We start from the raw sequence: 144179 nt of genomic DNA, 5'->3' as shown, positions 1-144179 counted from the left end.
CTGTCTCCTGAAATCTGCTACAAACCCCAGGGGCAGACAAACTCCCCTCCCCTCACTGCGCTCCAGGCACCTCCACACCCCACATGCACTCGCCCTGCGAGGCCCTCACCTTGCTCCCTCACGCTCTCCCGCTTCGCTTCTGGGTTTCTGCGCATTCCTGAGGCTCCCTCCCCCCTCCCAGGCCTCTCCCTCTGGTCCTTCCAGGTTTCACTGGGCTGTCACCTTCTCCAGGGAAGCCTCCTTCGACCAGGGTGGCTAAGGGGTGATCTCTGCTCCAGCCCCTTTCCACCCCCGCCACACACACACACACACACCTGTCCCTCACCCAGTGCTAACCACACTGCACCACCTGGCCCGTGTGTGTCCCTCTGTGGGCTGAGTCATGTCCAAGGGCCAGAACTCTGTCTGGCTTTTCTCCTGTTCCAGTCCAGGGCTGGCCTGGAGAAAGTTCTCCGAGGGTGTTTGCTGAGTGAGTGATCATGAATGAAAGAAGAACCCACAAGGAGGCAGCCGCACAAAGGCTGGGGCTGGGGCTGGAGAAGCTCCGTGCATCTGCCTGCTGCTGAGGAGCAGACGGGCAGACGAAAGCAAAAGGAGGCCTAGGAAGTCTTCGGGGGAAAGAAGCTCATTTCCAAACAAGGAGGCATTGAGGCCGTGGGAAGACAAAAAAAAATTTCTCAAAATTAGACCGGAGGAGGGGCCGCGGAGCGCGGGGCTCCGGGGGATTTATTAACGCAGGCCGCCGAGTGATTCCTCCTCCCGTAATCCAGGCACCGGGCTAGCACCGGCGTCCAAATTATATTTAATTGGACAATTATTCAAACTGAAAAACCTGCGCAAGGAAACGAAGGCGGTCCTTAATAAACACCTTGTCTCCTCGGCCCCAAACAGGCAAGTCGTTTACTGACCCAAGAGGCACAATTTGTCTTTGGTAAATTTATTTTGAAGTAATTGCCGACTCCGGGAGTAACCATTTTTCAAAGGGAAACTTGGCTCTCGCCAGCAGAATAATAAATTGTTCCCTGACCCGTGTGACGCCTAATCCCATTAGAAGGACGGGCGCTCGGAGGATGGAGGGCGGCGAGAGAGGGGACGGATGGTCCTGCTCGGTCTCCCCGCTGTGGCTGCTGGAGCCGCCCCGGTGGATCAGAGCGGGGCCAGCCTCGGCTTTCTCCACAGAAGCAGCTGCGAGGGTTGGGCCTGATGGACGCTGTGGCTGGAGACAGAAGGCTCACACTTCCCCAGCCACTCCTGGGCACCACCCGGAGCCCAGTGCAGCCCGGGGAGCCCCAAACTCTCTTCCTGTCCCTTCCTGACCCTGCCTGCCTGCCTCACCTCTCTGCCGGCCCAGTCCCCATTCAGCTCTCAGCTCTCCGGGTCCTGCCCGCCTCTGACCCGGACCCACCACCTTCTTGGTGCCTCTAGTGAGGCTGAGCAGAGCAGGGGTCACAGGGAGGTCACGTTGTTCATGCAGAAGGCACACAGGCACAGCCGCACCTTGTTGAGCAGCTGAGGGCCGTGGGGAATCTGCTTTAATGAATAGAAATGCGTTTATAAATAGCATATCCATATGCAAATGAGCACCTCCAACAGGCTGGTCTCTGATGCTTTCCTTTAAACAAACACACTTTGTAAAAAAAAAAAAAAAAAAAAAACACAAAAAAAAACTGGGGTCTTTTCAGGAGAGAAATGAAAGGGTTGGCTTACAAAGGGATTCTAACTTGGTTCCTTTTGAGGCCTGGACAGTGTGGCTCAGTGTTTGAATGCCAACCTATGATATGAACCAGGAGGTCACGGTTCGATTCCTGGTCAGGGTACATGTCCTGTTTGCAGGCTCGATTCCTCGTGTGTGGTGATCCCCGGTGTGGGGTATACAGGAGACAACTGATCAGTGATTCTCTCTCATCACTGATATTTTTCTCTCCTCCCTTTCTCTCTGAAATTTAAAAATATTTTTATTTTATTACTATTTTTTAAAATATATTTTATTGATTTTGTACAGAGAGGAAGGGAGAAGTTGGTCCGAAGGTTGTGGGTTATTGTTAAGCTGATTAACAGAGAGGAAGGGAGAGAGATAGAGAGTTAGAAACATCGATGAGAGATAGACATCGATCAGCTGCCTCTTGCACACCCCCTACTGGGGATGTGCCCTCAACCAAGGTACATGCCCTTGACCGGAATCGAACCTGGGACCTTTCGGTCCCCAAGCTGACGCTCTACCCATTGAGCCAAACCGGTCTTGGCTGAAATTTAAAAATATTTTTTAAAAAGAGTAAGGCCTCTTCTTTCTATGTGGAGTGAACTTCAATGCTCCAAATCCACACTTAACATGGCCTCTGGCAAGGGTGAGCCTCATACCTGGTCTCCCTGATACCCCGACCCCAAATTATCATCCTCCCACCCAGTAGTCCCATCCTCTTCACTGCCCCGGACTGATTCTAGAACATACTTCTGCCCACACCTTGACACCTGTAACCTCCTTCTGGTGACTTCTTAACACCCCAGGGGCAGAACTCAACCCCTAAGCCTGGTTTCATCTCCCACCACATTCCCTCTCCCTTCCGAGGCCCCTCCCCTCACACCCTTACCGTGTCCCAAGGGCAGTCTAATTCGAACTCAGCTGTGCCCTCGGCTTTGAATGCCCTGCCACTCCCTCCTCCTCCACAGGAAACTGTATTCATCCTCCAAAGCCCCAATTCTTTGCTCCTTCCCTGCAACTTATGCCAACGCTTTCTTCCTCTAGCTCCCCATCAGGGCACAGACAAAAAACAAACCAACGAGTGCAAAACTACGTGGAGCAACAAATCAAATGTTTCTCCCTCTCAAATCAATCAATAATTTTTGTTTTAAATAACAGTAAACCCTTCTATAGCACTTCCCAGGTGTCTGCACCATTCTGAGAGCTGTATACCATTCACTCCTTTCACCCTTACAGTTGTATGTGGGAAGCACGACAGCAAACCCAGTTCACAGATTAGAAGACTGAGCACAGGTTAAGAAATGTGCCCAGGGCCACACAGCTAATAAGGAGTGGAGCTGATATTTAGACCCACATGTCTGATTGCAGAGTCTTAGCCGTGATCTGACCCTCACAGGTGTCAGTTAGAAGCTCTGTTTCCTTCTAGGGTGCGGAAAGGAGTGCCAGGCCTTTGTCATTATTTCCCAGGAATGGGGTCAAATCCCACCACTGGCCGATGGCCATGGGGTGGAAGGCCTCCGCTCCCTGCCTCCTCCCCCACCCACACTCCTCACCCTGGGCCAAGCTTCATCATTAGGAGCACTCAGTAAGGCCCAGGTCCTCCTGCGAGAGGCTCTAGGTCAAGGCCGGAGGGCTTGGTGACTGACGGTGGAGGAAGGGGAGTCAGGGTGGCCAGGTTGGTGGTGTGGGGGTTGGCGGCAGATGGTGATGTGATGCCCTGAGACAGAGGCAACGAGAAAGGAGGCAGGAGGGCTGTGAGGGAAGGCACCTGCCTCCACTCTGAGGCTCCCGCTCAGTCTCACTGGCTCCATGACCCCGAGGACATGCCTCCTTTTGTCCCGGGTCTCTGCTGCTGAACAAAGGTCTTACCAGCTACAGGATGCAATGGTCTCCCCACCCCAGCTCTCGTCCTTCTCGCTGCCACAGCTCCGAGCTGGGCACACGGAGCCCGTTCCTCCACGGGGGCTGCATGTTAGGGAACAAGAGCGATCTGGGGACAAGGAGGGAGAGGAAGGCCCACGCCCTGGCAGCAGACGGAAGTGAGTTGGACAGGCACGAAATTGCCAAATTTTATACATTCTGATGTGCAAAAATCACAGGCCTTTATTTTCTATAATTCATCTCCCCTTGCTTTTGAGCTCCAATTCCCAAATTGGGGAAGATCCTCTAACTTACCAATTATAGATAGCTCAGCCTTTTCTAGTTTAAAACAGTCTCTTTCAGGTTAACTCAACATTTTTTTTTTTTTTTTACATAAATACGCAGTCTCTCAAAATTCAAGCTATCAGGACTATTTCTCTTCTCTTTTAATGCATCTTCATTCTACTTCCTCCTTCCTGCGATGGCAGCCGGGTACAGGGGCGGGTCCCACCTCCCATGGTGGCAAGGGGAAAGGCATTAGGCCCACATGGTGGGCTCAGACAGCGCCACTCGACCGGCTTCTGGTGTCCAGTGAGGTGCGGAGCCCTTGAGCCTCTTGCTGGCTCTGTTTCTGAAGTCTGTATCAGCCGTGTTATGTCGTGACCACAGACAGTCCCTGATCTCACTCACGTTGCACGTCCCTTGCACATACATCAGCATGGGCTCTGTGCCATATCACCACTGTCCTCCCTCTGGGACCCAGGCTGGCAGAGCGGCTTCCCCCAGGGACCCTGGCCCAGCAGAGGGAAGGAAGTGCCGAGGAAGGCTTCACCTCAGCTCCCCCACTGAGGCTCCCCGGACAGCACAGGCTCCAAAGAGCTGCGAGCGTGTGCAGGCAAGAGTGTCAGCTACCTACGGAGCGCCCGCTGTGTGCACTGCATTTCATGTACCTCCTCCCAGTGATCAGACCTGACCTGTCATATAAGATGTGCCATTCTTCCCCTTTTACAGATGAGGAAACCAAGCGTGCCCTCATCCAGGACAAGACACCTCCTCTCAAAACCCAACTCCAGTTCTATTCCCTGATCCTAAGCTCAGATGGGAGCTGTACTTGACCCCTATCCTGAATCCAGCCTCACCTCACACTACCCAACGGGCCCCAGACCAAACCAAACCTCACTCTCACCCCGCCTCTTCCTGTAACACCCTCTGTGGCCCTGTGAGCTCAGTCCTGACTCAGTGCCAAGCTCACCTTGGCCTACGCGTGTCCAGAGCCATGGCCTCATTCACTCAGAAGGACCATGTTCGGCCCCTGGTGGCTGCCAGCCCTCCGCCCCTCCCCCCAGGGGGCCCCTTAGAGCTGCCGGGATTCTGCTTGGCTTTGGCCATGCCTGCACGGGTGATGGATGAGCGCTGGTGTTATCAGCACCGCGGGAGGGATTCACCCATTTCCCCGCCTGTCACTTCACCACAATTTCTAAAGCACAGGAAGCCGATTGCATCTCTCAACACCATTGGACTCTGTCCCTGCCCCGGAGGGCTTCCTCGGGGCCAGGACTCAGGAGGGTGGCCCGGGTCTGTGATTATTCTCCAGGCGCTGACAGGCACACTCTGCTGGCCTCCTAGACCAGTGGTCGGCAAACTCCTTAGGCCACAGAGGCAACTATCAGCAGTACAACGATGGAAATTTCTTTTGAGAACCAAAACTTTTAAACTTAAACTTCTTCTAACGCCACTTCTTCAAAATAGACTCGCCCAGGCCATGGTATTTTGTGGAAGAGCCACACTCAAGGGGCCAAAGAGCTGCATGTGGCTCGAGAGCCACAGCTTGCCGGCCACTGTCCTAGAGGGACATCAGCCTCACTGGGCCCACTGGGCCCTGGCCCCAGCACGCCTGGCCCGTCTGAGGCCTTGACGTCACCATGAGCACCTCCCTCACAGGGAGCCTGGAGGAGGCAGGGAAGGCAAATGCCAGCAAGGTGTCTGCCAAGCTGTGCCTTCAGCCCCTCTGGAAGGCGGCGCGGTGCTCAGGGCCCTTCCCGCACAGGCTAGGGTAGGGGTGTCGAACTCAATCAGAGAAGGGGCCAAAATCTAAAATCCAGCCTAAATCGCGGGCCGAATGGTTTACTGAACAGTCATAAACTGTCATTGTGATGGAAACACAGCGGAGTGCAGTGATGACAGCGCGGTGCAGGCCACATTGCAAGGCCTGGCGGGACGGATTTGGCCCGCGGGCCTTGTGTTTGACACATGTGGGCTGGAGGATGAGCAGGGCCTGCTGTGGCCTCTCCCATCATCTCCACCATCTGCAACTGTGCCCACATCTTGAATGTGAGCTGCCTCTGCTCAGTCTCGGGACCCACAAGCAGTGGGCAAAGCTGGTGGGTAGTGGCTGCATGCCCACTTCAGAGGTGGGCATGGGGCCAGTGGGTCGGGAAGAACCTAAGGGTCATGGGGAGGATGCCCACTATGGCCAGCGCCTGGCAGGATCACCCCCAGAACACGGAACCGGTGAAGGCATGGCCCACCCAGAAAGCTGATGTCACCCACAGGCAGAGCCCCGGGCTCTCAGGCTCAGAGGCAGATCCCTACCGAGAGGACAGGGAGAAGGTTGTCCAGACCTTGGACCTGAGCCTGTAGGGCTGTCTGGCAGGGTGGGTGTTAGAGCCCCCAGGGCCCTCCCTCACCCATCTACAGCCCCAGGACAGACCAGGTGCCCAGGAAGACAAGGTGCCCCCGCCCCCAACCTGGCATAAGGAGAAGAAAGTAGAGTGATGGGAAGGTTTCGTCTCCGCATAATAAACAACTCTCTGACCATCACAGCGTCCCACAGAAAAGGAAGTCTGGAAAGACATCCCGCCGCCTCTGATTGTTCGCGGCCCCGGAGCCTGCCTATAAAGCCTCCTCGGTAATTAAGTGGAATGACTCCATTTTGCCACATAAGTCTGGTTATTGCTCGTGGGTGGCTGCAATTAATATAAAAGCAGCTTAAGAAAGCCATCATCGAGGCATAATGAGTTTTTAAATATTAATTAATATGTTAATAACCATTCTAGGTGGAGGGCGAGGTAGCAGTGCTGGAGACGGTTTCTGCCAGCGACCCGGGAACGCCTGCACAGCCTCCATCCGGTGCCTCCCTGCCGAGGGGCAGCGCGGGCGGGGACCAGAGCCCTGCTCAGGAGCAGCCCTGTGGTGCCTAAGCCCCAGGGCAGTGTTCTGAGCAGCTGGACCCGGGCACAGGGAACCGGGACCATCGGCTCAAGGGCTCCAATGGGGCGCATCCCTTCCCCCAGCCCAAATGTGGCATCAGCCCCTCCAGAGAGCCCGAGGGCAGAGACGGGAGAGCGAGGGCAGGTTCGGGTCCAGCGCTCCTCCCAGAACTCAGGGCTCAGGCCCTCCTGGGTCAGCAGGATGCCGGAACTGTGGTCCCCGCGGGCTGTGACCATGACCCGGTTCTGTCTGGGGTTCTGGCCAGGCAGGTGAGCGAAGCCCTCCTTTGGCAGGAGCTGGGAGGACAATGGTCAGAGGAGGGTCTGGCGTGGGAACGGGGTTGAGGGGTGAAGTACTCCTTCCCAGCGGCCACCCAGTTTCTGTTCTCTCTTACCTCTCGGGACTGCCCCCTGGGGGCCTGGCTGCCTGGCAGGGCGAAGGGGGGACAGTCAGTGGCCCCGCCCGTCTAGTCTGGTCCTAGCTGGCGAAGGCCCCTCCACCAGAACAGGTTAGAACAGGACGTTAATTGATTAACCCAAGGCTTAGACACGTGATCCTCCTGCTTTCCCACCTGCAGCTGTAATCAGCCCCCGTTCCGGCCAGGTCAGCCGCAGGTGCCCGAGGAGCGCCGCCAACGGCAGGGGCCGCAGGGGCCTAAGCCAGTGGTCGGCAAACTCATCAGTCCACAGAGCCAACTATCAAGTACAGTGATTGAAATTTCTTTTGAGGGCCACATTTTTTAAACTTGAACTTCTTCTAACGCCATTTCTTCAAAGTAGACTCGTCCAGGCCGTGGTATTTTGTGAAAAAGCCACTCTCAAGGGGCCAAAGAGCCACATGTGGCTCTCGAGCTGCAGTTTGCCAGCCACGGGCCTAAGCAATAGACAAATCCCCGAAGTCTGAACCTCACATCCATCTTCCATCACTGAGTTCTTACTGAGAAATTAATGTGCCAAGTGAAATCTCTCTCCATATGTTCATCCATGTCCTACCGCCTCCCTTCCCGGCTGCTTCATGGCGTCTCAGAGCCGGGCCTTCCTTTCTCGGGGCCGCTTCACCCCCGCCACCTGGACCCAATCCCTCCGGAGCCCTTTGCAAGGCCGCAGAGGATGCTTACAAGCTCTCCCATTTGTGCCGTTTTGCCTAAAACTCTGCAGAAAACACCAGCCACAGTCCCAAATCCAGGCCACTCAGAGCCAAACGTAACTACTTTGCAATAAATAATATTCCCCAAGTGAAATGAAGGTCTGACGGTCCTGTTGGCAGCCATGGGGGCTCTTAGAGCCCCCAGACAGGAGAGAGGACAGAGTCAGCTTTCTACTGCACCTCTGACCTGGTGTGACCTGGAGCAAATCAGTGTTCCTCCGTGGGCCTCAGTTTCCTCCTTCTGCAGGATGGGAATGTTGCATCTCCCAGATAAACGCTCCTAAGGCACAGGCCTGAGGGATCACATGTCCTCATCTGAATTCATGCACCAGAGCACAGCCCTCAGGCGGATGGACACAGCCTCTCCAGCTCAGCCCCTGAGGTGGCGGGGTGGGGAGTAGGAGGAAGCATTCTCTCGCAGCATCTGCCTGGGGCGGGGAGAAGGTCCAGAATGCTGTGAACACAGGGCTGCCACCTTCTGTCCAGATGGTTTCAGACTTGCTGGGACAAAGGGCGGAGCCTTCCCAGGAGCAGCAGCTGGGCCTGTGGGAGCAGGGGTGCACAGGGCTGCACTGCTGAGCAAGCCCCTGTGACGACTGGGCCCCGATTGTCGGGGAGCGCGCCACGTGGGCTGCTGGCTGGGAGCCGGCCTCTCCTTGGTCCGGCTTCCCTAATTGGAAGCTGAGCCTGGCAGGGCCGGGCACAGACTTCACGCCGAGAGGAGAGAGCCAGGCACAGCCGGATTGCTTCTGTGTCTGATCTCCGCTTGCAGGAAAAAGAGTGAAGCTGCTGCGAGCTGTCCGGCCCCTGGAGGAGGGGACGGCAGGTTTAAGAGGTGGCTGCCACCTGCTAATTGCAGCTCCCGGTGCTCAAGTGGGGGCTACAGAGGCAGCTCTGAGGGTGAGGCTCTCAACACTTTCCCACACAGCCCCTCTCACCCGTCCCTGCCCAACATTCAACGCTCCGAGGCCCTGAAAGGTGCTGGGGAGAAGATTCCTGAACGTTTAGGACTCCAAGTTCTACCCTGAGCTGGGAAGGGCCCTGGAATTCAGTGTGGGGTGATGGATGTCGGCAGAGGTTAATATTCCACATGTGACCACTGGAACCCAATTTGTTACTTCATTTAATTCTAGTTCATTTAAGCAGCCGCAGGGGGTTAGTGGCTACAGCACTGGACAGCAGAGAAGTGAGGAAGACGCTGCCCACATTATCTATTTCCAGGTCCCCAGGGGCCGGCGCCTGCCCACATCCTCTCCAACTCCAAAGCAGGGCTCTCCCTCCTCGTCCCGTCCTGTCTGGGTCTCTGCCCCGAAGCCCCGGCTCTGCCGGCCTGGCCTCCCAAAGGCATCACGGAGTCGGGTGGGGTGGGGTGAGACACACAGCCTCTGGGGCCATAGAGACTGGAGTTCGGATCCATCCCTGCTCTGCTACTTACCAACAAGCTGCCAGGAGTGTCTGAACCTCCACTTCCTCCTCTGTAAAATTGGGAATAATCTATATATATTGTATAAAAGGCTAATATGCAAAGTGTTCCCTCCGGAGTTTGACCGGGAGACTGGGAGTTCGATTGCTTGCTATGACATGTGCTGACCACCAGGGGGTGGTGTGGAACAAAGGAAGGCCCATGCTGGTAACCAGAAGGAAGGCCCCATTCAGCCCTGATCGTCGGCCAAGTTTAGGGACCCTACCTGTGCACAAATTTTGTGCACCGGGCCTCTAGTAAAGAATAATATCCATTTAGGGTCGCTGAGGGGATTGAACGGAGCTCTGAGGCCATTGGAGCCCTGAGGCCCATGCCTGGCACCTAGGAGGTGCTCTGTAGGTGGCAGCTGTGTGGCTGTCACCACCACCACCATCACCAATGGGCACGCAAAAGGGATACAGTGACTCTGCTGGAGGGAGACTGCAGACCTCAAAAATGCAGTTTGAGACAAAAGCTTCCCCTTGAGGAGTGGGGAGTAGAGGCTGACAGGAAAGACGGCCAATGGGGGGAGGGCACTGCTCGCCACGTGAGGAAGTGTGTCCTCTCCGTCTGGATTCAGACGGAACGATGCTACGCTGGGTGGGGCTGGGGGCCGTGTGCGCCTGTTGGATGGAATCTGTCAGCTACCGGGACACTCAGGAGTGACGCTCCGCCCAGCGGGAGCTGTGACAGAACAATCCATCCAGACACTCCGTGTGCGCTCTTCCTGCCCACAGCCGTCCCGCAGGCCTGGGTGGCAGTGGACTTTAGGGGGAAGTGGGAGGGAGGGAGGGTGGAGGAGCGGCCGTCCTCCCCACCCCTGCCCCGGCTGCTCTGATATGAATGACTGATGTGGGACCCTGCGCCAGGCAGGAGGGCCCAGGCAGGGCCTCGCATCCTTTCCTGCCGGTGGTGGCGAGGTTTTCCTCTGCAGGGGGATGGGACTGCAGACCGAGTGGCTGCGGGAGACCTATGGTGAGGAGAGGGGCCTCAGAGCTGGGGAGGAGTGGAAAGCACCCAGAAGCCAACGCCACCTAGAAGGGGCGGAGGCCTGGGAGACAGGCCTAGAGATTGCCTCTGGGAGGAAATCCTGTTGGCAAACGCTCTGCACCTTCCCCCTGTGAGACCTATTTCCTGTCAGTCAGAGCCTGGTGCCCAGGGACCCCAAGCCCCCATCTCCGCTGACACTGGGAATAGGGAAATCTGCTATCAGACAGATGTCCGGACTGGGACCCACCGTTCTAGGCGGCGGTGGCCGTTGATGGCGTTCCGCAGTCCTTGGTGGAGCTGGGAGGTCCCAGCCACAACCCACTCCGGCAGCCGAAAACTGGGGAGACAGCAGCCATGTCTCCCGGGGAGAGGAAGCTGTCCCCGAAGGGAGCAGGGAGCCCACACAGCTGAGTGGCATTGGACAAAATGAAGGCCAGGAATGGCGGAGGCCTGGGGCTGGGGTGTCTGGGCCGCTCGCCGCTCGCTCACCCCGCCCTTCCCCTGAGCAGGGCTGTCATCAGACTCATTGGCTCCCAAGTTCTGAAATGAACTCTGCTCCACATAATTACCGCTCTTCAAGTTTCCCGTCCTCTGTTTAAAGAATTCGTCCTCTCGCCCTCAATGCCCCATCAGCTCCCTAATTAGCGGCGCCCGCGCGATTACACATTCTCCGCAGCTCGCGGGGCCGGCCCCTAATGAGTGTTTGCGGACAGCTGGGAGCCGGGCCGCCCGGAGCCCGCAGCCAGGAGTCAGGGCCCGGGAGTGCGAGCTGTCAGCGCCGTGATGGGGCTGGAGCTGGTCGCAGCCCCGCGGGCCTCTGGGAGGAAAGGCCTTGAAATATAAATGAAGATGAATATTCATATTTGGTTCAATAAGTGCCAACTATTAATATACATGTCTGTCGGGAAGAGGAGGCGGCGCGGGGCCCGTTCTGCCCGGCGTAATTGGGCTCCTAATTCACAATTAGCCTTGAGCTCCGGGCCTCTGCACAGCCAGAACCCGGGCTCCAGACCGCGGGAGGAGAGGGGCTGGGCCCCCGGGGAAGGCCCTGCACACCCCAGGGTGCTTCTGCCCGGACACCCCTCCCCACTGGGGGAAGGCTGGGAGAGAGGGCAGAAATGAGATCTCCTACAGGAATCACACAGGAATTACAGGAACCGCCTCCTTCAGAGGGACCCGAGTCACACACGCACTGGTCCTATGTGGGGTCAGCAGCTCAGGGGCCCCACACCCCGTCTGCACCCAGAGCTTCCCACCAGGACATGTCTGCTGGTGCATGGCAGCCAGGAAACGGTCGGGACTGGGCCCCGGGTAGCTGCTGTTCCCTCTGAAGCCTGGCTTCCCAGGGCCCAGCCTGTGTGGCCGGAGGGACGCCAGTCCCCATCCCACCCAGGCCCCCGGTGTCACTCAGCCTCTCTTCCTTCACTCTTGCCTCTCTGGAATCTGCCCAGATGTCCTCCACGATGGCACAGCTGCCACCAGGCCTTCAGACCCTCAAAGGCGTGGTCTGCCTGCACGTGGCCACAGAGCATGGCCCTCCCCAGCTGTGCGCCCTCATCTCAGAGGCAGCAGAGAAGGAGACCTCATGGCTGAGGACGGGGAGGAGTCACGGCCAAGGAGGGCATGTTGGAGCCTTGGGAATGAGCCCACACCCACCCGGGCAGCTGTGTAGACCCCCTTCCAGACAACAGCCCAGGGCTGCCTCCAGTGCATTGGTGGGCGGGGCACCAGGATGCCCCTGACTCAGCCTCAGATCCGCTCCAGCCAGCGGCAGGGGCCAAGGTCTGGCTCTGGGCTAATGGCCTGCCTGTGACCTCCAGCCAAGGCCCAAACCTGTCAGGGCTCAAACAGCCCCAGTGAGGACACAAAATGGGCACTCAGCATGCCCCCCCTGTCAGTGTCGTGGAGATGCTGTGAAAGAACACCCGGAGGATGAGAGGAGAAACTCTAAGCCTGTCCGTCTGTCCGGGCACACTTCCGTCTGAGCAGTGGGCTGGAGCAGGCTGGAGCAGTGAGACGGGGGTGACAACAAGGCCCCGGGGCTGGGCCCCCTAGGAGGCCTAGAGTGTTCTGGGCCCAGAGCACTGCATCCTCTCAACAAAGTAGGAGGCAGACGCTATTCTCTCCGTTTCACAGATGGGAAGGCTGAGGCAGAGAGGTTAAGTAGAGAGAACAGGGAGGAAGGCTGAGCACAAACAAAGCTGCTCACCAGTCTGAGAGCCGAAGGTCTGCAAAATCAAAGCACCGCTTGGGACCTGCGGGAAAGCGGGCGGCCCCTCTGTCACAGGCGAGAGGGGCTTACACGGGCTTTTCACTTCCCGTCCCTTCTTAGGAACACTTTTGTCCGAAAGCTGTTAGGTGAGGCCAAGTGAGGTCAGTGTCTGCGCCAGAGGCCGAGGGCGGCCCGGGTGGCCCAGAGCGCCGTGCGGTGTCGGGGCCGGAGCAGGCGCGCAGTCCGCCCACGTGGAGGGCGGTGGGTAGCCTGGGTCGGAGCACAGGCAGGTGCGGAGGCAGCTCCTGGGAGGTGGAGCAGCAGGAGGAGCTGAGCACATCCAGGGGATTGATCAAACACATAAGCACACCGAGGCGAAGGGGACCCATGCTTCATGCTCGAGGAGGGCAGCTACCAATAAGACAAAAGAGAAAAGAAGAATGGACCCTGGGTCAGCATAGGAGGTATCAGTGGGAACGCAGTTTTCCATGGAGATAGAGATGGGAGTGAGAGACAAATGATCGATAGATAGGAGTGGGATAGAGAGGATGATGGGTAGAGGATAGGTGGCAAAATATAGACGTAAACGTACCTATGGAACCATCTATAGTAGGGGTGTCGAACTCAATCAGAGAAGGGGCCAAACTCTAAAATCCAGCCTAAATCGCGGGCCGAATGGTTTACTGAACAGTCATAAACTGTCATTGTGATGGAAACGCAGCGGAGTGCAGTGATGACAGCGCGGTGCGGGCCACATTGCAAGGCCTGGCGGGACGGATTTGGCCCGCGGGCCTTGTGTTTGACACATGTGATCTATAGTCAGGTTCCTTGGCTCAGTTAGCTGAGAGGGCCCGAGAGCAGCAGCTCTCCGATACAAAGAGTCCGCCTTGCACCCAGATCTTGAATTCAATGATGGTCCATTAACATGAACCGGGGCTTCTTGGGGGAAACGGCTGATTCCAGAGCTGGAGCAGGGAACGTACAAGACACACCTAGCACATCTTCCTGTGCTGAAAGGCAGGTGTGAGCTCAGGTGATAATGGGGAACACGTATCAGAATGAAACAGAGGCCGGCCTGCAGGGGCGCCCACCGGCCAAATCTGGGGCACTTTGAACATCACAATAAATAAGGAAAGTAGCGGTTTGCAACCCATTGAATACAATGGGAAGCCACAAATCCACACCGACATTCATGCATACATTGAAAATCTGACGAGGAAAGGGATATTTACGTAACCTCAAAATACCTCCCCACGTCGTTATTAATTACCAAGGAGAGGAGAGTCATTTCACAGCGGAGGAGCCTGGCTGACACCATCTTTTTATCAAACGATCCAAGTGAACTCAGTCATGGAACAAATCAAAAGGTGCGCCACCTGCATGGGGCGATGGGACGAACCCTCCAGCGCTCTGGCACGTTTCTGCCAGGAAACGCACAGCCTGGGCCAAACCTTGAGAAACATCAGACACACCCAAACCGAGAGACACTGGACCAGGTATCCGGCCTGCAGCCTCCAGGGTGGCAAGGTGAGGGACTGTGCTACAGGGAAGGAGACAGAGAGAAAGGACGCCTGAGTGAGACCCGTGATCCAAACACCTGGATCCGTTCGCGCTAAAGACCGTGATGGGGACAATCCAATCGGTGGGACCGCGCGGGGCCTGAAGATTGCCTGGCAGTTTGACATCGGTGCTGGTTTGCAGATTTGGGGGCCGTATGGGGGTTATGTGGGAGGTGTCCTTCTCTGTAGGAAATGCACACTAACGCGTAGGGAGGTGGGGCATCATGCAGGCAACTTACTTTCCAAAGGCTCGGGGAAGAGGACAGTTATGTGAGCCGTACTGGCCCCTCGTCCAGTCACTGCCTCCAGCGGACGGGAGAGACGCGGAAGAAAGATCTGGGAGCTGGGGTTTCTCCACAGAGACCTCGAGTGTGCAGCTCATCGCCTCGCCCCTCCCCAGCAGCGGGAAAGGGCTGCGGGCCATCAGAGCGGTTCTTGCGATGCAGCCTGTGCCCCTGAGTTTGGGGACAGGTGCCTGACATCGTCCTGGAAAGTTTGAAGGCCAGAGGCCAGCTGGCGCTGCCCGTGCTGCAGAGAGGAGAACCCACCGCCCTGGAGTAGTCTTCCAGGGAGGAATTTTGGTGGGCAAAGGTGAGGGTATCCCTAGGAGCGAGGACAAGGGGACAGGGTGCCAGCTTTCTTGGAAGAACCCTTCCCAAGGAGACTGCCTGGCAGGGCACTGTGATTTCGGGGCGGGGGGGGGGGGGGAGGTTATTCCAACAGGAAGGGCACACAAGCCCAGAATGGTGTTAAGGACACTGAGCAGACCTCTGAATGTCCTAGGCCAGTGGTCGGCAAACTCATTAGTCAGCAGAGCCAAATATCAACGTAACAACTATTGAAATTTCTTTTGAGAGCCAAATTTTTTTAAACTTAAATTTCTTCTAACGCCACTTCTTCAAAATGGACTCGCCCAGGCTGTGGCATTTTGTAGAAGAGCCACACTCAAGGGGCCGAAGAGCCGCATGTGGCTCGAGAGCCTCGGTTTGCCGACCACTGGCCTAGCCTGGTCCTGCTGCTGCTGAGATGAAGGTGTTGTAATAGTCAACTACTAGGGCATCACCAACCACCTGAGCTCTTAGGTTCACAGCCTCTCTCCTCTCTCCCAGGCCCGCAGGGGTGGGCACAGGGGTGTAGGCCAGCGGCCGGGCCCAGCAGAAGGGGGATCACTCCCTGGCCGTGTGCTTCTCACACCATCAGAGGCCACCAGAGGCTGACTCAGTGCCCCGTCCCAGGACCCACAGGCGTCCCTCTGCTCAGACAAAGCACAGTGTGTGTTCGGCTTCTCCCGCTGTGCAACACATCACCGGAAACCTCGCAACTTAGCACAACGCCCACCGACTAGCTCACCGGCTGTGAGCCCAGCTTGGTGCAGCGGCTCTCGCTCCGCCTGAAACCGGGTGTCAGCCGGCTGCAGACTCACCTGGAACGCAGGCTCCTCTTCGGAGCCACCTGCTGTGCGGTGTGGGATGGCTTTGTGCCTGTGGTGCTTGACCTCCGTCATCAGTGCCTGGGTAGGGCCCAGGAGGAGGGGAGGGCTCCTGTCCCCCAGATGTCCATCACTGTCCTCTTTTCAGATGGCCCTGGGCCTGGACGTGGTGTCTGAGCCCCACCCAGCCCCATGGACCCCTCCTCACCCCTTTCCTTAGGCTCCCTGTCCTGTCTCATGGCGGGTAGCTGCCCAGCCTTCACTTCACCCCGTAGCTAGCTGCCCCTGGGCAGCCCCCAGCCCAGTCCTGACCAAGCCCTGCCCCACCCTCAGATCTCCCAAGGCAATCCCCCCTTCAATGTGACCCCCGGGACATCGCCCACTCTCCAGCTTTTGCTCCTTGGACTGCCCTCCACCCCGTTATCCCTGACTCCCACACACCAGCTCCTGACAACCTCCAGCCCCCGCCCTTTTCCCTCCTCTTCTTCACCGTCCTCCCCTTTCCCTCTGAGCTCTGATCCCTTCATCCACATCTTCCCATCCTTCCAGCCCTAGCTTGTCTGCTTTCTCCTTCAGGAAGCCCTCAGACTACCCCTTGGGCCCTGTCTTTTCTCTCCTCCAAGGCTGAGTGGAGCTCTGTCTGGAGAGTTAGGATGGGGATGTGTGTGTGTGTGGGGGGGGATGCTGAAGGGGGGGCTGGCTCTCTGTAGCACAGTTGTACGTGGGAGTGTTCCATGGCAGAGAGTAAGCACCTCAAAGTACCACTGTCGCCCCAGGTGACTGTTGGGTACCCTGCCCTACATGAAGGGGGTCCTGCAGGGACCGTTGTCCCCAAGCCCACACTACCTCACCTCACAACCTCCACACACCACCTCTCCCAGGCCAGCTCAGGCACTGTTCTCTCTCATACTCGGGGACTCCAACCAGAATGGTCCGGAGTCTGGCCTGCATCTGTTTCCCCAGCGGTGACCTCTCTTTGGAACACGTCTGTGCCTCCTGGGGCCCAGGAGCTGGGCTCCGTGTGAACAGGGAGGGCCAGCCAGCTCCCTGGGCTCCCGCTCCGGCCACCCCCGGCCGGCAGGGGCTGGGGGAGGAGGCTTTGAGAACAAGGTCACATCGCGGCAACCGAAACCCAGCCGCGCTCCCTCCATCAAGTTTTTAACTAGAAAAATAGTGTGCCCATTTCTCTGTAATACACCTCTGGGCTTTTTTATTAGGACTTCATTTCCCCTTGTAATATTGGAACGTCGCTATAATTGTGAAAGTGTAATAGAATCTAATAGAATTTCATTTGGCGCCGTGATGCCCGTGCCATGGCCGCTCGCTGCGAGTGAAATAATGATGTCTAATGCCCACACACGGCTCCCGTGACCTTATTCCATCTTGGGGCTGATCGGGAAATATATCGATTCAATTATACACTGATGACAAATGAACTCAAAGAAAGAGGAAAAAAAGGTCAGCATATATTTGAAAATGTAAATCTTAGCCACGTCTTTGGGGTTCGCCAAAAAAAAGCCATTTCGAAATGCCATTTGTGGCTAATAGCGTGGTGTTCTGGGCTCAATCAGGGAGACACGTGGGGTGGCTGGGAAGGCATTAACGGGGCGTCGCTTCTTTAGAGCCGGGATCAGGCTAAAGGCGCCCCTGAGCGGCTCCTGCCAGCACCACCCCTCCCGCCTGCCCCTTCCCCAGCGGCTGGCGCTCCTTCCTGTTCCTGCTGTCCCTCCGGGGACAGAATGAGGGGTCAGGGGTCACGGGGTCCAATCACTGGCCACATCTGGACCCAGGGAGGGCGGGGAGGGCTGTGGGCACACGTGGGCTCCAGGTGGAGGTGATGTCTGCAGGACAAGCTCCAGGTGATGAGCAAGGAGGACGGAAGGTGAAAGAGTGAGAGAGGAAGGGGAGCATGGGGAGGGCTGCGTCACAGAAGTCAGACAAGGAGAGAGTCTGGAGATGGAGAGAAAGACCAGCACGTCCAATACAGCCAAATCCTAGGAGATGGAGCCGCAGAAAGCTCCAAGGCACTCACAGGATTTCTCCAGTAAAAATTATTTACTTAGGAGTCCCCGAAACACGGCAAAGTGCACCAGGACTAAGTATACAGCGTGGTAGATTTGTTTAAATGTATGGACGTCCGGAGCCAAAGCAAGATACAGATTTGGGTCAGCTTCCAGCATTGTGTCTTGCTGCTTCCACTGTTGTGAACTATCCCGGAAGTTCCTTCAGAGGGAAGTTTGTTGTGAGCATCCCTTTCTCTGGGACACCTCCACACCATTTAACTGAACCGAGCATGCCTGTCAGAACTATGTACCAGGAAGACAGCTTGGATAAGTAGCTTGCTCCTTTTCGTTGCTGTGTGCTGCTCCCTCGTATGGGAAGGTCACAATTCACGTATCCCTCTCCCGCTGATGGACGTGTGGGTTGTTCCCAGAGCCTCTGTTATGAATAGGCTGCTGTGAACACCCTGTACCAGGCTTTGTCAACATCTGCACTCATTCGAGCTGGTTGAGGATGGCCCTGCCCTGGCTCACTAATTATTCATGTGGCCCAGGCAAGTCCCCACCTGCACAGGCTGGAGGCATCGGAGCCACATCTGTGGAGAGAGAGCTCCACGGGGTCATGACTGGACTGAGATGGGAGGAAGGGCCTTCAGGAATCATCTTGCTGGGGCCTCGCCCTCCTCCAGCCCATCTCACAGATAGGAAGATAGACTCCAGACCCAGAGGCACCTGTCTGAGGTCACAGAGTCGGGCCTCTGGGGCCTCTCAGCTGCCCTCAAGGGGGCAACCCCTCTTGCTGTGGGGAACTTGCCTGATTCTAGGTCTGCTGAGGTTCGTTCTCTCTCTCTCTCTCTCTCTCTCTCTCTCTCTCTCTCTCTCTCTCTCCCCTCTCTTCTCTCTCTCTCTCTCTCTCTCTCTCTCTCTCTCTCTCTCTCTCTCCCCCCCCCCCTCTCTCTCTCTCTCTCCATTGTCAAATGCCTCCACCCCCATCCACATGGGGCTGAGGTCAAAGCAGGCGTGTGGGGCCAGGAGGTCCTGGCTGGAGCCTTCCCTCCTCCGGATACTGCAGGAGCTCTCAGTGAGAGTTCAGGCCGGCCTGGCTGCCCATTTAATTCTCATAATTAGCTGACAGCTCATTAGCAGCTCATTAGAAGCCCTGGAAATGCGGTGACAGTAACAAATTCAGTGCAACCAGCCCATCTGGGGGTGACCCCAGGGGCCTGGCCCGGCTGGGCTTCTGGGGGGCTGCTGGGTGAGCTCATGACTGAGTCCTCATTCTGAACCCTATCTCTGGGTCTCACTAAAACGTCCCCTCCCTCCACCTCCTGCCAATGCCACCTTCCAGCCCCACTTCCAGCAGCAGGACCCTCAGCTACCCCCCTGCAGGCGCCTCTCCCATGAGGTCAAGATGGGAGGTAGCCGGGCTCCAAGATAGGAGGGGGGGACCCCAAAGTCTGGAAGGAACCCAGAGAGCCCACACTCTGCCGAACGCTGGGGGAGCCCAGCCTGCAAGGTCCCGGGCCACCTGCCCACCTGCATGTCCTGGAGCGCATGTGCCCAGTCCTCTGCCAGTCTTTCCAAGTCTGTCTCCATTTAGTCAGCATTCACTAGGCACCTGGACTAAGTCAGAAGTGGCTACAAAGTCAGGTTTGCTCCAGTCCACACGTCAAGAGCTCATGACATGGTGGGGAAGGAGCTAAGTCAACAGGCCTCATGCAATAGGGAGGGACGGGAGAAAAGCCTGAGGAGGTGCCAGAAGAGGGGATCCCGGGATCCCAGGGGAGGGCCGCTCAGGAGGCTTCCTGGAGGCGGCAGCATCTGGAAGGAAGAGCAGGAGTTTGCCAGTCTGTCTGCTCCTCCAACCCCCGCCTCTGTGCCTTCTCCTTCTCACTGAAGCCCAAGCCCTCTCCTCCCTACAGCTGGGCCCCTTCGCCTCATGGTCTCAGGCCCCCCAAAGACTCCAGGACAGAGGACAGAGACTTGGAACAGAGCCAGCCCACAGGAACCAGCTGGAGGGGGCCAGGACAGAGATTCCCCCACAGAAGGAGTGGAGGCTGGGGAACAGGAAATGGGGTGGGTGTAGGAAGGGAGAGGAAGGCAGATGTGAGGGGCTGGAGTCCCGTGTCCTAGGCCAGGTGACCTTGGGCAAGTCATTAGCCTCCCCTGGATTTCTGTCCCTCACCCCACCCTCCCTCTGTGCTCTGTGGGGACTGTGGCCACTGAAGGCCAGGGCTCTCCCAGGGACGCCGGCCCCCAGTCCTGAGCTCCCAGCTCCACCTCCTCCGGGTGGCCATGCATCTGCCACGGGGATCGATGGGAAGTCGTTAGCATCTCCACATGTTAATGACACCAATTAATTCCCCATCTGTGGGTCCCGGCAGCCTTCAGCACTGAAGGTTAAAGGGAGAGCACCAGCTCAGGGTGGCTTTTCCCCGGGATAACCGCACAGGCCTGTGTGCGGGGCTTGTGCACAAGCCTGTGTGCTCATTCCCCTTGCCTTGTCTTCCTTATACAGAGCATGTTCATCCTTCCCTGGTATATGCCACATGTGTGCACGTGTGCACTCTGAGTGTGCCGTGTGTATTCAGGTGTTTGTGTGTACAAATTTTAAATCTTGTATATACTAGTATGTGCCAAGTACTATACGTGTGTCCTATCTATGTATGAAGCACATAGTACATATAATTATGCTTCTATGTTATGTTTGTACACAATGTAGGGCTTACATCTGTGTGCACTGTGTGTGGGCAAACATTATGTATGTGAGTCCTGTATCTGTGAATGTAAGAAGATGAAGTGTGTGTGCCTCCTTTAGCCACGTGGATTGTGCGTGGGTATGTGGGTATATGTTCAGTCTCTCCGGCTGTTATCCTGGTGTGTGGACATCACGCCCATGTGGGAGGGTGCTTCCCTGCACACTTGTGTGCTGACTGTGAGGAGTCTGGCCAGCAGAGCCCGCCCGGGGCAGGGAGCAAGGGCTCCTCTCTCCTTCTTTGGACGCTCAGGTTCTTCCCTTGAGCCCAGGCTCCAAGAATGGATATTCTTGCACTGTTCCATGGCCCGATGTGGTCCGACCTTCATGTGGGTTTTGAAGGATGAGTAGGAGTTCACCAAGCAAACAGTAGTGCAGAAGGGAAGGGGGTTCCAGGCTAAATGTTCTAAGTGTATTACACACATTTGTATAATCTTCACAGCAATCCTGTGAAGTGAGCACTGTTATTCCCGTTTTTCAGATAAAAACATTAGTTAGGAGATATTTAGTTAAACACACATAGCTTGAAAATGGTACAATCAGGATCCAAACAGACATTTGCACATGCACAATCATATAACTGCACATGCATGTAAGATAATAGTCACACACTCATCATCATACAGGCACATCTGGTACACACACACACACACACACACACACGCTGTGTCCCCAGCTGTCCAGTGTGACGGGCCCAGAGCTCTGGGTCAGCCCTGGCCTCATTGGGGCGGAAGCTGAGGGAGAAGGGAGTGGTGAGAATGTGATGAAGAGGAACCAGAGGGAGGTGCCTGGGGGCGGGCTCCACCTTGCACCTGTACCCCTGCGGCCCAAGAACCGAGGGCAAGATCCTCCCAAGCACCAGGCCGACAAGCAGGCCCGCTTTGCAGAGCTGGGTGCTGCCTCCTCGTCCCCGTCAGCCCTGGGGAAGAATGTTGCCGCCCTGTGGGTGAACAGCCCGTGGAAAGGCCTCTCTGGGGGGCGAGAGGCTCCCAGCCCTCACCCAAGTGTCCTGCGTCCCAGTCCCACAAGGGTCAGCCGCCACCCGGGTTCAAAAAGAACAAACCTGAAACACCGCTGCCGGCCCTGTGCCCAAGGCCTCTCACCCAAGGAGGCTCCCTGAGGGCCGGGCTGCTTCCGGCCTGCTCTGCGCTGTCAAGGTCAGGCTCTGCCCTGGCTGCTTCCCCTCCCTGCGCCCACCCCCTCCCTCCTGCCCTGGATGGGCAGCTTGCCCGGCCTGGCCTGTCGGTGCCAGAAGCCTGCTCACTGCCCCTCCCTGGGGCTACTGCTCTTCTTAATTAACAGAAAGCCACTGTGAATACTAAAGAGGAAATTAGCACCTGTCAGTCATCTCTGGCATTCATAGGTTTCTCACTCCCTCGTTGATTAACCCCTTCAGTTCCACAGCCCTGCCTCCTGGCGCTTCTCCTGCCTCTGCGCTCCCACCAGCTCTCAGGGGTGCCCGGGTCCCCCAGAGCCACCCAAAGGCCACTCAGAGCCCAGAGCCCCCTCCCTGAGCCCCTCCCCTGCTCCTGGCACTCAGGCGCTCCGTCAGCTGGGAGGAGGGGAGATAGGGAGAGTTAGATCTAATTAGTCAGAGCCAGTTGTCAAAATTAAATAGCACAAACCATGTGACTCCAACAACAGGAAGTTGTTTCCTCACAGTCTGGAGGCTGGGAAGTCCAAGATCAAGGTCTGATAGTCCAAGATCAAGGGTTGGTTTCAGGTGAGAACTCTCTTCTTAGCTTGCTGACAACAACCTTCACATAGTGTCCTCACACATGGGGGAGCGGGGGGGGGGGGGGGGGGGGGAAGATCTGTTGTATCTTCTTTGAAGGGCACTAATCCCATCAGATCTGGGCCCCACCCTTATGGCCTCATCTCACTTAATTACCTTCCCCAAGGCCCTCTCTCCAAATGTAGTCACATTAGGGATTGGGGACTCAACATATGAATTTGAGGAGGGACACAATTCAGTCCATAATGGGGATGATGACAGAGAGAGGTCACATTGCAAATGGAGGGTTTTGACCCTTCCTGAGTCTATCTCCAGAGCGATGGACACTCCTCCCCCACCCATCTCGCCGGGATTCAGGCTTGTTACCATCTCACCTTCTAGCCCAAGGGCCCATTAAGGGATGTTTTGCACGCAAGTATGTTTCCCTTCCCGGCAGGAATTTTAACAAAACGCGTTCCCCATCGGGCAGCACAAACTAAATCCAGTTCTGTGTTCCCGGGTCTGCGGAGGGTTCTGACCCGGAGCCCTCCTGAGAAGGCTGTGGCACGGGGCGGCTGAGCGCCCTCCCGAGTGCACACCTGCAGGGTTTCAGGAACGGTGCCCTGAGTGCTGTGGTTTCAATTAGCTGCTACTTTTGCCTTTTAACCACAGACCCCTATTAATTTAGCTTTATCATTACTGATTCAGCTGCCTGCCCATTAACCCTACACTGTGTAGTGACACATATTTGCAACAACAAGGTAACCAGGATATGACCTGTCATGAAGGTGGGCGTTCCCGTTGGTTCGGGTGTGAAACATGTGCATCCCAAGGCTACTTCGGAGGGATCCGAGGTGTACATTACTCACCCAACACACACCCCACTGCTGACAGGAGACCCTCCTTGCTGAGGAACTAGAATGTGTGTTACTTAAATAACCAGCAAAGCACCATCCAGGTAAGAATAATGGACCCCCTGGATGATTTTCAGGTTTACAGAGATGAGTTTTATAGTGTGTTTAAGCTTCTATTCTTTAATATAAATATGCAGTCCAGACATACTGCCAGCATCGAGTTGTCTGCAACTTATTTTTAAATTCTTTTTTTCCCTGGAAGGTGGAAGCAGATCAATGAGCCTTGGAGGGAAGCTCAGCTTGGAGAAAGCAGCCTACTTTCTGGGCACTTGGGCCACAGACATTTCCAGACTTCCTCGCTTCTTCCCCTCCTTCTTTCCCAAGCCAGCCACCCACGGAATGTTCCAGCAAGGCCGCAGGGATATGAGGGGGTCGGCCTTCAGAAACAGCCTGAGCTCCCCGACCCAGGGTGTGTCAGTACAAGCAGCCCACCAGCACTCCCGGAGCGTTAACGCAGCGCGCTGGAGGAGAGCCGGCGAGGGAGGCGGTGCCTCCACATAGTTCAGCTGTGCAGACCTGCCACCTGATGGAGAGTGACGGGGAGTGATTCTTCGCCCCCACCTGCCCTGTGCTGGGAATTACGGCCCTTTGCTCCCGGTAAGCATCCATCTACTGCGTCTGCACGCACAGGGCTGCCTGGGCCTGAGGAGGCAGTGGAGCCTCTGCTCTTTGGTAAAAAACGTCTCGAAAGACTTCTGAAGGCCGCTCCGGACAGCGACCGGTGAAGGCACTTGGGAGTTTCTTTTTGTCACGCCAAGCCCTTCAGAATGCAGCTCTCCCTCGTACGGTGTGGTTGGGTCTTGCTCAAATTTGACGACACATCAAGTAATCCTACTCCGTTCTGAAACCCCGAGCCCTCCACTTGCCAGAATGACCACGCGAGGGTTTTGCTGGGAGACAGGGGTGTCCAGGAGCCCCTTGGCCTCTGGAACTCTAAGGTCAGACTTGAGAGCCGCCTCAGGCCTCAACTACGGAAGCCTTGAGAGGCCTGCAGAGCTAGGGACACACACGAGCCGGCTAGCTGGCTGGGTTCAGATTTTGGTCCTGCTTCTTAGCTGTGTGACCTGGGACAAGTTTCTTTAACCTCTCTGTGCCTCAATTCACTCCTCTGTAGACAGAACAGCACCAGCTTCACAGGGTGTTGTAAGGTCAGAAAGGACGCCTGTAACATGCTTAGCGTGGTGTCCGGCAGGTAGGAAGCGCTCCGTCTATGCTGCTGCGATGATTATATCATGACCCTGAGAGGGGCGTCCGTTAAAAGACGGAGATCCCTCCGACTAACACAGTTCAAAGTCCAACCTACAAGGGGGCTTCACTGTCCAGTAAACTCAGTGTAAACCGGTGCCTGGACCTGACAGTGCTGCTGCCGCCTCCACACGAGGCACCTGCCACCTGCCTTCCCCAGGGTCACACCGGAGAGGCTGGCTCCCGGGGCTTTGCCGTGGCCCCTGCGATGGAGGCAACGTTCTGTGATGAGAAAAGTCTGTTCTGAAGAACAGCTTGGTGCCAGGCTCGTCTGCAGAGCCCGACTGGATGAGGGGGTCAGAGACTGTGTCTCAGACCCCCAAAGGCAGAAAAGTCTCTGTAGCCTCTGGATCAATGCCAGCAGCAGGTATGACCTGGAGATGCTGCAGAATCCAGGTGGGAGAGGTCTGTAGCGGGGCTGGGGGGATCCGCATGGCAGGAACCGCAGAGTGTTCCGGAGGAGGTCCTCTGGGGTCTCCACCCGGCCTTCACGGGGGCCACCGAAGACGCCTGGGATGGCACCAGGCCGCCGAGAGGGCAGTCTCCGAGATGGCCGGTGGTGACACCGCAACGGCTGTTAACCTCCCCGGAGTCCCACGGCCACGCACGCGTGCGGCTGCTTGAAGCGAGGCCAGTGGGGCAGCGGCGGGAAACCCCACCCCTCCCGCTGAGAGCTGCTCCAGATAAGTCAGGGCAGCGTGGAGGCCTGGCAGCGAGGCAGCCAGCGGAGTGAGTTAATTATACCAGCAATTGAGGAAGGAGGCAGCTGCAAAAATGCAAGGCAGACCCTGAATGTGGCCTTCCTTTGAAGAACAAAGGCAGAGAAAATTGGCTCGCCAATGAGAATTAAGTGATAACAATGCGCCGAGTAGAAATCAAAACCAATTCTAAGGCGGCGCACTCAGAGAAATAGAGGATCCTGAAGAGTAAAACTGAACTATGGAGAGACCTTTGAAGAGGGGAAATTTCACTTTAAACGCTTTGTGAGCGGGTTTTAGCGCGTGTAGAGATGAAAGGAACGCACAGCCTGGTAGACACCCCTGCTTCCTGGTGCCACGTCCCCCTGGACGCCTCGGCCACACCCCCAGTCTGGCCCGGAGCCAGCAGGGCAGCCCCCAGCCCGGCCCCTGGGCCCTCTGGACTGTGACGAGCTGCTTTCTTTAGGCTCCCAAGGCCGGGATTTAAGACCTAAACACAAGCTCCTGGGCTACAATTTCAGACCCGATCCGGCAGTGTTAGACTCACCTTGCTCCACAGAGGCACCAACTCCAAGACCTTTTCCCCAAACAACCCCTCCCTCAGCCCCTAGTGACCACGTGGTGCATCAGCTTATTTCAGGAAGAACTCATCGAGGCTCTTTGCTGGCCTTTGGATGGGATTGGCAACCACTGACCAACGTGGCCCAGGTCAAGAGCAATGCTGAATTGATGAGCAAAGGGTCTAGATCACATGTATCAAACACAAGGCCCGCGGGCCAAATCCGTCCCGCCAGGCCTTGCAATGTGGCCTGCACCGCGCTGTCATCACTGCACTCCGCTGCGTTTCCATCACAATGACAGTTTATGACTGTTCAGTAAACCATTCAGCCCGCGATTTAGGCTGGATTTTAGATTTTGGCCCCTTCTCTGATTGAGTTCGACACCCCTAGTCTAGATCACACTGGGTTGCAGGAGGAGACAGATGGTACCCTCAAATGGGCTGGTTGAAAGTTTAACAAAGAGGCTATTTATAAAGGTACTGAGAGGTTAGGGAAACCACAGGGACAGACACAGCACCCCAAGGTTATAACCCCTGGTGCTGGTCTAAAGGGGCGGGGGACACAACCGGGAGACGGAAGGAAATGCACTGGGTTCCGCGCAGCCGGGCACCAAGGTACTGGGAGAACCAATAACTGGACCCGACTCTCCGCCCTCGGGTGCCCTGTTGGTGCCTCCCACGGACCGAATCCCAGCAAACCCAGCGGCGGAGGGAGCCTGTTGCTGGAGGCCTGAGACCAGCCTCTCTGGGCGGCGGGAACAGAGCGGGCAGAGGGCTCTGCAGAGGCAGATGGACAACATCCAGCCCAGGGTCACTTCCCAGAGGCTGCAGCTCCTTGGTCTGCGTGAGCACACGACTTCCTCGGCCCGTCTCAGAGCCAGGCCCGCAGCTGGGAATGCCTGTTTGAACAAGCCTTTATCCTCCATTCCAACAGCTGGGCCGGGATTTAAATAGCTTCGTTTTCAAGACTTGCTGCTTTTGATTCGTCTAACCTGGAACTTACATTTTTGGGGTGAAATCAAGTTATTTAATCATTTAAACAAAGTATTTCAGTGAAAAGCACAACATGTTTGATTTTTTTTTTTTTCTCCTCCTTTCCTCCTCCCAAAACCATGTAACACTCTTCAACATGGAAGGGCTCTTCCATGGCCAACTCTTAAAACCGCAGCCTTTCTCAGCGCCCACTTCCCTGAGCCTCTGCTCTCCGGCCCGTCTTCCTCCGGGTGTGCTCCTGTGCAGGCCACGGAGGGGCCAGTCCCACCGCCAGGAACCGTGCTCCCCGCCTCCAGCTCCTGCTTCCGGGCTCGGCAGAACCCTGTGTCGGCATCCAATCAGTGTTCTCATTAATTGCACACACACTGTTTTCTTTTCACCCCACCCCATTTTCCTTTCTTTGATTTAAGCCCTTGTCTGATATCATCTTCTGTTCTCAGCTGAACGTCTCCCTTTATCACAGGCCTCCTGCCTTGACTTGTCTGTTATTTTTAAGTCAGAATGTTGATCAGCACTTGCATTCCTTGGAAATAACATCCATACCGTGCTGTGCTGTCCTAGAGAGTGTCCCCCTGGCCTCCATGCTGAGGGCACAAATGTCAGCGTGATTGCCATCAATACCTTGGAGCTGCCATGCGGTCACTGAAAACCAATCCGAATCAGAAGACCGCTTCTTTCAAGGCCAGGACAGCAGACGAAGAAAGCAAGGCAATACAGCCCAGACATGGAAGAGGTACAACAGCTGGGAAAAAAAAGAGCTCAGACACGGCCTGGCCCAGGTGTATTCCACACAAGTAAATAAATAAAAATAATCTGAGCATTCCCTTTAGAAAAAGCGAGCTGAGTTTCTATCCAAAGGAGTCTACATAAATAAAAAGATGGCCTAGACAGGGGAGAGCTAAACCAATGCCTCTTTCTGGTAGAAAGACGGCTGGCCTGGCCGGGCCTGGTGCTGGGGTGGGAAAGGGTACAGACACACTAACTGAGTATAAAATGACTTCATCTTTCACCTCGTGCTCAGTTTGGACCTCTGCTCAGCTTACTGAGTGGAATCACTCATTTAAGACCAAAGAGAAATGTGGATAGAACTTTGTTTTTCTTTATGATTTTTGTTGTTTTTAAAATATATTTTATTGATTTTTTACAGAGAGGAAGAGAGAGGGATAGAGTTAGAAACATCGATGAGAGAGAATCATCCATCAGCTGCCTCTTGCTCACCCCCTACTGGGGATGTGCCCACAACCAAGGTAAATGCCTTTGACCGGAATCCAACCTGGGACCTTTAAGCCCACAGGCTGACGCTCTACCACTGAGCCAAATTGGTTTCGTCGTGGATAGAACTTTGGATAGCACTCAATTTAACAACAGGATGCTCCATGATACAAAAGACTGTGTCATGCTATAGAAGTTATAAGAGCATTTTGCAAACAGGGGATGTTCTATTTGCAGGCCCAGTGGAGGGACAGAATCCAAGCCGATGTCTTGGTTGCCTTTTCAGCAACCCCCCTGCCGACAGGAGCACTGGAAGGGAAGGAAAACCAACCACAGAGGCCGCTTCTTGGCAGGAAGCAGCCATGCTCCTCAAAGACTGGCTCCCCAAACCTGGAGAGAAGGCTACGGGCTCCTGATAGGACTCAGAGCAACAATCAGACAATCAGTAAGGGAGAAAGACCTCGAAGCAGCTATGACAACTCCATTCTTAAGTCTAGACCCATGGTCGGCAAACTGCAGCTCTTTGGTCCGTTAAGTGTGGCTCTTCCACAAAATGCCATGGCCTGGGCTAGTCTATTTTAAAGAAGTGGGTTAGAAGAAGTTTAAGTTTAAAAAATTTGGCTCTCAAAAGAAACTTCAGTCATTGTACTGTTGATATTTGGCTCTGTTGGCTAATGCCTACCACTGGCCTAGACCATTCAGACTAGGTAAGTGCAAGTTGTGGATGTCCCCAGGGGAAGCACATCAAGGCACTAGGAAAACAGTGGCAGCACTACTCAGCCAAGGGCAACAGAGGTCAGGGTTATCTTTGGCTCCTTCAGAAGCATGACAGCATCTTCCAAGTTAATGGCAAGAAGCACGTCTACTACCTTCAGCCACTGAGTGGATTTATATGCAACTAGTATAAGCTCAGCTGGCCAGATATGGGTCATTCTGGAGGTCTAAATGGCAATCCTACTGGGAAGGAGGGAATGGAAGGAAACTAGGTTACTGCTTTATAAAGATAAAAACCAATGCAAACTGTTTCTTTAGAATTTATTTGGAAGGCCAAGCGAGGCATCTACTCACTCAGTTTGACCTGAAATGGCAAAATTATCTGCCCAGGTATAACAGAAAAAGAAACCCGTAATATAATACTAAGAATAATGATGTACTTCCCCCTGCACCCCCCTCATGCTTTCCCCAAAGATGCGTACCTCCCCTGCAGCAGTGAACCAAGCTCATAATTTGCAAAAGGGTTTAGAGAACCTTACGATATTCACTTCTTTTTAAAAAAAATATATATATATTTTTTATTGGTTTTTTACAGAGAGGAAGAGAGAGGGACAGAGAGTCAGAAACATGGATGAGAGAGAAACATCGATCAGCTGCCTCCTGCACACCCCCCACTAGGGATGTGCCCGCAACCAAGGTACATGCCCTTGACCAGAATCGAACTCAGGACCCTTTAGTCCGCAAGTCGATGTTCTACCCACTGAGCCAAATCAGTTTTGGCGACATTCACTTCTTAACATAAAAATTAATGTACATGGGTAGTATCTTTTTTTTTTTTTTATTGATTCAATCAATACATTGGGAATTTAGCAGCAAGTTAATGGCAAGCAGTTACAAAATCTCCTATTTTTCTACATTTAAATTGTCTTATACAATCGATAGTGACCTACGATCACAAGGACACACATGAATGGCCGGAGCACTTCTGCTGTGATGCCTATGCTAAGTTTATTAGTAATTTCCTAACAAATCTCCTAGTGCAAAGTGCACAGAAGCATTAGGGACCTCCTTTACCATGTTTGGTTCTCATTTTCCCTGTAGATCACTGTGCTGAAATCTAAGAATGAGAAGTGAAACTGAGCAAGTACGCCCGCAGCCTTGCTCTGAGGGCATCTGCTCCTCCAAACAAACCTGGAAAACACCTTGCGTGGATCTCAGCCTCAGCCCCGCCATCAAGCCTGCTGCTGGCTCTCCTTCTCCACCGCCGGCCTGGGGGTAACTGGCGTGGATTCCAAACTGATGCAGGCACACTGCAGGGCTCAAGGCTAAACGATCACATAGAGCTGCCCTTTCCGCCTCCTCTCCCGTTTTAGCACCAGAAAGAGCAGCTCTGACTTTGTACTGTTCAGCGTCGGAGGGAACCTTAGGGTTTCTTTTTGGTTCTAGGCAGGGCCATGGTCTTAGAAGTGTATTTGGTTGTTGTTCCTGGGCTTGAAGGCACAGAGGATTTGTCTGATTCTCCCTTGATTCCAGCTTTAGGAGGTCTGTAAGGTGTGGAATTTGAACTGCCCATGTCCAAGTTGTCCACATTTCCCTTCTTACTGGTCGCAGGAACTTTCTTTTTACGAGCGGTGGGCTAGAAATAAAATGCCTGGATTAATTTTCAGACACAAAGTAACGTTCATCAATTCAAAGAAGCAAGGAATTACAGAACTGTCCAGTATTCAAGCTGAATACTGACCAGACATGACATATAGACTAAACACATTGTGAAATTGCCAGAGAAAGCTCCGTTAGCACCTTCAAGAAAGCGGAATTGTTCAGTGTTTGGTGTAGAGCAAACTCAAGGTACAATTTCCCATCCTCTGCCACGCGAAGTTAAAGCAAGTATATGGGGACCTTTGCACAGGGAAGTCCGCTTGGAAGGCTGTACTGGGTCATCTTCAGATTTCCAGACAAGCTGCGGTGTTGGTGTGGGTGCCGGACAAGCCCACCGCGACGGCTCTTTCCGACCTGGGTATAGTGCTGCCGCCTAGGGCTCGCTCCTCACGTTCTCTCCGTCCTCGGCACTGATTCCAGGCACTGGCCTCCAACCCCAGCCACACCATCGGGGCGGATGTGTAGACCTCTTGGAGCCTTGATGCCTCATTTGCACCCTTACTCTATGGGTTTATTATGAGAACGAAAGAGGTGGTGGCTGGGAAAGTACATCGTAACTTCAAAGCATAAAACAAGTAGAACCCATTTTAACAGGCCATTAAACCTTCTCAGGTCACCTCACCCCACCGTAGAGGAAACAGCCTCTAGTCCTGTCAGGAGGGAAGCAGAGTCCATTTTTACCTTAGACCCGTTTTTAAAGTGGTCACTTCGAATTAAATGGAGCAGAGCACGGAGTTTTAAAGGAGCGGAGCCTGCCTCAGGGGACCCACACAGCAGGATGGGGACAAGACATAGGCTGCGATACAGCAGGCTCTCGTATGCACAGGATGATTGAGGGGCATAGAGGGCTGCGCGCGTAGGTTTAGTTCTCTGGTTAACTGAAAGTTAGTGGACACACAAGTTAATAATCAGGCTAGCAATTTTCAAAGCACAGATCACACATCACACCAAACAAGTAAACCTGGTGTTTGATCACTCAGGCTCCTGTGATCCATGTGGCCATGTCCTACACACAGTGGGAGCACTTGTCAAGGAGTAAGTGGCCTCCCAGGGCCACAGCACAGCTACGGGTCATGTAACAATCATTGGTACCTGTATTTTAGGAACAGAAAATTTACCTGGTGTTTGCTTATTGCAGAGAGCCCTCAAATATGTGCTTCAGAGCACTGCTCATGTGTGACTATGCAACAGTGCATGCTAACTCCTGTTCATGGGGAAACTAATTTGTATAAATTTGGAAATGTAAACAGGTCCTTCTTTTCATAAATGTTTTTCCCCCAGAAAATTCCTGGGCTGCTTCTCTGTGAAGTGTTTTGAGAAACAGAAGATACTTCATTAGCGTTCAGTCCTATAGGTTGAATCCACCCTGTCACCGAAAGCTCTTCTGCTCAGCAATAGGCTGAGAGGACAGCACGCAGGTGTCTCAGTGTCTGGTTGAAGGTAAGTAGCTTTGTCTAGTACAGTCCTGGTCCCTAAGACATGAAACCTATCATGGAAGTTTCAATTCATAAAAATTTAATTCACTTGACATACAAATCCCATTAAAAGGTGAATCTAAGAGTAACCCTCTCTCTTTTGACATTTCCACTTCTTGAGTGACCATCCAAGTCCTTGAGGAAATGTTTTTCAGCCTGTCCGCCACAACCAATAGAGCACAGGAAGAGAGACTCAGTCCGGCTCTTTTGAATGCATTCAGAGTCCTATTCTTTACGCTTCCATTTGTTAATTAATGTACTTGAGTCATTAAACTAATGCTCTTAACCAGCAACATATGATTGCCTGTTTTCTTTCTGGTGTTTAGTGCATGTTAAAACTAATGTCAACCATATTTTAATTGAGCTCCTAAGTCGGCCTAAAACTGGCTGCACAGAAACATATTGCAACATGTGTTCCTTTGCTCCCTGGTTACATCGGTGCAAATCTACTTATCTTTACGCAAATGTAAATACTTACAAACTTCTGTGTATATGGGTGCATCTTGTCAAATATTATATGTGTGCATACTTTGCCATTTCGCTTTGCTAATTTACAGGGGCATTAAGTTTAGGAAGCAGAATCCTAAGAGCTTTCCTAAAGACTGAGAATCTCCCCTTTTAACCATTCTGATGCCAACAAAACATTCTGATCCCAACAAAGCATCAGAAACCATTCTGATGCCAACAAAACATGGACCAGGCTGGCCCTCACACAGCCCTTCCGGCAGAGCTTAAACTTCCTTCGCCAGGAGCCAGGTCTCTCATCCCCTTGGAACACAAAGAGCCAAGGTGAATTCTAGCTCCCAGTCTTTTCTCTGGAAACATGAACAAACCTTAATTTTTCGGGGATACAGATTTTAAGTTATAGAATATCTAAATTTAAGGTTTCTCTTTTTCTTTTCTCATACTCAATGGAATTCCTCAGAGATCTATGCTGTCACTGATACTATCTAAAAGTTTTATAGAGAAATGAAAAGTGCAACTGCCACGGCTGTATACTGGAGTCACTAAGATCTTCCAGGTCATGAAAGGCAAACAGAAGGCGACGTGCTCCCATATGATTGTGCAAAGGGGGAGAAAGGCGGGGGAGAAACTTCAATATTCAGTTCCAGGGGGAAAAGCTCTAAATGACCATTATGAAGCTGTTGGCCATCATTATTAATCCAAGAAAGAGGATCTAAAAATCAGTGTAGCCCTAACCAGTTTGGTTCAGTGTCGGCCTGTGGACTGAAGGGTCCCAGGTTCGATTCCGGTCAAGGGCATGTACCTTGGTTGTGGGCACATTCCCAGTAAGGCGTATGCAAGAGGCAGCTGATCGATGTTTCTCTCTCATCAATGTTTCTAACTCTCTATCCTTCTCCTTTTCTCTCTATAAAAAAATCAATAAAAATATTTTAAAAAATAAAAATAAAAATCAGTGTAGACCATTCTCCAAAGGTATTGCACAGTGACCAAGAAAACCTGGCTGTCATCAGCAAACATCTTCAAAATCAAAGAAAAAAATAATCCTTCTATCCTTATGCAAAATTGTGAAGAATTCATACCTGAAACACTTCAACCAGCTTGAACAGAGTAAAGAGCAAGAATGTTTACAGACAGGCTACTAATATGATTAACAGTGGAGGATTCTTGAAAAGAGAGTCCTTCAGTCTAAAAATATAAAGAATTGGAGCATCTCTATAATCACAGTCTATAAACTGGAGAAAGAGAGGATTTCAGCACAGGAGCTGGACAGCATCTCTGAGAGCTGCAGGAGGAGGTGACACAGGGCTGCCCTAAGTGGCATTTCTATTGTTCCTCACCTTGACAGTTTTACCATTCGGACTGTAAGAACAGTCAGTCCTACCGGAGGCAGAATGAGAGAAAAGATAACCTTACAAGGTTCCCTTCAGTTCCATCTTTTAGTAATTCAGCATCCTGGGCCTGATTTCTCCAGCTCACATTACTCATCGTGAAAAGGGGGCAGCATGTGTCAAGGGGAGATATGTAACAAGAAAACTGGGCGAAGTATACATAGTTCATTATTCACTGGCATAACTTTAACCTGATGAACTCCTCTGATGATAATGGATGGGAAACGTGTAAGCTCCAGGCACATCCCTGAAAGCTAATACCAGTGCATGATTACCAGAAACTGTTACTATTTCTCTGAATTTTGAGTAAAATATATGCTATTTAAGTAAAGTGATTTATCACCATAGCAACCATTTCTAGAGTCACACATTCAAATTATAGGTCTGCACAAGGTCTAAGTGACAGAACATTCTGATACAAGTGTTCAGTTACACCTTTGCTTGCAATGGTCACCCACTTTCTCTCACACTCCTACGGTTTTCAAAAGGAAGAAGAAAGGGGGTAAGGGGGAGAAACAAAGGGAGAAGGGAAGAAGATAAATTGACTTCCAAATATATAGATTTCTAATATGAGGTTTCCCACATAAAGAGCTGGGTCTTATATGTAGTTAATGGAAAAAAAAATCTAACTTGAAAATTAGAGAGAGATGTAAACCTCTCTTTTCTTATTAAAATATAATTTACACATAGAATGTACAAATTTCAAGTGTACAGTTTTATGAGTTTCAACAATGTAGAACCAGCATGCCAATCAAGAAGTAGAAAAACTTCCCAGAAAGTTTCCAATGCTACATTCTAGTCAACTTCCTTCCCATCTTAGGGCTACAGTGTTCTGATATTTCTCAACATAAATTACTTTGTCTTTTCTAAAACTTCATGTAAATGAAATAGCATACAGTATGTACTCTTTTGCATCTGACTTCTTTATCTTCAGATTCTTAATTGAAATTTTTATTAAGATGATTATAAATTCCCATGGTATTATATCATGCTTTTGAGATTCGTCCACGAATTAGGATTTTTATTGACAATATCTTATTATATGGATATATCACAATTCGTTTATCCATTCTTCTACTAATGGATATTTGGGCTATTTCCAATCTGGGGCTGTTTATATATAAAGCTGCTATAAACATATTCTAAAAATCCTTTTCAAACTTACATTTGGAATTGCTGGGTTAATGGTGAGTAAATGCTCAACTTTATAAATAACTGCCCAATTATATTCCAAAGGAACTGCACCATTTTGCATTCCTACCAGCAAGACAGAAAAGTTTCAGTTGCTCTGATATTTGCTAAAATTTGGAGTTTCCAGTTTTTTTTAATTTGACAATTTAAATTTAAATTCTATAGAGTGTGGCCTTTCCTGATATCATTTGCATTTTCTTGATGACTAATGATCTGGCACATTTTTCATATGCTTATTGACTATTTGTATATCTCCCTATCTGAAATGTCTGTTCAGGTTTTATGCCTATTTTAAAATTGGGTTGCCTTATTATTGAGTTGTTTCCATATTCTGGATACAAGTCCTTTGTCAGATGTACTTATTGCAAATACTTTCACCTTGTCTGTGTCTTGCCTAATCCTTTTCTTAAAATCTTTTAGATGAACAAATGTGTTTACTTTTGATGAAGTTCATTTTTTTAAAATTGTTTTTTCTGTTCTAAGAATCTGACTACTCTCTGAATGGACGATATTCTCTTAGGAGATTTACAGTTTAGCTTTTGGATTCAGGTTTACTATCTATTTCAAACTAACTTTTGTGACAGTGTAAGCTAAGGGTGTCAATCATTAATTTTTCCATATAAATATCCTACTATTCCAATACCATTTATTGAAAACTACCCTTTCCCCACTGAATGCCTTTTGTCACTAATCAATTAACTACGTAAGTGTGGGTCAATTTCTAGACTCTCAATTTTGTTTTACTGCTCTATTTGCCTATTCTTACACAAACACCATACTGTATGGATTACTGTAGCTATATGATAAATGTGGAAATAAGGTAATATAAGTTCTCCAACTTTGTTATTTTCAGGTTCTATTAGGTGTTCTAGGTCTTATGTATTTCCAAATACATTTTAGAATAATCTTGTTAATTTATTTCTAACAGAAAAGCAAAAGTCCTAGATTTCAATTCAGAATTGCTTTAAAATTATAATTTGGAGAGAATAAACATCTTAACAGTATCAGATCTTCCAAATGATGGACATGGTATATCTCTCCATATATTTCAATATTCTTCAATTTCATTCAGCAATATGCTGCAAGTTTTAATATAAATATCTTACATATATTTTGTTAGATCAGTAAAGTATTTTATTTTTTTGCAATAATATTTTATATGGTGTTTTAAATTTTGGTTTCTCAATCAGTCATGCTAGTATATAACAATACAATTGATTTTTGTATACAGATCTTGTATCCTGCAACCTATCATATTTAGTTAATTTTTTATAGATTCCTTAAGATTTTCTATGTCATCTAAAAATAGAGATAGTTTTATTCTTCCTCTTCAATCTATATAATTTTACTTCTTTTATTTCCCTTGGTGCATTGGCTAAGACCTCTAGCTTATTTAAAATAAATTTAAAAAGAACATCTTTGCCTTTCTCTTATCTTCAGTGGAAAAGTGTTCAACATTAAATTATTAAAAAATAATACTAGCTTTATAAGTTTTTTGGGTTTTTTTTGTAAATTCTCTTAATATGTAAAAAAAAAAAAAAAGTTCCCATCTGTTCCTACTCTGCTGAGGGTTTTCCTCGTGTTTGATTGCTGAATTTTATCAAATGCATTCTTCAAAATTAGTGAAAAAAATTATATGACTTTTCCCCTTTACCCCTTCATATGATGGATCACATTGTTTGATTCTTGGCTGTTAATCCAAACATGCACTCCTAGAATATACTGTACACTTGATCATGATGCATTATCTTTGTTATTTATTTCTGGATTCAGTTTGCAATATTGCATTTGGGATGTTAGCATCTATATTTATGAGAGATATTGGCTAATAATTGTATTTTCTTATGATACCCCTGTCATGTTTTGGTATTAATGTAATAATGTCAAAGATTCATGTCTCGCCTTTTTAATATGTTGAGAAATACTCTAAAGAGTCTGTGTAACAAGCTTTCTCTTCTTTCTTCTTTAAATATTTGGAAGAATTAACCAGTAAAATAATTTGGGAATGGCGTTTTCACTTATAGAACGTTCTTAATTATAGATTCAATTTAAAAATAAATATAGAACTATTTAGATTTTTTTATATTTGTATCTGTTTTGATGTTTTAAAAAGAAATTTGACCATTTCATATAAATATTCCAATATATAGACATTAAGTCATTCACAATATCCTTCTTTTGAAGTCATTCTTTCCTTCTAGCTTTGTTGGAAGGGTACTTAATCTGTCATTCTTTTTCTAGTTTATTAAAACAAAAGTTCATTATTATTGCTATTGTTGTTATTAATCCTCACCCGAGGATATTTTTTCCATTGAGAGTGGAAGGAAGGAGGGGAGAGGAGTGAATGGATAGAGAGAGAGAGTAAGAGAGAGTGCGAGAGAGACAAATCAATCCATTCCCTCCTGAACAGGCTCCAACTGGGGCTAGGGGTTGAACCTGTAACCCAGGTATGTGCCCTTGACTGGGAATCAAATCTGCAACCCTGTGGTACCTGGGCCGGGGATCTAACCACTGAGAACACCGGCCAGAGCTATTGTTGTTTAAAAGTCAACGTTATTCTATATTTAATCACATATGTACTCTTGCCAATACCTTTCGTATTGGCAGTTCAGTACTTCCATCTGGAATCATTTTCTTTTACCTTGAAATCTTTCTTTTAGTGTCTCACAGTAAAATACGCTGGTAACAAATTCCTTCATTAAAATGAAAACATTTTAATCTTTATTTTTGAAGGCAATTATCACTAGATGAGAAATTCCAAGTTAGCAGGGGGTTTTTTGTTTGTTTTGTTTTTAGCACTTTAATGTAGTCATTTCATTGTCTTCTGGCTTCTATTATTTCTGTTGATATGTCAAATGTTGCTCCTTTGATGACAATGTTTTTCCCTTCTCCACACCACTGCCTCAAATTGTATATGTTTATATTTTTCTTTCTCTGGTCTAAATAATTAGAGAATAATATTCAAAGCAAACACAGACACCAGAATGTAATGAAAGAATCCCTAAAAGGACAGCCAGAAAAGGGGCATTCTAAATTCTGTCCAGCTAAAGATACATGAACTCATCTAAGCTTATAATATTTCCATTGTCCAGGATACAATTCAAAGTTACTCAACAGAAATAACAATTAACAGAGGTAGACCCTGAGATGACCAAGATGTTAAAATTAGCAAACAAGAATTTTTAAAACAGTTGTCATAACTATTATCAGTAATGTTAAGGAAAATATTATTTAATGAATAAAGGCAGTCTCAGTAGACCAACCAGAAATTTTAGAATAAAATATAATACAATAAAATACAATGAAATTAAGTAGTAAGCCTATCACAAGACAGGTTTAATAGAAAAATGGAGATAAATGAATATAGATCAATAAAATATATCCAATTTAAAGAACAGACTTAAAAAAGTGAATATGGGCTCAATGACCAATAGAACAATATCAAGTAGTCTAAAATGTAATTAGAGACTTAGAAAAACAATTAAGAAACTATAATGACAAAATTTCCCAAAGTCACAAATTTACAGATTCAAGAAGTTCAGCAACCCTAAGCAGAATAAATGTGAAGAACATGCCTAAAAATGTCATTGTCAAACTGCTGAATACCAAAGAGAAAACCTTGAGAACATTCTAAGAATAATAACATGTTATATTTAGGGAAAGGATATTCCAGATTACCAATGACTTTTTATCAGAGAAATTGGAAGCCATAAGGCAGTAGAGTGACATCTTTAAAGTGTGGACCCAAAACATGTCAAACAGAATTCTATAAACAGAAAATCTCCTTAAAAATTAAGACAAAATAAAGACATTTTAAGGTAAAATAAAAGAGGATAGTTCATTACTAGCACACAATCAATACAAAAAAAAAAAAAATACAAAGGAAGCTCATTAGGCTGAAATGAAATCATACCAGATTAAAACTTGAATTTTAAGAAAGGAAGAGCATCAGAAACAGTAAATATCTGGGTAAATATAGGACAGTTTTTCCTCTTACTTTCTTGAAAATATATATGACTATTTAAAACAAAAATTAAAACATTGTTTTGTGGAGTTTAAAGCGTAATGTAGATGTAATACATGTGTCAATTATAGGCAAAGAGATGAAGCTCCAAATTAATACATCTGAATTGAAGTAGTATTAGTTATAACCCAACCTAATGATTTGTTCTCCATAGGGAAAAGCTATACATAGCATACCCTAGCAGGTATAGTCCCAAGGGGGACTAAGCAAAAGCCAGACCTGGGAAAGCAGGGAAACAAATTTAAAAGGATTACTAATATATCCCTTTAATTAGGGAAGTCTGGCTCTAAGTCTGTGGTGAAACCTAAGCCCTTACACAGGAGATTCAAGTGGGAGTAAACGTAGGGACAATAGCATTGTTATTTATGAAAGTCTATGAATCCAAACTAGCAACTGGCATTGCAAACAGCATTAGATCAAAGAACAACAGGTCAAGATTCATGTTAGCACAAATAATTACTTGTATCTGTATTAGTCAGTGATTGCTGCAGTCAGCTACTGGACTGGGGAGGTTCCCAAGATCACCCCCAAGTCCCATGATTCACTAGGAGCAACCACAGGATTCAGCATGTGGCTGTATCACTGGTGTGGTGTATTATAGTACAGTGAAAGGATGTAAAGCACAATTAGCAAAGGTAAAAGGCACTTGAGGTGGAATCCAGGGGAAACCAGGTCAAGCTTCCAAGGGTTCGCTTCCAGGAGCCACACAAGATGCATGTAATTACCCCAGGAACAGGTTGTGACAACACATGTGAAATGTTGCCAAACAGGGAAGCTCTCCTAGCACCCAAGGCTCCTACTGGAAGCTGGTCATGGAGGCAGCCTCTGCCTGGCACCTGCCAAAATTCCAGACTTCCAGAGAGAACACGGGCATTCAGCAGAAAGCATATTATTTGTACAAACAGTTTAGGCATGATGAATCATTCTTATCAGACAATGGTTGCAACCGTCCCCAATTCTAAGTTCCCAGAAGGCAGCCAAGGGCCAGCCTTGCAAGCAAACCTTTTCAGACTGAAGTTTAGGCCTGCTACGTTAACTCTTTTCTGTGCAACTACGTAAGAAACACAATAAAAGTCTCAGGACTTTATAACAATAAACATTAATCTTTCACATTTAGCTCTAGGGCTTGGCTGTGCTAGGCTAGACTTCAGGCTTTGTATTTGGCTCAGGTCTGCCCCGCAAATTTTCATGATTCCGAGAACTATGGCTCCCCGAAGGCATAGTCTTCTCATGCAGGTGGCAGAAATACAAGAGAGCAAGCTCAATCATGCAAACAATTTTAAGGTGTCTGCTTACATCACACCTCTTAATATTCCATTAGGCCAAAGTGAGTCATATAGCTCAAACCAACATTTCCTTCATCTACTATAATAGGGAGAGCTGCAAAATCATGTGGCAAGGGTTGTGAAGGTATAATCCCTCACCAGGAGGGATTAAAGATTTGGGAAAATAATGCAATCTGCCCCAGTACCCTAAGGGCCCTACCAAACTAGAGGGCAAATGAGGTTGGAAGCATCACCTTTGCACCTATGAAAATGGTATTTCTTATTCTTATGTGCTCATTTGTTTATGCCAACACCTATACCCTAAGAAGCCTTGAAGCAGGCAGGAAAAATCATGCAATTTTAGTAATATTATACACAAGTTCTTTAGCAATATAATAATAAAAGTCAAATTAACATTAATCTGTGCTTACCATATGTCAAGAGTGTTACATGAAAGATTTCATTTAGTCCTTGGTTGATGCCATTAATCCCATTTTTACAGATAAAAAAAAAAACACAAAACAAAACAAAACAAAACAAAACCAGAGGTCTAGAGACCTGCCCAAGGTCATAAAGCTTGTAAGTGGTGAAGCCAGGATTTGAATCCAGGCAGCCTAGATCCCGGGCTTGTGCTTTTAAATATCAGGATACATTAAGTACAGCACTTGGGCATATATAACAGATGGCAATGCTTCAATATCTGAGAACAAAAATGTTGCCAAGTTGTGAAAGCACCATCACATCTGCACATGACTGACATGGGCTCTGAGAGCTAAGACTTAATTTGTAAATAAGAGAAAATTTTTATCTTAACTAAAATATGGAAACCTGACTTTTTTTCTCATAGAAACATATCGATATAGAATAACTCAACTGTTTGATTTCAATGTTTTTAGATTCAAATACTTCATGTCTTCGAAGAGCTACTCTATCCTTTCTACTTCCTAGACCAGGTAAAGTATTTGCTACAGATACTATCTCCTATGGTGTTTTCAGACAAGAAAAATGATAACATTCTCTCTAAACAAATATATTTGACTGCATTCAGCAAATAATTTAACAACTAAGAAGTATGTCCTTTTATGAAGCAAGAATTCTGTAACGAAAACATAGTACTTCTAACACAGTGGTTGGCAAACTCATTAATCAACAGAGCCAAATATCAACAGTACAATAATTGAAATTTCTTTTGAGAGCCAAATTTTTTAAACTTAAACTTCTCCTAATGCCACTTCTTCAAAATAGACAAACCCAGGCCGTGGTATTTTGTGAAGAGCCACACTCAAGGGGCCAAAGAGCTGCATGTGGCTCGCGAGCCGCAGTTTGCTGACCACGGTTCTAACCCATCCAGAGTTTCTGGTCCCTCCTTCTGTGATTAGGGATAGTTGCATGTTCATTGCAAACATTGGTTCCTCTTAAATTGTTTTCTAAGCTTAATAAACAATGAGAGCATAATACTATTTATCAGAAATCACTAAGGACCTAATGTTAAAAGGCATGCTCCTGCAAGGAGCAGTGGTTTGCCAAGTATCTCATTTGAATTTGTGTAATGCTGTTGCAGGAGTTAAAATCTTGAGTCTTCCTGAGAGAGCAGATTAAGGACCCACTGTAGGGAGTTCAGAGGGTTACTGATAACACAAAACATGATCTAGACATACTCAGCTTGGAAAACACAAGATACACATGAGAGAATACATCTGTCCTCAATGAATACCATTACCTAACATAGGCTAAAAGTTAGAAATGAAAAGGAAAACAGAAAGGATATTACCAAAGGCCAATTACTTGGAAACAAGTTTAAGAAAGTGAGGTCTGAACCTGGGCAGTGCGGAGGGGACTGCATCCTTCCACAAGGCCGGCGTATAAGACGACTTTTGAAACAAAAAAAAATCAACCGAAAATCGGGGGCAAAAGACCAAAATTGCACAAAAATTACCTGCAGATCTTGATGGCAAAGTAAGTCTTTTCTTTGAAGTGGGGGGTAGTCTTATACAGTGAATATAGGCTTAAACCTATGTTTTAACTGTAAAATTAGGGGGTCGTCTTATACGGAAAATTCGGTACCACCTGATTCTGTTTGTGTCTAAAATTGCCTGCGCCGGTTTTCATGCTACAACATCAGAGTTGAGAAGTTGTGACAGAGACTCTCCTGGCTCCCACCGCTAAAGCATTTATTTCTCTGCCTTTGCAGATCCTGCCCTATATAATCAGAAATCTGAAAATAAACATTTTGGCCACATTGCTAAATCATGATAGTTTCAAATAAGAACTTTACTTGCTTTATCATGTAGGGCCTTCATTGCAAACCAACAACAAAAAGGACAGAGTTGGAGAAATGAAACAACTGTTCTTCCAGAGCCAAATATCAACAGTACAATAACTGAAATTTCTTGTTGGTTTTGTTGGTTCTTCCTACCTGTTTTACCTCCTCTTCTTCTGAAGCACTAGAGACAGCCTGGACATCTTTGCTGGGTATGTTGAGCAGGTAACCTTCCAACTTTTCTTGATTGGACAGCATGTTCTTTGGATCTTCTGTGCTTTCCTCATCACTGTCTGGAATATTTTTCCATTCTTTCATCATTTCTAACACATTGGTAGGTCTCATCGAAGAAAGTCTATTGCCCTAATGTTAACAATGGTTTTTGGTGTTATAAACAGTTTTGGAAAATTCAAAGAAGTCTTAATCTTTTAGTAATATATTCTCCTAGATTCTGTAAGTCACATAGAAAAACTATAATGCTGAATAAATGACAAAACTGGTTATACCTGTTGGAGCACCCTCCCTGTGTGAAAAGACATGACAGGGCAACTCTCTGGACTCAAACACCTCCTGACAGCCCATCCTTACAGTAAAGGGAAGCTAAAAGGATGAAAGAAGTTCCTCAAGGTCTAGTGAGTCCAAATCTAGGGATAAGCCTATAGAATACCAAAATGTCCAGGTAAAAAAAATCTAACATCAGTCGATTAGGCAAGTCCTGTGTCCAAGAATATAGATGTTTGATTTGAAAGCTCTTAATTGACTGGGAGATTTAAATATAAGGTGGTCAGCTGATTTATAATTGATTCAGTGCATTGTTTTTATCCCAGATGTGACAACACAATACCAAAATTGACTACTTTAAATTACCCAGTTTTTCTCAAATATAATATTCTATTTAATGCCAAGAAATCCATGCATGCAGTCTCAAACGCTTCTGTTAGACTAGGTATCTCCTTGTCTCCCAGTGAACTTCTCAACAAAGATGGAAGTGCAGTAAAGAAGTTAAAGGTGATGATGTGCTGGGAGTGAAACCCAAACCAAGTGCAAATGGAGTAACAGAAGAATTGCCGACCATGGGGACAATGACACTGCACCGTTTGAGAGAACCAGATAGGCAACCAAAGGAACTTAGTGAAGGCAACTTATCAGCATAAATGGGAAAGTGGTTGTGACAGAAAGGATGAATTTGCCTCAGAGAAAGAATTTTCAGAGATATTTCTAAACACTGAAAGCACAAAAGATAAAATGTTAGAAGTTGAACCAAACTTAGAAAACAGTATGACAATTTGCCAAGGCATAAAAAAGATGCTCCCCTCTGTACTGTAAGTTTTATGACAAGAGGCAAGCACTGCTTAAGCTAATCTTGATAAGTTGTGTTTTTTTTTACCAAAAATTAAGATTCTTTAATTCTCAATATTTCTAATGTTTTAAATTAAAACATCAACATGAAGGACAAAGATTTGCTGCTTCCTGGATGCACCCCGACAGGGATAGAACTCACAACCTAGGTATGTTCCTTGATTCGGAATCAGACCTACAACTTTTCAGGGTACAGGACGACACTCCAACCAACTGAGCCGCATTGGCCAGGGCTACCAGGACATTTATTTGTACCACTGTTTGTAATAGGAAAGATATGAAACAATTTAAATGATCTACTGGTATATTCACTGGGGATTATTTAAAAAAATAATACAATGCTGGGTGTTTTTTTTAATAAGAAAATCTTCCCAAGATATATTAGATAAAAAAGAATAATTTGCATAATATGAATCCATTTGGGTAAAGTACATACACAAAATGAGCAGGATGTTTTTGAAAGAACACATAAGAGATTTAACAGCAGTTACCTTTAGTAAGAGGGAATGAAGTTAATGGAAGGAGAAAGTTATTTTTTCTGTTTTATTTACCATTTAAATAATTTACCATGGTTAATTTAAACTATTTTATATGACTAATAATTAATGTAAATTACAGTAGGAAAAGAAATAATGTAAGCTGTAGATACCTGCAAAGAACTGATAGCACCCAATAAAATCACCAAACACGCCCTAATGGGTCTCAATGAGGCCAAGGCAACAGCATATCAAGGTAATAACAACCACTAAAGTAAGCAATTGTATGCCACTTTAACATTTTTCAAGTCATTGATATCCTCCAAAAATATAGCAACTACACAAGTAGACAGGTAGGTGTTGATATTCCTATTCTTCAGGAGGGAACAGCCTGAGAAATTTAGTAATTTGCCATTATTCCAAAAGCACATTTTCAATTGCCTGTTAAGAACTTCTAGATGGAGGTGTTGCTGAGCCTTCAATACTGTATGGCATGTCTACGTTGCTCAGAGAGTGTATCTTAAAAGTTCTCATTGCCAGAAAAAAAACCCTGTAACTGTTATATGACAGAAGTATTAACTAAACTGATTATGGTAATCATTCCCTAATAAATATATTTATCAAGTCATTATTTTGTACGCCTTAAATTTTACAATGTTATATGTCAATTACATTTTAATAATACTGGAAAAATAAAAGGCAACTCAATATATTCCAAACAAAAACTCCTCAAATTGGTGTGTGGGAGCATCTGGCTGCAAATGGAGATGTTCCGAGGACCATCTAGGAAGTACAGTTTGCAGGGATCAATTCCAAGACCCTGCATTTCCAATGATCTGTTCCTTTCCAAAAGTCATCTGCTTGGGTGAGGATTTGCAGTAATCCTTTCCTTGCTCTTTTAAGTCAGTATCTTCCAATGCTTGTGAATGCACATATGTTTGTGTGTGACAGAAGGCCTATATCTAGACGATGCAACAAATCTCTACAAATCAAGAAGTAAAAGACATAAAACCAAACAGAAAAATGGGGGAAATACTAGAACAGCCATTTTGCAAAAGAGGATATAAAAAAGGCCAATTAGCATAATTAAAGGTGACTGGTTTAATTTGTAACCCATGAAATGCAGACTAAAAATCACAGAGAGATGCCCTTGCATATCTACCGGAGTGTCTCAATTAAAATACTGACAAGAGGCTCTGAGAAGATGCAAAGCAGAACTAGAACTCTGGCACATTGCTGTGAGTGAGCTACAAACTTTGGAAAAGAGAAAAAAGGAACTTCTGGGTTGAGGGAGACAAAGGAGAAAATTCATGTAAACTCAACTACGATCCTGGGACTTCAGTGTCTTTCAGTAGCAACACACTGTCAAAACAAGTGAGATATAAAGTCCTCTCTATGTAAGCTCAGGTCCACAGAAAACAGCTCTGCCTGTGTTCCCACTGAGTTTCCCACAACTCCCCTACATGTCTTCCAGGTTCTGGAAAAGCAGAACTGCCAATAAACTTCATATTTTCAGCCCGGCCTGTGCCCTCTCGCAATCTGGGACTCCTCAGGGGATATTGGACCTAAACCACCAGCAGTCAGACATCTCTCTTCACAATCCAGGACGCTGCATGCACCAATGACCATGCTTTTCATACAGGTGAGAGGCATCTGGCTGTTGTATGGGCAGCTGCATTTTTTGCCCTGATTATAAAAAGTAGCACATAACATGATCCTTCTAAGGCAGTGGCACCATTTCCCCCTTCTTATGGGTGGAAAAACTGAAGCAGAGAAGTTAAGTAATTGGCTTTGTCACATAGTTATGTGTCAGAATCAGGGCTGACCACAAAATGTGCAAGCCAGAGTCCATGCATGTCATCGCTGTATCACCCTGTTTTTCCAGAGTTAGAGTAGCTCTGCCAGGTTTTAATTTTTAAATCTAAGAGACTGTTCCCCACAGAGAGGGCAGGGTCCCCAGGCCCGGTCAGCAATCACAGCCATCTGAGGGGCAGGGCGATTGGGGGCCGTGTTGGCACCCGCCTTGGTTGGCAGCCTGGCACTGCCTGCTGGCTGGCCCCGCCCCCGATTGCCACCGCCAGTCGTGTCCCTCTCGTGGAATAGATGCGCAGACGCTCAATGCAGTGGTGGTCAGTGCGCATCACAGTGTCCGGTCGTTCTGCCATTCGATAGATTTGCATATTAGGGTTTTATTACATAGGATAATTCAGAATTTAAGAATAACTAAGTATAGTAAAATAAAAGTTGAGTATTAACATATTTAGGATAAAAATATATAGTAGGAAATCATATCCATCAATTAGTTACACATCAGAAATTTTCCATTTGCTTACATAGCATATACACTGAGTGGCCAGATTATTATGACCACCTGACGTTTGTAGGCAAATTAGCTATACACTGCATCGTATGAGATATGGAAGCTGAAGGCCTGTTCTAACACCCCACAAGCATGAGTACAATCCGTCAAGCTGGTGGGGGCAGTGTTATGATTTGGGGCATGTTTTCCTGGCATGATTTGGGCCCTTTAATTCATGTGGAACAATGTCTGAATAGCACAACATACCTAAGTATCACTGCTGATCAAGTTCATCCTATCATGTTGATGTTGCATCCCAATGGAGATGGCTTCTTCCAACAAGACAATGCGCCATGCCATGGTGCTCATATTGTGCAGGAGTGGTTTTAAGAACATGAGGGAAACTTTACCTTGCTTAGGTGGCCCCCACAATCACCAGATCTCAATCCAATTGAGCATTTGTGGGACGAAGTTAAAAGAGCCATCAGGCAGCTGGTTCCACAACCATCAGATCTCACAGAACTGGACAGTGCTATTCATCCGACATGGTGTCAGATTCCTTGAATCACCTTTTAACATCTTGTGGAGTCAATGCTAAGAAGAATCGCCTCAGTATTGAAGGCAAAAGGTGGCCCAACAAAATACTAATGGGGTGGTCATAATAACCTTGCCATTCAGTGTATATGTTAAGGCTAAAGTTCAAAAGCTAATGACCAAATCATGAATAACAATTTTAAAATCAATGAACAAGGGCCTTGTTCACATATTAGGAAAGATTATTCTAAAGTTTAGATCCTCTACACCCTGAGAACATGTGCCTTTGCAAAGTGTGACTATAAAGCAAAGAACCCTGTAATTTGAGGGAGACTATTTTATTCATCTTTGTACCCCTATAGTGCCCGACAGATTAAAATAAAAAGATACCTGTTAAAATCAACATAGACATTTAAATGACTCTTGTCCCATTTAAAATAAGCCATCTTGGAAGGCTTATACACTATAACAATAATTTCATTTCAAAGAACCTACAATTGGTCTCCACTATATATGTATGACTGGAAGTTAAAATTCTAGTCTTGAGATTCAAGTCCCCACACAATTTTCTTTCCTTTTCTAAAAGTCTCATTTCCCACTTCTTTCCTTCAAGCATCTTATCTGCTTGTCAAATTGAATTCCTGATTTCATACTTGCTTGTCTTTGTACCTCTGGTCATTTGGCAATTTCTTATGTCATTTATCATTTCTCCCTTGCATTGTATCTTATACATAACTTGTTTCCCTTACTAGATTGTGAGTTTCTATGTCAGAGATCATGTCCTACATGTCTATAACAACATTCTATTGCCTAGCACAGCAACTGGCACATGGTAGGCATCAAAAATAATCTGTTGAAGGAATTACTGTCTGAAAAAATAGAGCTCAAATCTGGAAACTACCGTATTTTTCGGACCATAAGACGCTCCGGACCATAAGACGCACCAGTTTTTAGAGAAGGGAAATGAAGAAAAAAAGATTCTGAAACAAATAGTGTCCTAAAATATTTTATGTGCATTAAAACCCAACATCACAGTCATAAACACATGTAATCAACCCTGTAAAGTAAACAGCAGCATTTAGAACCATTTTAGAGCCGGGCAAGCACACAGAGACCACACAGAGCCGGGCAAGTAAAAAAACTTTTTTTTTAAAGTATATGTGTAGGCTATATTTGGACCATAAGACGCAGGGACTTTTCCCCCCCACTTCTGGGGGGAAAAAAGTGCGTTTTATGGTCCGAAAAATATGGTACTTCTTGACAAGATATAGAAGAAAACTGTTTCCTTAATCTACAGGAGGGTTCTTAAATATAAGTAGGCATTAAAAATACCTAGGAAAGCCCTAGCTGATTTGGCTCAGTGAATACAGTGTTAGCCTGTGGACGGAAGGGTCCTGGGTTTGATTCTAGTCAAGGGCCCATGCCCGGGTTGCAGGCTCAATCACCAGTAGAGGGTGTGAAGAAGGCAGCTGATCAATGATTCTCTCTCATCATTGATGTTTCTATCTCTAATCTCTCTCTCTCCCCCGCTCTCTGAAATCAATAAAAATATATATTCTTAAAAACAAACAAACAAACAAACAAACAAATAAATAAATAAATAAAAATATCTGGAAATCTTGTTTAAAATTCTTAGTGCTAGCTGTCACCAGGGGACTTAAAGGAATACCAAGAGGCACCTATAATTTATAATAATAAAAGTGTAATATGCTAATTAGACTAGACAGCTGAGCAACCTTCCAGACATTCTGGATGTCCTTTCAGACGACCTTCCAGACAAAGCCACAGTGGCAGGGGCTAAGGCAGAGTCAGTTAGGGATGATCAGGCAGGCAGGCAGAGTGGTTAGGGGCAAACAGGCATGTAGGCAAAGGGTTTAGGGGTGATGAAGCAGACAGGCAGAGTGGTTAGGGGTGATCAGGCAGGCAGGCAGGTGAGGGGTTAGGAGCCAGCAGTCCCAGATTGTAAGAGGGATATCTGACTGCCAGTTTAGGTCCCAGCAGTCGGACATCCCCCAAGGTGTCCTGGATTGCAAGAGAGGGCAGGCCAGGCTGAGGGACTCCTGCCCCAGTGCACGAATTTCATGCACCAGGCCTCTAGTTATCTAATAAGAGGGAACACACTCCTGAACCACTGTTGAGAGTAAGGAGGACAAAGGGAAGAAGCAGATGCAGGAGGGTGACAGGCACACTCCTGGCCAGGCCAGTTATCATCAAACTCTTCCTTTGTAGGAAAGTCATCCCCTGGCATTTTTGCTTACATCTAGTCTTTCGATTTTTGAAATCAGAATGACAATATGTGTTTATTTTAAGTTCCATTCACTTAAAGGTACAGAGAGAAACAACGTTCCTTGGAATACTCTTCAGATATGTTCCATACTTCAAAACGGACAATACATAAGTTAAACCCTAGAAACTTTTTATCTGATAAAGCTCTTTGAAAAGAAAAAGTTTCAATGTGTTAGATATTGCAAAAGATAAGCTCCAGTTATAAAGCAGCAAGGCACTGAGAGAACTGACAGGTTCCTTTTAGATTATTTCAAACACAGGATATGAATTACAGGAAGTAAGACTTCAAGTGGTTAAGAAGAAAAGAGTGTTGCCTTTTAGAAGTTTATAAAATGCTGGAATTCTAAACTTCAGACACTGAACTCCTTAGGATAGTCCGATATAGTACACACTATCTGTCGCTTCCCTAACCACTTGGCAAAGACTACATTGGAACAAATGTTACAGAGGCTCAAAAATGGAGACTTCTGGAAAAATGACCAAAGCCAGAAATAAAGCTGTACTAATTAGAACACAAATAATTACATGGCCAAACCCGAATGTTGTGTGATGCTGAAAAGAGATAGATTTGAAGGCACACCATCTGTTTTACAGTTTTTGATTTTGCTGTACCACAAATCTACTCGGTACATTTTGCAATGATCTATTTAGCTGCTAGCTCATTTGCACAATTACTTAGGCCAGAAATATGTGTTGCACAGAATGATTTGAGAGATCAACATAGTCATTAGAGAGGGCAGATATAACCCATTTTTGAGTGAAGACTATTTTTTTAGCCCTTGGAGGAAAAAATATTCTTCAAAGAAATGATTAGAAATTGCCAAAAGAAAATAAGAAAATTTAAAAGAAGAGCGATATGATATCTAAACTTATTTGGGCCTTCAGGTCACCATCTACCTCTCTGATGGTCATTTCAATGGAAACTTCTCGTTCTCATCTTAACCGTTCTGCAGCCTTTATTTGCAAGCTATCTACTCTTGCTTCTTTTTCAAGCATCTTTCCCACTTAACTTTCTTAATATCCTCTCAGAATTTCCCTCCTCCCTCACCAGCTGCTCCTTTCTGCCTCCATTGCTAGCTCCTCCTCTTCTCAATGATGGAGTGTCTAAAAACAGGGTGCTGGGGTCTCTTTTCCTTTCTACCCATATTTTCTTCCCAATTTCTCTCTTCACCTGATAGCATGTTATATGGCATCTATATACTTCCGATTCCCACATTTATAGATTCAGATCAGACTTTTCCAGCTCCAGACTCAGGTATTTAATTTTGATATATCTATGTGAACGCAACACAGGCATCTCAACCTTAGCAAAGCTAATGTGGAATTCTTGAGTCACCACCCTTTCCCCAGACAAAAAAAACCCCACAAAACCCTATTTTTCTTACAATCTTCAACATCTCAGTTGGTGGCACTACCGTCCAACCAACTGTTAATGTAAAATCTAGGAGTCACCCTTGAATCCTCCCTTCTGCTCATCTCTCATCTAATCAATCGCCAAGTCCTATCAATCAATATACTTTAAAAAATATATATAGTGATATATATTTTTTAATTATTATATTAAATATATATTTAGTGACATATATATTTTATTAATTTCTCTTCAACTCTATTGCTACCATCTGTTTAAGCCACCATCATCTCTCAACAATAATTACTACTGCAACATGGGCATATCACATATTTCCAGTACCTAACATACTGTCTAACAAAGTAACAGGATGTAAAAAAATGTTTTTCATAGATGATTACGGCTCAGCAATATTCCTATATGTCTTGACAAATCTCCAGTCTCAGTTCCCAGACATTTTCTGAGATACCTCCAGACTGATCCATTTACTGAGTCACTGCCGCACGCAGCAATTTTTGATACTGTATTAATGGGTATTAGATTCAATTGCACACTTTGCAGTGTCTTAAAGATGACAGAATTTTGTTGCCTGCTCACAGAAAGAGGTCTGGAGGAAGGTGGTCAAGGCTGGAAGGGCAGCTGTATGAGCTGCAAGCCCTGTTCCTTGCAACGTATCGCTCCGCCATCCTCAGCTTATGGACTCCGCTTTATGGTCCAAAATGGCTACTCACACTCCAGCCATCACATCTGCATTCCAGTCTCCAGGAAAGAAAACAGGCATGAGGAATTCCATAGTCCCTCCATTTAAAGACCCTTCTCAGAAACTGCATCTGCTTCCACTCAGATCTCACCGGCCATCACAACAACCAGCAAAGACAGGATAACCAGCAAAGAACACCAGACAGCAATGTTTCCAGATAAAAGTCAGGATCTTCGTTGCCACAGAAGACAGAGAGAATAAATATCGAGAGCTAAGTAGCGGCCTCTTCCAAGGTTCCTATAGTAACCAGGTAATGTTCTGGGTGCAGGGATACAAAGATCAGGTAAGACACCGGGTCAAGGCATTCAGTCTAATGGGAAAAAAGAAATATTTAAATGAGTGGTTACTCAGGATTTCTAGCTGGGAAATAGCCACTGTTAAGAGACATTGGCTTTTCTGAGACCCCGAAGATTCTTTGCATCCAAAGAGTTGAAGAGAAGTGGGTGGTTCCAGTGCTTTACAGACTACACAGACTCTTCCATGTTCCACAGTTTAATAGTGGACACCTCTCAGCTCTACCTTACTGGACTTGATTATCTTCATGGCATGAAGCAAAAGTTCATTTAAACTTCTATAAACATATATCAACAACTGTGGTAGTAGTTTTAGCAGTTTGAAAATACCCATTTCAGAAATGTGTCCATTTTTTTTTAACTGATCAGAAGATGAGACAGATTGACTATTTTTTTTTTTTTAGAAAAATGATATATATGCTACAAGGCCAAAGAAAAGAAAGAAGCAATGGTAGAATGTCCAAAAGAAAAAAGTACTACTGTAACTTACTGTTATCCACTGGTTATCTAGCAGTTCCTTAGCTGTGAGTCTGTGAGCAGGATCTACTTTCAAAAGTTGTTTCAAAACACTTTTAGCTGCAAATAAAGGAAACTCCTAAATATCTTATTTATCTTAACTGCAATTAATAACAATTTCTAATTTATTCAGAATTAAGTGTGTATGACATGAAGAAAAGATGACAATTATAAAACAAATATCATCAGTATAAATGGCTAAGAAATAAAGTGTAAGGTCTATAGTGAGGTTTTACTACCTAGATTATCTGGTTTATATTCCAATAGAGGCCCAGTGCTCAAAATTCGTGCATTGGGGAAGAGGGGATCTCAGCCCAGTCTGCACCCTCTCCAATCCGGGACCCCTCAAAGGATGTCCAACTGCCCGGGATTGGACCTAAACCAGCAGTCAGACATCCCTCTCACAATCCTGGACTGCTGGCTCCTAATTGTTCACCTGTCTGCCAGATTGGTCACCCCTAATTGCCCCTGCCCCCTACCAGCCTGATCGCCCCTCATTGCCTCTGTGTGCCGGCCTGATTGCCCCTACCTGCCCTCTCCCGCTGGCCTGGTCACCCCTAACTGCCCCTTGCTGCTGGCCTGGTCGCCCCCAACTGCCCCCCCTCCACCAACCTGGTTGCCTCTTACTGCCCTCCCTGCCAGCCTGGTTTCCGCAAAATGCCCTCCTCTGCTGACCTGGTCGCCCCTAACTCCCTCCCACCCCCCGCGCCAGCCTGGTCACCCTTCAAAGCCTCCCTGCTGACCTGGTCATCCCATACAGTCTGCTGTTGAGTCATTTGGTCATCCCTCACTAACCCCCCTGCAGGCTGGTTGTAGGCAGCCATCTTGTGAGGGTGTGAGAATCAATTTGCATATTGCCTCTTTATTATATAGGATAGTAAAAAATTAGATAATCGGTAAATTTCCTCCTGGATTTTCACTCAGTATATTCTGTTTTGATTGGAAGTTTTGACTGTAACAATTACAGTGAAGATACCACTATTTCCACAAGTAAACAGTGTTATTTCTACAAATAAATTTAAAGACTAAACAGGAAGTTAAAGTATCTGAATTACTAGCATACCTTTTTATGTTACATATATTTGCTTTAGGAAACAATAAAAATCTATATTACCACAATCACTTATGGTGTCCCACACTGGATCACTGAAACGCAGCTCTCCCTTTCTTATTAACTCAAAAAGCTTCTCTTCCGAGCTTGCAAAAAAAGGTGGTTCTCCGCATAACCTACAACAAAGGCAATCATTTTCTTTAGGTTTTTAAAAACCAAAATACGGCTATTAAAAGTTAAGTTTCCACAGGACATGCTAGCGGTGGTGCTTCATATTTAAGTAAAGGACAGGAAGAAGGAGTAGAAGACATTGAAACTGTTAAAAATTTTGCTTACCTTGGTTTAGTCGTCAATTCAAATGAAGACCACACTTTGAATCCTATACAATTTTATTAACTAATGTTATCCCCATAAGTCCAATAAAAATTAAAAAATAAAAGATTTTTAAAATGGAGACTGCAGCCAAGAAATCAAGAGAAGACTGAGACTTGAAAGAGCAGAAGTGTAAGAATGAGGGAAGGTCATCAAGAGCAAAGATGTGTCATTAGAGACCACCGCTAAGCTCACCACACCCTCGTGTTCCCACTGACCACACATAGATGAGAAAACTGGACAGTGAAGAAGGCTGAAAGGGAAAAAAAAACGGATTCATCTGAAATATGTTAGACAAAATCTCTATGTACTCTGGACTGCCAGGAAGATGAGCAAATTAAGCCTAATAAAAAAAAAAATGACAAAACTGAAGCTGTACTACTTGGGACACAATAAGAGAAGACAGCGATGCTTGGAAAAATTGAAGGCCGCAGGAAAAGAGGAAAAGCAAATATGGAATGGACTGACTCTATAACAGAAGAACTAGACATGAGTCTAGAGGAGCTGAGCAGGGCTGGTGAGGACAGGACACTGTGAACACACTCATTCAAAGGGTCTCCAAGAGTCGGAGCCAACTCAATGGCCTGCAATATACATACAGGAGGAGGTGGGTACCTCTCTGGTTGCAGAAATGGAAGCAAAGGGGTTTGGGGAGATCAGTGCTGGGCTCTTGTATACACTGAAACCTCCAGATCTGCAAATGACCCAAAGCTCTTCAGGTGGGAAAACATATAGCTCAAACAGGGTTAAAACACAGGAAGGTGTGTACGCAGTAGTAGCTGCAGGCAATGGAAGAGATATACTTTATTGTGAGCAAGGAGAGTGCAATGCCTAAGGCACATAATCCAAACTAAACTTATGGAAAAACATACGGGGTTAGCAGAGTCTAATGTGGGTTGTCAAAGGCTAAGTGACCATGTAAGCGTTTTATCCATGGTAAACTACTGTACAAATGTTAGCAAGACTAAACCAGGAATAACCCTGGGAATGTCTATAGGCTCTGGGTCAAAGCTAAAAAGAAATCCATTGAAATGATCACCCTCTCCCAAAATAGTAAACAAGATGAAGAAATCTGGGTGAGAAAAATCAGATGATGATAATTTCAGCCTTCGATCTGAAAGGTGAAAGCTGGGGAGGGGGGAGATATTATACATACATACATACATACATACATATTACATATGTATATATACGTGTGTGTGTTATATATGTATATATGTAAATAATGACCAATATCAGTACCACCGTAAGCAGGCTGTATGAACAGGAGCATGTTTGCACATTCTAGAACATAGGAACTATGTATGAGTCATTACAATCTTTTAAAAGGAAAAACTGCTATACTTCACAAAGAGCACAGCAAGCCTGTGCTTCAGTAGACAATCCAGTCCTAAACTACAAAAACATGCTTAAAAGTTGAGTTTGGTTCTTCATAGTACATTCTCAGTTTATAAATGTCAGCCACCCTCATTACTGTCAACCCCGATGTATAAGAGCAGCCCTGAGTGCAATGAGCAGGTTTTCCCAGTGACACCCGGACAGAAGGTGGACCTGGATTCATCACAGAGGCCACTCTGTATGTCTGTTCTTCAACTCTCAAGATTGCATTTTTTGCATTTATTGCTGAAAGAATAAAATGGCACAATCTGATTATACTTCCCAAATGCTGGCCTATTATGGTTAATCCTAACCTGAGGATATTTTTTTCCATTAATTTTTGGAGAGTAGAAGAGAAGGAGAGAGAGAGCAAGAGACAGAGAGATAGAAAGACAGAGAGACAGAGATCGAAACATACATCAACATGAGAGACATTGATTGGTTGTCTCTGCATGAGCCCTGACCAGGGCCAGGGATCAAACTTACAACCCAGGTATGCGCACTTGCCCCAGAATAGAAACTGTGACCCTTCAGCCAAAACTGGTTTGGCTCAATGGATAGAGCGTCGGCTTGGGGACTGAAGGGTCCTGGGTTCGATTCCGGTCAAGGGCATATACCTTGGTTGCGGGCATATCCTCAGTAAGGGATGTGCAAGAGCACATGTGTCAAACACAAGGCCCGCGGGCCAAATCCGTCCCGCCAGGCCTTGCAATGTGGCCTGCACCGCGCTGTCATCACTGCACTCCGCTGCGTTTCCATCACAGTGACAGTTTATGACTGTTCAGTAAACCATTCGGCCCGCGATTTAGGCTGGATTTTAGATTTTGGCCCCTTCTCTGATTGAGTTCGACACCCCTATGCAAGAGGCAGCTGATCAATGACTCTCTCTCATTGATGTTTCTAACTCTCTCTCTCTCTCCCTTCCTCTCTGTACAAAATCAATAAAATCTATTTTAAAGAAGAAAGAAAGAAAGAAAGGAAGGAAGGAAGGGAGGGAGGGAGGGAGGGAGGGAGGGAGGGAGGGAGGGAGGGAGGGAGGGAGGGAGAGAGAGAGAGAGAGAGAGAGAGAGAGAGAGAGAGAGAGGGAGAAAGAAAGAAAGAAAGAAAGAAAGAAAGAAAGAAAGAAAGAAAGAAAGAAAGAAAAAAAGAAAGAAAGAAAGAAAAGTAAGACACTTCAGTGAGCAGGCTGATGCTCTAACCACTAAGTATACCAGCCTGAGTGCTGGTCTATTAAGTATTTAAATATAATGATCTCTAAGCCTCTCAAAAGTTACATTTTTATGGATTTTTTTCTTTACATTCTTTAATAGTCTTTCCCATGAACATTTTCTGAATAAGTATAATTTGATAAATACGGTATTTTCCATGAAAATGATGATTTTCCTTAGGGAAAAACTTGTTTTCATCCTAGTTTATCAAAGTAGGATGGACATATTGGCTTTTCATTTCCCAACAGGTTCTTGTTAAGAAATAGGTAGGTATTTACCAAATTGCTCTACAAACTCTTATTTTAATCCTTTTTTACTGCTTTAGCTCATCCTGACTCTCCTATATGCTTTACTTGCCTATTATTTACTTCTAAAATACAATTTTTAAAGATCCAGAAACATGGTTTTATGAACAATTACTACTTGTTGTAAGAAGCAGAGGCCAACAAAAGCCCCGCTCACTGAGTCTGCTAATGACCAGTGAGGTGCACATTTACTGATTCCTTAGCTGCCCCTGTGCTGCTGGGCTGGCATGCAACTATAGCTTAAGGGCTATGTTTTTAAAATTCCACTTTTTTCCGTTCTTTCCAATTTTACTTACACAAGGATGTACCTAATGGTTGGTCAATCAGCAGCATGTGAAATTTTATGACAGCAATTTTCTGCACATCCAGAAAAGGAAATCCAAGCCATGAAAAATGCCTCTTAAAGCTTCCCTATTATTTTTTATGGCATTCATAGGAATCAAAGCAGCAGCGGATACACACATAAAGAATATTTATGTTAATTTCACCTTGAAGAAGAATGTTATCATTGTCCAATTAAGTAGCAATAAGTTAGCAGTAACTGACAAACAAGAAAATAACCCCCTGGAGAAGGTAATGTGTCTGTTCCTGGGTGAGAAAATTATCTGTAAGGCCGCTGGGCGCAGGCAGGTTAATGAATAGGCACTGATTAGCTAAGTTCTTAAGAGTCTACTGTAAAGAAAACAGGTGTCCTTTGTGATGAGATGCAGCCATGGTCTGAAACGGAAAAATTAAAATTATACCTTTAAGAAAGATAAATTTTTTAACATATTAATACACTATCACTTTCCTTCACACCAAATTAGAACTGAGAAGGCAGCAAACACATGAGTTGTGTAATATTAGATGACACCTATAATTTGACTTGTGTTGTCTAGAAAGTCTTGCAAGTATAAAACACCAAGTTAAAATGGTTATATTAATTTTTAAATATATTTTTATTGATTTTAAAGAGAGAGGGGGAAGGGAGAGAGAGAGAGAAAAACATTGATATGAGAGAGAAACATCAATTGGATGCCTTTCATACATGCCCAACCAGGGATCGAACCCGCAACCCAGTTGTGTGCCCTGACCAGGAATTGAACTGGCAGCCTACGAACTGAGCCACTCCAACTGGGCAAAATGGTTACATTTTTAATTAAAGACTAAGGCTCCGAATTTTTATATGATTCTAACTAGCACAAAACAATGATCAAAATTTTGTGAATACATTTATACTCTATGCAACCTAAGCAGTTAATGAATGCTGACCATCTGAGTTACAGCTATAATCACATTATCCTATTTCTACTGCCTGTGCATTCCATTTCACAAAACTGAAAATGTGACTACTGTGATGTCAATATTTAGAAAAGATCTGGAAGAGGCAGTATACAGCGACATCGTCAATATGACCATAAAACTAATATTGCATCAACATAAAAATGTTCATGTTCACCAGGAGGCAGAGCAATGGTCAGTAACTTTTCAGAACACCTCTTAGAAAATTCACTTTAATTTGATTTAGCAAACATACATTGAGCACTGATTGCATGCCTACTATTGTGCCAGATACCAGGGATGCAAAAATAAATACAATGTCTGACCTTCAGGGAATTTAGAGCAAGGAAAATAAACACAATACACATAATACAATAATTTTATCACAACATTATAATCTAGTTTTTAAAAGTGCTAACAGAGAAGTGAGAGATTAATTCATTCAAACTTGCACATGCGCAAACCTTCCTGGTTAAATGTTCTTATTTTATTATTTTGTTTTTCTTTCAGTGCATTTTATATTTCTTTCAATGCATTTCTTTCAATGCATTTTGTTTTTCTTTCAATGCATTTTTATATGTTGCCTTACATCCTCTGGGAAAGTATACATAATAAACAGAAAAAGGGAGATAAAAGGCACTAATCTTTGTCCTGGCACGGTCATGAGAGAGGTTAGTAGAAAAGAAAGAGCATTCTAGGAAGAAGGAACTGAATGAGCAAAGATGGAAAGTTATGGGATTCGGGGTCCTGGCCAAACCTCTGCCTGGCAGTGCCCGCCCGTCACACTGGCCAGATCCCAGGACCTCTGCTAAGTGATGGGCTCTTAGTGACTCTCTTGAGAAAATACAAAGAAGCGGAGTTTGTAGCAAAGGATCAGAAAAGTTTTAAGGCAAGTTTTCACTTGGCTCAGATCATACAGTGCATTGTAGCATTTGCGGTCAGTAGAAAGCAAAGCTGAAAGTTATGAATGTATAGCATTAAAAAAAAAACACCTAATGCAAGTGCCTGACAATAAATGAGAGGGCTTTAAGAGGGACTTCCCAATGGTTTCTTCAGTCACTTTTTAAAAACTATATAGTTTAGTTTTAATTTAAAATCTACACAATTCTGCTAGAAACCATTCCTTTTAAACTGTACATTTATTGGGCTACTTACAAAATGTACATGATGACACCTATGCTCCAAATGTCACACTGCTGGCTGTAGTCGTGGTCATTGATTACCTCAGGGGCTGCCAAACAAGCAGGAATAAAATAATATCAATAATACAATCAATGACTTTAAATGCTTAAACACAAAGCATGAGAAATGTGCTGATGTGCTGTAATTTATTCCCCCACAGGGAGAAAGGAACTAACAGCAGATATTAAATGAATAATGCACAGGCCCTCACAATTGATGTAGCTGTGCCCCCACTCCCGTCATTAGCTTCTGGCGGAACGATGGCACAAAACTGTATGACTATGTGCACAACAGCACTTCACTCTGTTGGACTTGTTAAGAAATGACTTTGTGACGATCATGTAGTTACAGCAGAAGACGACAACATCTCAGTTCTTTTCCAAAAATAGAATTAAATGTGTGCCTTAAGTGGATATAATTTAAAGCAAGCCCAATGTGTGGAAATCTGAATTCACAGAAAAACTACAATAAATGGTTGTAAGTCACATTAGTAAAGTAATAATAAAATCACAGCATTCCTGTGACAGAATAGGGATTATTTCCCATGTTTTCCAGATGAGAAAACTGAGACAAAGAGAGAGCTTCCACCACATAACTGGGTCGAAAAGCCAGTTAGTCACAGGACTCCTGACTCTGCTTCTCACTGCACAACATGCAACACAATAGGGATCCTTTAAACAATTTTTCAAAGTAGAACTTTTTTTAAAACTTTAAAGTAGCACATTTTTTAACGATTAGATTTTTTTAATGGCTAGTTTTTAAGGAAGTCACATATGATATTTCACCTCTGCAGTCAGAAATCAAATATCTTTAAGGAAAAACAAAGAATAGAACAGTTATAAATATAAAAATAATAGATATATTTCAATAGAACTTTAACATTTATAATGTACTTTTGTATAAATTATGTTAAGTATCTTGTGAGATGGGTAGGTAGGTATTTGACTCACTTTGTCAGCGAAGAAACTAAGTTTCAGATATTTAAGTGACTTGATTAAAGTTACAAAGGCGTTTTTATTTTAGAAAACAGTTTCAATCTCCCTCACCTACACACACACTTTTCATAACCTCTAAAAGCAAATGGAATTTCATTTCCTCTTCCTATTGTTAAAGGAACTTAAAGCAACAAAAAAGGTTAAAAAGTAAACTGAAGAAGGAATGAGAAAAGGCTCTACCACAGATAATTAACAAACTGAATATTTCATCTTCAAATCATTGAAAGTTAACTAATTAATATTTTTCTCTAAGGAATAGCTTGCACTCTAACTCTACTTAAACTCGTTAAGTCTGGACTCATTACAGCCGCTCCTTGGCCACGTGTCCATGACAAGGCGAATGCTGGGATTAGATTCCATGAAGAAGCTCCACACAGGTGCACCACACGCACAGCGGGGCCCGATGCTGGCCCTCACCTTTCAGAGTCCCCTTAAGTGCCTGGGGATTTCTGCCGCACTGCCATCACAGCTCTCGTGGGGGGCAGAGGCCAGAATAACCGTGCCAAGGAGCCATTTAGAAAGCCAGGAAAGCTCTACAAACCATCTGTCTTCTCTCTTATTCTCTCACTTGTTATCAGTGTCGACAACTAATAAGCAGGCATAAAACTCAGGATGCCTGGGTATATTTTCCCCATATAACTACAGACCAGATGTCTTTTGCCAACAGGAGGATATGAACAGAATCTAAAGTAGCCTTTTCCCAAATAAGATAAAACAATTTTGAAACTTTATGCATTGAACAGGCAAAACAAAACAAAAAAACAAAAACAAAAACACACAATAAAACTCTTTACTCCTCAGTAAAAATAAATAAATAAATAAATAAATAAATAAATAAGAATAAACTACTAATATGTCTAAAATCATTACATGGAGCAAAAGAAGAGAGACAAAAGAATTCATACTCTATGTACTGTATAATTCAATTTATATAAAGTTCTAGACCAGCACAACTAAGCTGACAGAAATCATTAGCGGTTGCTGGGTCTGGATGGGGGTTGGCTGAGAGGGACACGAAGGAACTATGAGTGACAGAAATGTTCTGTATCTTCTTTGGGTGGTGATTATACAAGTGTATGCATTTCTCAAAACTCACTGAACTTTATACTTAATATTTGCACATTTTATTATAACTCAATTAAAGTAGATGTTTTTACAAATCTGAAAGTACAAAAAGAATTTCTCAAAGCCCCATCTTGGTAGGTGACTTTAAAAACATTCTCTCTTAGAAATCAAGCAAAATTAAACAATACGTAAAGTTTAAATCATCAAGACATCACATTTGATTTTATTAGGACAAACATGGAGAAATGTTTATGCTCAACAAACCAGAAATGCAGATATTTCTAAATTCCCAATGCAACATTTTCAGAAACAATCATGTGTTCAATCATAACAAAAATTCCTAAAAGTTGGTAGAGCTTTAAGTCACAATTGCTACTACAATGAGGAAAACCAGACAGAGAAACCAAAAGGCTAGGAAAACTAACACACATAAGAATCAAACACATTGTAACTAACTAGAAAATTCTAAAAGCACTTCTAAATAATTCTTAAACCAAAGAAGAAGACTAAAACTTTAACAGTCTGTACAATTTGGACAGTGTATATAACAAAAGAAATGATCAAAGAAATACTCAGAGAAAAATATATAATCTTAAATGCATTTATTAGAAAATGAACAGATGGAAAATAAACATTTAGCTTAGGAAGTTAAAAAAGAAACCAAAAGAAAGTAGAAAAAAGGAATTCAGAATGATAAAAAGCAGAAATTAATGAAAAAGCAAACAAAAGTAACATTAGATTTGAGCTGGTCTTTTGAAATCCCAATAAATTGGCCCAACCACTAACAAATTTGATCAATTAAAAATTGACAAGAAAAAAAGAGCTGAAACTGAGTACCAAGTATCAGGTACTATGCTAATCACTTTACGTACATTTTCTCATTTAATTCTCATATCAACCGATATTATTACAATCCTAAATATGTCCTCTCCCCTTCCCTGTTTTATTTTCAACCTTAGCACTGCTCTCTAATATATCCCATAGTTTATTTTTTTATCTTGTTTAATGTTTTTGCCAACATGACATTTTTATGTTTGTTCACCACTATATTCCCAATATCTAGACCAGTGTCCAACACAAAAAAGTCCTCAAAAATTTTTTGATAAATGAGTGACATAATCCCTATTACATGATATAGAAATTGTGGCAAAATTGTGTTTGCCTAGAGTTAATTAGATAATAAATGAAAGAACTGAAATTCCAAGTTAGCCAGATGATGTCAGAGATCATATTACCAATATTACATCATGCTACCTTCTTTAAAAATATTAGCAATCCATAGGGGGATATAACCACAAATACACAGGAAAATCTGAAAATTTTAAGTGATATTAAGAAATTTTAAGTGATATTAAGAAATATTGCATATTTCTGCCAAAAAAGTAAAATCTCAATATAATAAACAATTTTCTAAAAAGCATAAATTATAAAAATGATTCAAAAAGATGTGAAAAACTTGAATAACCTAGAATAAATTGATAATATTATATACTAGAAAGTTCTTCCCCCAAAGGGTACCAGGACAAAAATATTTTAAGATGAAATTTCATCAAACAAATGAATAGATAATTTCTACTACTTAAATAGTTCATAGAATATAAAAAGTGAAAATGTTTTATTTTTTAAACGAGGCCAACATAACCTTAACTTCAAAAAAGACAAGGGCAGCACAAAAGAAAGAAAACTCCACTCATAGCTCTCAAAGTGGTGACAATTTGAATATAACAGTATTTTAGACCAAGTGGGGTTAAATTCAAAAATGCAAAGGATGGTTCAACATTTTAAAAAGTAATTGATGTAATTATTTCATTAATAAATTTAAAGAGAAAAAATATGTGATCATCTCAATAGGTACAGATTTGAATAGACATGCCTTCAGAGAAGATATGTATATAAATAACTAATAAGTACAGGAAAAGATGTTCAACATCATTGGTCATTAGGGTAATGCTAATTAAAACCACAATGGGATACCAGAATGGCTATAATTTAAAAGGACAGGTAATACCAAGTGCCAGCAAGAATGTGAAGAAGCGGAAACCCTCATACATTGCTAGTAGAAAGGTAAAATGTTACAGCCACTTTGGAAAATCATTGGCAGTTTCTTAAAAATTTAAACATGAATAATATGTGACCCGGCAATTTCATCTCTAGGTATCTACACAAAGAAAATAAAACCACATGGCCATAGAAAAACTTGCACATGAATGTTCATAATAGCATTATTCATAATAGCCCCAAACAACCCGCATGTTCATAAGCTAACAAATGGATAACAAATTGTGGCATATCCATACAATGGACAACTGTTAGCAATATACTAGTGAAGAACAGACTACATACAGACACATTCTACAACAAGGATGGACCTCAGAAACATGATGCCAAGGGAAAGAAGCCAGATATAAAAGACTATATTTACAGGGAATGCTCAGAAAAGACAAATCCCTGGGGTTGGGATGTGTATGAGATTGAGTGCAAATAAGCATGAGTCAGCTTTTGGAGGTGAAGTTATTCTAAAACTGGGTTGTGGTGATAGTTCACAATTCCATGAATGTATGCAAAATAATTGAATGGCACATTTTTTATGATTTATACCTTAGTAAAACCATTAAAATACATATTTGGAAAAATGGGAAATTGCTGTTTTACAAATATATTCAATCAGTATTCTTTGTGAAAACCTATTTGATGGCAATGAAATTGAATTTTTTTAAAAATGGAAAGAAGCAAAACACACACGTGATTTTAGCATAAATTAACAAAAACAATAATTAAGTTTGGGATATGATTACTTAAGAGAAATAAACATCTGTAAGAAGAGCCCAGAGAAAACAATAAACTCTACCACCTTTGAAGGTAAAAATTATGAGACAAACACTACACAGCTGAAATTATTTGACCTTCAAAAAACACACACATAGCTCAAGCAGGGCCATTAAGTCATGACAGCAAAATCAAATTGCTCGGGTTTTAATCCACGTGACTTGTTCTACGTTTTAACAGTCCAATGACTCACCCATATAGGTAGGAGTCCCGCACGTGGTCTGCAGCATGGCCACGCTCCCGCCATGCTTCTTCGCTGCTAAGCCAAAATCAGTCACCTACAAGGAGAAACTCAGTCACCTGTGTTCCTGTCCCAGCGTCACTCAGGCTGAAGGTAGGATTTTGTAACTGCAGTGAATTCAGGGATCCAGATGGAGGGGCTTTACTTGTATTACTAATAAGAACCTCGCTTTCCCTCCCCCACACACCCTCTCTGGGAAGAAGAAACTTGGTACAGAGAAGCCTGGTTTCTCAATTCTTGAGAAAAAAAAACCAAGTTGGTGATTGTTCATTCCTTATAATTAAATTTATCAGTTTAATGTAGGAAGTGAAATCTTGAGAAAAGGCATTTAACTTTTTTTCAAATAAAAGTTATTTTTAAGAAGTTCTTTCACATCCTAGCCAGTTTGGCTCAGTGGATAGAGCATTGGCCTGCAGACTGAAGGGTCCTGGGTTCGATTCTGGTCAGGGGCATATGCCCAGGCTGCAGGCTCGGTCCCCAGTGGGGGGTGTACAGGAAGCAGCAGATCAATGATTCTCTGTCATTATTGACGTTTCTATCTATCTCACCTCTCCCTTCCTTTCTGAAATCAATAAAAAATGTATTTTAAAAAAAGTTATTTCACTGTAAATTACATTCTGTTTATTATCTATTTTTCTGACAAACTATGTTTCAGTTTAAAGCACTGTTATAAATGCAAACCACTATCTTTTCCAGCACTCACAGAAACTTCCCCCTTTTGTAATTATTTAAAAAAAAAATACAACAATATCTCTGGTAAATACTATCTTTTCTTTATTATTTCCTTTGTGTTTCTAGAGTGTAATAATTGAAACAATGGCTATACTATTAAAAACAACAAGAAACTAAGAGGAAAAAATACAGTAAAAATACAAATACACTGGAGGCTTGCTGCTGCAACTGCAGTCTTTCTGCTCGGTTCTAAACTTGGTCATTAAACATGTGGTTATTAAGTATTCAGTATGTGCCCTTGGTCTTGTCTCCCAAATTGGAACAGCCTTGGGCTGAGAGCAGAAAAACAGGCACATTTATTGACCATACAACAAAGATAGGCTCAGTCCACAGACACTGAATGCAGTTTGCAGTGTCTTATGGAGTAAGAGAAAAGTTCCTGTCTACACGTGATATCATTTTTTTTCTTAATAGATTAATCAATTTCCCCAGAAGTTTCCACAATGATCCCACTTGGAGTACTATCACACACATCTTTCTCCGCAGAAAATCTATTCAGATATCAAATAAATAAAAGCTTTGACGATCCAATTCAATTCTTTGGAGAACATTTATTTCCTCATTTGCCAAATGGTATTAATTGAGCACATACTATGTTTCAGGCACTATTTCAAGTACCAACAGTGAATAAGGCACACATAATTCCTGCCTTCCCGAAGTTTACAATGGAAATGCTCAAGGACATTTACTCAGGGAGAACAACCATGTTGTTAAACCTACTTCTATTACAGGGATTTAGCATCTGCAACAGAGTGCATTATCCACATTTTATTCCTAAATTAACACATTTATTTTGAAAGCAGCCATTATTAAAGTGCTAAGTAATAAATAATGTATCCTATCATTTATTTGACATTAAGGAACACTTAATTTGAATAAAATCTTCAAGAATAAACACTTGGCACACTAATTGTGCTTAGGATATAAATATTAATACCCGGGAAGATTTTCAGTGAGAAATACAGACTTTAGCATTAATTTGGTATCAGAGGCATAGCCAAGGTGTGTTTTTTTTCTAAATCTGTAACACATTTACATCACATTACCAGGCATAATTTTGAAATTAATTAGAATTCAGAGCATCTGTTTGCTTGCTGTTAACTAATGATTTAGAACTATCCAAATGAACATGTACTTTAAAAAAATTCAATAGTACCACTTAACTTGCAAAATTATTCCTGTCAGTTATAACCTCTTTTGTGAATTTTATTTTTTTAGCACCAGTCATTTATTTTCTGGCTGCTCAAAGCTTCTAAAATGTGTCTAAAAAGGGGATGTACTTTGCCACTTTGCTATCAAACTGTTTATAGGCAAATATTTACCACCATTTCTAGTGTCTTACCTTTATGTTTAAGTTCATTTCATTGTGAGCATCAGTAAAGCTGCTTTTAACCATTATGTTTTCCAGTTTTAGATCTCTATGTACTATATCTACCAAGAAAATAGACAACAAATCAAATGAAATGAATGGAAAAATAGAAGGGACACAAATACAACAAATAAATATATTTGACAAATTAACGTCCACCGTTGAAATATTTGAGATGGGCCAAGCATAATTCTGCTCTGTCCCACTCCCCTTATGTTCAGATCCCTCTTCTCCACGTTTTGACCTCCAGGAGCCATTCTCTTTGACTCCCTCATCTCTCCCAATCCCCTTGTTGCTCAATTTTTCTGTGAACCTAAAATGGCTCAAAGAAACAAAAAACAAAAACAAAGTGTTGAGAATATTTAATTTTTAAATTAGTAATATATAAATTTTTAGAAATTTCACTTTATTGTTGATTTGTCTACTTTTGATTTGAGAATAATAGCTGCTTTTCAAACTGTTGAATGGAAACGTTCATTAACTTTATCCTTGTCCATGTATAATGTAATTGTATGCCTGCCTTTTTTCTAATTAAAATATATATCTATAAATGAAGTTAAAAATGAAAAGATCTTTATATCCATAAAAGGCTAAGCGACTATCCAACCATCCGACCACCAGAGGGCAGGAGCTGCCAAGCTGCGGTTCTCCAGTGACACACTTGGAACCAGAGAGTAGGGGGCCCAGTTCCTTGCGGAGCAGGGGTTGAGGGTGGATGGGTGGGGGGCGTGCAATTCTACCTTCGACTGTGGGTTATGTTGTTGATAAAAAAATTAATTTCTTCTTATTAATTTCCTTTCAATGTGCACAAATCTGTGCACCGGAACACTAGTTTTTAAATGAAATCTCCCATACTAGTAGGCATATTTCTGTGACTACAAATCCTGAAGACAATTACCCTGAAATAAATGTGAGCCTGCATTCATGGAGTCAGTGGCTGGTGACCCTCCCCTTACCGTTATTGTGCAGATAGGCTATCGCTGATGCGAGACTCTGAATGATCCATCTGGTCTCATTCTCTGAGAAATGCCTTTTCTTCTTCAGAATTTCTTTGAGTTCTCCATCCTCACAAAGCTCCATCACAAGGTACATTTTCTGACATTATATATATAAAAAGCAAGAGAGAGCAAATTATATAGGTGGGGATCTTAAACATGTTATAGATTACATATATAATAAAAGTATGATCACACTCTTTTTTAAAAATGTAATTTTATTGTTTACAGAGAGAAAGGGAAAGATAGAAACATCAATGATGAGAGAGAATCATTAACTGGCTGCCTCCTGCACACCCTCCATTGGGGATCGAGCCTGCCACTAAGGCATGTGCCCTGACTGAGAATTGAACCATGACCTCCTGGTTCATAGGTCAACACTCAACCACTGATCCACACTGGCCGGCTAGGATCACACTCTTAATCATCATTATATTTGAAAAATATTTATTATCTATCATGTATGAGATACTGTCAGGATACTAGAGGGACATGGAGGCATAAAACATAGTCTTTATCCTCAAGGCGCTCACAGTGTAGTTAAAACTAAAAATCAGGTGATAAGTGTCGGCAGAAGAGGCAGGCCCCAAAAGCCAGGAGATTACAGAGGAGGGAAGCTTCTGCTGAAAGAAAGCTCTCTGAGGAGGTGACATTGAAGGCAGGTCTGGTGGCCTAGATAGCAATATGGGGTTGAGACAGTAGACAAGAACAGGCAGAACATGTGGTATTTGCAAAGACCACAAAAGTTGAAATGACACTGGCTGTTAAAAGAACACCAGATATCTCAGTGCTAATAGCTCTGGGAGTTTGGTAGGGCAGAGGAGAGTGGAGTGGTGGTAAGGGGAGGTCGAAAGAACAGGCAGGGGCCAGGTTATAGGGTCTCATATATCAGAGGAAGAGGAATTTGGAACTTTTCCCATATGCGGACAGGAGCCACTGAGGATTCTGAAGCTGGGGTGGGGGAAAGGTGTATGCTATGACCAATTCTGCATTTCTACATGAACCTTCTAGCAGAAATGTGAAGCAGGGCTCAGCAAGCTTTTGCTGTAAAGGCCAGAACAAGACAAGAAATACTTGCAGCTTTGTGGGCCATACGATCTCTTTTGTAGCTACACAACTCTGCAGTTATAGCATAAACAATACAATGAAACTTTATTTATGGACTTTGAAAATTCAGTTTCATATAATATTCAGGTCATGAACCATTTAAAAATATAAAAGAACCTTAGCTAATGTGCCATAATGTAGGCACGCACCAGAGGTGGCTTGCTCACCGTGGCATGCTGACCTGTTTACAGAGGGCAGATGCGAGGCACAGAAGAGTGACAAGAAGGGGAAGAAGGAAAAGATGTGAAAGATACCTAGGAGAAAGAAACAGTGGGACTTAGTGACTAATGGGCTACGAGTGTAAAAGCCAGAGATGAAATGTCTCTTCCAGCCCTAACTGGTTTGGCTCAGTGGACAGAGAATCGGCCTGTGGACTGAAGAGTCCCAGGTTCAATTCCAGTCAAGGGCATGTACCGTGGCTATGGGCACATCCCCAGTGGAAGGTGTACAGGAGGTGACTGATGGATGTTTCTGACTCTCTGTCCCTCTCTCTTCCTCTCTGTAAAAAATCAATAAAATATATTTAAAATAAGAAGAAATGCCTCTTCCATATTTGCTGTTTCTGTTGATGCATTAAGATAACTTTAGGTATTTCAACAGTCAGTCAAGTCATCTAATGAGTAAAAAAGATCCAGTCAACTAAAATGCAAGTCTTTTTCACACCTATTGCTATTCAGTCACAGAATACTCTTTCCATCTCCATTCTATTCTATGATGCTAGATTTCTGTTGCTATTTTTAAGATTTTGGGGCCTGATTCTATTCTATAATCACTAGAAATGAAAGTTCTGTGTTCAATCAGCAAGCATGAAAAACAGGAAGAGAAGGTTAACACCTTTTCCTTTTATAGTCAAAATTCTGATTCACTGAACTCGAGGACGCTTTAGAATTCCAGAAGTAACTATTCTGCAAAGCCTAACACACATAAGTTTTTTAACAAGGCCATATTTTTTCTACTGACAGCACTGCAGAGGTTATTGGTGCATGAGATGGTCAGTCAGTGAACTATTTAGAAGGAACAGTTACATTAATTTATAATATAAACTGATATCAATTTCAAATATGTACACTGATAAAAGTTATAGCAATAAAAAAAATTTAAAGTTTTTTTTATAATTATTAGAAATAATCCTGTCAATCTGGAGAGCATTTGGACTCACAAGAAACCAGAGCAACTAAGTGAAGTATATACTATTATTAAATCTCTTTTACAGATGAGGAAACTGAGGTATAGAGAGGTTGAGTAATTTGTCATAGTCTCATAGCCAATAACAGAGCCAGGATTCAAAAGCACAGGCAATCAGACCCCAGAGTCCCTGTGCCTAATCACTAAATTATTTTGCCTCCAAACTAAGAATCGCCCCAGCCCACAAGCACTGGAGGCAGAATAACAGATCCCCAGGCTTCAGAACAATTCTCAGTGAAAATCACAGGCATTCCAAGAGAATGGCAGCATCTGGGGAAGAAGGAAGATTACACATGTTGCTAAGACACAGATGACAAAATATCTTCTACCGAGTGCCAAAAAATGCCCACACTAACTTTATTACAAAATTATGACAATAATCCAAAAGACTATAATGGAGAAATCAACACAAAATAAAACTGTCTCTAAGGAAGATCTAATCATCGTTTGATTGTATATGGTATAATTTAAATCTTATTTTATTTCATTATTTTTGTTGTTGTTGTTGTTTCCATTTTAAACATTCATTTTCAATATGCCACCTAAAAATATCACTAAAGTCATCAATCTAACCATCAGGCACCTAATTATACAATCAATACTGAAAGCCCTCCAGGATGCTCTCCTCCACCTTCAGTGACAAACTGGCACCAAGGACTCGAGCAAAGGTGCCGCAAAGGGATTTCTTCAGAAGGAAATGGGGTTCATTTTGTAATAATTACTCCTTTTAAAATGCAGACCTGCTGCAGCATTACCTTGGGCGTCTCAAACACCTGTTCCAGATGTATGATGTGCTCATGCTTCACACTTTTTAGGATGTTCACCTCCTGTTCAAGTAACTTCACAGCAGAGCTCCCAGCCTTAAATAATGAGACAGAGATTTCACATAGGAATGTCACTACTACATACCTCACTATAACAGTTAGTTATTATTAAAATTTTCCATTTTAGAGAGGCCATAAACCATCCCGAGACGGAGTTATCAGTGCTGGCGCCAAGCCAGGCTTTTAGTTGTGGTCTCAAGGCCCCAGCAAAGGGGGCTCTTTAAGAACTTGCAAAGGGGACCGGAAAAACCCTTATTTGGGAGACAAAGAGGTGAAAAGATATAAATAGGGAAAGCTCCCAAGTTTTTGCTCAGAATTTGAAATCTTTCTCTGGGCCTGCCGGTGTAATAAGCAGTGTAACTCCATTTCTGTGGGCATTGTTTTGTTTTTCTCCGGTCTTCTGTAACATAGCTGCTGTGAGTTTGTCATTGTGCCTGTTTGTCCCATAGTGTTTAAAAAGACACAAAGAGCTTCGTTCACAAAGCAATTGTCATGTGTGTTGCAATTGTTCTCACTTGTCTTTTATTTTATTATTTTTAAATTAACTTTTAGATAGAGAGGACTGGAGAAGGAGGGAGGAAGAAAAACATCAAGATGAGAGAGAATTATTGATTGGCTGCCTCCTACACACCCCACACTGGGGATTGAGCCTGCAGCCTGGACATGTGCCCTGATCTGGAATCCAACAGATGTATAAGTTTATGCAATTGAAAATATTTCTTCTTTTCAGAGTTGTTAAAATTTTCTGCTGTATTGATTTACAAAGCACTTTATTAATCTTTAAGGAGAAATGCTATGTAATTTGCTTTCATTTGTTTTAAGGAATACATAAAAAAAACTATTATCTCATTTCATAATTGTAACATTTATTATGAGAAATCTAAGGAAAAGTTCTGGCAGGGATGGTTCAGTTGGTCTTCCCTTGCACTGAAGGGCTGCCTGTTGGATTCCAGATCAGGGCACATGTCCAGGCTGCAGGCTCAATCCCCAGTGTGGGGTGTGTAGGAGGCAGCCAATCAATAATTCTCTCTCATCTTGATGTTTTTCTTCCTCCCTCCCTCTCCAGTCCTCTCTATCTAAAAGTTAATTTAAAAATAATAAAATAAAAGACAAGTGAGAACAATTGCAACACACATGACAGTTGCTTTAAAGAGAAAAGAAATCTAAGAGGGGAAAAACACAGAAATCTTTCCCCAAGCATAGAAATTTTTTAGAAGTTGGTAAAATGAACAGGTATAAAACCTGAGGACTTATATTCTCCCTTAAAGAGAAGCCTCATCATTCTCCAGCACAGGAGAAATCCAGTGAGGACTACAGTGGATATAATTAATAGAAGAGTAGATAGTTGGGAAGCAAGTGGTTCAAATTAAAAGAGCAGGTAGGATGAAGAATAAACTAACAATGAGGAAATGGGAAATCAAAGGAAAGGGGAGAACAGGAGAAACGTAGGGCAGAGTCCCAGGACTCATTTCTGGCTAAGGCATCTCTAAGCAGTAGCCCTACATTAATACATACTGACAATCAGACCTTACATCCAACCACTCTGGTAACATATTTGTTATGTTAGCTATCCTTTCATTTGCTTTTTCCAGATACACTTGTCTACCTGAGTTTTAGAACTGGTCCTTTCCCAGAAGGCTAGAGAAATGCCCACAGACCCCGGGGACCAGCCCTGACCCTGGCCCACAGGGTCAGAGGCAGGTGTTTTAGTGTAAAAACAATACTGCCCCCCAACCCCACCCGGCACTGCACTCAGGATGATGCTGAGAATAAGCCTTACCTTTTCTTTGTTCACTTTTTTAATTGCCCACTTAGTTCCTGTTTCCTTGTTTATAGCTTCAATGACCACTCCAAAGCTCCCTTTTCCCAATATTCTTCCAAATGTATATATATCCTGGATAAAAAATAAGAGTTCTTTTGTCTCTCTCTGCCATTCATTAGGTATTAAAAATAAACACTAATACTGACAGATATCTACCCAAGGGAAGAGAGATTCTGCTCTAGGGTGAAATCAAATTGAAGACACCATATATTTGCCTCAATAGTAATAGACACATCTTAATTAAACAAAAATAAGCTTTGATGGATTTCATTAAATGTCCTTTGGAGGAAAACCATAAAAATCCTAATGGGGAAAGGTGCAAAACCTCAAAAGCATAAAAATTAATCTCTTATAAGCTATAATAATAAAATATATTCGTAAGAAAAAGGAATGAAATATTATTTCATATGTGTGTATAAAATACATTCATCCCCAAAATTATCCCAAAAATATGAGAGCTAAACCATAAAATTAACACATAGTAACCATTAAAGAATGCTTTCTTGTTTATTAAGTTACACTTTTTCTTTATCTTCATTATTTCTATTAAGAATCTTTGTTGTTTTATTCCTTTTTAGAAAAAGCAATATGTGACAGAAATTTTGATATAAATCAGCATAGAGACAAAAATAAAATCTATCTGTAGTAATACTATCCAGACCAAGATTCCTTCTGCGGATCATTCAACTACACCACAAACACAGAATGTACTGGTCTTGCTGACACCAGGTCACTTGTTTACGCTTTCATTTCTTGTGAATTTGGTTGAGATGAGTCAATCTCCCTCATCCAAGCTAACAAGGATTTCTGGTTCTTGAGAGTTTCTGAACAGCTGAGGTAATGCCACTAGGTGACACCTGTGCTGGGTCGGCAGCCAAAGTCTTCCCTAGAACTGCTTCTCTATGTCTCTGTGATCACCTTCACCTTCACCATCAACAGGTCAATCAGTTGCTAGTCTTCATATATCCACTGCTTACTTTCCTTTCTTTAGTAAAAGAAGATTCAATGCCCAACTAATTATTTATCTCTCTCATGAAGGGTTCCCTAACTCTGCACTATGGTGCTTGTACACATTGGCCCTTAAACACTATTATTACTCCCTTGCTTACATTTTCACTCAATTTTCTCCAAGATGGTCTAGAAGCGACTTAAGAAGTTGTTCCTTTTGTATCCTTTAAAAAGCCTACCCTGAAACCTTGTAGGTAAAATATTCATTTTTAATGTATGGGGGGAAAGGGAAGGGAGAGAAGGAGGATGGAAGGGAGGGAGGAGGAAGGGAGGGAAGTGCTGGGAGGGAAGGAAGAAAAAATAAAAAGAAGAAAAGGGAATGAAAGAAAAGGAGTGAGAGAAAAGAAGACAGAGGAGGGGAGGGAAGGGGAATGGGAAAATGTTGAGAATGTGTGTATGGGGGGTGTCTCACATTAATGTCTAGAAAGGGGAAGGGAGAAGGGATGGGGAAGGGAAAAGGGAAGGGGGAAAAAAGGAAATATTCAGTTTCAACATATTAGACTTTCCTTAGGTATTTCCTTGTAATATTCACTTTGGGGGCTACAAAGTTGAATAAAACATAATTCCTGTTTTCTCAGAATTTGTAATCTCCTCAAGAGACAAGATTATTCTTAAGTAAGAAAGTCTTAAGTTAAAATAAAAATACAAAATGATGCCAAAACCGGTTTGGCTCAGTGGTAGAGCATCAGTCTGTGGACTGAAAGGTCCCAGGTTCGATTCCGGTCAAGGGCATGTACATTGGTTGCGGGCACATCCCCGGTAGGGGGTGTGCAAGAGGCAGCTGGTCGATGTTTCTCTCTCATCGACATTTCTAGCTCTCTATCTCTCTCGCCTCCTCTCTGTAAAAAATCAATAAAATATATTTTAAAAAAATACAAAATGATGTTGGGGCCAGAGAGCAGAGTTAAAACACTGGGAGAATAAAGGAAAACATTATGAAAGAGGTGGTTTCTGAGACTGGCATGTAAGGAAACAAAGGCAAAAAAAAAAAAAAAAAAGATTTCCCACCCTCCCAATAATCCAAGGAAGGCATTCCAAAGGGATAGCAGTGCAAACATGGAATGAATTAGTGAACTGATAAATGAATGAATCAGTAAATCCAGTCAGCAGGCCAACCAGAATCCTCCTACACATACATGTTTGAGAGAATGATAGACTGGGTATGTGAAGTTGAACCCTGGGAGGAGCTCCAGATTTATGGTCTTGAATATTATACACAAAGACTCTTAGACTCGGGGCACAACCTATACCCAAGACACTGCTTTCTGAGGACTTATAATTATTTTGGCTCTCCTCCCTCCCCTACTATAGCAACAATTAAAGTTGGAAAATTAAGATGATTAAAATAAGACAAAAATTTTACTTTTATTATATTTATACTAGAGGCCAGGTGCACAAATTTGTGCACAGGAGGTGTCCCTTGGCCTGGCCGGCAATTGGAGTCATGGGAGGTTGGCCAGCCAGGGGGAGAAGTCATGGGATGTTGGCTGTGGGAGCGCACTGACCACCAGGGGGCAGCTCCTGCACTGAGAGTCTGCCCCCTGGAGGTCAGTGTGTGTCACACCGACCAGTTGATTGGTCGTTCAGTCATTCAGTTGTTCGGTCACTTAGGCTTTTATATATATAGATGCCACTCCCAACTATATGTTATGTAAAATTATTTAAATCTAAATTTAATGGTCATTTCTACTCCCCCTACCCCACAGAACAAAATAATCTCAACTCCATAACCATTTCCCCAATTTTTATTAACCTTTAAAAACTAAACTCATTTTTTTCTAAATATATAGAACCACAACATAGACACAGAATATTAGTCTTGTTTAAATAAGACTCTAGCTGGGACCGGTTTGGCTCAGTGGATAGAGCGTCGGCTTGGGGACTGAAGGGTCCCGGGTTCGATTCCGGTCAAGGGCATGTACCTTGGTTGCGGGCATATCCCCAGTAGGGTGTGTGCAAGAGGCAGCTGATCGATGACTCTCTCTCATTGATGTTTCTAACTCTCTATCTCTCTCCCTTCCTCTCTGTACAAAATCAATAAAATATATTTTTTTAAAAATAATAAATAAATAAATAAATAAATAAGACTCTTTAAAATGAGGACTGGATAGAGAAACAACCCAATTGCCCAACTGTGCTTTTTTTTTTTTTAAATAATGAATATCTTTCCAGAAATTAATCTTTTCCTTCAACTACCTATTTTAATATCATTACACAGTGATAAAAATAAGAAAATGACTTCTTGTTTGTACTAATTTTAAGAGGATGCTACTAAAATAGTAATATAGATTTTTTTTACATAGAGCAAGTCCACAGTACAGAGTGGAGTGTGAAAAGATGCATGATATTGTCACATTGTGAGAATGTTGAGAATGTGTGTATGAGGGAGTGTCTCACAGTAATGTCTAGAAAAATGTTCACTTAAATATTGAGCACTTATCACTGGGAAGTGGAATTTGGGATTATTGTAACTTCCTTTTTTATACTCCACCAAAATGCTTAAAATCTTCAAAGTGAGCCTATTCATTAAATAGAAGAAGAGAAACTTCAACTGTATCAGTTAAGGTTATTTGTCAAAAATATGTATATACTTGGAATATTTCATAATTTAAAACAAAACTGAAAAAAAATAGGATGACTTATACATGCATAAAAATAAAGTAGAGGTGGTAAATGTTAAAACTAATTATCTCTGGCTCATGATTTTTTTTCCCACTTTTCTATTTATAGTTTCCTAATTTTTCACAACAAACACATTTTTATTTTATAAAAGCTCTTATGACTAAATTTAAAACTCAGTAAATTTGTAGGTTTTAAAAATTCTTTAAAAGGGGAAATTTAAACTTTTCAAGTCAGAATTTCTCAGGAAGTTTTTCTGATCACTTTGAGTACATTGCCAAATATCTCTTAAAACATTTTTTAAAGTTAACATCAATGCAAAATTCTTCTTGCAGTTGTTCTTGCTGAAGTTCCTTTAACCCGATGTTAAAATAACACATTTAATTTCTAAAGTGGTACTAATTTAATTCATATTTGTATGTTATAATTAGAATCCTTGGAAGACAATGTTGGTATTCATCCAACCTGAGGATACAGAAAATGGCCCCAAGGAAGTGAACAGCCAAACCACCTCAAGTCATCTGGTCTCGGTCTCTCTCTCCCTCTCTCTCTCTCTCTCTCTCTCTCTCTCTCTCTCTCTCTCTCTCTCTCTCTCTCTCTCTCTCCATTTTAAAGAGATCTACACCAAGACTCCACAATTGCCCTCAGCAACAGGCAAGACCTGAAGGCCAAAATGTTCCCATTTAATCTAATAAAAATACCTCTATTTTGGTTAAAGTCCATTTGGTCCTTTATGAATGCAATAGTGTGCATTTTCTGAAGTAAAGACCTTGACTTACTTGAAAATGGTAAATTTTCCCTTTCCTTTTCTTCCCTTCCTTAGAGACTTGTTTTTAAATTTTTTTTTTTTTTTTTTTTTTTTTTTTTTGCCTTTACCCATTGACAAGAAGAAACCTGAAACTTCTTAGTCACTTCATTATGCTTTCTAAATACCTCAATAGCAGCTCCATTGTCCAGCCTGATGTGAGGAACTTTTACTTCTGAAACGTTGCCCCGACCCCACTGTTGTTGAGATGTCTTTCTCTCTATATTTGAGGATCTTGAGGGCTTTGCCCAAAAAGGAATTATTAAAAAAAAAAAAAAAAGTAATTAAGATATAACACACTTGTTGAGAAAGTAAGAACCTTAATTTAGATTATATGACAAATGTTTAATGTGTGCCATGATATTTATTGCATACAATATAATTCACTGTCTTTTTCAAATTCAAAGCCCTATACAATGTATTGGCTCATTAGGCTAAAAGAGACCTTAAGAAGTCACTCAATCTAATCTCCTAAATCCAAGCAAGTGTACATTATAACCTGCATGGCAGATAAATCATAACTTAATGATTCTTTGAAATCATGAGAAGGCAACTCCACAGCTTTCTCAATCATTCTTGTTTCAAAACATATCACCTCAAATAGGTTACACATAAAAAAAATTATTGGCCAGATATTCACAAAATATGCTTTGAATGAAAATAACATATTAACAGCTCACTCAGTAACAACTAATTCAGAGACACCTATATGGCAATAATTATACTGCCATACAAATCAGGAAAGAACAGTTTAAAGAGAGAATTTGAAAAAGGTTCAACTTCAAGGACTGAGAACCTAACTTTTCTTAAATGCACTGCTTTCTGTCTCCAAAGCTGTGCTATTTCAAGTAAAATCTTGCACACTGCTTCTTTTCTAGAAAGTTGAGTATACCCAAACCAGTCCAACTGGGTAGACATAGACTGTTGTAAATAATGCAAATTGATTTTGGAGAGTATGTTTGAGATTCCATCTAAATAACCAGAAACTGTCTTAAATAACTTCCCTATATTTAACTACAACCATAAGGGTCACTCTGCATTTTTTAAAAAGTATCCTTAAATTCAGATTTAATTCAACTTGAAAACCAATTTATTTCTATATAAGCCACTTTTAAAGATAAACTGGAACAACATTCCAAATTATTCATAATCCTGGGAAATAATTAATTTGGGCAGCGTTGGAAATATCATAAAAGAAAGTACTAACCAACTTTGCTCGCCCCTTATGTAAAAAAGTAATGTCTCTTTAATAGTTAAGAAGGCAGTAATTTAGCTGACAATAGCCCATGAATGAAGCTAGGGATGGGATTAGACATGGGATTTCGACTTGTGTTCCGAAATAGAATCTTTGATATTTACCACATTTTTTGTCAAGGCCTTATATTTAATAATTTGTTTTTTTCTGTCCAGTGAACTTGAAGAGTCTGGCTCACAAGAGCTTGATGTATCTGACGATTCCACCACTAATGCTGGAATAAACTTTGTTTTATTGGGACTGACAGGAGGTGCGCCTTTCTGAGAAGTAGATGAACAGTTGGGACACTCGGCGATTTTTTTTCCAAAGTCACTATCAGCCATTTTCTGAACTATGTAACAAAAGCAACTTGAAAAAAAGATGTTTCCACTCTTTGAGGGAAAGAATCAGACCAAAAAAAATGATAATAAGGTATGCTGATGGCCAAGTTTGTGACTTCCAATTGGTGAGGTCCTTATTTCAATGATGCACTAAACTTATATTCACACGAGAGCTGCAGAAAGAAAAGAAATCACAATTTAAAAAATTCTTATCTTACCACCCTCCTAGAAGTGAAAGGAAAAACTAGCAACTAGCACCAAAAGCATCCTGCCTCGCCCCAGCCAGTTTGGCTCAGTGGCTAGAGCATTGGCCTATAGAACAAAGGGTCCTAGATTCAATTGTGGTCAAGGGCACCGTGCACCTTGGTTCTTAGCTCTTCTCCACCCTGACTGGGGCTTGTGCAGGAGGCAACCAATCGATGTGTTTCTCTCTGTCTTTCCCTCTCTCTTCCACTCTAAAAGATCAGTGGAAAATATCTTCTGGTGAGGGTTAACCAAAATATTTTTTTTCAAAAAGCAAACATATTGCCTATAAATGAAAAGTTAATATTTACAACAAAATTAGGACATATTTCTAAAAAGCAATGTATTCTCATCTTTCGAAATTGAATTCTTGAACTCTAGAAATTTTATTTGTTTTACCATCAAAAGAACTATAAAACTGCTGAAAAGCATAATCTAAGCAAGTCAATTAGGTGGGTTGATATAAATTTTTAAATGAAATAAAACAGATATCAGAGTATTTTTCATAGATCCTTGGTAAGTTTTGTGAAAAATTTATTATAATCAGATATATACTGTATATAAAATGTTTGTGTGTACCTGGTCACTTTATAAAATGTATTTCTTAATATAACTTTGGTTTTAAAAAAAGGCTTAAAAGTTGGTATTAAACATTCATTACCATGATTTTAAAATTTAAACCTTTGTCTAATAATTATTAGAGAAAATACATATTATACACATCACAAAGAAGTAGATAATTTGATTTTATAAAATAATCTTAATTATAAAAGTTCAAAGGCAATATTAGAAGTATCCTCATTTTTATACTCAAGTAACAAAAATAGGAAATAATGGGTGCTATTTTCCCTGAGTGCATAATATGTGTGCCCAGCAATCTACCTAACTAAAGCTACTGGCAATAATACAGTGCCAAGTGGAAAAGATCTAAGCTAAGGAAGAAGGGAGGAAAGTGTTCTGTGGTACATGTGAGAGAAATTTCCAGAAGTGACTGGGAATACATTATTATAGTCTTGTGCCATACTATTTCAGATATTATTTAAAAATATACAGGGTTGGACAAAAGTAGGTCTACAGTTGTTCATATAAAAAATAATACAATAATTAATGAATAATAATACAAGAATAAAGTGAGTTTTGCATACTCACAACTGGAAACCTACTTTTGCCCCACTCTGTATTTTGTGGTCACAGGTTTCTGTTGAAAACAAGGTCAAACATATGTAAGAGGAGATGTGTATGTGGTGGTATTTATGTTAGTTCGGTGATGTCGCGTTATGAGGTGGCGTTGGGGATGGGGTTAGTTTGCGTGTGCTTTTTCCTTCATTCCTTCTGCTTCCTTCCTTCTTCCTTCCTCGTTCCTGTCCTTACCTTTTCCGTTTCCTTTTCTTCATTCCTTTCCTTCCTTCCTTCCTTCCTTCCTTCCTTCCTTCCTTCCTTTTCTTTTTCTTTCTTTCTTCTTTCTTCTTCTTTCTTTCTTTCTTTCTTTCTTTCTTTCTTTCTTTCTTCTTCTTTCTTTTTCCTTCTTCCTTCCTTCCTTCCTTCCTTCCTTCCTTCCTTCCTTCCTTCCTTCCTTCCTTCCTTCCTTCTTTCTTTCTTTCTTTCTTTCTTTCTTTCTTTCTTTCTTTCTTGTCAACCAGGATTAGAAAAGTTATATTTTCTCAGTAAAGCAATATCAAGATGAAGAAAATGAAATTGCACTCATGGGAAAAAACGAACCTCACATTATTATGCCACCTTTGGAAAACTCATTGAAAATTGTAAAGCTGAGTATTTATAAAAGCTATTGGGACTTCACAATAATTGCTTGTTATTTAAAGTTGAAATTTATTCCAAAGAGCATTAAATCAAAATTATAATTCACATTTAGATAGCACATTATATATAACAAAGCTTTTTATTTATTTACTTATTTTTCAATTACACTTGACATACAATATTATATTGGTTTCAGGTGCACAACATTATGATTAGACATTTATATACCTCCAATAAGTGCTCACTCCAATAAGTCTAGTACCCATATGACCATATATAGTTATTACACTATTATTGACTATACCAGAGACCTGGTGCACGAATTTGTGGGGTTGATCTGAGCCAGAGCCTATTGGGGCCAGCCAGGGTGAGGGCAGCGATCGGGGCCTCCAACAGACCGGATGGCCACCTCAGTGAGCGTCATAGTGACTGGTCATTCTGGTGGCTTGGTTTTTATATATATATATATAATATACTAGTATAAAGATTCCCTATGCTGTACTTTTTACATCTCTGTGACTATTTTTATTACTCCTTAAATCCCTTTAACCTTTTTCACCCATCTCCCATTCCTTCTTCCATTTGACAACCATCAAAATGTTCTCTGTATCTATGATGTTTTTGTTTTGTTTATTTTGGTGTGTTTTTTTGTTTGTTTTTGTTTTTGTTTTTAGATTCCACATATAAATGAAGTCATATGGTATCTGTCTTCTTGCCTGACTCATTTCATTTAGAATTATACCCTCTAGGTTCATCCATGTTGTCTCAAATGGCAAGATTTCCTTCTTTCTATGGCTAAGTAATATTCCATTGTACATATGTACCACATGAAAGAAACTATCTTTACCTCATGGTATATTCTTGCCTCTTGTCATAGATTGACCATATAGGCATGGGTTTATTTCTGACTCTCTATTCCATTCCATTGATCCATATGTCTATTCTTATGCTAATACCATGCTGTTAAGATTACCACAGCTACTCATAGTATAGTTTAACATAAGGTAGTGTGATGCCTCCAACTCTGTTCTTTGTCAAGATTGTTTGGGCCACCTAGGGATTTTTTTGTGTTTCCATATATACTTTTGGAATACTTTATTTTAGTTCTGTGAGAAATATCATTGGTATTTTTATAGGGGTTGCACTGAAAATGTAGACTGCTTATGGGCATTCTAACAATGTTTATTCTTCCTATCCATTAGCATGATATAAAACCCTTTTTACATATTATCTTCTTCGATTTCTTTCCTCAATGTCTTACAGTTTTCTGAATACAGGTCTTTTACCTCCTTGGTTAAATTTATTCCTACGTATTTTGTTTTTTTATTTTTTATGCAATTGTAAATGGGATCATTTTCTTAATTTCTCTTTCTGATAACTCATTACTGGCATATAAAAATGGAAATGATTTCTGAATATTAATTTTGTATCCTGCTACTTTACCATATTCACTTATTAGTTCTAATAGTTTTTTTGTGTGGAATCTTTAGGGTTCTCTCTATACAGTATCATGTCATCTGTAAATAATTCAATTTCTGTGCAACCCCTTAATATTTCATTTCTGCTGTGATCTTTCTTTTCTTCCTTCTATTCATTTTATGCTTTGTTTCTCTTTTCCTTGTTCCTTAGGTATAAGGTTAGATTTTTTTTGAGACTTCTCATTTCTTGAAGTAGGAATATATTGCTATGAATTTCCCTCTTCAAACTATATTGACTATGTCCCATAGATTTGGGGTCATTATTTAGCCTCCAGGTGTTTGTGGGGGTTTTCGTTCTCTTCTTGTAATTAATTTCTAGTTTTATACCATTATGATCAGAAATCTCTCTCTGGGACACAATTGTCAGGAGAACTGGTTTTCACAGCCAGATTATGGGGACTTCTCTTCTAGGCACTGATGCCCCAAGTTGGGGAACCAAATATGAGGCTGGGCCCCTCACTCCTCAGGAGGTATCTCTGGAGCCAAGATATCCCTCCATATTCTTAATCTCCACACTGGGAGTGTGGTACCTGCCCGTTCTGTATCACCACTCCTCCTACCAGTCTCAACTTGACTGCATTTTTACATCTTTAGTTAGAGTAATACTGTTCAGTTAGTTTTGAGGTGATTTTCAAAGATAGTTATTCTATAATTTAGTTGTAATTTTGATATGGTCATCGAAGAAAGCAAGCAGAGTTTACCTACTCTGCCATCTTGTCCAGAAGTCTTGACCTATATACCTTTCCAATGCTCATCATCATGAGTTTTAATCACACAGTAGAATAAAAGGCTGGGTATATTTGGACTGTACCTTTGTCCTTTGAACTGGAATTTAACCTGAAAAGAAGTTACATTGTCTTTATTTCATTAAATACCTTTCTAGTTATACTGTCTAAGACTGCTTTTCTAATAAGAAATGAGTGCTGACCTTTATAAAATTCTTATTTATTATGATTATCATATTTTTTCTTATTGAATCTTTGTATATGTTCCAGTGTTTCAAAGCTTTCCTAATATTACACTCTTTAATTTATAGTATGGACTCTACATGATCATTATGGATGATTCTTTTAATGTGCTGAAAAATTGACATGTTTGTATTTTGAGTTTTCATAGTTATATTCATAAGTTAAACTAATCTATAATTTTTCTTTTCAGCCCTTTTTATCGATTTTTATACAAGATTCTGGATAGTTTCATAAAAGAAATTGGATATCTTTCTACTTCACAATGCTTGGTAACAATCAGTATAGCATAGGAATCTGAAAGAAAATCTCCCATGTCCATCGTATTTTATGATATTGCTAGTAGTTTATCCAATATTTATTCTCCCATCCTTCCTTACTAACTGAATTCTGATTTTTTCTGGGGCAGCAATGTGCTCATTAAAATCTATTTATTTGTGCCTCCCTGGTAGCTTAGGGATGGTGACATGACTTATGGCCATGAACCTGACAGAATGCAAGCAAAGCTGTACTTCAAAGAAAATTTATACTTTTAAAACTTTATTAAAAAGAGGACAAAAGATTTAAGGAATAAAATTTAAGATGAACAGAAATGAAAATGAAATGTAGGTTTTATTGACTTCATATCTTACTTCTCAGTCTTCATATCTTACCATTCTCCCATTTACTCTAGATACACTAGTGACCTTGCTGCTCCTCAAACATGCCAAGCCCATGTCCTCTTCATGGATTTGGCCCTTTTGCTTCCTCTGCCTGGATGCTCTTTCTTCAGATATTTGCATGGCTAGCTCCCTTGCTTCATGGTGGTTTCTGCTCATTTGAGAGTCCTTTTCTAACCACATCATCTGAAACAACAGACCCCATTCACTCTATCTCCTTAGCTTGCATTAGTTTTATTCATAGCACTAATCATTTCACTCAGGGGTTCTCTCCAAGAGTTCTTTCCTACTTTTAGGGAACAGATGATTCCTATATAAACTGTTTCAGAGCAATGAAAAGCCACTAGCTCATTCCATTCCATTGGAATAACCAAAATCTGTCCATAGCAGTAATCTCAAAAGGGGGAAAGGAGTTCTTTATAGGCCAATCTCATCTATGAATAGATCCAAAAATCCTAACCGCTGTATTTGTATTTAGCCCAGTATGTATACAGCATACTCTTAAGATTATTAGATAGAGCCAAAACCAGTTTGGCTTAGTGGATAGAGAGTCAGCCTGCAGACTGAAAGGTCCTGAGTTCGATTTCAGTCAAGGGTATGTACCTGGGTTGCGGGCACATCCCCAGTGGGGGGTGTGCAAGAGGCAGCTGATCGATGATTCTCTCTCATCGACGTTTCTAATTCTCTATCCCTCTCCTTTCCTCTCTGTAAAAAATCAATAAAATATATTTTTTAAAGATTAGATAGAAATAATAGACAAATCAGCCCAATAAGTATGATCTTTTATCTAAGTAATGTGAAAAAATTATCTTGCTATGATTAAAACTCATAATGGTGAGCACTGGAAAAGGTGTATACAAAGTACCTTCCATACAGATAGAGGGGAAAAGAATAAAACTGATGCCGCTAAACACACACACACACACACACACACACACACCCTTCTTACAAATGTATGACTTTGTTTTTCAGGTATATGTAGCAAGACAAAAACACTCAGAATATATCTGTATACACATTGCAAGATGAAAATGATTTAACTCCAGGCCTTAAAAGAAAATGTTTTGCATTCAGGTTTAAGTATAAAGCCTGTAACCATCAGTGACTCAGAGTAGTGGAGGAGATCTGCAAGTAACAACCTTTCTGTTTAGGAAAAACAGTGCTTTCTCTCTGCAGGTGTGGGAAAAGTTCCAGGTCAGATGGGTGAGGCATCATTTTATGTGTGCATTGAGAATACTGACTTCACAGCACTTTTTATAAGAAACTGACAGAAGGGTTCATAATGCAAAGGTTTATTTAAAGCGTAGCTGAGTTCATTATAAGCAGTACTCCTAAAAGCATGCTTACCATGTCCTTCGTGTGTGTGTGTGTGTGTGTGTGTGTGTGTGTCAGAATCTTTAAATATTACATTCCCATTTTTAAGACGGTTTTTTTTGTATGAATCAAAAACCAGTTATCTTTTTCTTACTTCTGTTCAGAACGCATTTTCTTACATTGTTATCAATTTCTCAATAAACCATATTATCATACCACTGACAGATTTCTGAGTATTTTCTTGTTCCAGTTTCTGAGTTATCCATTGCCCTACAAGTATTTAGTAGTTACATTCAGAAAGCATAGGAGTTCCTATTACTCACCGAGGAGTTTCATTTCTGCTATCTAACCTACCAACCACTACATTTGCCAAAGCAATGTTCTACATTCTTACCACAGTAACTCTAATAAAACAATAGGTAGAATAGCTGCATGCAAAATTTCTTGACAAGATTTAGATTTCAAATATAATTTCTTTTTGGCTGGCTGAATTCTAATTATTTTAGCTTTAAAATCAAAATAGAATAAATGTTTACTCGCATTTCTTTCTTTCTCATTTATGAATAGATATGAAATATTTTTTACTAAAATAAATCTACTATCCAGGAAGCCATTTAATGTCATTCATATTTTAGAGGCATAAAATTAATCAAGTATTGCAAACTTAACATATCTTTATGTAAACACAAAGATGAATAACTCTTCTATAGAATCACAGAATTATGTTTAAACAGGACTTCAGATATAAAAGGATGTATTAGAAAACCAAAGAAGCTTCTAATATAATAGTGTTTCTTTGTGTCTCCAAAGACTGGACAGCATAGGTATTAGACAATATGTAAACAAATAAAGTAAGTTCAAATCATGTCAGTATTCAACTAACGTGTGAGCGAGCTTCCCTTTGGCTAGAGTTTTTCATTTTATTTTCTGAACTAAGACAAGTCAATGGAACAATTCTGATATGAAAATTCTGAGCTTTGATTTAAGAATAAAAAGGTCCCTTACCTATTGGCCCTAGAAGATACACTTACAGCAATTTCCTCAAAAAAATGAACACAAGAATGGTTTTATACAATATAACTAGCTACAATTTTCTTCCCCAAGAAAATTTGCTAAGACTGTGTCTACAGGAACCTAAACGCTCAGTCAATTTGGTTAAAAATAAAAAAAAATTAAAAAAAAAGTATTCTATTCAAGTAAAGAAAAAAACTATGGCTTGTCTGACACTATGCAGACCAATTCAACCATTTGTTTTCATAGTATGCTGTAGTTCAGAGCTTAAAGAGGGGCCAAATGAGTTTTAGATAACAGTGTTATATTTTAAAAGAGACCAGCACTTATAAAGTGCCTAGAACTTTGGCTGGTACATGTTAAAAATAATTACTCACTTGAAGGGGGAAAGCCACAACAGGTTTCATGGGACAGGTGATGCTCAAACTAAGTCCTAAAGAATGAGTAGGAGCCCGGACAGTGTGGCTCAGTGGTTGAACATGGACCTATGAACCATTAAGTCATGATTTGATCCCTGGTCAGGGCACATGCCTGGGTTGCAGGCTCAATCCCCTGCATGCAGGAGGCAGCTGACCAATAATTCTCCTCATCATTGATGTTTCTATCTATCTCTCCTTCTTCCTCTCTGAAATCAATATAAATATATATTTTTAAAGAATAAGTTGGAATTCCCCTGGTGGACAAGACAGGGACAGGCTCTCTAGGCAAAGACACCAGTACATGCAAGGGCCCGGAGCCCATGGCTCCAGGGGAGCAGAAGACGGTTGTTTCCATCGGAAAACAAGAACGAGGGAGAAGAAGCCACGTCAGGGTTAAGCCAAGAGGAAGAAGCACTTCCAGAAAGGACTGGGGTTAAACAGCAGTGTCTTCCCTGAAGAGCAGTGGTTCCACCAGGCACAAGGACAGACAGGATTAAGTGGGACCTGCGGGCTCCCTCTGAGGGAGCTGCCAAAAAGCAAGGCCTGCTGCGACAGAACCATCTTAGGGGAGCACTTCCTCCCCTGACCCTGTGCAGCCACCAAACTGCCAACGCTAACTCTGCCAGCAAGCCTGAGAAGCTCAGGGGTGGAGGGGACACAGGGCATCAATGTGTGCTGAAACTGTAAACTGTACAGTTCAAAAGTATGAAAAATAGGCCTCAGCCAGTACAATGAATCCAAATCTACCCTAAGAATCAAGTGACAAATTCACTAGAATTGATGTTTCAATGTGATAAAATATGTGACTTATTCTAGTTAATTCCAAAATAACAAAAAACAACAAAGGAAGCTTCCCACTATAACTGCCAGAATAAATTATTAAGTTATTAGTATTTATTTTATAAACACGCATGCATACTCCCCCACCCCTCCCAACACTTTTGCAAACAAAGCTACACCCGTCCTAAGAAACCAAAGGCCAGTGTTCTACCACTTGGGATCTAAAGACCCCAAATTTCTAAATAATTTATGAGCATTAAAATCTCAAAAGTCTTCTCAACAATGACCCCCTTTTACACGTTCAGAAAATTTTAAATGAATGTGTTTGCCATTGTTAAGCGGAAAGAATGCAAGCTTTACTACTAGATCAAAGTTCAAATTCCTCACCTATCTGGTCTCAGCTTTCTCATATGCAAAGTAAATAGACAGTGTCTATATGCCTACATGGCAGAATTGTTATAAGGAAAGGATATAATGTGTGTAAAGTCCCAATACATTGTAAGCTCATAATGAAGGGAGGTTTTTATTATTAAATAAACTCTGTCAAAGCCCAATGTATGGTAGCATTGGAAAATTATGTCATTAGTCATATTCTCTCAATCTAATGCTCCAAATATTGTTCTACATTGGTTCCAAGATACAAACTGCCATCTAATTACTCATCTCTAGGTTAGAATAAAGCCTTCTGAGAGCTTGCTCGATGCATGCAGCTGAGTTGTAGAGGGAATGACTTACTGGAGCAGCCCACAAGCCACTTGTTATATGTTAAATTCTGAATGCTGCAGACACTCAAATATCACATTTATAACAATTTTATTTTTTAAATACACAATGCCGAATATCATAATGCTGAATATCAAGGAGAATAAGACCAGTCTCTCAAAATATTTTATTAGTCTATATCATATCTTAACAACTGATCATGAGGGAATAGTATGTAACTGGTTAGGTTTTCAGAGAAAGGAGGCTTCTGTTACCACAGATTTATTTACTTGGTGAGTTTTCAAAACCTTGCAATGCAACTATAAAAACAATGTGATTAAAATCGATAGAGCACATCATTTACTGATACTATTGCCCAAGAAAAGGCAATAAGCCCTAGGCATATTATTACTAGATTACACAATTTCACTGATAGGTTCAAGATTTTTTTAAAGGCAACTGAGACTAAAGAGGATTTCTTTCTTAGAGCCAAGGGATTTTTCTCTTCAATTAAAAGGGAAATCATCATGCTACTTTTCTTATGATAAAGATAAGAAATACCCTCTGTAATATGTAAGAATATTAATATTAAATTTTTCATTCCTAAAATAAAAACAGATTGATGATCCTTATTAAAATTGAAAGCTACTTTTGTTTAACAATTCTGTATCCAAACACATATCCATTCAACAAATACTAGAATAGTTCAGGGGATAGTGGCTGTTGTTAAGATTATTATCTCAGCAAAGTCCATGTAGAAGAATATGAGAGTCCCAAAATGGGAGTTTCTAAAGCTCTTTGGCAAAAATGATCAATGACACTCTGTTCGTGTCTCAGTGATAAAATAAGAAACATTTTTTCCAAGGGCTTCAAATTCAAAGAATGCTGTATTTCAAAGTATACTTTTTAATCAGATAACAAAAATTAGCCATGTAGACATAAATTCACTTGACAAAAGTGACCAAATAAAACTGAACCTAAAATCAGCAAGACTTTTGCCCTGGTCAGATCTTCCATTGCACTACAAATAGAAAATCACAAACATTTTTTATTGCTTTATAGTAAAAATTACAAAATAGAAACATCTTTATGTAGCTTGGGAAAGCTAATGAAATCAACTGTAGTTTTATACTTATGGTAGAAAAAAAACTTGTTGACTAGAAAAGGTAAGATGATTTATTCATGAATCCCAGTAGGAAATACTGGGCTAGGCTCATAGAAATAGGCAGTTCATGAAGGCCTTAGGCCTACATTTATTAGCTTTTACCAAGTAAAGAGTAGTCTTTTCAGGAAGTTTAGATGTTTAGACTTACCTTAGATGTCGATAATTTTTTAGAAAAAATTTACAAGCTTAATGATTGAACAATGACCTATGAACTAGGATGTCATGGTTCTATTCCTGGTCAGGGCACATGCCTGGGTTGCGGGTTCAAACCCCAGTATGCGGTGTGCAGGAAGCAGCCGATCAATGATTCTCTCTCATTATTGATATTTCTATCTCTCTCCCTCTTCCTTTCTCTCTAAAATCAACAAAACAATTTTTTAATTAAATTTACAACACATCAAATCATATACTTTCTTGTCATGAATATGCTTACATATGTAATAGCTTTATGTTCTAAATAGCTAGCTACTGAAATAGAAAGCTTTATTAACTAAATAATGCAAAGCAATTTTCTTTAGATATTCCTTCTCCCCCGGGTTCCACATTCAACAATAACAAATCCATTCGACTTCCAAAAACTTCTCAAATTCATCAAATTTTCTCCATTCCAGACATCTACATAGATATCAACTCTTGCCTGGGTTACTCTGAGAACTTCCTAACTCTCGTTAACTGGGCCCTTCCCTTCCAAACTGGTCATCCTGATTTGGAATCAGCCCTCTCATCCAAAGCATTCTCTGCATGCTAGTCAGGATGCTCTGTCTAATATGCAAATCTATTCATTTTTTTTCCCCCCAACAAAAACCACTTCAATGGTTCCCAACCTAAGATTAAACAGAGTTCTTAAAATAGCGTACAGGAGTCTACTTGCTATGATCCCAGCTTACCTATTCTGGCTTATCTCATACTATAATACTTCCTCAACATAAAGTTTTCCAACATACGCGACTTCTTTCATTTCCTACAATCCTATGCTTTCTCTAAGCCATCCTACTCACACACTCTCAGACTGGAACACTCCCATTCTTCCCTTCATCATTGCAATTCTCACTCTTTCTGCAGATCTCAGATTAGATATCACCTCTGAAACTTTCTTGATATCTTAGTCTTGCTTGGGTGTCTGTCTCTCCTGTGTGCACTATACTTGCTCAATCATACACTGAATTGTATTTGGCCATGAACTTGTCTGTGTCTTCACTCAAAGAGATGGCATCTATTATGCTCTCTACTGTTTACCCAGTGAGGGAGTGATAAAAATAAATGTTTTTTAGAGAGCATGCTCTACAGTATAGAAAATGTGCAAAAGGCTAAAGAGTGGAGATGGAAAAACAAGGAAGTATTACAATAGCTTAAGCAAGACAGAAATGTGGCCTTAATCAGGAAAGCAGCATCAAGGATGGGGGAAATAGCCAAATTTGGGATATATTTAGCAAGCAGGGGAATAGAATTTGGTATCTGATTGGCTATGACCACAGTGAGAGAGAAAAATCAAGAATACCTTAAGCCCTAGCTGGTTTGGCTCAGTAAGCAGAGCATCAGCCTGTGGACTGAAAGATTCCTAGTTCGATTCTGGTCAAGGCACATATCTGGGTTGCGAGCTCGATCCCCAGTAGGGGATATGCAGGAGGCTGCTGATCAATGATTTTCTCTCATCATTGATGTTTCTATCTCCCTGTCCCTTCCTCTCTGAAATCAATAAAAATACATTTAAAAAAATAAACAAGTAAAAGAATATCTGAATACTGGTGGATAATGACCAAATCACTGAGCTAGTAAAGAGAGGAGGAAGAGCAGGTTTGGAGCAAGATAATCAGTTCAGTTTCAGACATGCTAAGTTAGTTTTGGCTTCAGAATACCCAAATGGAAATGTTTAAGAGACAATGGATATGTAAGTCCACAGATAAAGAGAAATCTAGATAAGAAACCTAGAAGAAGAAATTTAAGTCAGTATAGATGAGATCACATAAAAAAAAACTTGTGGAATGAAAACTTAAGCAAGCCCAGGATAGAACTCTGAGAAACATCAGCTTCTAAAGGATAATCAGAAGAGAGGCCATTGAACCATGGAAAAGAGTATCTATAGAGGCATCAAAAAGAGTATAATGAAAAAAAAGATTGTACAAAAGCCAAATAGTTAAACATTTTCAAGGAAGATGAAAGCTGAAGAGTTGTACTTAAAAATTAAGCTGTGGGTCCTAGCTGGTTTGGCTTGGTGGATGGACATCAGCCTGCAGACTGAGGAGTCCCAAGTTCAGTTCCAGTCAAGGGCACAAGCCCTGGGTTGTGGGCTCAGTCCCAAGTAGGGGGCATGCAGAAGGCAGCCGATGAATTATTCTCTCTCATCATTGATGTTTCTATCTCTCTTCCTCTCCCTTCCTCTCTGAAATCAATAAAAATATATATTTTTTTAAATTAAGCTGTGGGGTATTATTAGCAAAAATAATATATTATGAACCTCAAATTTTTTTCATTGATAATAGCAAAGAAAAAGATTATGAAAATTATTAGAATGAACTTTACAGAGTTCTGAAAATTAATTGCAGTCTTGTAGCCACCCAGGAAGTATTTGTTTTAAATAAATAGTTGGATCTCAATAAGAATAATAAGCTTTGTAAAATTTTAACTTCCCTTAGTCCCACCTCCCACTCCCATCTCTCCAACAGCATTGAAATGTAATAGCCCACATTCCTGGTATAGCCATGGAGGAGAAGAGAATGGAGGTGGAACTCTTTCAAATCCTCATTCCCAAATATTAGACATTATTTGAACTTTCTGGTGATTCCCAGGGAAGCTCCATTTGTAAGACAGTTTGTACTTGACCTTATTCAGAGCTCACCTTAAACAATAAATCTTTTTTCAGGGGGCATTTATTGAAAATAATTGCAAGCAAATGTTCTAACTTCATAGTTGCCTGAAACAGTCATTAACACTTGGAGCAATAGACTAACAAAAATTCTTAAAAGGAAAGGATGGGAAATAAGATGTCCACAGGGACTTTGAAATTCTCTAACATACTCTTAAGAATCTAGGAGGCCACACACATAAATAGACCTATACACATACACAGAAAAGACTTAAGGAGCCCCTAAGCTTTCATCTCTCGCTCACCTTGAAACTCTGTACAACAAAGAATCAGGGCCAGTGCAGAGTTGTCAAAAAACCCTGCTTAATGTTGAAAGCATACCCCTAAATGCACATAGAGCTCCTCAGCAAAGAATAGTGATTTATTGATTGTAGGCATTTAGGGAAATCTCTTCCAATCATTAGCTAACCACTAAGCTAAACAAGTAAAGAGTTTGGGAGCTACATAAAACAAAGAACACAGACTTCACATAATTAGTTCAGAAAACTTACTAAACAAACAACTACTACAAGAACCAGCAGCAACAAAAAAAATCCTGGGAGGGAGAATACCTGATTTCCAGAGTTGCCACATTATTTAAAATACCCAGTTTTTAACAACAACAACAAAAATTATGCAACATGAAAAAAATAATAAAAAATAAGGAAGTATGGCCATATAGAAGAAAAAAGCACTCAACAGAAATTAGCCCTGATGAAGCCCAGATGTTGGACTTACTAGACAAAGACTAAGCTATTTTAAGTATGTTCAAAGACCTGAAGGAAAATACGTCTAAAGATCTTTTTAAGTATGAGGCTATCTCACACCCCCAAATATATATATAGATATAGATATAGATATAGTTATTATACAATACATATTATCATTAAAGATATGTAAAATATCAAGTAAATATTCTTTAATTGAAAGGTATAATAACTAAAATGAACATTTTATTAGAGACACTTAATAACAGATTTGTGCAGGGAGAAGAAAAATGTGGTAAACTTGAAGACAGGCCAATGAGAATATCTAGTGTTAATAACAAAATAAGTAAAAAGAATCAATAAAAATAAACATAGCTTCAGAAAGCTATAGAGACACCATTAAATGTACCAATTATATATAATGAAGGAGATTCAGAAGCAGAAAAAGACAGAAAGAATATTTGAATAAATAATAGCCAATAGCTTCCAAATTTGATGAAAAACCACCTCCCCATCCAAGAAGCTTAAAACAATAAAAAACTCAAGTAGAATAAACTCAAGATCCACACCTAGACACATATTAGTCAAACTGTCAATAGAGACAGAAAAATTGTAGAAACATCAACAGAAAATTGATTCATCTCATTCAAGGGGTGTCCAATAAAAATGACAGCTGAATTCTAATCAGAAACCATGTAATCTAGAAGAGAGCGGGATGACATATTCAAAGTTCTGAAAGGAAAAAAAAAACAAACACAAAAACCTGTTAACCAAAATCCAGCAAAAACTATCCCTCAAAAATGCAGTGACTAGCCTGACACTAATATTACACTCATACTAAAATCAGTCATAACCACACACATGCACTCACACACCAGATATTTTTTATGAATGACTATAAATGCAAAATCTTCAACAAAAAAAAAACATTAGCAGCATATATTAGCAGCATATTCTAGCACAGTGGTCAGCAAACTGCGGCTCGCAAGCCACATGTCTCTTTGTGGCTCTTCCACAAAATACCATGAGCGGGCGCACACGTACAGTGCGATTGAAACTTCATGGCCCATGTGCAGAAGTCAGTTTTCGGCCTGGGCAAGTCTATTTTGAAGAAGTGGTGTTAGAAGAAGTGGGGGTGTCGGTCAGTCGGGTGATGGGAAAAGCAGTGCAGGCAGGTCATGGGATATGCAGCGCAGGGGAAGCACACAATTCATGCAGGAGTTGAGCGAGCAAGTCAGTCAGCAGTCTCATTGTGTAGTGGTTAGTGCTGGTTGTGTCCGCAAATCGCATGCAGGTAACAAAAGTACCTACTCGAAGCACAAAGTTACCTGTGTTTTTCCAACCAGCTGCAAATCCTACAGGTATTTTTGTCATCAATTTAAGAATTGTAATTATTTTGTGTTGGTGGCTTTATTATTATAAAATGAAACTTTTAAAAAAAATTAATAAATCTTTATTGTTCAGATTATTACAATGTTCCTCTTTTTTCATCCCATAGCTCCCCCACCCTCTTGCTCTTACCTCCCCTCCACTGTCCTCATCCATAGGTGTACTCTTTTTGTCCAGTCTCTTCCCACATCTCACACTCCCCTTTTCTCCCAAGAATTGTCCACTCCCTTTCTATGCCCCTGATTCTATTATATTCACCAGTTAATACTATTCATCAGATTTTTTATTCCCTTGGTTTTTAGATTTACTTGTAGATAGATATGTCTTTGTTGTTCATAATTTTTATCTTTACCTTTTTTTTCTTCTTCCTCTTCCTAAAGAATACCTTTCAGCATTTCATATAATAGTAGTTTAGTGGTGAAGAACTCCTTTAGCTTTTTCTTATCTGTAAAGGTCTTTATCTTACCTTCAATTCTGAATGATAGCTTTGCTAGGTAGAGTAATCTTGGATATAGGTTCTTGCTATTCATCACTTTGAATATTTCTTGCCACTCCCATCTGGCCTGCATAGTTTCTGTTGAGAAATCAGCTGACAATCATATGGGTGCTCCCTTGTAGGTAACTAACTGTTTTTCTCTTGCTGCTTTTAAGATTCTCTGTTTTGCTCTCGGCATTTTAATTATGATGTATCTTGGTGTGGTCCTCTTTGGATTCCTTTTGTTTGGGGGTTCTCTGTGCTTCCTGGACTTGTAAGTCTATTTCTTTCACCAGGTGGGGGAAGTTTTTGGTCACTATTTTTTCAAATAGGTTTTCAGTATCTTGCATTCTCTTTTCTACTAGCACCCCCATAATTCTGATGTTGGAATGTTTGAAGTTGTCCCAGAGGCTTCTTACACTATCTTCAATTTCTTGGATTTTTTCTTTTTGCTTTTCCAGTTGAGTGTTTTTTGCTTCTTTGTTTTCCAAATCTTTGACTTGGTTCTTGCAATCCTCTAGTCTGCTTTTAGGTTTCTGTATAATATTTGTTTTTATTTCAATCAGTGTATGCTTAATTTCTAGTTGATATTTTCATATCCTTAAGGGTTTTGTTAAGTTTATCAGCTTTTTCTAGGAAATTCTTGAAAAACCTTTTAACCGTGGTTTTGAACTCTATATCCAGTCATTTACTTTCCTCCATTCCCTTCTCTTTGTTTCCACATTTTTGCTGCTTCTCTGAGTTGATGGAGTGTCTATGGATGCTAGGGGTCCTATAGGGCCCAGTGGCTCAGCCTCCCCAGTTACTGAGGTGGACACTCTTGGTGTGCCCCTTTTTGGGCTGTGGGTGCAATCTTGTTGTAGTTAAGTGTAGATTGTTAGAATCATTGGGGGGAGTTGACCTCCAGGCCAACTGTCTGTGAGGATCAGCTGTGTCTCCACTGGGAGAGCTTCTATGCTCAGTTTAGATGGGGTGGAGTCTCAGGGCTGAGCAGACAGCTTTGGTTTCCTGTCAGCCCCACCCTACGAGGGCCCTGTGTCTCAGTATCCCAAGGCCGTGGCTGCACGCACCTCTGTGAGAAGGCTGCACTTGAGTTTCGCTCGCTGCCAGACAGTCCAATTTCAACAAATGGGGCAACAAGTATGACCTGCATAAGAAACGGGTTGGTTGCTATTTTGAAAGAAAAATTAATCACAAGATGCTTACTTACTATTGCATCATTCATCAAGAAGTGCTTTGTGCACAGACAAATTTCCAGAAGAAATTTGCAAAGTTATGGAATTGATGATTAACATTATCAACTCCATTATAGCTAAAGCTCTTAATCATCACCGATTTAAAGAACTTTTAGTTGAAATAGAGAGTGAGTAGGAAAGAGAAAAGGACACTGAGACCCAGAGGAGCTGTGGAAGACAGAGGTGCGGAGACCCTCATGCGGAAAGGGTGGGCAGCTGAATACACGGCTGGTTTACTGAAGGCGCGCAGGAAGTAAGTGTGCAGCTAGCTTTCTAGTTTAGGAGGGAAACAAAACCTCCCAACTGCACTGAAATCCAGTTCTGGGTGAGACTTTGGGTACCCAGACCCTTTTGGGGAGAAGATCTTCTACATAACAAGGTTCGTTGGTTATCAAGAGGAAATGTTTTGCTTCCTTATTAACAGAAATTAAAGCATTTCTCCTTGAGAAGGGTGTTCACTATCCAGAACAAAGGATAAGTGGATCCAAAATTTTTATTTCATCATAGACATTATGTCTCATCTAAATCAGCTTAATCGTAAACTACAGGGGAAAGGAAACAATTTTTTCGATGTCAGAAGTTATTTCATTTGAAAACAAATTATCTCTTTTTGCTCAAGATTTTTGAAAGGAAACTTTGGTTCACTTTCTAAGCCTGTTGAAACATCGCCAAGAAAATATTTCTGATATTGACATTTGCTATTTCAAAACAACACTTTTAAATATGAGCGAAGCTTTTCTCAAGGTTTCAGGAAACCTCTTAATGCTACTGTAACAGAATCAAATTTTTCCCCCTTTAATATTGACATTGGCAACTTTGAAATGCAATTGCTGGATTTAAAAAACAAAGAATTGTGGAGCTCGAAATTTGAACATCTTTGTGCTGATATAGAAATATTGGAGAAAAACAAATGTGAACTTAGTTCACAGCACAGTGGTCTGCTTTGAAAGACCTGGAGAAAGAAGATATGTTGATTTTTAACACCTGGAATAGTGTTCCTGACTCATATAATCAACTGAAAAAACTAGCATTTGCTGTTCTTTCCTTATTTGAGTCTACATATTTATGTGAACAATCATTTTCAAGCATGAACCTTATCAAGAGTGAATTGAGAAGTCATCTTATCGATGAGAACCTGGAATCGTGCCTAAAAGTAAAAACAACATACAAACCTGACTTACCCAGACTTTCCAAGGAGATGCAAGGCCATTGTTCACATTAGTGTTTGTCAGTCACTGTCATAATTTAATTTTATGGATATTGTAAGGTAAATTGTAAGGAATTTAATTTTATCAATAAATAATATCGTTATTAAGTATGATATCAAGTTTTATTCAATGTACCTATAGTTTAACTAAACCTTTAAGTTTATTAAGTTAATTTTAGGGAATGCTGTGGAGTGAAAGAAGATGTAGTGTCGAGGATTGAGAAAGGTCTGTTGAGATGGTTTGGACATATTAGAGAGGATGAATGAAAGGAGAACGTGTACAAGACGGGTGTGGATGGGAGAGTTGGAAGGGGTCGACCTCAGCAAACGTACCTCACTCAGACTGAGGACGTTTTCAGCAAAGGCCAGCTTAGGAGCACCCTAATTAAGTTAATAACAATGTACCTACCAATATAGATTAAGTTTAAAAAATTGGGCTCTCAAAAGAAATTTCAATCGTTGTACTGTTGATATTTGGCTCTGTTGACTAATGAGTTTTCTGACCACTGTTCTAGCAAAATACACCCTGTATTTAATATACAACAAATAGAAAAGCTTAGACATAAACTTGAGAGTTATAGTTTAATTAGATGCTATCATTTCTATTGTCTTTTGCTATTTCCAAACTTTAATAGACTTTATGTATCTTCTGCTGATTCTAATGGTTAAGGTGTAAAACTAATATAACAGATAGCTTTCATCTCACATACTAGTTACAGCTGGTTAGCAATGGCCTGGCTCAGTATGTTGAAGAAGATGTGCAATCATCTCAGGGAGAAAGAATGCTGTGATTGATTAGGGATGTCTACCACAGGCATTGACAGCGGTAAGTTGCAGCATCCACAGTGTCTGTTTGCTGAGCCTGGATGTAAAATACACATGGATTAGGAATCTTTTCAAAAGACTCCTGGGAAACTGCAACAAATATGGATATAATGCACACATTTTTAACTACACCATTAACAATGCATCAGATTTTGTTCCAACTGCTGAGTAAGTTATTGTAATAATATGCAAATATTTTACATTCATAGAAAAGTGAAGAAAATAAAATAACTTTGTGATTTTTATCAGAATGTAATAAAGACCAATTTTGTCATGTTTTTACACAAGATTTCTGAGACTGATGTCTGCTCATGAAAGAATACTAATAATGTTTCAAATGCTATGAGCCTATATTTTATCAGCTGAAAATGTCCCCATTAATAAGACATCTTTCAAAGAATCTAACTCTCAACTTTGGAAGTGATTTTTTGCACATTAACACCATTTTCAGAATAGTGACTCAGAATATACTATCTAATAAAGAGGGAATATGCTAATTGACCATCACTCTGTCACAAAATGGCTGCACCCACAGCTGAGGCCAAGTTCCCGACCTGAGGCTACACCCTCCCTGGCATCAGGCTGAGGACCTCAGGCTGCTATCCCCACCCAGTGGAGCTTGACGGGGGACCTCAGGCTGTGCCCCCCGCCACTGCACAGGGCCAGGAGACCTGAGGCTGCACCTCCCCTGCCTGGCTGGGCTTGACAGGGGGCCTCAGGCCATGCCCCCCACCCAGCAGTGCTTAACAGGGGACCTCAAGGTGCACCCCCAATGCTGGGTTGGGGGAACTCAGGCTGCGCCCCCCCCCCACCCAGCTGGGCTTGACAGGGGACCTGAGGCTGCATACACGTGCCCCCTCACTGCCCCCTGCCTGGCAGGGCTTGATGAAGGACCTCAGGCCATGCTCCCCACCCAGTGGGGCTTGACAGGGGGCCTCAAGGCACACCCCCGCCCTGGTCTGGACTGAGGGACCTCAGGCCATGCCCCCTATCCTAGCACTGGGTCAGGGGACCTGAGGCTATGCCCCCTGCCTGGTAGGGCTTGACAAGGGTAGGACTGGCCAGGTCTGGATCTAGCCCAATATGGGGGGCCTGCCAGGTCTGGGTCTCACACAATTTTGAGGCACATGTGGGTGGGCGGGGACTTGACTCTGGGTCCCATGGTGCACCCCAGACTCCAACAGGTGGAAAGTTTTCATATACATTTTACTAATTTTCTTTCATCTCTGACACTTCTATTATAGAGAAAGGGCAAGTAGCAATATTACATTATTTCCTCTAATTAATCTCCTTTTAATGTGCACAAATTTCGTGCACCAGGCCACTAGTAACAACAGAAATTATAATTTTAATATTTGCATATTTGAATTATTTAAAAGGAAAAGAATATTCATCTATACTAGACAAACAAAAAACTGCATAAGGAAACGTATGTATATGCCTACTGCTCTAGGCCAGTGTTTCCCAAAGTGTGGTACGCGTACCCCCAGGGGTACGGGAAGAGTTTGGTGGGGGTACGCGTTGCACCAGAGTTTGGTGGGGATATGCACTGCACTGTGCTTAGCTGCGTCTAATTCTACGTTCTCATGAGTATGAGGGGTACTCAGCGTTACGAAAATTATAGAAGGGGTACACATATGTCAAAAGTTTGGGAAACACTGCTAGGCAAAAAAAATTTGCAGACAAAAATTTGCAAGGTGGGCAAAAAAACAGTTAAATATCAAACACCAGTAAAGCAGGAAGCAGGCAGCAGGACTGTCAGGAGCCTGTGGATGGTGGTGCAGGAGAACAACCAGAGTGGAGGTCCTAGAAAAATGAGGCAAGGGTCAGCCATGCACACCCAGACATGGAGTTTTTCCCACCATCATATTAGTCCTCTCATTAACAACGCCTGGCACACAGAAAGAACTTAATAACTGTCTGTGAAAGGAAGGACAAAAGCATGAAAAGTGAAAGGGATGGAAGGCAGAAGTCCACACAACAAGCTGTGGCTCCAGGATAAGTAGCACATGGTGACTCTAAAGCAGAGCTGAGGAAGCTGATGGTAATATTAATAAATGAGGGCTGCACTACCAATGGAGATGGCCGGGGAATCGGCCTGCAGCTGCTAAGGGATGGATGTGCTAAGGTCCTAGCAAAGGAGCAGCTCTGCCCAACAATGGCTCCTGGTACATCCAGAAACAAGTGCACTGACTCTAAATATTATAAAGACAACTATATATCCAGGAAGAATAATGATCCTTTGAGACATTTCACCTTGATATGCAAGATGTAATTTTATTTATTACATGGTCTCTGGTCTACAGCCCTGAATTAATACTTAATAAGAGGAAGGAAAGAAGTAAGGGCAGACTATCTGCTGGGCAGCTGATGGTATTTGTCCAGGCATGTTGGTTGAAATACACCAGCAACGTAAGATAACTCCAAATGTTATCTAGCTTAGAAGCTTTTAGAACTATGGGGGAGTCCACGTGTAGACCTAAAGATTGTCAATCTCTGAAAATGTACGCAAACATGTTCGTATGTGCCTTTTTCCAGAGGGTCCAGTACTTTTTTAACAGTGCCAAAAATGTCCACAATCTACTAAATCCCCAAAATATTAAAGAACCATGCTGCAGTGATTTACAAACTGTAGATCATCTGTGGGGATCAATTATTTAAAATGTAATAGAACAGGAAATAAAGAATATTAACATTTGTCATCAAGGTTTCATTTCTTTAAATTTGCTTCAGGAGTGTGTATAGGTAGATAAATTTTTTTAAACTGAGATCTGGGTCAAGATGTTTGAGAACCACTGCTCTAAGGCATCACAAATGGCTATATATAACTTTGTAACATTAAATCATTATCCATTGAAAACTATTAGATGATTCGTGGTTCCAGTGGGCATTCTACTGATTTGAGTGACATATGACCCACCAAAATGAATTTTCTATTAGAGTACTGCAGTCTGCGATACTCAGAAATGAAAGTATATCACCATAAGCTCTTATTGATCTTAAGGAAACCAAGGACAACGGAGAGGCTCCTTTGATGGGACACTGCACACTGGGTGTCTCTGAGAAAATGTAAACTTCTGAATAAAATGTTCAGAAATGAGAAGAGCAAATATTTCCCTGGAATGATAGAATGCCCCAATCATCTTAGAAAGATATCAGAAAAGGGGAGAGTGTGGAAACTCATCCCTAAACCTAGTACAGCAAAGAGTCTCAGAAAATATTGCTTTTACACAAAAGAGTCGGGAGAGGATGGTAAATTTCCATGACTGCTTGAGTGTGGGATGTCACATTAGTCCTAATGACTGCGGTGCCTATCCTCTATTCTCTTCCAGACCTCAAACCAAGAAACATAAATGGTCCAATGGTCGGGGCATTGAATTAGTGATCTTATTGTCTAAAATGTCACTAAAGCACTTTACGGATTTGAGCAAAATTTCAAAAGCATCATTAAATTCTGCCCAGCCAGGCCTCTCCTCCTCCCTCACCTACAAACGACTAGAAGTTGCCTCCTCAGACAGATTCTGGCTTGGGGTCCAAATGTATCTCAGATCAACAATGAAGCGCCATCCTGAGATTCCCAGTGCCTCTTCCCTGCTTACTCCCAGAATGTCAGGGGGCCAGGCTTACATCTCTCAGCAGGAGAGTAGAACTTCCTCTCTAGAGAAATTCTCCCACCCTCCCACCCTCCCTCTCCCTCTCCATGCACAGATGCTCTAGTGGTTAGAGGATTCCTCCTCTAACCACTAGAGCCCCCAGAAAAAGAGCTTAGGTCCTCACCAGGTCACCTTCACTATTTGACACAAAGCTTGGGATGCACCTTTAATATCTCCTTCTTAAATGGGAAAAAATAAGCAAGGTTAGCTAGATATTTTACAAACATCTCAGAAGCAAAAGAGATCAAGAAAAATAGGGGGAAAGGAACTCAAAGAAAACAGAGAGAAGGCCAGGAGCAGAATTATACCATACATGAAAAGATATCCTCCAAAGGTTGAAAGATAACATATTCATGAAATAAGAAGCTACAACAAAAGAACATTCAGAAACCAGAGGGAGCCCTTAACATCTGAAAAAATAAAAATTAAATTAAATAAAGGACTTAGAAGATAACTTTGAGAAATGTCTTAGAAAATAGACCAAAATGACTAAAAGATGGAAAATGGGAGTGAATAGGTAAGAAAATAAAGGATGAATCCAGGAGGTCTAATTTGAATAAGAAGGATTCAAGAGGGAAAGAATACAGAAAATTGAAAGAGAAGGAATTATCAAAGAAATAATACAAATAAACCTTCCCAGGAGTAAAGAACATGCATTTTCAAATTGAAAGAGCCCACAGATTTCACAGCAAATTAATGAAAAATTATCCAATTCAATAATCATAAAATTTCAGAACAAAGAGAAGAAAGGGGGGGGGGGACTTCACAATGGGGGACTGATCAGCTGACACCACCTGAGCCCACCAATGGTTATAATTAGCCCGGCTGAGAGTGGAACAGCCAGACAATGTACATCTCATGATGCAATGTGACACTCGTGATGTGATCCGATGGGGATAACACAGCACCCTTATGAAGTATTATTGTTGAACTGAACCAGAATTTAATCAAGCATAAATCTAAACACTAGTGATGTTTTACTTCAATTGTTATATTTTTAGTACTAAATATTCATTTAGTTCTTCTTTGTATCTTCTGTATCTATGCTGAAATGTTCTATTAAGAAAAATATTAAGGTTAAGTCTTGTCATTTTAATAGTCATACGTATAATTTTATAGATTACTTTGTTGCCACTAAACTTTTTTTTTTTAATATATATTTTATTGATTTTTCACAGAGAGGAAGAGAGGGATAGAGAGTTAGAAACATTGATGAGAGAGAATCATCGATCAGCTGCCTCCTGCACACCCCCTACTGGGGATGTGCCCGCAACCAAAGTACATGCCCTTCCCCGGAATCGAACCCGGGACCTTTCAGTCCACAGGTCGACGCTCTATCCACTGAGCCAAACCGGTCCCGGCTGTTGCCACTAACTTTTAAAAAAGCCAATTGTAGGAAGTTTTCTGGAAGAAAAAAAAAAAAGAAGAAGAAGAGCTCAGGAACATGGATAATTTCCCATGAATTTTGCAGCGTGACCCAAATTTAGCAGATGTGTCCTGCACTAGTGTCTGGTGTTTAACAAATGCTGAATGAATGAAGGAACAAACAAACGAATAAACATGTCTCTACAGACTTTGAAAGAGGAGCAGAATGTCCACTCCTTTTTTGAGGTGCTATGGAGGGGAAGAATCTAGAGCTATAATCTCCTAACAAATGAGGCCCTAAAACGCAGGGGTCAGGAACTGTTTCAGGTTATAAGTATGGGACAATGAACCACTGCTGTCTGGCCAACTGTCCATTCTGACGACAGGAAGGTGTATAAAAGCTAAGAGGAATGTTTCCATACATACTGATGATGAACTAGGATGGGTAAATTGAAGGGCTGTCCAGAATCTGTTCTCCCTTGGTGTTGAGACATAGCTAAATACAGCACCTCTGGTCAGAAGGTTTGTACTACTGAATGCCTTGGGAAGTTTAAGAAAAGGCAATTGTATATTGCTATCAAGTCCAGACCGCCAGGGGCTTGTGGGCAATCTTTGGACAGAAGGTGATGGATGTCTCGGGTCCTGGTCTGCTGAGGCCATGAGTAAGCATTTGGGAGACAGTGGATCAATGAGTAAGGTGAAGGAGTAAGACAGCTGGCAACATGGAAACTAAAAACTGACCTAGAGACTCACCAAACCAAACTCTCAGCAAAAACGGATTGCATCCTGCACACAGGCATATTCACCTTTAACCTGAAGCAGTGGAGCATCCATAAAACATCAATACAGTAAGGATATATTACCCTAGATTTGCACTGCAACAGGACAGCAAAATATCTGGAGACTCTATCTGCAAAGGCTGCTTTATGTTAAAGAATAACCCCTAGCCCAGCCAGGTTGGCTCAGAGGTTAAAAGTCGATTGGAGGGTCTTGGGTTCGATTCCCAGTAAATGGCACATACCTTGGTTGCAGAATCCATCCCTCTCCCTGGTTGAGGCCTGAGTGGGAGGCAACCAATTGTTTCTCCCCACATCAATGTTTCTCCCCTCCCCCACCCTTCTCTCTTTCCTCTACTCTCTCTAAAATAAATCAGTGGAAAAAATATCCTTGGGTGAGGATTAAAAAATAAAGAAAGAATGCCCCCTAGAAACTCATGTAGTAATTACTTGGCATTAGCATACTCATGTGATTTATTTGTCATTTAACTAACAGGAATATGTGTAAGGAACTCAGGAATGTTACTGTATCCCCTTAATAGCTATCTCATAACTAATGTAATACACAAACAGAGGATAATATAAAATTTTAGCTTCTATAGGTTAATAAAGAATATTTTATCTATTATCCTTCAGTGAGCCACAAATTAAAGAAAAGATTATATGATTAATTTAGGTTCTAAACATTTTACAGTGGAAAAGAGAAGAAGCAATTAAGGCTCCCTAAAGAATTCAGTTCAGTTTTATACCTTTAAGATATGAATTGGATGAAATTATATCAATTATTTGAGAAATGTGTACATTTTTCAATGAGAATATTGTTTAAAAACTGACCTAATTTACTAATGAAAGAACAAGAGGCTTTTCATCTCTCCTTTTCCTTAGAGGGCTTTTTAAATTTATTAAATAGTTCTGTTTCTTGACTCAGTGGTATAATACGGTTTTATATTTCCTGCTTTATCTGCTGAAGCAAGATAACTCAGCAGCCATTGTCCACATAGATTTTCATTTCACCCAGACCATAGTTTTATACAAAGTAAATTTTCTAAATTCAGAGAACTTAACACCTATTCCTAATGAGAAACTCTTCAGGTGATGCCATAAAGAAATTCTGCTCAAGTACAACGCTAGGAACAACTACGAAAGAGCTCTTTCCACTGACTCCAGTGCGTTAAGTATGCTCTGTGTGTCTCTTTCTATCATGGTATATTTTGAAATAAAAGCATATATATAAAATGATAGTTCTAAGTCAGTTGCTATTTTACTTTTCATTTGTTTCAAACGTTTCACAACTTAAGCCTGTGATATTAGAAGCCCCTCCAGAAGACTTAAATAGTATCAAAATACTGCTTTCAATTTAAAGGGCAAAATACCTGGAAAATTAAGGTCACAATGTTAGAGAACCTAATGGAGTATGGATTTCTGCTTGAAGTACTACAGCCAGAAACCTCAGCAATCTTAAATCTGTCTCTCCTGGATATAATAAGTTTTAAAGCTTTGAATGAATTTTCAGAATACGTTTCACATCCCTCATAGCTTCACAAAAGGATGTAGCAGAGAAGCAAAGAGAATGGGCTCTATAATAATGGAATTTTTATGCAGTACCAACAAGTTACAGAGGCTTTAAAACAAAAGATGAATATGATCATTCTTAAGGGAGGAAAAATAACAAGCATTAGAAGGGGGTTTTTTTGTTTTGTTTTTTGGGTTTTTTTTGTAAGAATTTCTTCTCAGGTACAAAGTACTGTTCAAAAGATCAAGAAATAGTAGATTCTTTTATCCAAGATACTAGAAATGCTATTTAACCATGATTAAAGCAACTGTTAGTATTTTTTAATGTAAGGATTTCATTTCAGTATTTCCATAGCTTATTAGCTAATTCCATATTCCATAATAAAACCTAAGCCTTTCCCCCCCCCCCCCCCCCAGAAGGGGCACTACCCAGGAAATACTGGAAGTCCAAATCACATGACACATGTACAACATTTGAAATAGGAAAACAATGAAAAGCACATTTCAAATAATTTGCTTTTAAAATGTTCTTCTGAAAAATGGCTCCCTACCAGAGGTTGTTTTGTCTCCCAGGGGACATTTGGCAATGTCTGGGACATTTTCATTGGTCACAGCTGGGAGGGTGCACTGGCACCTGCGGGGTAGAAGCCAAAGATGCTGCTGCTAAGCCAACACTTAGGACAATCCCACAGCAGATTGTCCAGCCCAGAATGTCTGTGGTGCCAAGGCTGAGAAACCCTGATCCAAAACAATACCAAGCAAACAATCAAATGTGCTTGAACAATGAACAAATACTTGAAAAATTAATGAATAAATATTAATAAAAATATTCAGTTTCTACTTTTTATAGTTTCTTATTACCTCCAAAAATTTGATGTTGCCTAATGCAGACGCTATTTCTGCTCTCAAGATCTCTATCTACTCATTCATCAGATTCCTCTATGGTGCCAAATATGATCAAATGAAAATCACACGTTCATCAAGTACCTTGCCTTATGCTATGGGAAATCCAAAAGAGAGACATTATATATATATATTTAATATATTTTATTGATTTTTTACAGAGAGGAAGGGAGAGGGATAGAGAGTTAGAAACATTGATGAGGAAGAATCATCGACCAGCTGCCTCCTGCACACCCCCCACTGGGGATGTGCCCGCAACCAATGTGCATGCCCTTGACCGGAATCGAACCTCGGACCCTTCAGTCCACAGGCCAATGCTCTATCCACAGAGCCAAACCGGTCTTGGTAGGGATATTATATTGACTATTTAATTGCCTCTCAAATTAGCAGATGAAAATATTTTCAAATGTCTTCAGTGATTAATAGCTCAAAAATATTTTTTAAATAATGGAAATTAAAATTCTTATTTTATTTGGCTACATTTGTTGATAAACCAAGGTATTTCAAATTTATATCAAGACTAAATAGCTAAAACAAATAGTCTTTTGAAAATACTCATCAAGTAAACAATGTAAATGGGAAAGGTTAAAAAAGTGATAATTCACAATTTCCAGTTTAAAGTAACTTTAAAGAAATTTTAAACCTCTAGTGTTCCCAGTTTAAAGCAAAAACTGCCTTCAAAGAAATCAGGTCTTTGTTTTTTAATCCTGACTTACATGTATCCTTAAATAGCTCCTAGCTAGAGATTGATTTTATTAATATCTAGAATAATAATTGTCTCTAAAAGGAAAAAATGTATTTTTCCCTATAACTTTTTAAAATTTTTACTGCATACATAATAATCTTATAAGAAAAGTAAATGATATATTTTTAAAACAGCCTCTAAAAATTCATATAGATGCATGAATTTATGTAGAATCATATATTATTCCAGGGTTAAATTTTAAGAACAATAGAGCTAATCATAAAGACATGGAATTCCTGAATGATTTATCTTTTAAAAACCTACCACTTACATAAGGGGGAAAAGTGAATATAACTTTTAAAGACTTAAAACAAGTGTTTCTAGCCAAAACAATAATGTTAGGTAAATTACAAATACTAAATCAATTATAAGTATTTCCACATTATTGTACAACTGTACTTTGTTTTAGTTGTCCTTGGAGACAGATGTTTCTATGAGAAATATATCATTGTTCTAAACATGTACATATTATCTGAACTGATGTTATTTTAATTTTAAAAAAAAAGAATACCCTGTGTATTACATGAACAAAAACTCTGACCTACACTCATACATTGAAGAACAATCTAAAAACTGTTCAAATGTTTATTCAGACAGAAATGAAGGGCACAACTTCTCAAATAGAAATTGGGTTTTAATAAAAACTTATAAACAATCAAAGACTTAGGTCCAAATGAATCAGTGAAATTCTATGTGGGATTCTCCAAAACTTATTGAAGTCCACGTGCACTTGGAAAAAACAGGACAGTGGAAACAAGCACACTATTTAGACAAGCCTATTTCTCCCTGCAGGGTATCAATGACCACAGAGGGTGCTGATTTGTTCTTTTCGTTCTTTTTTAAAGCTAAGTGAGCATGCAAACTTTCAAGAGAGAGGCAAAAATGAAAATGACAGCACCATATGAATCTATATAAAATAATCTCTGTAAATCTGTTACGGAAATGCACAAAAAGACATATAAACATATCAAGCAAGTACTATGCCTTTGTAAGAAAATCTGAATGTAAGGTTGCTAAAATTACGAAGGATTTTGATATATATCAGTCTTTTTATGTATTTATTAGAGGTCACTAACTATTTTTTAAGGGTGGTCTAGCAACCAACAATTAACTTATAAATTCCTTCCAAAAACTTGTATTTGGAGTCAACCATATGCAAGGGATTGTGTTAGACACAGCAAGAGAAGCAAAGACTTAGTCATCACAGACTTGGAACTCAAGAAGCACACTATTCCCGTTGAAAAGATAAGACATGCCTAGAAGTAACTTAAAAACAAACAAACAAAAAACACACAAAACAACAACAACAACAAAGAAGTGCCTAAGGAGCAGTAAAAATAAAATGCCATAAGAAGTCAGAAGAAAAAGCAGTGACTTCCAGCTGAGGTGACCAAGGAAGACAATGAGATTAGATGGTAACATTGGAGATGGACCTACTAGAAATATATTGTACATGGGCTTTAGACAGTCTGAGAATGAGGCAAAGAGACTGTACGGAGAGAGAAATAATGTAAGTGAAGGTAGACACATGAGAAAGCACCCATGCTCATTCAGAAATTCTGCTGGCTAGCAGAAAGCACTGCAGAAAGAGGAGTCCTGAAAGAGGCAGCAGGATATTGAGGCTGGGACCGGCTGCAGAGGGCTTGACCACGAGGCTGACAAGTCTAGACTGTATTGGATAATTGGGAGCTGGTGAAGATTTCTGAGCAGGAAAAAGCAGGAGTAAAGTTGTGCTTTAGAAAGATCAATCTAGCAGTAATTGAAGTAACTGAACATCAATCAAACGCAGGTGATAAAGCACAATGAGTATAATGTAAGCCTGCAGGAATTCAGGAATTCATTTATAAAAATGTAATTTATACACATCTTTTCAGTAACACTGCTCTATAAACTGTCTTGCTCATATACTAGTACCTAATTATATAAGCATTTCAAAAGGTCATAAGCACTATAAAATGATATCACAAAACCTCTTGCCTCTGCCTGGAAATCCTTTCACCCCCTTTCCCTTCCGGTAAACTCCTTATCCTGTAGGTTTCAGTTTAAATGTCACTTCCTCAGAAAGGCCTTTTTTAATCACTTATCCAAATTAGGTCTCCCTGCTTGTTCTCTTTCAAAGGAACTTGTACAGTTTCTTCATAGCACTTATCACAATTTATAATTATATATTTTGTTCAGTAATTGATTAAAGTCTATCTCTACCACTAGACTGTGAGAGGAAGGATAATACTATTTTTGCTCCTCATCATATTCTAATAGTACAACACATAGTAGGCACTTAACAAACATTTGTTCTATGAAGAATGAACAAATAAAGAAGAGAGGAACAGAGTTTAATGTCACCAACATAATGCTCCCTTTGCTTAATATCCTATTGGCAAAGATATCTTCTTGCAAAGAGGAAATTTTTTAAATCTTAAATTTCAACTTAGGGCCAAATTTCTATCTTTTAATATCAGAAAATAAGTATATACTTCCCAAACAAAAACCTTAAACTAAATATTCAAACCAAAATAAATCTTCCTACTTCTCATATTTGTACAGAAATGTAACTAGTAAGTGAACTAGAAAAAGGAATGGGTAAGCATTGTAAGTCAGATGTGAAGAATACACTTGTGACTCCCTACATATCATGTCAGAACATCAATAAAATCTTCAATATTCAACATGAAAGAATTTAAATTAACCTAAATCAGCACTGTAGTAGACAAAACTCACCAAGAAAGATGGCTAAGCTTCTTCACAAGTAATTCATTTCCAAATAATAAATATATGTCGTTCAACCATCTGCTACCTATACCTTTGTACTCAGTGCCACAAACTTGGTAAAATGTTTTCTTCATATAATAATAAACATATGGGAGATAAGCGATGTAATCAACTGAGGTCTAGAGAAGTCCAAAGGAGTTCAGTGTGTGGCATTTGGCTCCTTATTCTGAAATGCAGCCCTTTGTAAATTTTTAATTTACAAAAATCACCCAGTTCATTCCTCTACTTGTAAACTAGAAAGCCTAACAACTGTCAGTAGGAAAACTAGAGAAGTTGGTTTAATCCTGGAAATGTTGACTTAATTTGATACAGTGAAACAGCAGCAACAAAAGGGAAAAGATGATTTACAGAGAATACATAGTAAGAGAGTGAGAGACTCAACACTCAAAACTTTGTCAGTGACGCACAGCAAAACCGACTCCATAGGTATTTAGCATCAAACAGCTAATGCCAACTGGATGCTGCAATCACTTCCCATTGCTCAAATGTCTTGAATTGAATAGAATCAAAAGATTCTGAAGAGTCCTGACCACATGGCTCAGTTGGTTGGAGCATTGTCCCAAAGACCAAAAGAGGTTGTGTGTTCAAATCCCGTCAGGGCACATACCTAGATTGAGGGTCCAAACTCATTAGGATGAATAGAAAAGCAGCCAATCAATATTTCTCTCACATCAATATCTGTCTATTTCTTTCTCTCTATCATCCTTTCTCTCTCAAAATCAATGGAAACATTGATTTTTAAAAAAGGATTTTAAAAAAGATTCTGAATAGAATAAAAAGTCACAATTTCAAAATAGATTTATATAAGCCATCTGGCCAATCTCCAGAAAAGGCTGAGGTTTGCTTGGCTCCAGGAAAGTGCACTCATCTTCATAAAATCATAGTGACAATGGGTTGGGGTAAGGGAGAGAGATCAACCAAAGGACCTGTATGCATGCATATAGCCATAACCAATGGACATGGACACGGGGGGCAGCGGGAAGGATAGGGTGGGGGGGAGCAATGAGGGGATAAGGACACATATGTATTACCTCAGTCAATAAATAAAGAAAAAAATCATGGTGACAAAACTAAACACCAGTGGTAATTACAGCATTTGGGAAATCTAGTTTTTGCTCAGGAATACCGTGTCTTCTTTTCCTGTTGTCCTCAGTATTATCATAAGAGCATCTCTGCACATTTTCCCTGTGCCTTTAGCAGACATTACCATCATAACCAAAGCCCAAAGCCAACAGTCAGGTGTAGCCAATTTCACAAACCTTACCAATGGCACTGTTCTCACCCTGGCTGCTCGTTTCTAGGTTGGTATCACAACAATAGTCACAAAAATAGTGTTTGTGAACAGATCCCATTTCATCTGGTTTTGATTAGAAAACCCAACCTCTAAGAGAAATGTCTGAACTTCTCTATTGCATTTTCAAGCATAAGCTGTTCCAAGGCTTACAAGCATCAAGAGCACTCAGTTCCATGCTTTAGGCAAAGCAGGAGTTTACTTAATTTTTGTTGAATAAACATTAGTAAAACTTAATTAGTTTTGCTATTTACCCAAAATAATTTTATTCCCAAAATATTAAATTCCATTTTCAAAAGCAACATAGTCACCAGCACCACCAATCAAAGATTATTTTTGTTTGTCTTTAATTATGTAAAATTAAAAGATGATTGCTTAATAAAAAGGGAAGAGTCCAGGGGGGATAAAATGAAAACAAAAGTCCACAGCATCTCCATTTTTCACCTCAGAGACAATTACTTTCAATACTTCCTATATAACACTAGAGGCCCGAAGCATGAAGATTTGTGCAAGAATGGGCCTTCCTTCCCCTGGCTGCCAACACCAACTTCGCTCCAGCTCGGAGCCACCTACCCACCTTCCCATGCTGCCCAGAGGCCCAGAGCAGCTGGGGCAGTGCGGAATGCATGCATCATTGCCATGGCAATGATGCAAACATCCCACCCCACCCCAGCCGCTCAGCACCTGCATATGTAAATTAGCTCACCATCTTTGTTGGGTTAATTTGCATGCTCACTCCTGATTGGCTAGTAGGTGTTGTGAATGTAGGGTCAATTTGCATCTTACTCTTTTATTAGTGTAGATTCTAAAAATTTTCTGTGCTTTTATATCAGAATAATGTGTATTATTTTCAGTAAATAAGATAATATTATATCTATTTCCATGTGATGCTTTTTTCCCTAAATTCTAGTGTGGCCATTTTTCCATTATCAGTACATATATTTATACATCTTTTGCTTAAATTGCTATATAATATTCAAAGGTAAAAAAGCACCTTAAATTATTTAACAAACTAATATCAATAGTCAAATCATTTCCAAATTGTTTCTATTATAAGCAATGATATAAACAACGTACTTTTACATATATCTTCTGTATCCTAAGATAAATCTATTTATAGAATATATACTTTTAGAAGTAGCACTGCAGAAATAACATTGACAATTTTGATGAATGCTAAATTGCTCTCCAGAAAGGATATGAGAATGCCTACATCACCACACCCTTTCCATCATTAAATATTTTCAAACTTATCTTTGTCAATTTGATAAATGAAAAATGACATAGTTTAATTTACACCTTTTTAGTTATAAGAGTGACTAAGCATTTTTTCAAAATGTTATTATTTTTATTGTTCTATAAAATATTTTTCATATCAACTACCCACTTTTAGACTAGGTTACTCAGATTTCCTGATTAACTTATCAATTATTCCTGAATATTAACAATATCAATCCTTATGTCAAATATATTGCAATTATTCTTTCCCACTTGAGTATTTGTTCATTGATTCTTATCATGGTGATTTTACCATGCAAAAGCTTTTACTTTTTATGAAGTCAAATTTTTAATATTTTCCCTTATGGTCTTTGGATTTAAAATTATGCTTAGAAAAATCTGGGGGAGATAAGAGATCAACCGAAGGGCTTGCATACATACACATATAAGTACAACCAATGGACACAAAACTCTGGGGAAGGAGGGTATGTACGGGATGGGGGGGGAATTGTAAGATATGTACACAGATAATTTAATTTTAAAAAAGGAAAAAAATAATAAATAATAATAATAAAATAAAATAAAATTATGCTTAGAAAGACTTTCTCTGTCCTGAGATTATAAAATTTTCTGCTCACATTTTCTCCTTAAAACAAAATGTAGTTTTCATTGAATGCTTACTCAGGGCCAGACACTATTCTGAGTACTTCACATACATTATAGTACTTAATCCTCACAGCAACCTTAGTAGGTGGGTAGTGTCATTATCTCCATGACACAGATCAGGATTTTTGTGACTATGGCTGAGGTTTAAACCTACCTGAGGTTGCACAACTGGCTGGTATATAGCAGTGTCAAGATTTCAACTCAGACCAACAAATTCATCAACTTTAGGCCATATCTGACCCTCTCCTAAACTTATATATAAGTTTACCTCTTCTGTCTTCCTCCCCTTATATTTGTTATACAATTCCCCCTTTTCACTATTAATTGTATAGCCTTTACATTTTCTTGTTTTCATAACACACAGTTATTTACATTTGATTTAGTTCTATATTTAAATGAATTCCATATGCTCTGACAATCCTTTCACTTATCTGCTTCTCCCAGGTTCTTTTTCCTTATTTATCATTTAAATAACTAATTTTATAATGGTAATTTTTCAGAAACTAGGCCCTTGAATGTTTGAGAACATTGTTTTATACCTTTGTAAGTGAATCATACTAGTTTGACTAGATAACAATTCTATCCACCAAAGCTCTATAGACACTGCTCACAGCCTCTTGGCTTTCACCGTTACCATGATGGCTGAGGCCAGCCTGATTTTCTCCCTTTCCGAAGACTTGCATTTTCTGCCTAAAGGTCTTAATAGGCTCTTTTCTTGAAGTATTAAGAAAAAAAAAACATTAATTTTACTCTGTTTACTTATATTGGTCATTCTACTTCAGTTTTTCCTAGAACTGTAAGTCCTTTTGATCTATAGATAATGCTTTTCCTTAATTTCTGGAGAATTTTTCTCCATTATATATCTAAAATTTTTCTATCCATTTGTTCTGCTCTCTTTATTAGGCATACCCATTACGAATATGTTGGGCCTTCTCTGCCTGTCTTTTTGCCTATATTATACTAGATAGAACTTTTAGTTGCAAGCCTGTAGTGGATATCTCACTTGAACTAGCTTAGATAAAAAACAATGAATTGGAAGGACACTTGGAGCAACTCATACAACTCTGGGAAATGCATAAGGAGAGCTGGCAATTCCACTTCTGAGTTTTTATTTGAAGAAATCCAAAACACTATTTTGAAAGCTACATGAATCCATATATTCATTGCAGCATTATTTATAATAGCCAAGATGTGGAAGCATCCTGAGTGTCCATCAACAGACACGAGTGGATAAAGAAAATGTGGTATATATATAAAGTGGAATACTATTCAGCCATAAAAAAAAACATGGAAATTTTGCCATTTCCAACAACATGGAAAGACCTAGAAGGTATTATGCTAAGTGAAATAAGTTAGTCAAACACAAATACCATATGATTTCACTTATATATGGAATCTAAAACACAAAATAAACAAACAAAACAGAAACAAACTCATAGATACAGAGAACAAATTTGATGATCACTAGATGGGAAGGAGTTGGGAAGTTAGGTAAAAAAGTGAAAGGGATTAAAAAGTATAAATTTCAAGTTATAATAATAGTCAAAGTAATGTAAATTACAGCTTAGGGAATATAATCAATAATATTGTAATAACTATGTATGGTGCCTTATGGTTTCTAGACTTTAATTAGAGTGATCACCTCATAAGGTATATAAATGTCTAATCATTATGCTGTATATTTGAAACTAATATAATACTGTATGTCAAAAAGGGGGAGGGGCAGCTGGGCCTCAGGGATAACTAGAACCAAAAACTTGAAAACTACCATCTGGCCTGTTTATATCAACCAGGCTGTTTTTCTCATCTTTTATTTCTGCTTCTAAGAGTAACACTCGCCCTTACTATTATAGACAGACCAATTTCCTTCCCAAGGCAGGGAGTATAACTGCCAGCAGCTCCAAAGTCTCATAACCCACAAATCTCACCACTAGAAAGGGACTTCCTTTTTTCCTTAATTACAATTGTAAAAACCCTATGTTCCCTTCAAATTATTTGAATGAATATAGATGCATTTTTTCTGGAATTTCTGTTTCCAGAAATAATTCTTAATCTTCAATGTAATTCATCTGTATGCTTAGAATAAAGCAATTTAGCCAACTTTAGTTTGCTAATTTATTGCTTATTCACTTTTCTTTTGATTCTTATCAACTTCTACAAAGCTCATTGTCATTTTTTTCTCTTTCTTCCCCCTCACTTTATTATAGGTTAGAAGTCAGTTATAAAACATACTGTTCCCTCAGCCTCATCTCTCTGTCTATGCTGAGATATGGAACTGGATTTCTTAAGGATTTTCCGATTTTTCACATGGCCTGCCCAACTCCTAACCTCACAGGATGGAGTGCGTAGAGCCCTCCACTTAATTTCAGTGAAACTCACACCCTGTTTACAATATAGAGATGTATCAGCTTTTAGCATCCTTCCTAGTCTTGACCATACTATCGATAGTATTTCACTATACTTCTTAGATACCAATCCATAGCCTGGAACTGGGCCTTTCCTAATTTCACACAAGTTTTGCCTTTGTTTTTTCATTATATTTGTTAAGTTTTAATTAGTTCTATGACAAGGAATATGATTAGCATGCCTTTACTTTTCTAAATATCTTCCGAATTTTTAGAAAAGTTGCTATTAAATTTCTACTTTAGAAAACTTACAATTCCATTCACTCATCAAATATGCACATAACATGGACTGTGTACAAGGCACTTCAAGAGTCACTAAAGACAGATAACTAAAGAAGGCAGATATAGTCCCAATTTTCTTGGAGCTTGTGTTATAGTAAGGAAGATGTAAACAAATAATCACAAGGATAATAGACAAAAAGTAAATAAAAGTGTGGCTGTTAGAGCAGAGATTAAACAGAGTGCCTAAGAGTTTTAATTATTTTAGCTAGAAAAATCTATGAGGTGCTTCTCAGTATGGGAAGAGTCAAATGTATCCATGCCTGGCTGGTGTGGCTCAGTGGCTGAGCATTGACCTATGAACCAGGAGGTCATGGTTCAATACCGAGTCAAGTCTCCAGATTGCAGGCTCAATTCCCAGTGTGTGGTGTGCAGTGGCAGCTGATTAGTGATTCTCTCATCCCCCCTTCCTCTCTAAAATCAATTATATACATATATATATATATATATATATATATATATATATATATATATAAAGTAGCCTTGAAGCTAATTGTCTTTATTTTGTGAAGAGTCATGTAAATTGCTTCTCTTAATATCAGATTGCAAGATGGGTACCTTATCTCTGATATAATAGGACCTTTCTCCTGTGTGTAACCTAAAAATAACTTCCTTTTCTCTTGGGATGCAAAGCCCAAAAGCCTTCTGGGAGTATTTCTTGGGACTCAAAGTTAAGGAAACCTGTTGGGTAACCCTGAAATGGCCCTGACCAAACTCTTCTGGCAAGAGGGGCTGCAAATGTCACTGAAGAGCACTTATTAGGTAGAAGCTTCTGAGTTGGTAACTCAACCCAAGGGTTTATGAAAGAAGGGTGACTCTCCCCAGCCTATTACCACCGTGACACAAGATTTTATGCTTGAGGAACAATGATCCAGTACATGAATGCCAACTACTGATACATTCTGTGACTGGGCAGGTCATCACAATGCAATAGATAATTGCCCCTTTGGGCTACTCAGGATCAGTCTTCAACATCAACCAACAGTCTTTATCAGTAACAGCAATGTTGGATTTATCAGAATTCCAGCTCACTCCCCTCTCGTTGAATGAAACTAACACTTCATTGATTCTTAAGATAACCCACAAAGTGAAGGGAGAGTTCTCAAAAGAGCGAGCCTGAACTTTCTGCAATAAAAAACATGTAGAAAATAATACAAAAACTTGTTAAAAGAGGTGTGACTACATAGGCGTTCTCTGAGTTGACATTTAAGCAAAGATCTGAAGGACAACAAGCAGATTAGCTAGGAAAAGCAAAGAACACATTCCAAAAGGAGGATCCATGAAGAAACTTGACAGATTTGAGGAAAGCAAAGAGGGGCAGTGTGGTTGGACAGTGAAGAAGGGCTACACTGTTGTCAGTCAAAGATGGTGAGGTCAGCAAGGGGTCTACAGGGCCTTGTAAATATGGTAAAGATTTGAGGCTATAATCTAAGAGCACTGCAAAGGAATAAACAAGTTTTAAGAGTAACATGATCAGCTGAAACCGGTTTGGCTTAGTAGATAGAGCATCGGCCTGCAGACTGAAGAGTCCCAGGTTTGATTCCGGTCAAGGGCATGTGCCTTGGTTGCGGGCACATCCTCAGTGGGGGGTGGGCAAGAGGCAGCTGATCGATGATTCTATCTCATCGATGTTTCTAGTTCTCTGTACCTCTCTCTTCTTCTCTGTGAAAAATCAATAAAATATATATATATATTTTTTTTTAAAAGAGTAACATGATCAGACTAGTATATGTAAATATGTCTTTAGTTGTAGGATGCAAGAGACTCAAGAGTGGAAAGGAGCAGGAGAGCCAGCTGGGAAGTTACTTGAAGAGAAGTGGATGAGTGTAGGTGCAAGTGGGTTTCTTAATTTGGTTGCAAGGAAATTCCCATCAATTACCTTCCTTCTCTATAAAATAGCAAGGAGGAGAGAGAGAGTTGACTTTGGCATTCGTGCATTAAAAACAAGGATGAGTAAATTCAATCCCAAAAGCCTCTTGAAAGAATGTCAGCTTTCTTCTCCCATTTTGGCCTTAGAGAATTCTGCTTAGAGGCTTCGAAGGGAATTCTGGTACTTGTGGATCCAGTGCCATATTGTACTGCTAGGTTAAGAATTCTGTTATTTTTGTCAAAATAAATCAAAGTTTCACCCACGAGATTAAAAGCTATATAAAGAGAAGAAGTTTCCATTTGCTTGCCCTAAGTATCACCTTCAAGCAACTTCAGATGAAAAAACTGAGAGAACTTGGGAAACACTTTTTGCAGTTGACCATAGATCCGGCTAGACCACAGAAAGAGGGCCTTATTAAAAGCATTCTTAGCCGATGGCCCTTTCATCATTAACCAGTCACTTAGGTCAGAAAACAAAAGACAAATGCTATTCCCCAGGTCGTGTACCACCATCAACATGGAGGAAATGATGAAAGCCCTAGATTATAGGGGAAATTCAGCAACGGGTGCCTTTGGGAGAAGAAAGCTGACATTCTGTCCTCATCCCTTCAAAAACATATCCCAAGCAGAAAGAGATCTAGGATCAAAGCTATCTTTAAAGGACTAAAAGGTCTCAGAAGCCCTGCTGCCTGCAGGTGTAAAAATAAAGCGACAAAAGTATACTGACAGACCAAATTAGTGAGCCCTAAACTTCTTTTAGGTTGGCCCACTACTCTTCCTATTAAGGCTCTGGAAAGTTCTTGAGAGGGCACCTCCAGTAGTGTCATTTATGAAAAACCAAGCCAACAGAGAGAACACCTAGTAAGATAATTAGTGGATTTTAGGAGAAGGGGGGAAAAAACCACAAAGTAGTGAGAAGTACAAGGGACAGATTCACCATCTAATCACTGTCACATGGAGAATATAGGTCTTTACTGTGGTTTATAAGCAAAGGTTAAAAAACTTCACATCTTTAACAAAAATATCCCTACCTGACCTCCCTGCAAGGTATAACCCTCTACTTCTGTTGTAATGGGGTTTTCCTATGGGGTTAATTTCCCACTGGATGTGAGCCTGTGACCATCTCTACACTGCAGGCAGCATAAAACTGGGGCAAAAAAAGAAATAACTTCTGCCTCAGAAAGCTGAGTTTCATAGCTGGAGTCACAAAGCCCTGGGTTCAAATATCAGTCCTGCCATTTACAAGCTATCGAACCCCAGGCAAGTTACTGAGAGTCTTTGAGCTTCACTCATCCTGTCTGTAAAAGGGGATTGGGATCTGTCTCATATAATTATTTTAAGGAGAAAATGAGATTATATATATATATATATATATATATATATATATATATATATATATATAGAGAGAGAGAGAGAGAGAGAGAGAGAGAGAGAGAGAGAGAGAGCGAGCGAGCGCGAGCATCTTAGCACAGTGCCTAAAAAGGACACAAGAGGGAAAGGTGTGCTAGCTTGAGAAATCAAAAACTCTTGCCTTCCTTCCATTTGTTCTTCTCTTCTGTCTTGGAAGAATCCTTGGGTCTTAGTGTCAACTTGTCTACCTAGAACCCCAATATTGTCTCTGCTTCTGACTATCTCTAGCTACAAAACTCTCTTGTCCCTCATTATACTAAGGGTCCCCTAGGTCTAACTTATTCCCTATCCAGAGCTACAACCTCTGCTGACGCACCCCTCCTGTATGACTCCCCTCCCTGGCCTGGCCTCTTCTTATGTTGCCATTCATTGCCAGTGTGACCAATCTGAAGTCAAGTCTGATTGTTTCGTTAGCCTGAAGGCTGCCTAAAAGGCTTTATTTAACCTACAGTATCCAGAACCATTACTTACATATAACTAACATCTCTGGTCAACTGATAAATTACTCTGTACTCAGGACCATGCTAGACTCTGCAAATAACTATGTTTTGATCCCTCCAAAATGTGACTTTCTTCTTATACAACCACAGAAATTGCTTCAAAATGTTGCTTCTAAATGGAAAGGCTTGGTTTCTGCATCTCAATTCAATAACTTATTATTTCCAGAACTAGACAACTGAGAAATAAGTCTCTAGGTTACTTTAAAAAAGATTCTTAGACATTTATTTCCTTAAACTTACCAGAGAGTATCTATTAGCGGACACTAAATAACTTCACTATTTCATTACTCTCATGGTATATTCTAAGTCCTTGATTGAATTAAATGAAACAAGAAAATAAATTTGGAGCACTAGTAATTGGTTTAATGTTTAATGTGTGGTTAGTTTAGAGGCAATAAAGAAAGGTCAAGGTCATTAGCCTTTCCTACACCACATATTATCTCACAGGATATCTTGATTAAATTCTGCAAATACAATCTCTTGAGCCAATATTGAATCTTGTAATAGTCATATATGCAAGATGACTCTTTGGTCATGTTTCTAATATAAAATTTTTCTGCCACCTAAGTCTCTTTAATAGCAACCTACTTTAATTTCGGATACAGTACTTAAGATTTTGCACTTGGCAGTAACAGAAAGCAGATAATATTCACATTGCCAAGTGATAGACTGACCTCTAGTGGAAGTTAAAGAAATTACTGAACAAACTTCTTGGAGACATCCCTGATCCAGTTAGAGCTATGACATTGTGAAAACAATGTTTAAAACATTGATAATAAAATTTTACTTGGGGTTTCTTATTCAATTAAACCTATGCAGAAGAGAACAGGGTTAATAGAAAATACTGGTTCATAGCTCACCTCTGTCACTTTCTACCTGTGTAATGTCTGTCTCAGTTTCCCTATCTGTGAAATGGAAAAAAATAATATTGCCTACCTCATGGTGTTGAGGAGAGTATCAAATGAAACAATATACAAAAAGCATCAAAAAAACTGTGCAGTACCTAGTTCACTAACATAAAATTACTGGTTGTTATTATTATTTGTACCTGGAAGAGAGTATGGTTGGAGGCAAATCATAATTTCAGAGGATATGAAGAAAAGCTAGAGTCTTGGCAGGAACACATTTCTCTAGGGGCTAGGCTATAACAAACCAACATAGCACCAATTCAGTTAGTCCTCTCATTTCCAGAAATAAATGAGCTATGCTTGTATATAATTAAGCGAGGAGGGGAGATCAGAAGCTAGTAAACTATGTCTTTTGTTGTAATGGGACATATTGGGAAGTTTTTTTTATTGTACCAATATGGGCATGATGAAGACTATCACATACCACCTTTTAAACCAAAAGCCAAAGTTGCCTGGATCTTTATCCTTTAAACTCCTCTTATACTTAATGTCTACAGCACATACAATTAGTACTTTGCAGCACAATGACTAAATCATTATCAGTCTCAGATCCTCCGAATCTCACATGCAGGACTTTTTTACCACTGATTTTTCCTTTAATTGGGCTTACAGCTCAGAATTATAAACATTTTAAAACAACATTCCACTGCTTCCAGAGTAATATAGCTGATTAATGACTAAAAGATGCCTCCATACAAAATTAATAATTTCCACCTCTTTTTCTCAGGAAAGCCGAAATCAGCAATTACTTTAGGCTGACAGAAATGCCCATAAAATTGAAAAATCACCTACAATTTCAAGGTATTTCTTTACTACAAATAATTGCCATCCAGAGAAAAATGGCTTGTTTTTCTCATAAAACAATATGATTACTCTAATGAAATGAATATAGTTTTTAGTTCTTTCCATCACTAATCTGAGGTGCCCTAATTCATTTCAGTTAATTCAAATTTCTTATTTATTCTATGAACACTCCAAATTGAAATTAAAAGTTGCAACTCAGTTATTTAATACAAACATGAACCATTAAAATGACATATTGTAAAAGTCCCTCTAAGATCTTATTCATAACATTTACATGTATTTACTACAAGAGACTAAAAAGGGCCAATTTATGCAACTGAAATCATGTTATGATTCATGTTTTATATATATATAAAACCACAACTCAGAAATAATTACAAAAATTAATTCTGCAATATGGTTAGGTAAATTCTAGAAAATATCACACACACTGTCATATAATTCTCTCTGCAATTTAATGTCACCAAGATATGTAACACTATTAAAGAATATATTTCAGGATAACAGCAAAAAATAGACTGCATGAAATTTTTAGAACACTTAAATTTATTTGGAAATATAAAAGCAATAAAGCTACTTCATTATAGTATTTGAAACTTCACTAAGTGCAGTGCCATAAAAACTGTGTTGGGGAAGACTTCCTTAATACCTGTCTAGAAAATATAATGTAGCAGAAGGAAGGTCAATTCTGAAATTATAAAGAAAAAAGCCCATTCTCTTACGCATTTTTAGACAGACTTAATGATGTGCTGTTATCTTCTTGTTTTTCTTGCACTAAATCAACACATTCTTAAGAGAGAAACAATAACAATTTAGTTCTCCCAAAGACACTAAAATACAAAAGACAACTATGAACCCAGGCAAAGATCTAAAGTAGGGGTGTCGAACTCAATCAGAAAAGGGGCCAAAATCTAAAATCCAGCCTAAATCGCGGGCCGAATGGTTTACTGAACAGTCATAAACTGTCATTGTGATGGAAACGCAGCGGAGTGCAGTGATGACAGCACGGTGCGGGCCACATTGCAAAGCCTGGCGGGACGGATTTGGCCCGCGGGCCTTGTGTTTGACACATGTGATCTAAAGAAAAGCATTTATTCATATTAACTTCCTTTTTAGAACTGAAAAGATATGGAAGCTGAAATAGAATACAGCCCAGTTCTTCTAAGGAAAATATCCAGAGAAGGCCCACAAGATGACTCCAAGAAACACCACAAGGCCTGGATTTACCAAGGTCTGTTCCGTGATTCTTGACTTTGCTGCATATTTTAAAGAAATTGGCAAACTGATTCCAGAATGTATTTGTAAAGGCTAAGGTACCAGAAAAGGTCAAAAACAGCCTGATAACAGAAAGAAGTTAGACTCACACTACCTGGTTTCAAACACTCAATATAAATCTACAGTAATCAAGACACTGTGGTACTGGAACAAGGATAGACAGACTGATGGAGTAAGGATAGTCAGAATGATGGAAAAGAACAGAGGTCAAGTAATTGTCAACAAGGTGGCAGCTTTATCTGTGATAGCCAAAGAATGCAAACCACCCAAATGTCCACCAACGGGTAAATAAGACAGCCTGTGGTACATCCATCCAACAGCATGCTTCACAGCAGTGAGGAGGAATAGAGGACTGATACACACAAAATAGATGAATACCACTGAGCAAAAGAAGGTAGACAAAAAAGAGTTCTAGATGATTCCAACTACATAAGATTTGAGAAAATGCAAACTAATCCCTTATGACAAAAAGTGGTCAGGAGTTGCAGAGGGATGGGGCCTGGCAGGGAGAAGCAGGAGGGAGGGTGGAAAGGGGCATGAGGGAACTATGGGGAGTAATGGGTATGTTCATTATTTTGACTGTATCATGTAGCCATGGTTTCACGTGTGTGTGTGTGTGTGTGTGTATCAAAATAATCAAATTGTACACTTTAAACATATACATTTTATTACATATCATCTATATCTCAATGAAGCTGTTAAAATGTACACACATATACAGATTTCTACTTCCAATCAAGATGGAATAATAGAGAGTGGATTTACCCTTCTGTCTTTAACTGCTAGAGAACAATTTTCAGATATCACATAACAGACAACACAGGACTGTGATACTTGGGGAAAGGAAAACCAGCATTGCCTGAAACATCATTATGCAGCACATGACTAAAGAAATATGCGAACATGATTAAGAGAGAAATGTAAGGTTATTTTTTTAATTATCCAAATTGACTTTCTACAGATAAAAAATACAGTATTGAAGTGAAAAATAGAGCGGATAGGATTAACAGCAGATTAGAGACTTCTGAAGAAAAGAGCAGTATTTTGAAGGTACAGCAACAGAAACTAAACAAAATGAAACACATTGAGAGAAAAAAGGCCAAGAAAGAAATAAGCAGAGCTTCAGTGACCTGTGGACATTGCCAAATGTGTGTGTGTGTGTGTGTGTGTGTGTGTGTGTGAGAGAGAGAGAGAGAGAGAGAGAGAGAGAGAGAGAGAGAGAGAGAGAGAGAGAAATGAGGTAAGAACATAAAGAAATAATGGCTGAAATTTTTCTAAATATGATGACAACTATAAACCAAGAATTCAACAAACACCAAACTACAAGCAAATAAAAAGAAACAGATAAAAAGAAAAATCTGATAAGTTAACCTTATTAAAATTAATTTTTTTGCTCTTCAAAAGATCCTGTTAAAAATTAAAAGATAAATTACAGGCTGGGAGAAAATATTTGCAAATCACACATCTAACAAGGAACTTGTATCCAGAATATATAAAGAACTCTAAATTAAAAAAAAAAAAGAGCTCTCAAAACTCAACATTTAATAAAACCCAATTATAAAATGGGCAAAACACACATAAACATTTCATCAAGTGGCAAATAACCACATGAAAAGATGATAGACCATTAGGGAAATGTGAATTAAAATCACAATAGAATATCAGAATGGCTAAAATAAAAATAGTGACAATCAGAATGGCTATGATCAATAAATTAACAAATAAGTGTTGGTGATGCAGAGAAAGAGGAACCTTTGTACACTGTTGGTAGGAATGCAGACTGAGGCAGACACAGTGGAAAACAGTACAGAATTTCCTCAAAAAATAAAAATGGAACTGCCTATCACCCACAGATTCCACTCTGGGTCTCTCTGGGTCTCTCTGGGTCTCTCTGGGACTCTCTCTCTCTCTCTCTCTCTCTCTTCCTCCCTCCCACTCTTTCTAAAATACAATGGAAAAAATATAATTGGGTGAAGATTAACAACAGAATGTCATAACCCATAAAAGAAATGGATAGCAAAGAGAATGTACAGAACAAATAAGAAGTGAAGATGCAGACAGATGAAGTGAGGCAGAAAAAGGACATAGTCATTGTAGACCTGGCTGAATGACCTGTTAAAGAAAGCTGCAGGTTCAACCTCAGAGCCAGTATCGGTAAACTTAGAAAACCTGTAGGAAACAGGAGTCCTTGGTCACTGACAGTCAACTGTTATACAGATGACACCATCTGATCATTTCACCTTTATAAGCCAAACAGCACGGGTCATAAACCACTGGAAAGCCTACATATCAATTAGCCAAGGTTGTTCTCATTAGCCTTTGAGGGAGGGCAGTTGGCAATGGCAGGAGCTCAGAGGTGTCAAAACAGAGGTTGTGGGACAGGAAGAAAAATGCAGGAGAACAGGAGCCCCAAAATATAACTAATGCAGAGATAAGAGATTACTGTCATAGCTAATATGGTACAACTACCCAATTTGATAGCACTACCCTTCTACATTAAATAATATGCTCATAATAGTATACAAATAAACCAAGACACTATATTTCTGGATAAGAGATTTTAAATTTTCCATTAATCAAAGTGACTTCACTCTGCATTATCCAGTTCACTAACTACAGATTTAGAAGCTAATAACTAAGAAACAGAAAATAGCCAGGAAAAAAATCAAAATGTATTCCAAGGATAGGTAACTAACACATTAAATATTAGGAGAGCAAATCAAACGGTTTTGACTCAAATTTCAAAAGCCCACATAACTTTTCCCAAACTCCATCTATTATTTACTATTTGTGCAATGTGCTAAACAGAGCAATCTTAGGTATGTTTCTCGAATCTGCCACCTCACCCTCCTTAAGCTTGTTCATCGGGCACATATTGTTTGTCTATCCTCTCCATGTTAACTTTAAAATATCTAGAACTACTCCTGAAAATAGTAATTATCCCCTCAACAACACAGAAAAATACAAATTACTATGTGACATTACCATTTATGTTCATGTTCACTTTATATTCTACCAGTGTGGAAGCTGCGGGAGCTATGAAGGTGCAAGTTTATGTCCCACTTGCACTCCACTCCTTGTAGCTCTGTGGCTCTTTATATACAAGCTTTGGTTTTGTTCATTTTACGTGGAGATCTTAATTTGGTGCATTTTCTGGATACACTGAACGGCAACAAAGCCATTACAACCATTTTTACATGGCAGCTTTTTCTGAGAAGCATTGTACCATAATCCTGCTGAGGGTCAAATGCATCAGTGCCTCTCCGGGAAGTCCTGCCATGCAGTGAGTCATTTCTCCTCTGGAATGAAGGTTTCACTCTGTTGAGTAAATATCTGCTTATATGCAGACATCTCTCACTCCAGGTCAGTCAACTATGCCATACCCTCTCTTTTCTCATTTTTGAAATCTACAAACCCTTACATACATGATTACAGTGCTTAACGTGGAGCTGCGCTGATAGAAAAGCACTCAAATATTTGTTGATTTATTGCTCAACTGTATTTGGAATAAAAAAAACTTCCCTAGTAGTAATAAAATATAGCTCTTCCTATAGGAATTTCACCATACTCAGAGCAATCCCCTAGGTTCTTGTTTAGCATATACAGTGGACTCACATATGCACAAATAACAAATTCAAAGTTATTTATTACAGCACTGTTTATTATAGCAAAATATGGGGAAATGTTCTAATGCCCCTCAATAGGGGACTAGTGGTATATCCATACAATGGAATGCAGCAATTTAAAAATGAACATGCTTTTTTTTTTAACTGGAACAATCTCCCAGACATTGTTAAGCAAAACAAAACAAAAAATCAGGGTGCAAGTCTATAGTATGCTACCATTTCTGTAAAAACAAATGTGAATTTTTATTTATAAACATACTAAATATGAATAACGTGTTTAATTTATACATACACAACATCCAAACAGAACATCTCTGCAAAGATATTCATTGTAAGGAAATGAGTGTCAAGAAGACAGGGACAAAAGGAAGATCTTTTTAACTGTACACCTTCCTATTTTTAAATTATGTACCAAGTAGTTAAACTTTAAACTAAAAGAATATCTAGAATAGTTACACGAATAGGCTCTGTAAATAAGACCTGGGTTCAAGTCCCAACTCTGCCACTTACCAGTGTGACCTTACACAAGTTCTCCAAGTTCATCTATAAAATGGGGGTAATAATAGTTACTACAAGAATTAAATCAGATCAAGTATTTAAATTACTCATCACAGTGCCTAGAAAGTATTATTTAATGTTCTCTTTTAAATGGAACTATAGACTTGGAAATCATAATCATCACTAATCTCTTTTCCCTTTCTTCTTATTCTCAGCAAGCAAATTTTGCTAGTTCTCTTTCAAAGAGATGTAACATTCAACCATTTCTGTCCATTTTATAAGCATTAGAGATTGGCACAAACCACAAAGAATTAGCTAAAGATTTACATTTCCGTCCTGGCCTCCATTGCTATGTGGTTACAGTGTCAGCCCTCAAACTGAAGAGTCTCGGGTTTCTTTCCCCGTCAAGTAGGGACACCTAAGGAAGGCAACCAATCCATGTGTCCCTCTCATCTCTCTCTCTCTCTCTCTCTCTCTCTCTCTCTCTCTCTCTCTCTCTCTCTCTCTCTCTCTCCTATATACCTCCCCTTCCTCCTTCCCTTCCACTCTCTCTAAAGTCAATGGAAAAAATATTGTTGGGTAAAGATTTCTTTAAAAGATTTAAATTTCCTAAGCCAGGCAAATATATATATACAAAATAAATTTCCTAAGCAAAGCAATTAGGAGCCATTGCACATTTGCCACTATAGAAACATCACTATACAACCTTTACTAAATACCAGATGCCACCAATTTATATTTGTATCCCTACTTCACTTATAAAGTGTTTTCCACTCAAGGCTCCGAAGTTTCGATTATAGAAGATAAATAAATCCCAGATACCAGGGCCTCCACTTGGGTCGCCAGAGGGGAGGGGAGTGCATAGCCAGCCTGCAAATCACCACAGGCAGGCCACCCCACGCCTCAAGGGAACCCTCACCCTGATCCAGGACACCCTTCAGGGCAAACAAGCTGGCCCCCACCCTTGCACCAGGCCTCTATCCTATCTAATAAAAGAGTAATGTGCAAATTGACCATCACTCCAACACACAAGATGGCTGCCCCCATGTGAACACAAGATGGCCACCACAAGATGGCCAGCAGGGGAGGGAAGTTGGGAGGAACCAGGCCTGCAGGGGATGGCAGTCAGGGGTGACCAGGCTGGTAGGGGAGGGATCCCAGATTGGAGAAGGTGCAGGCTAGACTGAGGGACACCCCACCCCCCTGGGCACAAATTTCATGCACCAGGCCTCTAGTAGATAAATATTTTAGTTGGAGGGCAAATTATTAAATATGAATTTAAATGATTTTAAAATAAATAAAATGAAAGCCAAAGAAGCGAAATTGCTAAAATGAAACATGCTTTGAAAGAAAGAAAAGAAAGAAAGAAAGAAAGAAAGAAAGAAAGAAAGAAAGAAAGAAAGAAAGAAAGAAAGAAAGAAAGAAAGAAAGAAAGGAAGGAAGGAAGGAAGGAAGGAAGGAAGGAAGGAAGGAAGGAAGGAAGGAAGGAAGGAAGAAAGGAAGAAAGAAAGAAATGCCTATAATTCAGACCTTCTCATTTCACTGCTTATGTCACCCACATTTTCACCAGGAAGTGTCCATTCTTACCATGAAGTCATCAAAAATACTGTTCGCCTCTCACCGAGAAGGCTCTGACTTGTGTTAAATCAAGACTTGGTCAGATGAGTGCATTAAAAAACTGTGGTTTATCTACACAATGAAATACAACACTGCTATAAAAAAGAAGGAGCTCTTACCATTCACAGCAGCAAGGATGGACATGGAGAGAATATTATGCTAAGTGAAATAAGCCCATCGGAGAAAGATAAATATCACATGATCTCCACTCATTTGTGGAATATAATGAGCAACATAAACTGATGAACAAAAATAGATCCAGAGACAGAGAAGCAACAAACAGACCATCAAATCTCAGAGGGAAGGCAGGGGGGGGTGCGGGAGGAGGCAGGGGTGATGGTGAGAGGTCAACCACCAAAGGGCTTGTATGAATGCAAATAAGCATAACCAATGAACACAGACATGAGGGGGCTTGTGCTGGGAGTGGGAGTGGTCAAGGAGAGGTCAATGGGGGGAAAAGGAGATATATGTAATACTTTAATCAATAAAGAATTTTTTTATTAAAAAAAAAGACCTGGTTCACAGATGCTGTTCTGGATCTGGTAGCCCAGGAATTCTAACTATTGTGGTAGCAAACAACTTGATCCATACAACTATCTGCTAAGCATATCTACAAGGATGACCCACAAATTCAACATGTTAACAACAGCAATAATCTCACCTTGCTCCTCAACGCCTGCCGGGACTTGTGTCTCCTCCTCAGCTTCTTGGGCCTCCCTATCGCAGTGAATGGTCCCACGATCACCAAGTGGCCAAACCATAAACCTAAGTCATTCTACTCTCCTTCTTCTCCCTGAATCCACAAGTGCTGCTTCTACCTCCAAATACCTTTAGCATTGATCTGCTTCTCTTCAGAGCAGACACAGAATAGAAGAGCGAGAGCTGGAGAGGAGGGCTCATGCCTAGTCCCCCAAACTTCCAGGATTGGGAAGCAATGAGTAAGAGCCATGATCCTAGCACCAAACTAGCATATTCAAATCCCAACTTAGGCACTTTCTAGCTATCTGACCATGGGTATATTACTTAACCTATGTCTCAGTTTTCTCATCTGTCCAACTGAAATAATACTAGCAAATACCTTATAGGATTGTTGTAAAGTATAAATAAATTAATATAATGTAAGTGCAGAGAATAATGACTTGTACACTTTATAGTATTCACTACTATTTATAACATAAACACGATTTTTAATATCATTAGACATTTATTCTACAACAGTGTAAAATCCAGACATTTTTCATCAAGATAGAAAATCAAACATAATCCAATGTCCAATTAATCTGAGCCTCCATCACATTTCAAGTTTCAGTCATGCCTTGTCTATGGCCATTTCCCTACACTACAACTCCAGTAGCTCTTGCCTGGATTACTATGCCAGCCTCCAATCAACTGATCTCTTCCTTTCTAGCCCTCTCCCATACATTCTCCCAAATTGCAGCCAAAATGATTTTTCTAAAATGAATGTATATTTATGCTATTCTCCTACTTAAAGCCCTTCTAACACTCCCTAATACTTTGAATTAAAAATCTAGATTTGCCCTGGCCAGTGTTGCTAACTGGTTAGAGCGTCAGCTCGTGCACCAAAAGATCATGGGTTTGATTCCCAGTCAAGGGCATAGGCCTGGGTTGCAGATTCCATTCCGAGTCCCAGTTGGGGCATGTGCAGAAGACAACCAGTCAATGTCTGTCTGTCTCTCCCCGCTCCACCCCCGGACCCACCTGCCTCCCTTCCACCCTCTAAAAATCAATGGATAAAATATCCTCAGGTGAGGAATTAACAAAAATAAAATACAATAAAATCTAGGTTCAAGATGTCTTGAAGGCCCAATGTGATCTCTATAATATAGTCTCTTGCCTCATCTCCATCCCACCTCATACTCTCAGCTCGTGCTCTCATTTTTTTTCCTGTTCTTAAAATTCTTTCAGTTCCTGTGTCTCACATTCACATGTTATTTCCTCTGCTGAAATACTGTGCCCCATCACTCTGCCTTCTACCTGACTAATTTCTACCTATCTCTCAGTCTTAATTTAGGTGCTACTTCACCCAAAACCACATCTCCTGGCTCCCAAGTCTGGATTGGGTGCCCTTCCTACAAGTCAAAAAGCACCACGTACTTCCCCTACCATAGCACCTTTCTCAACTGCCTACTTACTGGTCTGTGTGCCCCTACAGACCTAGGCTCTATGAGAGTAGAGACCACAGCTTTCTTTTATCCCAGTGATCACCAAAATGCCTGCCACATGGTAGGTGCTTTTTATTAAATATCTGCTAAATTTAGGTAACTTAATATCATAAATAGGGATTCAAAAGATTTATTAATATTTTATAAACATTAAATATAAGAACTTTTTAAAACTAAAGTAAACCAAGTAAATAAAATACTAATAAATACAGAACTTGAAAATCTTAGGAATACACTCAATAGGACATATAATACAATCTAATCATTATGAGACTCCAGTGACCAGGTCAGAATCCTTGGAAAATGGCAAAATGGGCTTCTCTGAAGAATAGGTAGTAGGTGGAGCTTCCAATAAAATCATGAGCAGCAATATATCTCCTGCTAAGCCTCTGGAAACCAAAAAAAAAAAATAAAAAAAAAATCTATCATAGATCTTTTAAAGATATAAAATATATGCTTCAAACCTCCTGGCCAACTATAAATTCCACTACACTGAACTGAAAAATCAATGGCTGAAATTCATGCAAAGTAAACAACATTGACAAGTACAAAAACCTTAATATTCAATTTTCCCTCTACCTCAATTTCTAATTCTCTCACTGTCCTACCCCCACACACAAAGCAGCACTTTATACATAGCTCTGGATGACTCTGTCATACTCTAACGTATTACTGTGTACCTCTCTGCCACCAGGCCCTCGGGAAGATGGGGTGGTACCATGAATTCACTATTGAGTCTTTAGGGCTACCACAGTGCACAGAGTATAGTATTCAGTTGTGTGTGAAAAGGAGAAAAAGAAAGAAGACAAGGGAAGAGAAAGCAGAGCAGCCTATTTACACAAATAAGCCAAAAGGAAATACTGAAGTGGCAGAGAACTCCCACAGATGTCAACAAATAAAAGCCTGAAAGAAGTTAAATTGCTGAAACTTAACGTTCAGATGACTCAGTAAACTTTTAAAACATGAATTAATAATAGAAATAATGACTACTCAGTTTCATTCCATTGGCACTCTACAAATAAGCCTATAAAGTAAGGAGTATAAAGTAAGGAAGTCCATATAGAGTTCTTTATATAACATATATATGTTAGAAGCCCAGTGCATGACATTTGTGCTCTGGCGGGGAGGGGGGGGGGTGTTTTCAGCCCAGCCTGTGCCCTCTCACAGTCCAGAACCCCTCAGGGGAATCCACCTGCCGACTCAGGCCTCATCACCCCTCTCGCAGTCCAGGGCTCTCACAGCCGGGACCCCTGGCTCCTTACCGCCAGCACTCACCAGCGAGGAGCCCAGCTTCTGCTCCCCCTGTGGGAGTGCACTGACTACCAGGGGGCAGCTCCTCCATTGAGCATCTTCCCCCTGGTGGTCAGTGCACATCATAGCAACCAGTCCTTCCACTGGTGAGTCAATTTGCATATTAGAGTTTTATTATATAGGAACATTATATATACTAGTATATTAAAGATATATGTCATCAATCACCACAGAGGCGATTAAAAAATAGTGGCGTTGGGGGGAGAGGGGAGACAAAAATTGGGAGAGAAAAAGAAAGCTGCTCCATGCTCGGTTTGGTATCTAAGAAGCCACATGATTTTAAATACTTCAACAATGGATGTCCATGGCCAATATTACTACAATATTTTGAGAAAGATACATGAGGATGTTTTACTGTTAAGGAGAGAAAAGAAGAAAGATATTGGCTATTCTCAACAGAAACTCATTGTCCTACAATATTTTCACTTAGCAGCATGACTCTAAAATTTTCAGAGATAAAGTGATAAATTCATTTGTTTAGTATTTGCATCAGATATATAAACATTTGAAAAGTCATTATTTCGACATTAAATGTCGCTATTCACATTGCACAGTGTGCAGACTAGAGTCAGAGGAAAAGGCAACTGTGGAAGATTTGTTCTCAGTCAGAGAATATGTTCGTTCTCGGAGACAGTCAAGGACGTGCCCTCCCCCTAATGAACTTAAGGACACTGCCCACGTTCTCTAATACCCATGGCCTGGGCTGTGCTAGAGTTCATGGGAAAGAGATGTAATCTGTCATAATCACATGTGCTTTGGGCTCTTTAAATGAAAAAGTTTAAAGAATTCTAAAACTTGTACCTTTCTCACCAGGGAAATTCTCCCAGCCTTCTGACTTTTTTTTCCCCCCCACAAAACCAAATCAAAGCTTGAATAGCACCCACACTGAGCTTAGGCTCATCCCAGAAAAGACTCCTCTAAAGCCTCAGCACTTCAGAGGAAAGTCTGCTCTGAAAGAGAACCATCTGCCCCTGGAGGATGAGCCCATTCCAAAAGGAAGATCCCAACTTCCCCTGTTTTATTAATTTACTGGCTGATAACTTGCATCAATTTCATCCACAAAGAGCAAACTGTTTGAAAGCTGAATGCACTAAATCTTCTTTCATGGGACCTATAAGAATTTTTTGAACTCTTAATGGTTTGCACTTAATGCTTCATTTTAAAATCAGATTTAATCATTTCATAAAACCAGTAGTTCTTTATGAAGATTAATTCCATTTTACCTCCATATCTATTACCCCAGGTCAGAATTGCAATGAATTGTGATGCCATTTGAAACCACTAATACTGTACTTGACAAACCAATTAATAAACGAGTCTGAAAACACAATTTTCCAAAATTATTATAGTGCTCCCACTTCCTATTCTTAAATATATAAGACTCTAATTGAATGTCCATACTATTTTATTTATAGATCTTTCTTAAATAAGCTCACAATAAAATCACCAGTTTTTAACTCCTATTTCCACAAAGGCTCTTTGTTAGCTCTATGTTGAAGACGTAACAGAGCTATGTTTTAAAAAATTAATTTGATAAATAAATGTCAAATAAACATTTAAAATATGAAGACTCAGAAGTCTTTAATGTATATATTTTATAATGGTAGGAACAGAAGACAAAACCATGAAAGTATAATAAAGCTCAATTATACAAAACAGATGCATATGTATATATACCAACTTTGTGAATTACCTACCAAAAAAAATTAATGTTAGGAAATTTTAATCCACTACCTCACCACCTTCTATTCTACAGTATGTTCAGGAATATAAAATCAATCATGTAAGTCACTAAATCAAAACTCGGAATGGAGAAGTAACTATAATACTGCATCAGGAGTTGGAAGGAATCACAGAATCCAGAAATTGGGGAAAATACCAAAGGACGTTCTTTCATAGACGATCTGTCATATGCTGACATGGCACTACTAAAAGTTTTCCCTTGACAGGGAGCCCACTATTTACTTTCCCCCGAAAGCTCATTTCATTGGATACCAATGATGGACTATTTCTCCTCATACTGAGCCAAAATCATTTCCTATAAATCGACCTACCGGTCATGCCTAGTCTGTCCTTACAGATATGCCTACTCCCTCTTTAGCAGATCTCCGTCTACTAGACATGAAGACAATAAGAATGTGTCCCTTAGCCATGCTTCCTAGATGCTGTGCCTTTTCTACATCTCCAGTGCCCTCAGTTGTTCTTTATGTCATTTAAAGACCCTTCACCATCATAGGCCCTTCACTCTCCTCTGGGTGAAATTCAATTTGCCCATATCTCTACTGAAAAATGGGATTTAGAACTAAAATTCCTACTCTACAAATTACCAAGATTTATTGGCTAGAAGAGAAAAAAAAAAAAAGATACTTTGGAAAGAGTCAAAGCAAAGAGCCTTTTGCTTCCTAGGGAGCAAGCATGGCACATACTATGGAAATAGCTAAATGAACAGAAAATAATCAATATTGTCCAGAGACAGTGATGAGAACATGTAGGGAGGGTAGTGAAAAACAGTGTCATCAGGCTATTTGTTCTTTAAAAAAGTTAAACACCTTATATACTAGTATACAACCTAAATTGTCTGAGATATTGTTAATGCAAATATAACTTTCTAAATTTGCAATAAGTTTAGGTATATATAGAGTAGTCATAGCTTTTTATTGAAAAATTCCTTTTAATCTCATGTACAGAATCAAATGAAATTAAAATACTAGGTTTAGTATTTAGTTTCTCTGGAAATTATACCAATCAGACATGTTAAGCATCCTAGAAATGAAACATTTGATATAATTAAGGAACTGCTATTGAAAAAAAATTAGCCTGAAAAATAGATAATATAGGGCTAAGAAATGACTTATTAATAACTCATTCAATTCTGAGTATAATAAATACAGCTATTACAATTTCAATTCACCAGTGGCTGAGTTCAAAATGCTAAAACTCAATCAGCCTCAAGAAACCAGATCTAATCGGTAGGGTCACTGCCTGCTACATTTATTAAATCACGAAATTATTTTAGGCTTAAAGAAATTTAGATGGGGAAAAAAAAGAAAATAAATCCCAAAGCTAGTAAGAGGTAGGGCCAGAATACCAGACCAAAATCTGACACCTTATCTATATACTTAACCCTTCAAACATTTGAAAACAGCTATCATAGCCTCCTCTTCTCTCCTCCTACCCACAACTAACCTTTTCAAGTCCAGGTCTTAAATGATTGCAAATGAAGGATGGATCTCAGAACCAAGTCCTACATAAATGACCTCAGGAAATTAAACATGTTCTTTCATATCTAAAGGGACAGCTATGTCTCAAGGGAATAAGTGGCTGGATGCCACCAGCAAGCCTAGACTCCTGAGCCACTCCTCAAACCCTTAGTTACTCTGAATAAGGCAAAACAAGGGAGACCTGAGAGACACAGCTCTGGAGCAGACTCAATCAGTGAGTGACTCTGGGAGATTCGAAGAGAGGCAATAAGTAGGCCAGCATCAGAAGCATTAGAGGGCAGTACCTCTAGTTCAGGGGCCTTCTCCATATCCCATCCCCAATAGCTTTCTCTCAGCTAGCACTTGGTCTCAGCTAGCATGATGGGTTGGACTTTCTATTATCTACTAAATCCTGGGACAAACAGGAGATAGTATAAAGAGAAGGTATAAAGCCACACAGGGAGCTCTCCGTGAGCTATAACCTTCAAGTAGATAGGCAAGTAACCTAGGATGATATCAAAGTGGCAGGATGCTATATGAAGAGAGCCAGGAAGGCAAAAGCTCAAAGTAGCAGATGCTTGGAGAAAATGCTAAAGACAAAAAAAAGGAGTTTTTAAAGCTAGGCTTAGAATAAGGAGAATAAAGCCAAGATAGATGTGAATTCTTAACTACAAATTGTGCCTCTGTCTTCTCCATCAAAACTGATCTCAATATGTTCTTTCGTAGATGGGTTCTCGTTTCATTTTGTTGATAGTTTCTTTTGTTGTGCAGAGTTTTTTTTAGCTTGGTGTAGTCTCATTTATCTATCTTTTCCTGAGTTTTCCGTAAAACCAAAAAAATATCTCTGTGAAAGATGTCTGAGATTTTACTGCTTATTTTTTCTTCTAGTGTTATTATGCTTTCACACCTACATTTAAGTCTTTTATCCATTTTGAATTCATTCTTGTGTATGGTATAAGTCAGTGGTCTAGTTACATTGTTTTTCATGTACCTGTCCAATTTTCCCAACACCATTTATTAAAGAGACTCTCTTTACTCCATTGTATGTTCATGCCTCCTTTGTCAAATATTACTTGACCATAAAGGGGTAGGTTGATTTCTGGGCTCTCTATTGCAACAGCATTGATGGACCTGGCAATTATTATGCTAAGTGAAATAAACCAGTCAAAGACAGACAAATACCATATGATCTCCCTAATATGTGGAATCTAATGAGCAAAATAAACTGATGAACAAAATGGAACCAGAAGCATTAATACATAGAACAGACTGTCTGGTACCCAAGAAGAGGGAGATGGGGGTTGACTAGATAAAGAATGTGCAGAAAATAGTTCAAAAACATATATGCATACCCCATGGGCACAGACAATAATTTGGTAAAGGCCAAGGAGGGTGGAGGCCCAGGGGGAAGGGTACTCCTGTGATAATGTCAACATTAAAAAAATTTTTAATTAAAAATTACGGGGGTAAATCACCACAAATCTTAGCCCAACATAACAGGCTCTTTGTAAGCTAAACACTACTATCCTGTCAAGTCACTCTCTCTGATTGTTCTCCTATATATCAACTTTAAAAAAAAAATGTTTTTATTGATTTTTAGAGAGAGAAAGGGAGAGGATAGAGAAATAGAAACATCAATGTTTTCATTGATCAGCTGTCTCCTGCATGTCCCCTACTGGGAATCGCACCTGCAACCTGGGCATGTGTCCTGACCAAGAATCAAACCAGTGAGCTCCCGGCTCATGGGTCAATGCTCAACCAGTGAGCCACCTCCAGGCCTTTGGGCCTGCTGTTCATTCTGCTTCAGAATCCTTTCCCTTTTTTGCTCACCCTTCCCTGACTTTCCCAAGCAGACTCGAGTGCTCTCCTCCAAGTCCCACAGCACCTATCTATGAGTCTCTTACAGCACCTTCCATAGAATATTACAATTTTGGGGCTTTGCTTCCCTCAAAGAGACCGTGAGATCTCAAAAGCTATCTCTTTGTATTTCAAGAACCTAGTATATGTATATGCCTGGCCAGTGTGGCTCAGCTGGTTGAAGCATCATCCTGTGCATAGGAAAGTTGCTGGTTTGATTCCCGATCAGGGCCCATACCTGGGTTGTGGGTTTGGTCCCAGTCAGGGCATGTGTGTAAGGTTGATGTTTCCTTCTCTCTCTTGCTCTCTCTTACTTTCTCTCAATTCTGCATGTCCTGTTTGCTTTGTCTCGTGTACTCTATATAATCGAGAGTCAGTGAAATCTTTGCAATATAGACTTTCTCGATTATATAGAGTACATGAGACAACCAACCAACCAACGCAACCCAGGTGCACACATAAGTCCTAATAAACTCATGTCTTTTTCAGCCAGTCTTCCGGGTTATTTCTTTGAAATCAGCAAACAATATGCTGAGGTCTTCTCAGATCTTGGCTCTTTGCAAAACAGGGATGATGAAACATTCTGGAATTAGACAGTGTTGAATGCTGTAAAACCTTGTGATATATTAAAAGCTTAATTACATACTTTAAAAGGGTGAATTTTATAATATGTTAATCATGTCACAATTTTAAAAGTGAGGTGTGACTATAAGACGGAGTTAAGTGTATACATTATAACATATGTACCATCAAAGAGATATGAAAGAAAAACAGTTAACTTGAATATCACTACTAGACATTGGTGCTTCCTTTCATAATAACAAATATGAAAATAATGAATTTTATTACCATAAACTGAACACCAACATAAAAACAGATTGAAAGGAAAAGCTAATTTGATTTCCATGAAAACATCCAAGGATAAGTGTTTGCTTTCTTCCTAATATCTTAGCTGATTGGAAGTTGAGCTCCCTGGAGCAGATATAAGAGCCTCTATGTTAGATCTGCTAACTGCAAATAGACTTAAAAGAATTCAAGTATAAGAACCTGAGCCTCTGATGCCCTGTTTTTGGTAAATCATAAATGGATTCTCTCTCAACAAACTCTGTCACTGCAGATGAGCATTCACTGTGACAATGACAGTCACAGAGTAGAACTTTCAATTACCAACACCTCAACTTACAGGCTGGATGAACATTTTTCATAAGGCTTTTCTTAGAGTCCTTAAATAAATATGTGTGAGTCCAATGACCAGTTTTCCCAGATAAACACAGTTCATGTTGAGAATATTGAATCAGCCCTGGCTGGGTTCTCAGTGGTTAGAGCGCCTGCCCACAGTCTTGGTTAGATTCACAGTCATGAGCACATACCTGAGTTGCAGATTCCATCCCCAACCCCAGTAAAGATGCATATTTGAGGCAACCAACCAACATGTCTTCTCACATTGATGTTTCTCTTTCTCTTTCACCTCGCCCTCTTTCTTTCTCTCTCCCCCTCCTCCCTCCCTTCCACTCTCTCTAAAAATGAATGAAAAAAAATATTCTCAGCTGAGAATTAACAACAATAACAAAAAAGAATACTGACTCACAAGCAAACTTTGAGCACATACAATGTAAAAGTGAAAATATAGCAGCATTCTGAAGCAATGCCTGGAACATTACAGGCTCCCAATAAATATTTGTTGAATGATGTTTATAATGGTTAATAATATCTACTAAATAATTTAGATTAAAAAAATAAGCCAAATGCAATAGTATTTCTAAATCTATTTATCTTTAAAACAGAAAGTTGTTTTGTTTTGTGGTTTGTTTTTTTTGCTTTATTCCTAATGTAATACCATATCCTCACTGATATTCAAACTGACAAATCTAATTATTAAGAAAGATAATTAAGTAGAAAGGATATTCTGATTAATTGTAAAAGTTAGTGCCACTCACCTTACACACCTTTGTGAAATGAAACAACTTCAGGTTGACAAAACTGAAGGAATTTGTGAGGCAGTTAGTTTCTCATGCACTCTATGATTTATTTCAGTTAATGAACTAAGAAAATATATATTAATACAGTTAGTTTAACAATAAGTTGTCCACTTTCCACATTCTAGAACTCTAACCCAGATCCAAGCAAAACATAATTCACCTTGGAGCTCGGCTCAGCGGGAAGGGACATTCTTAAAGCACGCTAAACTACCAAAGCTGAGGAGGTCAGCACTTAATTTTACATTACAGTTTCCTTTTGGTAAGCCTCTTTTAAAATCAGGGAAATTATTTCTCGGTATCTAAAACTGTGGGTGCCTGAAATACTATATGAGACAATGAGATAGGTAAGAGATGTAGGATGTATCTTCAGAGATCGCATTTCCTCTTCCAGGACACTTCTAAAAGTCTCTAAGGAGAACGTGTGACAGACACCAGCAAGAGAAGTCCTCCTCCATCTCCCTGACAGCAGCATGAGCTCTTTCCTTCCATCTTTAAGGAAACAGGAAGATGACCTAAGTATCACCCTTTGTATCGTCATCTTTCAGGGTTTTTATTGGAAGTCACACTACTCAGTTCTCACTCTCATTAACTCTTGCTTAATTTACTGACACCACAAAATAACACTTTTAAATAAAACATAGTTATTTGGTCTCAGTATGTAAAGAAGTTTCTGAGCATAAAAGCAATGAATCAAAAATAAAAAGGTTAATAGGTAGACAACGTATTATATATAAAACAACATAATCTATTATGTTAATAGGTAGACAACATAAAATTGTTTTAAATTCTATAAATCAAAAGCATTATAAATTAAATGAAAAGGCAATTGTAGGGACATGCCTCCATATGATAAGCAAGGGTTAATATCCTGGCTCTATCAAGAATTCACACAAATATGTGTCTGGCCAAGTCAGCGCCCCCTCTTTCCACCCTCCCCATGTTCCCCTCCTTGTTCATACGAAAAAGTGCAAGGTTCTTACAAAAAAAAAAAAAAAGAGGTTACAGCTTCTTTCTGCCAGGTTTCAGGAGTTCACTCTTGCCTCCCCTGCCTTGCCTCCTACCTGGATACCCTCTTTCTTCCAAGTCCAGCTAGACTGAAGATTCAGATACACAGATACTGGTCTTTATTTCAGATTTTTCCCAAGATACAGACAGAAACACTTTCTACGTGGCTCTGTAGCCTGCAGGCAAGTAACAACTCGCCCCGGGTTCCAGGGATACCTGATTCAACAAATTCCAGCCTTCCAGCCGAAGCCCAGTACTCTGGCTCCAGCCTGGGCTGGGAGAGGCAGAAATCAAACAATTAAGCAACTGATGTGAAAAAAATGAGACTCCAATATAAAAACCATCATGGAGTTTATGCAGGTAATTCACAGAAGAGAAATATCTAATAGCTAACAAGAATTTTTTACGCTGAAATACATTAATAATAAAGCATGTGAGTTAAAATAAGGAGGTACTATTTCTATCTGTGATATTAACAAAGATTTTTTTAAATAATAATGCCCATACAGGTGTCATAAAAGTGATGGTGGGATGGTAAGCTACAATAATATAATCTTTCTGAAGATGGCAATGTGTTTCAAGAGCATTCACAATGAGCCTGCCCTTCGATCCTGCAATTTCATTTTTTAAATAAGTCACTAAAATAACAGTATCATATTTAATTGTTTCACAATTATAAGGTCATAGAAGTCTCATGACAATCTGTCAAATAGGTTGAGATATCCACATTTTGCACTGGTCTTCTGTCACCTGGTTCCAACGCCAGTGCACTTTCTACTGTCTCTTTTGTGGAAAAATTTGGAAACTTATTTTTTTCGTTTTAACATCATTTATGTAGCTGGTGATGGGGTTCTTTTTCATTACATCAAGTTAAGTGTTATATACAATTTTGCCTAAAACCTCACCCTTTAGGTTCTTTCCCAGGAATTCCATAACTTTTTTTTTTTTTAAGAATATTATGGATGTCCCCTGTTTCTCCCCACCACCACCTCAGGCCTTTACCTCACTATTGTCTGTGTCCATGGGCTATGCATATATGCATGTAAGTTCTTTGGTTAATCTCTTCCTGTCCCTCCCCTCCCCCTTTCCCCCTGAGATCTGTCAATCTGTTCCATGCATCCACCTATTTTGTTCATGTATTATTTTGCTCATTAGATTCCACATATAAGATCATGTGATGTTTGTCTTTCTCCGACTGGTTTATTTCACTTATCATAATAGTCTCCAGGTCCATCCATGCTGTCTCAAAGGGTAAGAACTCCTTTTTTATAGCTGCATAGTATTTCATTGTGTAAATGCACCACAGCTTTTTTTATCCACTCATCTACTGATTAGCACTTGGGCTCTTTCCAGATCTTAACTTTTATAAATAACACTGCTATGAACATAAGGATGCATATATTCTGATTGGTGTTTCGGGATTCTTAGAATATATTCCCAGAAGTAGGATTGTTGGGACAAACGGCCATTCCATATTTAATTTTTTGAGGATACTCTATACTGTTTTCCATAGTGGAAAACATTCCCACCAGCAGTGTACTAGGGTTCCCTTTTCTCCACATCCTCGCCAGCACTGTTGTTTGTTGATTTATTAGTGGTAGCTATTCCAGCAGGTGTGAGATGATGCCTCGTTGTAGCTTTGTCATTTCATCTTTAGGAAATGATCTTCAGTAGTCAAAAATCCAATCAAAAGATTTAAGTATGAAGGCATTCATCTCGACATTTCTGTACTTGAAATATAAATACCCAATAACGAATAAATTGCAAAATATGGTTCATCCACAGTGTGGATTATTATGAAGCCACTAAAAAACGATGCAGTAAGTGCTGATGCTTCCATTCACTATCCTAGATCAGAGATTTTCTACCTTTTTCATCACATGGCACACATAAACCAGTTACTAAAATTCTGCAACACAAAAAAATATTATCTTTTTTGCAGATCTGTCAAAAAAAATAGATATGAGAGTCATTCACACTGGATGGCTATTATTGTGTTAGCTGTTATTTTTTTTTATATGACAATCTAAGGAAAAAGCGGTCAGTGCCCCTGACTAAATAGTCAGGTATTTAATGTTTTAAAAATTCTTGCAGCACACCAGTTGAAAATCACTGGTCTAAGGTGATAGTGGTAGGGACAGAAATAAGCGAATGAATTTGAGGTTGAAGATACCAGTAAAATGAATAGATCTTGATGATGAATGGCAGAAGTCAAGGATGAGTTCAAGACGAGTCAAGGATGAGTTCAAGACTTCTGGCTTACAATCTTGACAGATGATGGAATGATTCCTTGAGACAGGAACAGGAGAAATTGACATGAGCCAGGAATTTAAATGTATGGGGCATCTGCATACCGGTTTGTAATCTGAAGCGTGGACTCGGAAGAGTGTATAAAACAAGGAGAGAAAGCTTAGGTTCAAAACTCGTTTCTTTCCATCCTCAGAGCCCTCCTCCAATGTATGACCACCCGTTGGATGCTGGAGCTGTTTGGTGGCCGAAAGAGCAGGTCCTCCTTAAGCTGGTGAGGTGAGACCAGGAGGACCCAACCACCTGCAGCATGCAAATCCCTTACAAGGAAACTCTCCATTGTTTTTACATTTACTGTCCACAGAGGAGTTTCACCTGCGGACTCCTTCAAGCCCACAATTTTGTGAGAAATTATCTGCACTTACAGGTGAGGAAACTGAGGCAGAGTGCCTACATTACCCGTCCCCTGAGGGAACGGGGCTGGATTAAGTGCTGTAAGAAAGAGCTGCCATTTTCTGAGGAAATTTAAAAAGACAGACAAGAAAAAAAAGGCAATTTCAGAACTTTTAGGCGGGTGACTCTTCCCAAATCGCACTTACCCCATCGTAAGTTCGCTTTAAACTTTTCAGAAAGGTTCAGTTGTCAAGATGAAGTGGAGGTGAGAGGTGGAGATGAACCAGGAGGGCCAGGGACCACCCCGCACACGGGACCCAGGGGAAATGGGGGTCCCAACGGCTCAGCCGCGGCGGACGCCCGGCGGGGACCTCGGCCGCCTCCCTCGGCGGCGGGGCGGCCGGCCCATCCCGCGGCTGCAGGCCCGGCGGCCCGTTTGCCCGCGCGTTGCCATGGCAACCGCCGCGTCCGCCTGCGCCCGGGACCTGCGCCCGGGACCCGCTCCCCTTCCCGCGGAGCCCGCCCTGCGCGGCCCGCGGCGGCCACTCACCCGGCGGCCAGGGGGCGGCGTCGGGCGGGCGCGCACGCTGGGCGCTGGCGGCTGCCGGGTCCGGAATGCCGCACCGGGAGCAAGTTTGGGGCCGCAGGAGGGCGGACGGGGGCCGCGCGAGGACAAAGCTCCTTCCCCCGCCGTTCCCGGGAGCCCGCGTGCCGGCTGCGCCCGCCGGCGACTCCGAAAGCAGCCCCACTTAGGGGGGACCTGAGACTCCTGTCTCTGGGGCAGTGAAACATACGTGTTACATGAAATTAAAACCTCCCACCAGGGACACCACAGGACGGAGGTGATGGCCCGGCCAATACTGTCCCCCAGCGCCCGAGGCCTGGCCGCCCGGCAAGTTGGACCTTGCATGGCGATGGGTTCAGAACCAGCCTGAAAAGACGGGAACGTGATCTCAGGGTTGAGGGGAGCCTGGGAGGGAGGGTGTCCGGGGCTGTAGAGGCTCTGGACGGACCAAATGGCAATTCCCAAACCTCTAGAACCAACCGCATGAGTGCACGCGCTGTGCGCTAAGGCACTTCTTGATCTGGCTTTGTATCAAACTTGCTTGAAAACCGTTTAAAAATGATTTAATGGCATCTATGTAATCAGTTACCGGGAGTGTTACCTGTTAATCTGCCTTTCAACACAAAATAAAGCAAAACAGAACTCCCCAGATGCCTCTGATATGTAGCCAGGTTTAGGATTCACTGACCCAGAGACCATATCATTATATACATGAGGGGTCATCTGCGTGCTTTTCAAACAATTCTCTAAAACTACAGTTTCTCGCAACTAGGTTTTAAATATATATTTTTTTGACTGATTTCAGAGGAAGGGAGAGGGGGAGAGAGCGATATCGATGATGAGAGAAAATCATTGATGGACTGCCTCCTGCACGCCCCCTACTGGGGATCGAGCCCACAACCTAAATGTGCATCTTTGACTGGAATAGAATCTTGGACCCTTCCTGCACGCCTAGTGGGGATCGAGCCTGAAACCCTTGGCATGTGCCCTGACCAGTGACCTACTGGTTCATGGGTTGATGCTCAACCACTAAGCCACACCAGCTGGGCAAAAGATTGTGATAAAAAAAATAATTAAAAAATTAAAAAATAAATAAACCTTCTGTACTTACTAGAGGAATTAAGAATGATGCTTATTTACATCTCTATAGTAGAATCCAGCAGATTGCCCAGCCAAGGGTTTTTCAAATTTTTGGACATAATTCACCAAAAGAAAATAAATATGTTTTACATTATGACCCAGTACACATATACCTATGTATTTAATAAGTAAAGCAAGTTTTTATAAAATATTATCCATCCTACATGCTATGCATTCTAGTACTTTTTATCTCTTTTTCATGCTGGTTTCCACCTTTACATGATTTCTTGACTCCTGGATGAATTATGAGTTGCATTTTAAAAACAGAAGCATAGTTTTCCTGCAAACTAGCCCTGGATCCTCAGATAAGGTAGCTAGGCCACCAGGCTACAGTCAATTAATCCAATAGTAGGTACCTGACTCACACAAAGTCGATCATATTCCTCTCCCAGGAATATGGAATTAGGACTGAGAGATTTCCATTTTTCTCAAAGTAGCTAACATATTAGCATAGATCATCGCAACGTAGACAGTCAGACGCTGTCCACAGACATGTTTTCCTACCATGTGGCCTGGAGAAATGCAGAAAGCCAAACTGCCCAGGGAAATGTGAAAAGAACAGGAAGGGTTCACAAAGAGCAAAGAAGAGACAAAAAGAATTCTGGCTGTTCTCCATCCCTGATCATAGTATTTCCTGAAATGAGCTGCATTCCTGCCTTTAAATTCCATGTAGTATCTCAAATCTCTTATAATAAAGTGCTCTACTTTGCTTAAGCTAGTTCAAGTGGCTGAGTTACTGTTATTGCAACCAAAATGAATTTAACTATATTGGTTTTATATGGCTGCAATAACAGACTACCTCCTGACTATACTGCTGCTTTTTAAATTTGGTGACTAATATAATCACTCTATGTCCCTTACAGGAAGGTCCGTGTAAGAAATGTATTTCAATCCTGAGAGCCAGAAAAAATACCTTTTCTCTTGAATACCAGACACCTCTTTTCCTTAAGAAAAAAGCAAACCATGAAATTCATCACATTTCCCTTTTTACCTTGGCTTCCAGGAAGAAAGGAACCAAATTTGCATCTAAACTTTAATAACTTTGTCAAACTCTGTGGCTTGTATACAGGCATTACAACTTTCTCCTGTTCTCTTCTATTTTCCCTCATTTCTACTTTTATCTTTTTGTAATGTTTTTCAT

The 144179-nt window shown here is 41.2% G+C and overlaps 1 protein-coding gene across 2 annotated transcripts; it reads right to left on the bottom strand.

Moving 5' to 3' along the window:
• Positions 1-29176: 29176 nt before the first annotated feature.
• STK33 (serine/threonine kinase 33) lies at positions 29177-141976 on the bottom strand. 2 transcript variants are annotated; one of them, XM_036427713.2, is made up of 12 exons: positions 77680-78063; positions 76449-76562; positions 71847-71960; positions 69998-70102; positions 66912-67050; positions 65929-66017; positions 63807-63891; positions 58701-58776; positions 53087-53199; positions 51947-52032; positions 42255-42461; positions 29177-30007 (listed from the first exon to the last, which is right to left on the bottom strand). In XM_036427713.2, exons 1-12 carry the CDS (start codon positions 77896-77898, stop codon positions 29795-29797), a joined length of 1560 nt encoding a protein of 519 aa, XP_036283606.1. In that variant the 5' UTR covers positions 77899-78063; the 3' UTR covers positions 29177-29794. The 2 variants fall into 2 exon arrangements, with proteins under 2 accessions (XP_036283606.1, XP_045433663.1); XM_045577707.1 differs by lacking the exons at positions 76449-76562; positions 77680-78063 and adding an exon at positions 141540-141976.
• Between the last annotated feature and the right edge of the window lie 2203 nt (positions 141977-144179).

The sequence above is a fragment of the Pipistrellus kuhlii genome, unplaced genomic scaffold (assembly GCF_014108245.1).
Source record: "Pipistrellus kuhlii isolate mPipKuh1 unplaced genomic scaffold, mPipKuh1.p scaffold_m20_p_9, whole genome shotgun sequence".
In the NCBI taxonomy this organism is placed as follows: domain Eukaryota; kingdom Metazoa; phylum Chordata; class Mammalia; order Chiroptera; family Vespertilionidae; genus Pipistrellus; species Pipistrellus kuhlii.
The sequence above is the reverse complement of the archived record's forward strand: the minus strand, read 5'-3'. Positions and strand labels throughout refer to the sequence as shown.

Excerpts from the sequence above, each read along its gene's own strand:
- STK33 (XM_036427713.2), bottom strand. The coding sequence starts at position 77,898 with ATGGCTGATAGTGACTTTGGAAAAAAAATCGCCGAGTGTCCCAACTGT. Across the intron at positions 70,103-71,846 it reads AAAAAGTGAACAAAGAAAAG|GCTGGGAGCTCTGCTGTGAA; the intron begins GTAAGGCTTATT and ends TCATTATTTAAG. Across the intron at positions 63,892-65,928 it reads AAATGAACTTAAACATAAAG|GTGACTGATTTTGGCTTAGC; the intron begins GTAAGACACTAG and ends TTCTCCTTGTAG.